The sequence below is a fragment of the Patagioenas fasciata genome, chromosome 1 (assembly GCF_037038585.1).
Source record: "Patagioenas fasciata isolate bPatFas1 chromosome 1, bPatFas1.hap1, whole genome shotgun sequence".
NCBI lineage: Eukaryota > Metazoa > Chordata > Aves > Columbiformes > Columbidae > Patagioenas > Patagioenas fasciata.
Window position 1 is genome coordinate 94,092,753 of NC_092520.1, and position 117,929 is coordinate 94,210,681.

The 117,929-nt window shown below is 38.5% G+C and overlaps 1 protein-coding gene across 2 annotated transcripts; it reads left to right on the forward strand.

Moving 5' to 3' along the window:
• The first annotated feature begins 14,747 nt into the window (after positions 1–14,747).
• DYRK1A (dual specificity tyrosine phosphorylation regulated kinase 1A) lies at positions 14,748–103,294 on the forward strand. Of its 2 annotated transcripts, none has more exons than XM_065862079.2 (12): positions 14,748–14,884; positions 45,557–45,633; positions 79,842–80,047; positions 89,305–89,397; positions 90,257–90,445; positions 91,184–91,331; positions 94,651–94,937; positions 97,224–97,370; positions 97,754–97,894; positions 98,173–98,479; positions 98,802–98,926; positions 99,956–103,294. In XM_065862079.2, exons 2-12 carry the CDS (start codon positions 45,624–45,626, stop codon positions 100,577–100,579), a joined length of 2,277 nt encoding a protein of 758 aa, XP_065718151.1. In that variant the 5' UTR covers positions 14,748–14,884; positions 45,557–45,623; the 3' UTR covers positions 100,580–103,294. The 2 variants fall into 2 exon arrangements, with proteins under 2 accessions (XP_065718151.1, XP_071667178.1); XM_071811077.1 differs by lacking the exon at positions 14,748–14,884 and adding an exon at positions 15,399–15,467.
• The last annotated feature ends 14,635 nt before the right edge of the window (positions 103,295–117,929 follow it).

Sequence of the window (117,929 nt, forward strand, 5' to 3'; positions counted from 1 at the left end):
TCTTTGGGTCGCGATGAATGTATCTATGAAAATGGCAACACAATGTTCCCTTTTACTCAGAAAAAAAAAAAAAAAAAAAAAATTAGGAGTGGAACAGCACAGAACAGAGAACATTGTAACACATCTGCCTCAGTATCAACCCATAGTTCTCTGCATATTGAGTAGTATGTACAGTTCTTTTCTTCATATCTCAGAAAAGGCATGATAGAACTGGAAGTGATTCAGAAAACGTTTGACAAGGATCACCAAAGAAACAAAATGGTTCTGTATAAAGTATGCCTACGGGCTCTTAACTCTGAAAAACAGATGACCAAGGGGAGATATGACAGAGGTCTACAAAATCACCAGTGGCAGAGACAAGATGAGGATGGAGACACTGTTTATGTCTTTTTCCAATATGAGTACTAAGAATCTTAATGGATCTGGTAGGAAGCATGTTCCAAACAAAAGGTGGGTTCTCTGCATGATTTTAAGCTGTGGAAATCTTTGCTGCAAGGTACTGTAAGATGCTGCAAGATGCTGACAGTTTGGAAGGTAAACCAAACCAAACGAACAGAAGAAAAGTCTGTTAAAGTCTGTTGAATAAGAAAACATCACCCACCATCCACACTGCAGAAGCCTCCAAACCACAGATTACAGGACACTGGAAGAACCAGAGGACAACGTGCTTACCTTGTTCATAGGCTCTTCCTTGGGCATCCCCTATTGGCTGCAGTTCTTCATGCAAACACTATAGAAAAGAGAGGATTAAGAGGCCATGACGTTTACCATTAGGACATGATTCAGAGTCATGAAAGGTTAGGAGAAAGACCGATGACTTCAGGAAGAAAAAATCTTAATCCATATAGCTGGAAAATAGTGTCAAAACCAGTTAGGCAATGAAGTAGGTCACCCGTGTGTGAATACCTAACACCAGCCCTCTGCAGGGAAGGCATGCTGGTGTCTGAGTGTTCTGCTGGTGATGACTGGGACAGCTGCTAGCTACAAAAGTGTATCACTGAGCAGAGGGAAAGAATGAACTTGGAAAGCAAGAAAAGAAAAAAAAGAGCACATGGTGGAAGACAGGCTAACTCCATGTGGGAGAAGAGGCCACCTCAAAATTCTTCTCCAAAAAGTAAAGGAAAATCTCCATTAATTGTCCAATTTTTTTTTTTTTTTTTGCAAGTGGCCACTACCATTGTGAGAAACAGAAAAGAGTGCAAGTGTGGGAGGTAGTAATGGAAGACTGTCAGATGAGAAGAAGAAAATGTAATTTCCTTCCTGTGTGTTCCTATACTCAGAACTTCCCTCCTTTTAGATGGATGATAGAACATGGCATAATACTTATATGCAGCCTGAATTAAAACCTTTTTATTCATTTGCATAAACGTAACCTGAAAACAGACTGTATCAAAGATGCTCATCTTACCTCAGCTGTTTGCGTCTTCACTACATTATAATGCTTGCTGCATTGAACTGTATTAGCTAAGTTTGTAGTTGAGTATCCTTTCTAATCTCTCTTTTTTATCATAAAAAAAATCCTTTTGCACCAGAGCTTTGTGTGCTTTGTTTCAACGCAAGAGTTATTGGGAAACTTAAGCAAAATTGGTGATTTTTTACTTATATAGCATGAAGGAAAAGACATCTTCCATGAGTTGCCAGTTGAAATGTCACACAATCATAATGCAAAAGATGAAATTTGGCTTGTGGGGCCATTAAGGAAAGGAAAACAATCTGAGTCTAAAGAAAATCATTACTTTGATGCTGCAGATACTTAAAACTTTAATATCTACATTGATGCAGTAAAAACCACTACTCATTCTAGGTGATACATAGCTAAAATTGTTTATAGTTCTATATTAATATCAAGCTGCTGTAGTAGTGATTACTGTCATCACAAAGTTACCTTACACCCTTAGAAATGGCCTTAAAGGATTATTTGGTTCTAACTATGCATAACCCAGTCTTCTGCCATTGGCATTTCTGTTGCAAACACTGCTATTTTGGAGGTGGTAGGTCTACGTCCCCGTGTCACTCCTACACAAGCAGGGGACTGGAAAGGTGACAGTGTTTAAAAGATTAGGCAGCTAGGAAGGACTGATGGCTCCATCAGTCATATGTAAACTCTAGAACTTAATTGTGATCTGTGTACCACAGGTATGTAAAATCTGTGTCAGACAACAAACCTTGACACTTGACTAGGAATATGATTAATTTATGACTAGATTAATTTTATTTAAATAAATATATTTTTTCTTCTAATAACCATAAAATGAAACATGTAAAAGAAGATGCACTTTGGTAGTCATATCAAAACTCAAAGGTATTTCTGTTGGCTTTGAAGCAGCAGTGACTTAACACCTTTTCGATCTGATCTAACTGCAGCAAAGTTACTGACAGAATTTCACCATACAACTGGAAGCTGTCGCAGAAATCCCAGTTTTCATAGTTTATGTACCCTTTTGGGAAAAAGAACAAATGTTTGGAAAACTTCCCTAATTCAGAAGTAACTTTTAAGCAATATTTTGTTTTTTTTTTCTTCTGTGGAACACACACAGCAACACTTGTCTGTTCTCTGTAAAAAAAAAAAATTGTATATTGTTGTCTCTTTGGCTAAGAAGTAGATGATGCTTAGGGCTATCTGAGGTTTGGGTAAAAAATAATGACACAGAGTTGGGATATTTACCATAATTTACTATACACTGATTTCACTGCCCTGAAAAGCAACATGAAAAAGACAATGAAAAGTTCTTTCTTGTGAAAATCTAAGCTAGAAATGTTTTGTTGCTGTTTTCAGCCTTGTAAACTTGCATTTCATTTGTAGTTGCTTATAAATTTCCCAAACCAAAATACTACCATTTCCAAAAAAACCCCAAATTCTCCTTATTCCTTCGCCCCCTCCCTGCCTGAAGCAACACCCAGGACAGAAAACTTCTTCCAAAAAGTTAAAGCTTGGCAGGCCTATAAACAATGAAAAACAAACAAACAAACAAGGATGTTGGATGTTTGCCTCAGCCTGAATGTTCTGGACACACACACACACACAAAACAAACCACCCCAAGACCCCAAAAAACAAGACCAGATAGATTTCAGCTGTTGCTCAGAATGAAGTTAGAAGAAAATAGGTACTTTTAAATTTCTGTAAACCCCTTAGACTTTTAACTGAAAACTCAGTCCTCTGGAACCAGTTTTTAATAATCAATATAGCTGCTGCCCTGGTATCAGAGACAGCTTTTCTGTTCTGTTCAGGTTTGCCCCAAATCTCACGAGTACTCGAGGCTCTGACCACCAAGCAGGCAAGTACAGTGTGTCCAAGACACCCGATGTATTCCACATGTGTAGAATATACAAGAGAGTCTGGTCTCAGTGACTACATACCATGTACATAAATTGATTATATTCAGTGCCAGGCTTATTGAACGCTGGCTTTGGGATCTGGGACTTGGTTCTTGCCCCAGGGCTTAAGAAGACAATCTGTATTATCCTCCCCAAGCAAAATTATGAATGTCTAAAGAACCACAGTTTCCCATAAACAGTAGAAACTTTGCTAAATTTCCCTAAGGTTCTGCTTCTCCAACTAATACAGCAGCGGGCTAACTGAAGTTGCTTGCTCCAGCAAGTGGTGGCATCTGAGTTCTGGGCACCCGCACCTCTAGCAGGGAGAATGTCTCTTCTGTCTCTTCAGCATTGCTGCTGCTGAGATCCAGGAGAGACAGAGATCTCATGGAATTGTGAGGGGACAAGGAGCAGGGCTACTGTGGGTGACAGGATAGGTTTAAATGGGGGGAAAAAAAAGATCTTTGGGGTATAGGACATGAGATGGTACTGACAGGAGTTTAAGCCTCAGTGAAAGAAGTGTCTGTAAGACTGACCTTGGACCTCAGCCTTCTTGCTCTTGCTGTGTTTTCTTGGGTTAGCAGTCCTTGCTTTACATCTTTTAGATATATGCTATTATGTTTTGTAGCATTAGGACTCTGCCTAATTTAATAAGAAGCTACTGAGTTCCTGTAGCACAGCTCAAATATGACATCTTATTTCATCTAGTTGAGCATTTGATCAGGGTAGCTCGCTTTTCAGTGTATTGGGGAGGTTCAACAGCCACTGGCATTAACTTAGCAATTACAAGTAGTATTTAGAGTAGTGAAGTAACAGGAAGGGAGAGTTAGTAATTATAAAACAGAAGTGCTAAGTAACACAGTGTTCTGTACTCTGTTTCGCCTAGGAAAGAAAACCGTACACTCTGTCCATTCCAGATATAGTCTTCCATGTATATAATTTGCACTGTGTAATTAATATTTTATTACATGAATATAATCTAGTTCTTTAGAAAATGTATTAATCCAGACTTCTAGGTGTCAAATATGTGATTTATATTTGATACTGGTGCACCTAGAACAAACTTTAAAAGTCAGAGTAGGTATGTTACTTTAGGTTTTTTATATACTACTACTGATGCATCTTGGCTACGGCAAAGATAGGGTTGTGCTAAAAAAACAGCTTAAAAATTAACATTAGATTTTCTCTGAAGTTAGTGAGATTTTGACATAAGCACTCACAATTAGTTTTTAGGCAGTTTGAATTTTCTATATGCTTTTTATTTCGCTTTCTTATATTTTTTTAACTGGAAGTCTTCAAAATTATGTTCTGTGTGAAACTGGGCCACAGTAGTCCATTTGTGCATACCAGAGGTAATATCTTTAAAAAACTCCTGTGTCAATACATACAAAATTCAGTTAAGGTTTATTGTGAAAAGACCTGCTATGACATGTAGATTGGAAGGGTGGAAAAAAAAAGTGTTTGAAGTAATTTTTCAGCTTTTGTTTTTCATAACTGAGTTTTATATACCAAGAGATAAACTTTATGTGCTGTGAGCATAACTGTTATGTGCTCTGCTTATAAACTCGATGATGTGTTCACTCATAAGCATGATAGTCTGTGCATTCATAAACTTGATGGGCCCTACCCATAAAAATATTAGCTATCTGGAGTTATGTTAATTGTCTTCTCCAGAAGGGAAAGAATTTATGGGCAATGCACTTAACAGAGAAGTGGGTTTTTGCAGCCACTAGCATAGTGAGTTTCACGCGCAGCTGCTGCTGAATGAAATCTTTCACACAGACTTGTCACCTTTACCCAGTCCATTCTACAGTTTAAAAAATGACAGATTTTTTGTGAATGACAGATTTATTGTGAAACAGTTACAAATACTCTACATGAAATACCATCAATGCAAATGCACAAAACCCAGCAACAAATGAAATAGCAACAGAAGTCCTTTTTCTCTTCCACTCACAATCAGGTTTCATAGCACTTACGCAAACAACACACCTCATCTTCCATTACGTTACAAATGCTTGCCTGTATTCCATCATCCACAACATAAAACCTTTTTCCGTACATCATATAACTGTATCCACCTTCCACAATTAGTACTGGTGCAGATAAAAATGAGCTGAAGGAGGTCTGTACTATTTACATACACATAACAGAAGTAATGCGATTGCCAGTAGCGGCTGATGAAGTCAAACATAGTTAAACATGCTTTACCATCTTGAAAGACAAACCACCACTATTTAAGAGCCAAAATGCAGATTTAGCCATTTATATTTAAACTAGATCCAAGACTCCATTCAGAAATGCACTCCAAACATATTGACACTGATAGCACTTGACCAGAAGTTTAGGCAGTCTGTAGTTACAACTTTGTTGATGTGTAAGCATATCCTAGACAAATCAATGTGACTGCAGGAGTTTCAGACAGCTGTAGCACAGCAGTGTACTGGCTGTGCCTCTGGTGTTGCCATAGATGTACTCAATGTGCAAAGGCTGGGACTGACCTTAGTAAAACAACACATGACAACACACACTTTGGCAGAGGGAAAACCACTAATAAAGAACAACTATCCAACTATCTATTCCGTAATGCTTATAGGCCAGTTGTTGCCCAGCAAGTGTTGCCAAAAGACAAGCATCTGACCCAGCTCAGGATTTCCTGAACTGATTTGGAGATGATTCAAGCCATTTTTGCTAAGGTCTTCTAGCTAACATATCTGTGCTGAACAAATGAACATTCAGACCTCCTGACTGCAGGTGAGGAAGAAAAAGGGTCCATTTCCACAGATTCTTTTTCCGGGGTCTGGATCCCTTGGAAGGTTTTCCAGTTTCCTGAGACCTGGAAGTCAGCACTTCTTCAATATTTTATTTATTTTATATTATTTTATGTTATTTTATTATTTTATGTTATTTTATTTATTTTAATTTATTTTTTAACTCATCCTGGCAGTTCAGCAGGTAGGTAGTTTAATATTAGAGTCCAAGCACAAAGGACTTTGGGGTAGAAGTCACTGATACTAGGAAAGAGATGCTCTGTAGCCTCTATGAAAAGAATGGGAAGGGAGAACTGTATGGCCTAGCAGAGTCAAGCCAGCCCGACTCATTGCAAACCATCTAGGGATCTTCTAGACTCATCCCCCCGATCATACCTGTTAAGGGAACTGGGACCTGACTTAACCACAGGAAGAGTGGGCTGGGTGACATGCTGGCACCAAATTGTTTGTATCACATTATTCTTCCCAGGCCAGTTCCAGATTTGTGTCCACAACGTGTGCTTCCCCCACAGGTGCTTGTGGCATTCTGCCCTCCCCGAGCTGTTACAGACAGCCTGGGGAACCTACAGTGGGAATACATCAGGGATATCCTTGCACTAGCAGAAAAACCCTGCCCAGCAGCCGAAGCGCTATTTTAGTAGCTCTGTTCTGGCAGGACTGCCCCTGTGGGACTTGACACCGCAGGCCTGGTTGGCTGTGCCGCTGGCATGCAGTAGTGATCAGGAGGAGGTGGCAGGGACGTTCTCAGCATAAGGTCAGCACCAACCTTGCCTGCCCTGCCAGTTCCCTGGAATAGCTCACGAAGGTGAAACTGCAAGCCCCTAAAAAGCGTGCCCTACAAAAAAGGAGTGCTGGCCCACATAGCAATTAGCCTACATTAGTGATGCCACAGAATATGCTCAGGGGCCAGAATGGTGTGGATAGCCAGGGAACTGAGTCTGAAATAGACATTGTAGGAAGGTAATGTACACACACAGCTGATTTGTTTTAGGTGCATATTGGAAAGAAACAAACTAATTTTATTCTGTTTTCATCAGGCTCTTGATTAGACCCTCAGTCCATCTCATAATAGTTGTTTAACTCCTAGTAATGATTGGCCACCTCGCAATTTGACAGACCTGTCTTGGGCAGAGATCTTGAATAAAAGAGGTTCAAAGAAGTTCTGTGGCTGAGTCAAGGACTGATCCTGGTTAATTAGGTAACTGCTTCTCACTTTGGGAAAAGCTGAACTGTAAGCTGAACTGTTAACGCTTCTGTTTGGTAAGTTAACTGGCCAAGCTGCACACGTGTGAACCCAAAATAAGACACAGTTCACAGTCCCCTTTGCTAAACAGATAGTGCACAGTCACATGCTGGAGCTTTAGTTCAGTGTCTGAGGTACAAAAGGAATCTGAAAACCTGAAATAACATATTGGACTGGGAGAGGATAGAGGACCTGGGAGGAAAAAAAGATAGACAACCAAGCATTATTGCTTCTACTGCTCAGATAATGATTTCTTAGTATGGTGAACTGCTATAAATGGCAAGTTTAGAGAAATGTGATTTAAAACTTGTCACATTTTATTTTTCTTTGCTAGCAGGACATTTTATGGTCAAGTGGGCACCTGACAGAACATACTTCTAAGAACATTCTTGAACAAATTTGGGAAGTCAGGATACTGCAAATATCATGTGTTGGAACTTCATAGACAATATCTCTCCAGAGGGAGCACAAGAAACTTTCTCCTGACACCAAGAACAAAGATTTAACTTTAGCCAGCAAGGACATACCTTCTGTTGCACAACTACACAGTAAGGAAATTGTATCACGGGATAAGCTTCAAAAGAAGCTGCCAATGAAGACCTGATTTTAACAGAATTGAGGATAGTTTTTGACTCCACCAGAAATTCCTACAGAGAAGCAAAAGCTTTACACTGAACAGGTGTAGCTGTTGTAGGTATTGTACTGGCCCTTTTGGATGTGACTGAAATTTTATGATTAAATTAACATAATGTCTATTTCATCTTTTCAAACTCAGGGAAACCAGATCCCACTAGAAGTTGGAAAGTGAGGATTAGAGAAGTTCCCAGATGGGAAATACTTGACATTGTAGCACTTGATTTGCAAAAGTTTTAAAGAATCAGAATTCTCCAGGATGCCCGATTTTAACAGAAAACCGTTCTGCACTCCTGCAAATGTATTTATCATGGCAAGTGATTTCAGGAGGCCTTCTGCGATACAACTGTAAAGTACAGGGTATTTCAAAAAGATGGACCCAATTTCAAAGATTTTTTTCCCAAAAATAAGTAACGCAGCCTCTTTCCCAGAGGCTTCTAACCCAAAAAGGAAGGGAAGGACTTTTAAACCAGAGTGAGGAACTTGTTATGCTTATAAGTGTGATCTTCAACCTGCCTCTATAGAGTGACAATACTAAGGAATACATGACTGCCATTCAAGAGAATATCAGAGGAAACTCAGGGAGACGCACATTTTTTTTCCATAGCAAGCCTCATCCGGCAGCAACAGCAGCAATTCCAGGACCTTCTGGTCCAGAGGCGTTGCCAACCTACACAATATGCAGTACTGGCTGTCAATCCAAACCCTGTGCTATCAAAGCCGGGCTCTGATGATGACTCAAAAGCATATCTATCTACATTCAAATAGGTTACCATGGCAACCTCTCTGGCCTAAAAAGAGATGGACCACATTAGTTACTTAGCAGCACCTTTTTGACAGGCGAAACACAAGCTGCTCACTCCAGATGATGGTTTGATTTAGAATTAAGTCTGTCTGAGAGCTGCCATGGCGTCCCCTGAAGTGTTAATGATGTAACCCAGAGAGAAGAACTTCTTTTGGGACTTAACTTCAGATCATGGCCTAGCACCAAAGAGAATGAGCTACCTGGTGGCTTTGCCTGAGAAATACAGAACAGTTGATATCATAATCTTTTTTCTATATTATGAAGAAATCCTTTCTGAAGATCTTCTAAGCTGGGTCTGCCAGCCTAAGAAGGCCAATCTTGCAGAGGATGCGCAGGATTGTTTGAATTGCTACAGGCACAACACATCTTCTAGACTGAAACATCTATTCGAAGTACAAACATTAAGCCCTGGAAAGGTCAGAGTGCCCATGACTGGTGCGAAAGAAGTCTGGAGTTCAGACAGAAATGCACACACTGCAAGGGAAAAACTGCTTGGCTACAAGGGCTTTTTAGGGTTTGGATCACAGAATGAAGACTTCCGGAATGTATGGACCCCTCTACTCAATGTAGCAAGGTTGAAAAGGGAAAAACTGGTACATACTACCCATGGTCACACTCCACTGTCGGGCAACAATGTGCCTGAAACAAAAACATGAGTATCTGTAGTCTGCAGCAGGAGGAGATGGAACTAAGCTGACAAGATATTGAGCAGCTTCCATAGACTTGGGAAGTATTTAGCTCCTTAATTAGGAAAACATCTTCATCCCCCAAATGGCAGAGATAGTGTTACTGATACAATGCATGCTCAGAAGGCAACAAAAATGACAATTGACACAACTATACCGCCTTAAGTATATGACTGGCAGAACGCTGGGTTGAATAACTAAAAAGCTATTTGAAAATACTAGTTATGTGCATAAACATTTCCAACTCAAGAGTTATGAAGTCCTGGTAATCTTTTACAAGAAACAAGGTAGGTTCTGAAATTATCTGTTGCTTCCAACATCTGGAAGCCCACATAAGTAAATCTGGCATCATATGCAGACTTGTAAACTATGCCCATAATCAGAGGCAAACAAATAAAGAAACAAATAAATGAGCAGAACTGGCCACTGTGGATATTAGAAGTGCCATGTTTAGCACACTAATAGTCCACCCATCTCAGTACTATCTCTTGCATAGTACCTTTCACTACCAGAAATTTTAAAGAAAACAATTATAGACAAAGCAGACCTGATGAGTAATTCCTTTTAAATCTTTACTGGATAGAAGACTCAAAGGGTGAAAGTAATGATATGTTATTTTCATCTCTTCCCTCTGATTATTGAGCTCTTTAATCTATTACTTTGGCAAAATAGAAAAGTAAGTAGGAACATACAAATGTTTTTTTTAGTACTTTATATTCATCTACCATGCCATATTGTTATCCTTCACTTAGACGATAAAGCGTGTCTCTTTTTCCTTTAATAGCCATCAGTCTGGGAAACCCTTTGTTTCTATAGCATACTTTCTGTGGTGGTCCTGCACCTTTGGGAACTCTTGGATTCTTTAAATTCCAATTACAACCATTTCTGCATTGGTCCTAAGTCTACTTTATTGACAGCATAGATGTAATTGCACACTAAAAAATAAAGGAAAACAGGAAGGATTATATTTCCCAGCATAATCATACTGAAAGACAGACTGGAGAGGCAGAGTAGTCAGCCAAATTGGACTGTAAGGTAAATTTCTGTTTCATTAGGAGACTGTAATTTAATGTTTTGAATGTTGTGTATCATGTCACCTTGTACCTACTGAACTACAGAAAAGTTTTATACTGTTTTGTTGTTTCTTTTACATAAGTTCTATTTCTCTGGCCTGCGGTCTATTATTTTCTCCCTTAGGTCTTATTTCTCTATACTGTATTTTTTACTCCTAATTCTTTGTTCTTATGTATTCTTTCTTATTTTTTTCTCAAGTTTTCTGCTTATTGTTATTCTTTTTGGTCCAAAATAATCAGCTTTGTGAGGAAGCTTTTCTTACGAAGAGAAAACCAAGTATTTTATAGGAGCCTGTCTACTAATTCATAAAGGATGTATGCAAACTCCAGTTTTCAAGTGTGACACTGAAATACTGTCTAACCTTTACCAGGCATTTTTTGATGAAGAGTTTAAAAAAAAAAAAGGCAAGTATTTGGATCCTCTTCTTCCAGATTGCGAACTATTTCTCAGTAATCTCTCTCCACTCTCTATATTATGATTTAATCTCAGCTACTTCTCTCCAAAGCTGATCTCTGAGAAAGTAATACCTCTTGCTATCGTATTTTCTTTTGGCCTGTTGTACAGAGTTCACCAACAAAACCAGTCAAGATGTACCCTCATCTTCAGCTCTTTACTCCCACCCTACATATATGCAATACCAACTTCTTGCTTATTCTAGTACAGTTATTTGTGGAGTGTGTTACACAATCGATCAGGAAGCTGATCTGATTTTAAAACCAAAACAAAACTTCCATGGATGGAGCAAGATTCTGGCTGAGTCCCAGCTTGGATGGCCCGCACTTCCAGAATGCTAGACTCAAAACTTTACCCTGGATGTATCTGCAGCACAGAGGAGGATTCCTAGCCCTCAGTGCTAAGATAAGGCTGTCTCGTGCTCCCACCCTGCGTGACAGGTTTCCATGGGAGGCAGGATTCTGGTAGAGTCCCAGCCTGGAAGATGCTCAGATCCCTAACCCTAGGCCTAAACCTACTGGCAGCAGAAGACACAAGTCCTCCTCCCAATGGATAGACAACCAAGTCTATCCTGACACCAGCTCTAATTCCAGATTCTGTGGCTGGAGCAGGATTCTGGTAGGACTGCTGTTTGCAACAGCCTTGTTCTTTAATGTTAATGATTACCAGCTTCAACACATTAGCTGTTGAGAACCTGAACAGAAAATGTTGTAGACTGTCTGTAGTGGGTACACATGCTTTTAATGAAATGGACTTTCAAGAGAACACTGTTGTACACGAGCAGAACTACACAGGTTATTCATTATCAAGATAATATGAACAAACCAAAAATACTTAGGTTTTTTATGCTGGAAAACAAATAAATAAAAACAGCCATCACCTTTTAAAGGGCATTTTCTCTCAGCCCAGGTTGCCACATGACCATCTCTGCAAGCTTGGGTATAGCCAGCAAAATAAAAGTAGAAGACTACAGAGCAAGTGCACAAACTGATGAAAACTCTAATATTTTTAAGTGTTAGCAAAAAAAAACCCTCAAAGAAACCCCAAACCAACGAGTTACATGCTGTAACATACTCTAATACAGTAAAAAGTGTGACAAGTTTGTATGAGCTTTGCTGTTACCTACGATTGAAACAGAGAAATTATTCTGCCATTGCACATCACCATTCACACAGAATGACAATGAGATTTTAGCAAGGTTTACAAAATCCTCTTGGGGACGGACCCCACTGTCCCCAAGAGCTGCCCTTCTTTGCAGGTGAACTGGGCAGAGCACATGCAAGACAGCCAATACTTTTCAGTGTGTTCTGGATGCACAATACACTGTGTGTGCAGGTACACAAAGCCAAAGTATGATGATAGTATACTAACTTAGGAGTCCTTGTCTAGAAGCGGGTGACTCTGTGTGCCTTTGTTATGTGGCAGAACACGTGTTGGCTTTTCTCATTCTGAGGTGAGAGCTGCATTCTGGTCATACTTGAAGGCAATGAGAGAAGTGTCAACAGTGGCTCAAAGCGACCTCTCAGTCTTTCTGGGGATGAGGGGAATGAGAAATGAATTCCCAAATTGTGGTCCTCTGGGACACCTACCATGGGTTTAAGGTGCGATTTCATGGATGATTTAATCTAATCTAACACTGTGCTGTTACGCAATGGGGTGGTCCCACAAGTTCCCCCACTGCATGTTCCAGCTGTCTCTGGTGCCATCAGTATTTCCCCTAGCCATAGAGAGCACATTTTCTTTTGGCAGGGTGTTTTGGTTAGTTTTATTGTGCCAGCATTCTTATGCAGAAAAAGAAGAGGGAGAGGGACTGTGTGGCTAAAGGCGGAGGGACTCCAGACACTATTTTCAGCTGCAACAAAATTTTAGCGTAGTTGAATTAGCGCGTGATACCCCATTTATAAAGCAATGGTCAGATTATTTGGGGGAACCTATGACTTTGGCTATTGCTGCACCTGTCTCCCTATCCTTGGCTGCGTCTTTCCTCCTGTTAAGCTGAGATTAAAAATATTAAAATAGGCAGAAAAGCAAATGGAACAAGTGTTAGTAATATGTCCCAATTTCTTCAAGGAGGCTGGCTGTGAACTAAAATGACTAGATTAAAGTATCACATTAGAATTAAAGTATTAGATAAAGGCCATACTCTACTTTTTGATCTTTGTGGGCATCCCAGAAAGTAAAAAAAAAAAAAAAATCCCTGTCACAGATTTAGGCTAGCTGCACAGGCACTACACCTCGGCTCCACAGCTAGGAGGGGAAAGGAGCCTTCCCTCAGCGACCCGAGGCTCCCTTCACAGAGCTCTCCCACACCGCGCCTGCCAGACGAGGCAACCTCTTAGTGTTTGGGGTTTTTTCCTCTTTTGGGAGGGAATATTTTTATTTTTAGAGGGGGATGAGGAGGACCCCTGCCCGCCCGAATCCCCGACCACAGCCTTCAACAACCTCGCAGTCCGCCGGCATCCTCCTCCCACCGCGGGCGGCGCGGGACGCCCAGCCTGCTCGGCCTCGCCTCCGGCGGCCGGAAGGCACCGCTCCCTCTGCCCGCCTCCAGCGCCGCCCGGCCCGGCCGCCGCACTGCCGGCGCCCCCTGCGGGCCGGGGAAGCCACCACCGCAGCCCCTCCCGGGAGCCCACCGAGCGGCAGAGGCAACGGCAGCCGCTCCACTCCGCTCCCCCCGCCCCGTTACCGGCACCGCCCCAGCGCCTCCCCCTCCCCCACGCGCCGGTGCCATCCCGGCCCCCAGCGGCACGGCCACACGGATATCGTCACACGCCGGAGGGCGGGGGAGGGAACAGCGGTTGCCCAGACAACCAGGGCCCGCCCTTCAGCCGTCGTTCTCTTCCCCGCCCTCCCCACGTCAGCGCCGTCCCCCGCCCGGCTGGGGTGGGGCAGCCGGGCCTCGTGATTGACAGTTGCCATAGAAACAGGCTCGCCCCGTCGCCATTTTGTCAGTTAGTGCTTTTTTTTTTTTTTTTTTTTTTTTTTTTTTTTAAAAACCCTCTTCCCGCCTGAATCGTGAGTTTTATGCCCCCCCCTGGTTCCCTCCTTCCCACCTCCACCCCGAAAGACGTTCTCGCAGAAGAACAGGAAAGAACACCCTCAAAAAACTGTCCCCCGAGGGTCCGGCGGGGACACGCGAGAAGTTCGTCCCGCGCGGGCGGGCGCGGACGAGGACAAGCTCGAGGCGGCGGCAGCAACAGCAGCGGCGCAGCGCCCTGGCGAAGCCGGTTCGCGAGGGAGGGCGGTGGAAGGAGGAGCGGGCGGGGAGGGAGGGAGGGAGGGAGAGAGGGAGGGAGGAGGTAGAGGCTGGCAGGCGGGGGAGGGAGGGAGCGAGGAGTTCCCGGGGGCTCGGTACGGCGCTGCGCTTCCCCCCCACCCCCTCCTCCTCCTCCTCCTCCTCCTCCCCCCGCCCGCTCGCGCCCGCCCGCCCGCCGCTGTCCCCGCGCTGCCTGGCCGGGGCTCAGGCCGCTGCCGCCGCGCCGAGCCGAGGGGAGGCCGGGCTCTGCTGTTGCCGCCGCCGGGCGCTGCGCAGGTTTGGAACGCGCGCCATTTTGTGAGCGATAGAAAATCCAGCCCGGCCAGGAAGCGCTGCGGATCCGCCCGCCGGGCCGGGCCCCCCCCTCTTCGCCGCCCAAAGAGGAAGGCGCGCAGCGGACAGACCCCGCGGCCGGTGCCCACCGCGACCCGAGCGGCACCGGCACCGCCGCCAGCCGTACGGGCCCGAACGCGGCGGGGCGGCCGGACTGCGGAGCCCACAAGAGGGAGGCGCTGCCGCGCCGGGGCCCCTGGCCGAGGCCAGGGGAAGCGCTCGCTCCTCGCCCTGCCTGCGCCCGCCGCCCGAGGAAGGAGGCCTCAACCGGGAGAAGCCGGGCCGGAGCGCAGGGCCCGCCGCCCCCCACACGGGTAAGTGAGACGCCTCAGCCGGTGGCGGGGAGCTGCGCAGTGGGACGAGCTGGTGCCACCTCCCGGCCCGGCGCGGTCGAAGGGGGGAGCAGCGCAAGGGGCAGCTCCGCTGCCATCTTAGAGAGAGGAGATGGGGAGAACGCAGGGGCCCGCCGAGCCCTGGGCCGGGGCTGGAAGGGTCGGGACTCGGGCCGGGCTTTGGACCTGGCCTTCTTCCCCGCCCTCCCTACCGCCGCCCCCTTCTGGGGCCGACCGGGCACGGCCGGGGGGCAGCGGTGGCGGCCGCGGCCTCTGCGGCCCTTTTCCCCTCGGCGTCCGGCAGAGGTTGTTGCTGCCGGGTTGGGAAGCGGAGCGGCGAGAAGGGCCACGGGACCGGCGATGGAGGGAAGGGGAGCTCGCCGGGATCCTCTCGCTCTTATGCGCAACGCCCTGCGGTGGGCGGGTGCGAGGGCTCGCCCCGGCCGGGGAAGCAGGGAGAAGGAGGCGAGGGGGGTGTCAGGAGTTGAACCGTCAGCTGAGCGGGCACCTGTTGTGGTGGAGGCTTTAGGTGCCTCTGCCTGCACCCGTGTGAGGGACTTGTGTGGTAGGTAGGGAGGTGGGGAAGTTGGAGGGCGATGTAGAAGGATTACCTGTGCGAGATGACTGTCAACTGGGCGGGGGGTGGGGAGGAGGAGGGAGAAGCATTTGGGAATAGACACAGGGACACACAGGCACTTCTATATTTTAATAGCTAGGTACAGCCTTTTAGGAATTTAGCTTTGTGTTGCTGAAGAGATTGGAGTCCTCATCTGATACGTAGGGTGTTCTTCTCTGGAGTGGCATTCACTCCCGCCACGGCAAAATCAGAAAACACAATTAAAAGTGCTGTAATTAGAAATTTGGAAATTAGTGCATTTTTGAATCTCAGTCAGCTTTGAAGTTTTCAGTTTAATCTGTCCTAAGACTATGTAGGGTTCTTTGATCATGTGTCTAGATTGCTGCTGTTACTTGGTTCTCCTATTACTCCACAGTCATTGGGGGAAATAAACATTCATTGTTCTTTAAAATTTACAAAGACAGAATATCTGACTACAAAATAAATCAACAAGCATGTTTTTGACAGCCTACTGTTTTAACCTGAATGAGAGCGTGCTGTTAACTTTTGCCAGTAGGTATATATATAGTCACACTTACATGGATATAGTATCATGGGGGGGGAGTCTAGATAAGTAGAAGTTAACTGCTTGTTTTATTATCACGTTGGTATTTCATTTTCCTTTCCTTAAGAAAAAGAGTGTAAATTTGAAAAATACATTGATGATATCTGGTGATAAACAAACATTTTGTTAATAGTAGTATTTAACTCTGCCTGTAACTAAGCAGAACTGAACTTGTCTCATTGGAATAGTCTGTAGCCCTAAAAAGTTTTGGTAAATGTGTTTCTCTTTTTCTCCGCTCTCCTCTCTGCCTCTGTAGGTTGGATATTTTTGGAAAATTAATTATACTTTGTAGAATTAGAAGAATAATACTGGAAATAACTCTTGAGTATGAGCTAGTATTTGTTAATTGTTATCTATATATATTTGGTGAACTTGCTGTGTGTGTGTATATATAGACTACTTTTTTAGGCTATGCTTCATGTTTTTGGCTAGTGTGCATTATTTAGAACTACAGTATCATTTGCTATCTAAAGTAGAATGTGTGTGATGTTTTAAATCTACATTTTCTGCTGTGAATTAAAAATTCTGTCAAAGTTTATGAAGCTTATCGAGTTTAATTAATGGTTTCTGAATATTGCTTGAATTAAAGCAAATGTATCTTGTTCAAAATTGAAAAAAGAGCACAGCCTTCTTAAATCAAGAGGGCAATTCCTTCTGTTATTTTGTTATATACATATTTATGTATGACAATAGTTTAAGATTGTTTCCAAGCAAATAGGTAAGAAAGACAGTTGGTTACATGAGCAGCAATGTTACAGTTTCTGAATCAATACTTGGGTGGATTTAGAACTTGTCATTGGAATCCTTTCCCCCATGTTGGACAGTGATGGAGAATCCACAACAAGGATAATTTTACCTAGTAGCAGCCAAGCGTTCTCTATTTCAGTGTCAATTTATGGATAGTATTCTCTTGTGTAAAATAATGAGGTAGTCATCAGGAATTTATCAATTTTTAAAGTACTTGGGTTTTGCGTAGACTGGGAATTAATGTGTGATGACCATAAATGACTTCTAACAAACTGGTTGACACCTTACACAAAGTAGGAAAACATGACTGGTATGTAGTAAAAGTTCTGTGCCTCGTCTGAGCTTTTACAGTTACGTTTGATTAGGACATACTTGCTAACATATATACCACATTTTAAAGTCTTAATTCTGATAGGTCTTGGCAAAGAAACATGTCTGCGTTATCTATGTTACTAGGTTTTGCCTTAATGGACTTACTGTGAGACTTTTTGTAACTTTGGTTCAAATTGGTTAGTCAACACCTTAACGTAAAGTGAAAATGTCGCATTTAGGTTATGCTAACATGTTTGAAACTGTACCACCTGGTCATATGGTAGTATGCAAAAAGACTACTTAATAAAACACATGGAAAACTGTACCTTTTTTTTGCTATGATAGCATTTGAACTGAAATGGGTGGTGATTTGAAGACTAAAATGTCTTCTTACCAAAGAAGCAATTTTGTTGCTATAATTACATTCTGTTTTCAGCATTCCTGTTACAACCTCTTTATTTCAGGTGTCTTTTAACCCTGGCTACGGGACTATAGGTTGAAAGTTGTTCTTAGGGTTTTTGAGTAAGAGTTGAAGACTGATATATGCTTAGTCTTTCTATGGTAATTTTTAAAGTTATTTTGAGAACTACTCTCCAAAGTAAAGTAGAAAAACTTTCTGATATCTCTGTTTTCTGGGAGCACGAGAGACTTGTATAACTTCTGAAATCCTTTTGTAAATAGATCTGTTGTTGTAGAATAGGATTATTTACAGAGAACTGCTGCTTTTGTCTTTGTAACTGAATACAATAGATTATTTGTTAAGTTTACAGTTTCATCTTTTTTTTGGTAAGAGGTTGGTAAACATTTTTTTAAAAATTATGTATTTTTTTTTGCTAATCAGACTTTAAGAAGTCTAGAAGACTTGATATGTTTTGCAGTGAGACTTGGTTTTTTGCTATAAGATTATCTGAAATAATACAAAAAACCTTTCTGAGCAAACACACCTTACTTGCAAGCTTGTGTGTGGGGAAAAAAGTAAAGGCAACATTCTGAGAACATTCTCTCCCTTTTGCACCTTCATGGGTCCTTCAGGAGGAGCATTCTGGGAACTGTAACCTACTGATGGTTTAAAAACAGTGGAGAAACTTTTGATAATTAGAAACAATTGTTACTTCCAGAAAGACATATTCTATATGTAGAGTTACCTAGTACTCTTTCATCGAGGTGACACAATATACTAATAGAATTGCGGTCACCTAATCATTAGTTGGGTGCAACAGTCTGTAATTGATATCTATTGCCTATTTCCTTCCCTGATGGGGGAGGTAAAATTCTGTGTTTGATTCTGTTTTATCTAACTGTGATTGAAACAATAACTGCTTTTGGTAGTACAAATGTATCTCATTACTTCAGAATAGATCTCTACTTCATACCTACCTGGCTTTATTTGGAGTTTAGCTCCATTTCATAATACTCATATATACGGGTCTTGTCCAGTATCTGTGGGTGCCAAATTACAGCTTTCTTGTGTGAGAGCACAGATTAAAAAAAAATAAGGAGCTCCTCTTTGACTAGAAAGCACATAGTGATGAGACAGGTTAAGTGCCATTGTCTTCATAAGGTTTCCTTTCCCTTCTCTTGCTTCACACCCCTCCCCCCCTCATTTTTCTTTTTTTTTTTTTTTTTTTCCTCTCTTCCCCTCCCCAGTCTCTAAAGGATAGGTGAGTTTTTCTACAGTTGAAAAGGACAGAGATGGGGTGGCTTGATATGGAAAGTACTGATGTTTATCCTTGTTCATTCCAAAATGTCCCATCCATACGAGGCACAGGGAGAATACTCACTGGGGGGCCTGGGAAATGTGGAAGGTCGTTCCCAGTCAGCTCTTCTTGTGTCCATGTGGTCTGAATACTCTGGAGCCTCTGAAGTCTAGTTGGTAGCTATTTCAGTTGCCCTGTATGAAAACATGATCAGTTTAATTTCAGCTCTGAATGTAGCATTTCTTAAAAACAGTGACAATGTTTGGTAATTAACATAAGCTAGCAGTTATTTGTAAAAATACTCCTTGCAAGGTTTCCAGGGTCTTAGTTGCACTAAATACCTGAAAGTGAAACTGAGTAAATGAAAGTGAAATTAACTCCATTAAGTGCCAGTTTTGTTTCAGCTGTGAGAAACCAAGCCTTCAATTTATGTGTTACATAAAGTTCCAAAACCTTTTTTCCTCCCCCCCCCGAGGCAAATAAAAGTAGACCACGTTTTGAGTCAGTAAAAGGAATAGTTAATAATGCATTAATACATCTATGTGTTGAAAAGTTATTTCTTTTTAATAACTGGATGGTGAAATAAGAGAGGAATGGAGGTGTACAAATTGATTTTTGATGGCAGAGTTATTATTTCAAAATATAAGTGAAAAACAGTTAAATTTGATGAGTTACTGGAAAAAAATCAAACTAGTAGAATGACTAGTTGGCACAATCATAGTCAAATGCATTTTAGCGATTAAATTGACCTTACCAGTGAAACTTTTAAATCCTAGTATCCCAAAAACCTATTGTTTGCTGGTTTGTGGCTTCCTGGCTTCAAATGCAGGTAGCTAACTAACCTTTTTGTTCATTCAAAATCCTGGTTTCTTATATGTGCTCAAATCTTAAGTTGTATTTCTGTGAACTATGTAAATTGCTAATAACTTCTCATTTACTTTGCCAGTGGACCTGTCGCTGAGGAGCCAATTGGAGCATAGCACATCCACTTCCTTTGTAGAGGAGATAGTTTTGTGTCCATGCTGTCAGTGCACTGTTTAAACTGAAGGAAGGGGTAAAAAGAGGAAAAAATATTGTTGAGTAGGGAAGTTAATGTATTAGTACTTCCTCAGGTCTATATTTTCCTGAACACTATGAATTTCCTTATGCTGATCTCTGTTTTCTGTCCACTACAGCTTTTTTCCTACATACAAATATATAACCATGTATATTAATGTTTTTTAAATACAGTATTAACAGAACATGTGCATTAAATACATGTAGAGTATGTATTTGATTATAGACAAATTATAATATGCTCTTGCAAAATCCGATTGATGTTGGAACCTCAGTAACTTTCCTGGATCATGTCTGATTCTGGCTTCTTTGTTGTTCTTCTTTCTAACTTGTGGATGAGTAGGCATTAAATTAATGGTATGCCAAAAATTGCAAGTTTGTGTTTGAAATATATTGATGTCTTTGTTGATGTTGCAAGAAGTGATTGTTGCATAAAGATCGTGGCAGTTTCCCTTTCTGTAGAAGTTACTCATAAAATCTACAAATACTGGGGCATAGTTGTGGACTAACACAGATGAATGTATGGTTTTCACCACAATTAGATGTTTGTAAGCTTAGAATTTTTGTATTGTGTGTTGTATTTAGGGTGACTTTCCTGTCAGTGTCATAGTGTGCCTTCAGAAGCTGAGATGTTTATGGCAGGCCCTGTGCAGGAGAATGGGCATTGCTACAAATGCTGAACTTGATACATGATTGCATATATCCGTCTGTATCTTCTCACTGAAATCAGATTTTTGCTGAAGTTCTATATATGCTAAGGCTACACATGTATGTTACACTTTATCCTAAAATCAGAAGCACTAATAGGTACAATTCTGGGGAGGGGTCAGTTAACTATGCAGTTACTACAGCTTCATTTTGAATGACACTTATTTCTCCACAAACATTTTCTGATGGTTTATTATTCTTAATACACACTGCATTTTACAAGCTTGGTTTCTAAGTGAATTAATGTCTTCTGTGAACTATGTCTACTAGAGACAGCATCATAAATGATTCATTTATGTTGAAGGCTGAGTGGAAAGAGTATATATGATACTGTGTTATAAACTACAGTTAGTTGAAGGTTGTATTATAAGCGCATAGTTAAAAGTTGTTTGGTTTTGCATTGTTCTGCTACTTAGAGACCTTGGCTGGGATCTGATTTCCATTTTGTTTTGTACTGTACAACATAAACTAAATACTTTTTCTTAATTTAATAGGGATTTCATGACTTTGAGATGCATACCCCTTCATTCTTAGCGTTCTCCTGTGTAGCTTTTTTGCACTGTGTAAATGCATACATGTTTGTGTTTTATTTTTAATCCTGGTAAATAGAAAAGGTTGTGAATTATTGTAATTTGATAGTCTGTTGTACAGAAGTTTAATGCTAGAAGGTCTAAAACCTAAGAATTCATAGGTGTGAATGAAAATCATTAGTATCTGATGTGGTCTGTATCAGAGGGTTTATCTCCTGTCTTTGTAGGATTTGTTTGGGGATATTTTCACCTGTGTATTTTACACATTGTGCAGTCATGATTTGCAATTCATGGTGTCCATGTGAGTCTACTTTCAGTCTTTTTACCCATCAAAACATTCATTTATGTATCTCTATGGAGTTAAATTAACCAGAGTCATGTTCACAGCATGGACACTTTAAAACTTTATGAGCTTAGTTTTGAAACCTTGAGAAATCCAGTTGCATGTGTGGAAACAGATTGTTGGAGTACAAGTACTTGGCTGTCTTACCTTAGCAGTTAATGATAACACTGACAACTTTTGTTGTCATTCTTAAATCAAGACTGGTTTGCATCATGTGATGGGGACTAGAAACTTACGTGATGCTTTTCTTGTGTCAGGAACCATTAGAATTGGAGGCAGTTTCATAGTGCAAGGAAATAGTTGTATACCTGCATAAAGCAGGTATATAATTCCATTTTCCTGCTAGATGTTCCTAACCAGCATCCAGTTATTTCAAGAAATGAGAAAACAAATTCTACCTGTAGTTAACAAGGTTCAAGTGTTGTGTTCTGAAATAATTCTCTCTTCTGCACTATTTATAAAAATGCTACTTCTCTAATTGAATGGAGATATTTTAAAATGTTTGTTTCGGTTTAGGTACTCTTCCCATGGAAGTGAAATATAAAAGTAAAATGTAGGTAGTGATTCACAGGGACATTCAGCTCTGTATTTGATTGACACTGTCCTGGATGACGTTTTTGTCTCTGAATGGGAGAGACATGGATTTGATGGATGGACCACTCGGTGGAGGAGGAATTGGCTGGATAGTCGCACTCAGAGTTGCGGTCAACAGCTCAATGTCCAAGTGTGGACCAGTGAGAAGCAGCATTCCTTAGGGGTCGGTACTGGGACTGGCACCATTTACATATTTGTCAGTGACATGGACAGTGGGACTGAGTGCACTCTTAGCAACTTTGCTTATGATACCAAGCTGTGTGGTACCGTCAACATGGTGGAGGGAAGGGATGCCAATCAGAGAACTCTTGACAGGCTTTAGAGGTGGGCCTGTGCAAACTTCATGAAGCTCAGCAAGGTCCTGCACATGGGTCAGGGCAATCCCAAACACAAATACAGGCCAGGCAGAGAATGGGTTGAGAGCAACCCCGAAGAGAAGGACTTGGGGGTGTTGGTTGATAAAAAGCTCAACATGACCTGGCAATGTGTGCTTGCAGCCCAGAAAGCCAACCATATATTGGGCTGCATCAAAAGAAGAGTGACCAGCAGTCTGGCGGAGGTGCTTCTGCCCCTCTACTCTCAAGAGACCCCACCTGGAATACTGTATTCAGCTCTGGGTCTCTGACATAAGAAGGACATGGACCTGATGGAGCAAGTCCAGAGGAGGGCCACAGAGATGATCAGAGGACTGGGGCATCTCTTCTCTGAAGACAGGCTGAGGGAGCTGGGGTTGTTCAGCCTGGAGAAGAGAAGGCTCCAGGGAGACCTTATAGCAGCCTTCTGGTACCCAAAGGGGGCCTACAGGAAGGCTGGAGAAGGACTTTTACAGGGTCATGTGGTGATAGGACAAGGGGTAATGGCTTTAAACTGGAAGAGGGTAGATTTAGATTAGATATAAGGAAGAAATTCTTCACCATGAGGGTAGTGAAGTGCTGGAACAGGCTGACCAGAGAAGCTGTGGGTGCTCCATGCCTGGAAGTGTTCAAGGCCAGGCTGGATGAGGCTTTGAGCAACCTGGTCTAGTAGAAGGTGTCCCTGCCCATGGCATTGGGGGTAAAACTAGATGTTCTTTAAGGTCCGTTCGAACTTAAACCATTCTATGATGCGAAGGAAAGGAAGTTCCATATGTGCCAAGCTGACGTTTTTAGGAGGTCTCCTGAAGCTCTGTCAGTGTATGCACATGGTGCTTTGCATTTAGACACATTAGAGATGATCAGTGACCTCTGATCAGTGTGTATCCATGATTTGTATGCATATAGACTATCAGTGTTTGTAGAGGACGTGACTTTAATAGCAAAAAAAAAAAAACAACTCAATAAGCTTTATAGATGCTTATTAAAAAAATCTTAAGAAACAAATGGGAGTAGTTAATCTCATTGAATATTTTTCTAGTACTGAAAAGTTCGTGTTAGACTTAAATTCAGAGGCATAGGAGTTTTTTTGGGGGAGGAGGTGTTGTGGTTTGTTTTTTTTTTTTTTCCCCCCCTGCTCTGTCCAATGTAGTAATTTCTAGTCTGGTTTTGTTGTCTGTGATTTTTTTGTTTGTTTGTTTTGTTTTTTGTTTTTTGTTTTGTTTTGTTTTGTTTGGTTGTTGTGGTGTATTTTGTGTGGTGGCTTTTTTTTTTTGTTGTTGTTGTTGTTGTTGTTGTGGTCCCCCCTCCCCCCCCCTGCCAGAGACATGTACTCATTGAGATCAGTAAATAAATTTTTTGTGTGTGGAAAAGATTTCCTTGGACTTAGTGTACATTTGTTTCCCAAAGCCTGTTACAAGAGAAAGAAGACTTAATTGACCTTGCCTATGTCATTCATTATTTTGTATGTCTTTAGCACTATTTTTTTTTTTTACTTCAGAATTATAATCTTAGACCTACATAGCTGAAACAGTGTTTTGTCATACTCTTGGCTTCACTTTTTTTGTTAAGACTTTGAGTCTTGTAGTTCCTACCTAATTTTATTTGAAATGCGAGAATATGAAACTATTTCTATAGAAGAGTTTGAATACGGGATGAAGAGTTTAATTTTTAGACATCAATGTTTGAAAATATTTTCCTTGGTATTTTCTGATATAGGATTCTTTTTATACTTTATTTTCATTCTCTTTCTCTGGACTAGTGCTACTTTTAAAAAAGCTTATTTTTTTAATTTTTGTATGTTAAAATGAATATTGTTTTTGCATAAAACAAAACAATCTGAGATCTGTGCTTTGGGGTGAGGTGGAACCTCAAGATGCATTTTTAGCAAGCATATGGTGGGTCCAGAGTACAATTTCTATGTTTGTCATTATGTATTTTATAAAACCTGTGAGCTCCTAACTTGACAGTGGCAATTTATTTATGTATCTGAGGAAGCAGGTATGCATTGTATTCCGTATGTTGTAAGCATAATTTTTCTCCTTATATTTTAATCTTGAGTACCTCTGTAGAGTTGCATTTGACTTTTTTTAGTTATTTCCCTAAAAATTCTCATACTAAGTCAAGCACTGAAACACTGACAAAAATGGGAAAATAATATATTGGTTTTGGTGTTCTGAACTATCTTTTATTATGCAGTAAATATAATTTTTTTTTTTTTTTTTTAGGTACAAGTTGTCAGTAATTGCACTGTCCAGACCTTGCACTTAGTCTCATGTTTATGACTTCTTACAGATTTGTACACAGATGTAATGTTTTAGTATCTGAATCTAGCAAATCCTAATATTCTGCAGCATCTTGTAGAAGAGAAATGTTTTTCAGTTATTAGGATCTAATGTACAGATAAACATTTCTAGGTTTGGTGAAGGGTTTTATGTATCTTGCTTATTGTCAGCCTAACCTTAGGCACTGTGAGTCCCTGTTATTTGGAGTGGGAAGAGGGGTTTCAGATATTTTAGGAATTTTGTATAGCAGTTCATGTTGCTTTCCATACACAAAGCAGTTTTGCTTTGCTAATAGGAGATAAATACATGTTACTAAGCTGCTTTTTTGCAAGGGGACTGGAAGCACAAAAGGTAAAGTGACTTGCCCAAAGTTACACAGTGACAACGCCATGGGTGGAGTTGAGGTTAAGGGTTTAGGTGCCTTATGTCTTAATAGCAGGATGATGCTATGTATTTGCAGCTGCATTTGACTTGAGTTTGTATGATGAGTGCTTTGTAACTCAGAGAAAGCAGTCTCTTAAGGTTGGAGAGTGACTCAGCATATAGAGATAGAAGGTTGCTCAAGGAACTTAGAATTTGTTTGGAAATTTGGGGGGAATTAGAGTTTGAACTCATTTTTCCCAAAGGGAGTTTGCTTGTCTTGAAAAACAAATTCATTTCTTCCTTGCAATTTTTTTCCCTATTTGATATACATACCTCCATTTTGGAAAGAACTGATGGAGCATTTCAGTAAATAGTATCATTTATGGTATAGCTGGCGCTTAATGTATAGCTTTGTTTTCTGTGTGCTGACATCCTGATATACATGATAAGCACCTGTTCAATGAATAAAATAACATTTGACTGTGTAAGTAAAGATTGTGTTGGGAGATATATGAAAGAGGCAGAATTGTGTATCAGGCCTGCCTTAAACATTTCTTAGCTTAGTCTTTGATTTTATGACATTTATAAAACTTTTTTTTTTTTTTTCCCCCCTCATGGAAGGAGAAACAGTAATGTATGGTGTTTACCCAGTTTGTATGATTGGAACATCTCCATCTTATTTGTATGGAAACTCCTACCTCTCCTACCTGATCTGACATCTGACCTGACAGGGCTGAGTTCTCAATCTCATGGGTCGGCCACTTGAGAGTGAAGAGTTCAGGGAACAGAGGGTTACCTGTGCAAGCGTTGTTTAAACCAGGTGTTTGTATGCTTGTGTTTGGCTGGCTTTTATGAGGGAAAATTGGCTAAATGTCTTAAATATGACTCTTCTTCAGTAATATTCTATGTTCTACTTTCAGCTTATCAGTCTTGTCACAGAGTCTTGAGACATCGCTCAGTAGTAGCGGCAATGAAGGGAAGTAAACTGACAGAAGCTTATGAGTGAAGGTTGAAACTATTCTTCTTCTGCTACTATATGTTCTTAACTTTGGGGGAAATTTGAGAAGACTTGATGATCTTTTTTTTCATCCAGATCAATTCCATCTTCTAGTACGAGATAAGACTGTTGGCTGGTACATAATTTCAGTGTTGAGAGAATGCTGAAGGGCAGCACAGCAAATAACAGTATTTTCAGAGAAAAACACAAGCAGCATAGATTTGTCTACCCTAAATAATTTTCTCCTTCCACCCACCCAAATCTGTGTATGTTTTTATGGGACTAGTGAAAATTACCTTGTTCCCTCCCAACATGGTAGCTATGCCAAATTTGAAGTAATTGGTAAAAAGATGAAAAGCAACAACACTTTGTTTTCATATCTGATTTATGAGGGGAGTGGAACATGCGCAGTATTTAATCTGATGACCTTATATGTTCTTGTTTTACAATATAAGTATTAGCAAGCTGTTGTGAAGTTCGTGCTGCAAGATGTAGAGGCACTGAAGCACTTTGAGGGGAAATGGTTGAAAGAGTCGTTCTAAGGCAAAGTGTGCAATAAGGAGTTCCTTGAAGGCAGTTACAGCTCAAGTAGCTCCCCATCTCTCCAGATTCAGGCTACTCTTTCCCACCTGCTTTGTGTTGGCACAGCTGTTTGTAAGACCAACCAGTGAATCAGCGTTGGAAACTGAGTTGGCTGAAATATATAATTTTATATATATAACATTTGGGTGTATGTGAGGGTGGAGAATCAGGTTACTTTTCAGTCAGATCAGTTCCCAGACCTGGTATACTGTGCTGCTGCAGACATTTGACGAGATAATGGAATGAGTTGTGTGGGTGGACAGGAACAGGGTGCCTAGAAGAGGCAAGGGTTGGTTAACTGGCTCTGATAGCACAGTTACTTCATGGAGAACATCATTCTGAGGAATTTTTGCCACCCCTCCTGTAGTAAATCACTCCCCTGTCAGTGTCTCGCTCTGTCTCTCTCCACCCTCTCCTCCTTGCTCTACCTCTCAGTCTTTTGCTTGCTATCTCAAACTTCTGTGCTTATTCCCTAACAGTCCCACTGATGCTGTCCCGCTTGTGTGCACTCTTAACATGCGCTGCCACAGTCTTACTTGATAAGTTCTTTCTCCAACTCCCCTGCTTGCTTTCTAACTCTCCTGCTTAACTCCTCCTGCATTTCTGCTTGCTTGCACTCTTTTCACTTGTGCTCTCTTCTAGTTCTTCCTCACTCTCGTTTGCTCTTACGATTTTCTAACTTCTGCTCATGGCCCTTTTCTCGCATGTCCTTTCTAGTGTTTGGTCTCTCAAGCACCTCCTTTTTCTCACTTGGTCAGTCTCTTGCTTGCTAAGTGTCTTCTTCTGCTTGTTCTTTCTCACTTGTTGCTTTCTTTTCCCCTCTGTAAGAATGATGCTTTTGAGGGGAAAAATATCCATGTTTGAAAGACCTCTTAAGAATCCCGAAGTTTTTAATTTGTCTTCCCCTCCCCCCCCCCCCCCAACATTACCACAAAACAATGCAATATCAGTCTCATGCAGTTCTGAAATTTTTACTTAAATTCTATATTGCCTTAAGATAGATATGTGCACACAAAATATGTATTTTTCCTATTTGGACAAATGAAAGATGAAGTTTCTAAAGTTAATGTTCTAATAAAAGATGTTTTTCAGCTGTCTTTAAAAGATGTGAGCATAACTTATTGATACCAGAAGCTAAATTGCAGAGTAAAGGTGCTTAGTTTTATATATTCTGCTATACAAAGGAGGCATGAAAAAATATTTCTCTGGATAGTCTGTTTTTAACATAACCACCAGCCAGACCGGTTATGTTAAAAGCAAGCAAACAACTCTTTTGGAAATTCTGTGCTTGCTTGTCCTCTTTAATAACTGACCAGAGCTTCTGGGATTATGCTGTTGTTTCACTTCCATGTATTCAAATACCTAATATTTTTGTTGAAGTTATTTAAATTTTGTTGATAACTATTTACCTGTTATTTGGGAAAGCAGACAGGAGTGCTCATTCCTTAATATCTGAATCCATCTGTTTTAGTATCCATCCGTATTTTAATAATCCAAAGTGACTTCAAATAAAAATGTCAGACATTGGACGACACACCCATTCTTTATAGCAGGAATAAAGCAGTTTCCACCCATCTCCTTTGGCCTTTGGGTGGACTGAGGGCAGGAGCACCTTTAGTACCACCTTCCAAGGCATGCTTTATCCATGCAAAACGTGATGTATAGGATCTTACATTTTGCATTTTTATATGAGGGCATACTTGAACGTATCACTTTCTGAGCTTGCAGATTCTTGTTTCCTTAGGCCAGCTGCTCTAGGTCAGGTTATGAAGAAGCCTGCTATCAGGATGTACGTGCTAGTAGGGCAAGCACTATTCTGAATTACAATAGTTGTCTTTGGAAATGTTCAGTTGGTTCCTTCTTGGTTTGCTAAGTATTACTCATAAATGCTGTACCTCTTCAGTTATTTGTCAGATCTGTTTAGTTAGTTAAATCTCATCCATCTCTTCTGCCTTAGGTCTTGATGCAGTCTGCTCTTCAGTAAACTTTGTTCATCCTGCTTGTTTTATGTGTTTTTTTTTTTTCCCATGGCTAAACACTTTTAGCTTCTGATAAACCATATGGCTCTGCTGAGTTTCTTGTAGGAATAGTTGAGATTCCTTAGTCAAATAATGGTTTAACTCCTTTGATGTTTTGTGCCTGTCTTCTCCTCCCTCCTGTCTTCTTCTTCAACAATCCGTTGTACTTTTCATAAAGCCTTTTTTTTTTTTCTCTGTTTCCGTAACTTGCTTTGAGCTGACTATTCTGCATTTCAGAGATTCCTACTTTGGCTGTCTTTGTTGCCCTTCAGGATGTCATCCATCTCCTTGACCCCTTCAGGAACTGAAGCAAGACTGCTTAGTGTTTTCTGGTAGTGTCTGTGGGAGATAAAATCTGTACAGGTTAGATGTCTCTTGCTCTTTCCTAAACACAGAGGCACCATGAAGAATATTTCCATGCTTTCTAGTAATTCCTGTAGATCCACTATGAAGCTAACCTGAAATACTTTGAATAAAAATCTCTCTGAGCAAAAAAGGAAGAGGAGGCCTTAGCTACTAGATCCATGTGGGGATCCATCTTCCCTCAGATAGATTGAATGTAGCACCACTGAACTCCATAGAAGTCTCTTTTTTCTTAAGCTCTGAAGCTATAACATTTCCTTTATGTTCAATTCAGTTACAGTCTCAAATTAGCAGTGTTGAGTTCTGGCTTATTTCCAAAGGTGGTGCTTTATTGGTTTGGGGGCAGGGGGGCAGGCGTTGGGAAGAGGGAGTCCCAGTTTTGAAACTATTAAATGTGGCTTTGCTGCTTCTTACTTAGGTTGGAAAGAAAGATGTCAGTGTAGTAAGTATATTGTGTTATGAATTGGGACGGAGTTCTCTGTTGTGACCATTTTGACATTGTTGTGTTCAGTGTTACTTTTTTGTCTTGCACTGGAAAATGGTCATATGAAGGCTTATAGAGATGAGTCTCTTAGGCTGCAGTTGATCCATTTGGTGCTACGGTACAAGCTCTGAGTCTTGCATTTATTATCTCTTTTGCTATGCCCCTGTGATTTCATATGTTGTCTTGCTGTTTCAGATGTGTCTAGAAAAATGGTATTCTTCCTAAGGTTATCTCTGCTGTGGCATCATTCACAGAGTGTGTTCAGATCACACTCATGGTCTTGTTGACCTCTTACACAAAATGGGAAAAAGAGCAGGTCTGTATCAAAAGTTGTCTTTTTGCTGCAATCTTTCTTAAAAAGCACAGCACATCATTACATGAAATGCACCTGTTCAGTAACATTAGTAGAAAATTAAAGAAAAAATTCTGCTGGAAAAATGGCTTTGTTCTGGAGTCTTTGCATCTAGTGAGCTATTCTTGGTAGTCTGTGAGAACATCGGTAGGGCATTGAAGATTTTCTTGCCTTTTCATTTCGTGGATACCTCAGAGCAGGATACCTCAGGTGATCTTGAGTGCTGTTTAGGGGTCTGTAAGATCAGGATTTAAAAGCACACCCCCCCCCCTTTTTTTTTTTTTTTTAATTTATCCTCTTTCCTTCAACCTGTCTTATTAAAATAATTTTAGGAATGTTTATCAGCAAAGAAATGGTACAGAAAACCAAACTCTTCTGGTCAGGACTCCAGCAACTTCTCATGCTGGCAGAGACACTATTAAATAATCAGAAAGTTGTATAATCCTAGCATGTCCTAGAATTACTTAAATAGATATTATTTGTCAAAGTTTTAGTGTACTGTCTGCATCTTGAACAAATTACATATAACTCCAAGAACATTAGATTCGTCAAGTTTTCGGATGCTAGAATTGGTGAAATTCACATAAATTGTCCCAAAGGTTCAACTTTTTATTTTTGGCTGCATAAAAGTCTAGCTGCACAAAATTAATCTGAAAAGCTTCTGTTAGAGGGAATTTTTCTGGGTTTTTATCTTGATTAGAGATGTCTTTTAGACTTTTGTCTTATGACTGCCATCAGATAATATTCAGACATGAATTCCATACATCTCCATAGTGACTGAACTCAAAAAGGGATTCAAAACAAAATTATTTGAAGTTGACAGACTAAGCCTGAACTACACATTCAGGACCATAATATAACTCAGTTATTAAAAAAAAAAAATTTCCTAGGTTCTTTAAAACCTTTAGTACATCAATAAAAATGACATTTATTCAAATAATTTGTCATCACCTATGTGTATGAAAAAGCCAGTAAGTAAACCTGTAAAAAGTTGGTTTTCTTTTGGGTCAATTAGTGCTAGAGCAGTGAGGCTTGGGAAAGGGAGGAATACAGGAAGAACAGCCTCCCGCTCCACCCTTTTTTTTTTTTTTCTTTTTTTTGTGTGTGTGTGTAGCAGCAAATGATTAGATTAGCTTAGCCATCATGTGCTACTTCATCCTTAGCCTTAACCACTTTTTCTGTTGTCTGAGTGAAAGCCAAGTCTCTCACATTTTTTGTGGGGTGGGTGTGTGTAGGCAGGTATGTATGTGGTCAGTTACTGAGGATAAACTGACAAAAGGTAACTACTTCTAAATGTGATTGTGAATTTGAACTCTTTGCTTTGAGTTACCTTATGGCAGGGTATCTGCAACCTCTTGTTAGATTTATAAAACCTTTTCCACACCAGAAGGTCTTTGTCTTCTATAGTGGTAAGCAGCAAATAATACAGTTTTAATGGTGATTCGCAATCCATTTCACTTGATGAAATAGTGTCGTGGTTTCTTGGTCTTTGAAGGCTTTTAAATGATTAGATCTTTTTTGTGGGGTCTTCCATGCATTGATGAAGGCTCGATGAAGAATTACTAAGAGAGCTGGGTAGAAGGTTATGTTTGATTATGATGAGTATGTTCTGGGCTTAACGGTGTGGGTTTTTTGTCCAGTTTGGTGTGTGTGGTGTTGTGTGTTGGTGGTTTTGTTTGTTTGCTTGCTTGCTTCTTCCCCAAAGGCAATGATTCTGTCTGGCAGAAGGGATGTTCTAGAATCTGCAGTGAGCTACCTGTAACCATAGTTTGTAGAGGTATAGAGCTACCATTAATGTTTAGTGAAACCTCTATTTATTGTGATAATACATGTACCCCGGTAAAGCTTTTGCTGATTGATATGTGCTGTGTATACTGACTCTTCCTGTGTTTGCATGCATTCACATGAATGTATGACTTGAATAGGGTGTTTGAATTCTTCTTAGTGGATTGTGATACCATTTAAAACTTAGAAAAATTTGCAGCATACTACCTCTACGGTAGTATCTTGGTATATTTTGAGATATACCAAGATTTGCTTCAACATCATGCTTCATGGCAGGGATGGAGGCTAACAAGATAATAAAACAAGACCTCAGAGTTTTAAATCTGAAAAAGAAGGTATTTTGACTTCATCACTAGACTATATGAAAATTTACTGAATTTTGTTAATTTATCTCTTGCAATTGAGAGTTTTCTAGGTCAGTGGTCCTTTAACCAGGGAATAAGGCTATGGTAAATGAACTACAGATGGAACTAAAAACCGTGTTGAATTAGGTTAAGTTGAAAAATATTACATTAGGATGATTCATATTTTGGTAACATTTTTTTTGGAGTGACGGTGATCTATAGTCTGAGAAATGTTAGTGCTGTAGTTCTGGAGTGAATGATGTGAGGAAAATGTGGAGTCATTATTTATTTATGTATTTATTTACTACATTGAAGGAACAAAGAAGGGGAACACTCATTTGTGCGTTTTTTGTTTATCTACTTCGGAGATTTTGGAGGCAGCAGCCTAAACTGTATCACAAGAAATTGTCTTTATCCGCTTTCTCCCTTGGTTAAGCAAACTTGCAGGTTCTCTTCATTGGCATTTTTCCTCTTTCACATTGGGCTAACTTAAGAAGATAAGCACAAGAATCTGATGATGTAAGTAAAGGTAGAAACTTTACTGCTGATTTCATCATGAGGTGGAACAGTGCCTGGAAGATGAGCCTCATTTGTGACTTGCTATTTTCTTGTAAGTAGTAGCCATGAGTTTGGTCAGATTGTGAAGGCATATGCTTGGTGGGAAGTTATGTTACATGGCATAAACTAAGATGGCATATTTTTTGGCACATAAAGGCCTGTTAGTCTTTTTGTTCTAGCTTTTTCTTACCATTTGCTGAGCCAGTTCAGTTTCCTAAGGTGACAGGAAATGAACCTGACAGAATGTGAACAGTTTTTCATTGGGTCATTGAGTTGATTTGTTTTACTGTATACTCAGTGTGACCACTGAAGCTTTCCAAGAAATGGGGCACAGCTGTGCACCTGAGAGTTGGGAAAGACAGTGGGACTGCCGCCCTTCCTGGCGGTTCAGGGTGTTCCTCAGGTGGAGAGAATCTGAACTCATGTTCGTTCACTTACAATGAGAATACCTAGATCTCCTGGTTTTCCAGGTGTTCTTGGTGACTGTCCTTGTAACCTGTACTATTGTACAAAAAACAACCAAAGAGTTGTGTGACAGAGGGAGAAAAAAGGAAACGCGACTCTCCAATCCAGTTATTAGTGTGCTTGCCTTAAGTAAAGACAAAAAAGAAACTTTCTGGGATTTAGTCAGTGTTTACACATTTTACAGGAAATGGCTCCTGGATAATGTTTTATTTTCTCAGTAGAAAGATATTATATGAATTATGGAAATGTAGCACAACCACCAAGATAGGAATGATAGGCAAATAAAGTGGAGAGAGTGTAGATGGAACATGGAATACTTTGTATCAGTGGGATTATATTCTACTTACTCTTCAGTTATCTGTTAAGGGTCTTTAACACTATTTTTTTATAGTCAAGTTAATTTTCAGAAGGACTTAATCTGATAAATTGTGTGTCTTTGCACTGGTTAATTCATATGTTGAAATACAAATACTCCATGATATTTTTGGAAATGAATTTGGGCATATGTAGTAAGTGGTATTCATCAGAAATACATGGTATTTGTGCTTATCCTGGAAGTGTCTGTTTTGAATTTTGGAAACAGTGCATTTCCTTAGATTCCTTAAATTGTGATCTCCTAAGATAACAAAATGATGTTCCCTATGTGATTGCTGCAGTAATCCAAAATATAATTATTTTTCTGCTTTAGAATTCAGATTTTTCTTCTACTCTTACATTGGTGAACCTGAGACTGAATTAGGACTTAAATTATATTGTGGAAGTCTATGTATTTCCTTAGGCTGGGACATTGAGCTGAATAGTAAGGATGCTGGATTTTACTGTGGTGAAGAGCCTTTTTTTATTCATTTTGCTTCCCAACATCAGAGAAGTTTGTAGTTGGCATGCTTGATTAAATTCATTTCTTCAAATTTATTTATGTAGACTATTATGACAGACACAGGCTATATATAGAAAAGACTGTAAACATTTCGCTTGTGTTCTTGAAGCAGAGGTGGGGTCTGTTACTGTTGATATCAAACCAGATGTTAGCTGTGGTCTTCAAGGTGCTCTGTGGCAGTTTGGTGAGAACTGTTGGAAATATTTTAGCTAGGTTCCTCTTTACTTCTCTTGTACTGTATTCTTAGCCTATACAGCAAACTTTATTAGAGATCGCTAAAATCTGTGATCTCTGTAGTTTTGTCTTTCTGTGGACAAACATCTGTTTATATAGTGAGCTTTTTAGGTGAGGATCAGCATTTTATTGTGTCATGCAATGCCTATTGCAATGAGGTTCTCCTTCCATGAGCAGAATGCCCCATTTATTACCTCAGCATAGTCCTCGAGCGTGTCTGTCTCACTTCCAGTATCAGTGTTGGAACTCCTGGCCCTGACCTAGGAACTGGCAGTTTCAAAGGTCCAGAACATCAAAGACCGCACAAAAATGCAAATCAAGTTCTTTGAGATCAAGTTGTATTATGCAGAATAGAAATGAATTAACTGTATGCACGCGCTAAAAAGAATGGTGAGGTTCTTATTTACTGTGTAGATTTTTAAGCTGAAAGTCAGACTCGGGCTCTGGAGCTGTGTAGAGTCAGCAGAAAACTGATCAAAAGGGTGAATATTTTACATCATGCTAAATTGCAGAACTGACTCAGCAAGACTGGGGCAGGTGCCAGACGTGGTGCAAGAGATGGGCCTGCACTGAGTGGTTGAGGGCAAGGAGGGGTGTGGGTAGGAGCGCAGCAGCCAAATCTAAATCAGCTTTGGATTTTGGGGAACTGCAGCCTCATAATTCTTAATTAAGTAACTCAGTTTATTCACCATCAGTTTTGGATGCCTGTGGTTGTCCTGGAGCTTGAACTAGACAACTGTCAATTTTCAGAGCTATTGAACTTCATATGAACTGCTATTTGAAAGCATGTTAAATAAGATTTTTAAACATGGTGTTTCTGTACTGACAACATCTCGTGAAAGCTGGAGTATGGTTTTTGTCTTTGAAGTTAAAAAGAGCTAGAAGACCAGTTGTGCTATATGTAGTTTTGGAAACAAGGGGTTTCTCCTCTTTAAATGACTTTCACCTGCTCTTTCCCATCTGTGAGCTTAGGGTACAAGTTACTTTGACAGTATCCCAAAATCCTGGAAGTAATCCTAAAATTCCCTTCAACCACCTTTTAGCATTGATAGATCTAATGAAAAGGCAGATCTGAGTTCTGTAAACAAACTTAAGTTGTGGTTATGTCCCCTTCTACTGCACTTGCATGGCTATTCCATACTCCATTTTAGTATTATGCTTGGGATACATAGAAAAAGAGAAATAATGCCTGGGGACTTTGAGTTGCGCAAATGGAGGAGAAGAATATCCATCCACTTTGAAGTGTGTGTTTAGAGTAACTTTTAGGAATAGCCATTTGTGAGCCAACAGTGCCTTGTTTGCTGCTGTCAACCTGCTAAATCAGTTTTTTCCCCCTTTTTGGAGAGGCAGTGTGTACCCTATTTCTGAACTACTGCATTTCACTAATATAATTGTGAAGCTTGTGAAGTTGGCCTGCATAAAAATCATGACCTGATGATAACACAGGCTGTGTCTACTCTGTTTCCCTGAGAGGAAGAAGCTTAGAGCTGAGGCCATCCTGCATGGCACGTTTCTTAAATGATTGTGCTCTAGATACAGTAATTTTATTTTTTTTTTTTTTACCTAGTGACTGATGAGTTAACCATCAGAATGATATGGTCGCTGAAGTCTTGTTGGAAAGACTTATGATTTGGCTAGCTCTTTTTTTTTTTTTTTTTAGTAGAAGGTTTACATTGAGTTCTGCAGGATTTCTAGGATGATAAGCGGGAGAGGAGCTTTTTACAAGGGCACGTATTGATAAGTTAAGGGGTAATGGCTTTAAACTGGAATAGTGTAGATTTAGTTTACATGTAAGGAAGGAATGCTTCACCATGAGGGTGGTGAGGCACTGGAACAGGCTGCCCAGAGCAGCTGTGGGTGCCCCATCCCTGGAAGTGTTCAAGGCCAGACTGGACGGGGCTTTGGGCAACCTGGTGTCCCTGCCCATGGCAGGGGGGATTGGAACTAGATGATCTTTAAGGTTCCTTCCAATCCAAACCATTCTGTGATTCTGTGATTTGTAACTGAATACATTTCTTCCTTTTTCTGCTCCTTTTAGATGCAGTGGCTCAGAAACATCTCTGAACAACTGTCCCCAGAAGAACCCATCTAAGTGGGTGAAGTCTGATAGATGCATTAAGGAAAATTCTGATGTTTAAGAACTAAATATTTTCATAGTAGAAGTAGACATGTTTCAGGTTTTTAGCCTAAACTGAAGCTTGGGCAGTTAAGTCTGATATTTCGTATTGAAGTGGAAAGGATATTAGCAGTACTTCTCCATTATCGCTTTTCATATCAGGGGTATACCTGCTTTGGCAGAAGGTGCAGGGATTTGAGGGGTCAAGTCTGGTTTAGAGATCCAGGCATATGTTTAATGTATGGCCAGAGAGTACCTGGCTAAGTGAATGCCTATCCAGTCTAAATCTCCTGAATAATGAAAGGCAAAGGTAGCTTGTGGCATTGCATTTGTCAATATGAGCTGTCATACGGGAGTCAATTAAACAACAGTTAGTCCATGGTGTGTTCGAAAAGCTTAAAAAGTATTTAAAAAGGCATGCAAACCAGTGCATGGCTGAAACAAGCCACTTACCCTAAGTATTAAAAATAAGCACCATCTATTTACAGAGCTAGCAGGCAGTTTACAGTCATGTGTGCTTTGTTGTGTTTGTTATTTAGTTATTTTGGGGTTTTGGTGTGCGTTTTTGTTTTGGTTTAGTTTGGTGGTGGTGGTGTGCTGTTTTTTTTTGTTTTGTTTTGTTTTTTTAAAGACTCTAGGTGTGCATATGTCCATGTATTAAAATATTTTGGAAGTCTTCAAGATTAAAGGTACTACTGTATCAGGGCAACAAACATCTAGGATGTTATAAATGTACTTGAAATATGTGACTTAAGATGGTCTTTGAAAGTAACGTCGGAACTATCTGCTGCAAAAGTCGGAATGGAGAAGTGGTCTTATTTCATTTAGACATATGATAGCAGCTCTGCAGATCATTTCCCAGGAATCTGTATGAGTATTTTTGTAACGGGGTTTGTTGTGGTCTGAGTAAGATTTTACATTCTCTCTGTTTTTGATCAATTATGTTACAGTAATGTTTACTGAAACATGATAACCTGTGAGTTTATTAATTTTGTGGTTCCTGTTACATGTACATTGCAGCATGATACGGAATTTGTCATGTTTCAGGGCAGAATTAAAAAAGGAAAAGAAAAAGCGAACATGTAAACCAAGGGAACAGTAATGATGTCAAAACCCGGTAACATCTGAATTTGGTAAGGATGGGTCACTTAGAAAGCCAAACTCTCTTGAATGTGTCACGATATTTTGTTTAAAACTCTAGTAGCTGTAAAAATACTATACCATTCAGATGCACATTTTATTTTCTTCCATTTCTTGGATTTTTTTTTTTTCTGTATTTTAGTGGGAAAGTATGTTTTAGGAAACTTTTGGACAGAAGCTGTTGTCTTTGCCTGTCAAAACCCAAGATTTTATGTTTTCATCAGTATAGAGACACTGCAGTTAAAATAGTCTGTATTTGCAAGGAAGAAACAACCACCCTTTCCTCCCATGTGTAGGTAGTGTGCACGTGTGTATGTATATATGTATGTATAATGTGGGTCTAAGCTCTTGCAGTTTTTGAGAGGTAAAAGCATTTCAGTACATGTTGGGAGACTGCTACAAGTGCTCTCCCAGCTCTAGTCTAGGATTAAAAAGTTGAAGTAGCTTCATCTGAGTATTGTCTCTTGCCAAGTCTGTTTTGTACATAAAGAGAACAACAAAGAATGGAAGTAGTAGTTAATGACCACTAAATTGGAAGAATAGTAAGCTGTGGTAATATCAAGATTATAGTAAAGACCTGTAAATTAAAGTGATTCTTGACCACTTTTCTTGGAAGTTTTAGGCATTCCTTTAATTCTTTGCTTGCTTTATGGCTTAAAAAAAAGAAAAGTAGGAAGATTATACTCTCTTGAGACTTTTTAGGTCCGAAGTTCTAAACTGATGAATGCGAATACATAATGGCATATGTTTTGCTTTGCATTTTAAAAGTTTTTTGCAACCACAAGGAACAGAAACAGTTTTTGTAAATGAAATGGTCAATCTTTTTGAGGACATCTATGGAAAAATCTCAGCTCTGAAAAGCATTTTGCAACTATGAGAGCAAATTACTGTGGATAAACAAGTTTACAGCCCTCATGGATATTTTGCTTTGAAATATGCCTCTATTTCCGTGCTACTGTTTAGTTCATGTTTAACATATTAACTAAAATAGCTGTATTTCTTTTAAAAATAAATAGTTGCTTAGCAGGTGTCACCTTTGAAGGAGGTCATAGGTAGGATGAATGTGTTAACCTGAAAAAATAATTAGATTGTTACATACATCTGTTTTTCTAAGATGACAGAGAAATAATTAAAAAAATCTGGATTTTGTAAATATCCTTCCCTTTCCTGGAAGTCCGTTTTCCTCATGCTTATGTGAATTTGAGGTGGAATTCTTTTCAATGATCATGTAAATGGGATGAGGGAAGGGAATGTAAATATAATACAGTGATGTGACTTCGCTGAAACGTAACTGCATTTGTTTTGCTTGACACTATGAAGTGGATAGAAAAAATAACTGCTCCCTGTAATTTGTGGTTCCTTATATGGTCAGGATACTGAAAAATAATTTAAGTTTGTGCTTCTAAAATTAATATTTTTAGTCAGTGAGTAATAAAAGAAGCATATGCAAATTGTCTAAAAAATCTCAAGTATTGGAACTTTTAGCATAAGTGTGGGGCATTTTTGTCTCTATTTTTTTCCCCCTCACCTTCTAAATGGTGGCAGTTTAATTCTTCCTGAAACCATAGGTTTTATTCTGGGGTTCACATGAACAAATAAAGATTTAAAAAAACAAATCCTGAGTTCTCTGCGTGTGTATGGGTCAAGTATAAGTTTTACATTGTTCAGTTCCTTCATATACAAGGAAAGCAGTTACCTTTCTTAGAAGTTATGCATTTCTTTCAATAAAAAGTATAGGTTTAAAAATTTTTATGTTATAAATCAGATATTTCAGAGATTTGGATTGCACTGTGAAGTCTTACAGAGTTAATACTGATGTGACACCATTGTAGGTCCTTTTGTGATAAAATTAGGTGCATTTTGATTTTCACACCAATGCTGGCCAAAGAAGCTCCTTTTTATCCCAGCTGTTTGCTCCTGCTGCTGTGCATCTGTAGAGGACCAGATTAGATGACTGATACAGGATTAAAAATAGTTGTGTGTTTTTTTTTTTTTTTTTCTTTCCTGCTCCCCATTTTTCCACCTTGGTCAGTTCTCCAGTGCAGTTTGCTGAGTGACACTGAGGAGTAGCACTGTCTCAGCCAAGCAGGTTACGGTGGAAAGGATACAGGCTGCTTAAGTGGTACTGCTGCTGAAAAGAAACTCTTGCCCTACCACAACTGTAGTTCTGCCTTTGGCAGATTTGAATTTGAGTGAGAAGCTTTGATTTCAGTAAAGCTGCTTGTGGATTCTTTCACACTTGAAGGATGGGTTCTTGCATCATATGCTGTAAATTTAGCATAAGAGTGAAACTAGTCATTCACAATATATTTTTTTAGAGGAACTAGTGCTTTTTGGAACACTAAAAATAATTTTACAGTCTGCAAGAAAAATTATGATAGAGTGTGTTTTGTTTTAGATCCAATGGTTTCATAAGCATCTCACAAATATTGATCTAGAAACTAACACAGCCTTCTAGTTTAGCAGTGTGAATTTAAAACTCATTGAGAGTACAAAGTATAATACAAGTTCTTGGGATGAATGATGTATTGGTGAAGTCTAGTATAAACTCAGTTTTTATAGTTGTCTTTTCACCCTAACTTGAAGTCCAGTGATGTATGAAAATGTTGTCTTCCCAGAAATTTGCCATTGCTTTCTTAAGCATGGTGTAAACTCACATATGAAGGTGACAGTTCTGTTGAATACACAAACTGAAGAGAGGTATATGATTTTTTTAAATGAAATTATGAATTTTAAAACCTAATCATAGTTTTAATGTACTTGCTGACTATTTCAGTGACATTTCGCTAATAGTTTTTCTGTACTACCAAAGGGCTTAAACCTCAAGACAGGGATCTGTGACTTCCTTGGGAACATGTTAAATGTGATACTGATCATTAATTACTTGGTTTTTGTTTAGTACTCAGTATATTGATTGTCAGGTATAGAAACATACAGGCCTGTAAAAGTGGACGGATGTATTGGGTTTTCATGCTGAAGCCATATCTGTTTTTAATTTCATGTGTGTGATTTTGAGGGTGAAGCTGAGATGTACTGAGTTCTGCTTTGTACATTGGATATATGAAGTAGTCTGATTTTTTTTTTTCTTTTCTTTGTGAATTATTTCTTACGTATAACATCATATCTGTTGGTCCCAAGTAGAACAGAAGCAGTAAATAACGTGTGTCTCTGTGTTTGCTTTGGAGATGTATGTTAATTTATACATCTAAATACATGGGATTTTACCTAGTAAAAGACACTGTATGTGCTAGGTGCTGTAAAAACAAATGATTTTGGAATTTCTCAATTCTGTTCTCTTTGGGAACTAGTCCTACAAGTTGACAGTTGCTAGCACCCTAAGGGATTTATTTATTTATTTATTTAAAATTCCAGTAGTATTGGGTGTACTTCACATTTTATTATGCAGTATTTAAAATTACACACCAGATCTGGTGTATTTGGTGAATCTTTTGCTTTGCATGTCTTATGTCAAGCAACACTGTTGGTTGTGTGTAGTTTCAAGAGTGGGCTGTTAAGATGTAGAATAACAACAGTTTAAGGAATTGCTATTTGCATAGATTTGTATAGGACTTGATCCATTGTATTCCATTATGTTATTAATCTCAATTTTATGGTGTATACTTGAGGATAATTTTCCTAGTAAATAAATAAATAGATATTTTTGCTTTTAAGCAAGTATTTATATTTTATGTTGTTAGCAACAGGCCTGCCTTCATCTACCGAAGGTCAGTGACCTGAATTATGTTCATCTCTGACAACAGTGTGTGTAGTCATGAGATATGCAGAGATTTCTCTGGTGCTTTATGAGTATGACTTGAGAAATGACAAAATAACCTTTTTACAGAGGAAAAGCTTCCAGAACTTTGTTTGTTTTAGTTTGCAATTTTTTTCTTTAACTAAAGGCACCATATTGAATCTTACAATACAGTGATGCTGAATAAGCGAAATCTATATACAAAGCATTTCAATTAGTAAAATGTAAAAAGCAAAACCTTCCCTGTCAGACTTTTCTTCTAATTCAAGCTCTCAGGTGTGCTGTTGCTGATATTCTTAAAGCTCTTATTTAAATTTGTCATGGAAATAATTCTTCATATATACTTAAATTAAGGCAAAATTATAGTGAAAATGTGATCTTTCTTTAAAGGTGTTCACGATAGTTGCAAACTTGCATTGGGTAGAATTAGATAGAATCTTTTAACTCCATATGCTTTAAACTAACATCTATTAAATAAATATGCAGCATGTGACTTACATTCTTAAGTTTATGGAATAACATATTTTAAAAATAATTAGTCTTACTGCTCTGCTGCATCTGGATATAGCTGAGCTGACTTCCTACTGTGCTCATACGTAATGAAATTGTCCCCATTTGCAAAAACTCATGGCAAAGACAAAATAAAGAAATGGAGGATGATGAAACTTCAGAGAGATGCCAGTAATGGTTTTGGCACTTGAACTTTTAGGTTTTTAGAAGCATGATTGCTCTGAAACCAACTTTGATATACAGTGGAGCTATTGACATAAGTTGGGTATTGAGTGTTTTGAAGGAAGTAGAGGATGCTCTTAAGGAATACAGTGGAATAAATCATGAGTGTTCAAAGAAGCTAACAGGCAAACTAGGCTTATGGTGTAAAGAAAAGTCGGAGACATGTGAAAGCTTTGTTTCTCACAGTCACCATCTTTATAATATGGCAGAATATAACCTAGAATAAAATGTGCTCAGCATCTTTGGCCTGTTTAACTAAACATTCTGTAGTAAAGCTGAACTCTACACTTGAAATTATTAATGAATGTGGAGTGGTTTTGGATAGGTAATCCCATTATCTCTATTTTGAGGAGATCAGAGGAGCATTGTGTGGGTAGGAGAGATGAAGAGTAGAAAGCAACAGTAATTAAAATAGGAAATAAAAGCATAAAGTTTTAGTATGGCAGCTTTGTACACAGTTGATCACAGTTGATCTCTGTAGAACTGCTCTTTTTGTTTAAATGAGAGACTTCAGCTTTTATTCTTTTTTTCCTATACCACTTTCAATAATTTGCTTTTCAACCCCTTTCTTGTCGTCTCTTCCTCCTTCTATTTCCAGTTTGCTTCTGTTCTAAATCAGTAAGTAGAACTGGGTTCATGAAGCCCATGAAATGTTACTACTGAGGTGATTCTTCAAGTAATGATCTTACAGACTCTGTGATGAGCGGAATTTGTTCTTGCTTCCTCTTGTCATTAATCTGTTATCCAAATCAGGAAGCCCTTGTATAGTGTGTGTAAAAGGCCTTTTGGTTTTAAGAACTTAGCAATGCAGAGGCACCACAGAAGACACTCAGTTATTGAGTTGCTCCCACAGCTACTGTATGTGATTTGGTTATATCTATTTAAAAAAAAAGTTTAAATGTTATCCTTTTATGTTGTGTGTCTGTGATGCTGTTAGCATCATAGTAATTCATTGGTTTTTTCTTCTCTGCTAATGTTTTAAAATTACTTTTTGTGTTGTGGATCCCTCTTAGAATACAGTGCTACAATAGATGCCTGCCTTGCCATTCCAGGTCTTCATAGCATGCTAGCTGTCCAGTTCTTCAGAATGTGATAATTGTTGGACAGTTGTAAGGAGACTGAAGAAATGCTCTCGTTTGTGATGGATATGTTTTGCTGGTTTGCTATGAAGTGGAGGGATATATTGATTCCCTGTTAATAAACTGTTAATGACTTCATAGGTACATCAGCAACTCTTCCTTATTGCCAGTAGCTCTAATGTCATCTTCTAAATTCTGAAATAATTCAAGTCTGTGTGTGTTACCTTCCTAGTTTGGTTTCCCGTTTCTTATACTTTTGTAACTTCACAAGTTAAATACTTTTTCAGAGTTACTATTATAAGTGATCTCAAAATATTTTAGATTAATTTCCAATCAGCAAAAGGCATAACTTACCATATGTATGAAGTTGATTTACTGCTTTTACAAAATCAGCAGTGCAATTTCAAGTTCTGTAGCTCTAACTTGGTAGTCTCTGTGTTTATTGGATAGTATGTTCTTACCAACCGGTTTCTTCCTCTTACGGTTTGGAACAGTGGTGGCAGTCTGTTGCCCACGACAGTTCTGTATGTTGCTGGCGTTGCAGTCGGTTTGATACAATATTAAGCTGCTGTAAAGTGCTAGAGATGTGCTAATGTGCTGCTTTTGGAGCTTACCATTCGCATTGTAGAACTGGCAGAAGACAATGTATGAATGCTCTACAATCTATTTCAGCTGAAAATCAGCTAGCTGTGCTCAAACTATGTTTGCTGATAGTTTGAACTAAGCTGGCTTAGTATTTAAACCGGCCTTGTACTGATGCAAATGGAAAGTGATCCTTGCTGTATTTGAGCTACGAGGTGGTAAAGACAAAAGCGTAATGCCTTCAGTACTTGCAGCTCCTACTGTGAAAGTCTTTCTATAATCTTGGTGTCCATGGATACTGTAATTTAAAAAAAAAAAAAAAATTGAAAAAGAAAGTCTTGGCTGGAGAGGGCTTTCAAAAAATGGGACTACAGCTCTGTAGTCTTAAGACACCCATGTAGGCTGAAGATACCTGGTGCTCCAGGACTTCTGTTTGTTTGTTTAAATGCAGACACTATTTAGTGTAAAGAAGAGTGTGATCTTCGTTCCCTTTTTCTCCTTGAATACAACTCTGCTGAGTTTAGTGGCACTAAGCTCAGTGCAAGACACTGTGTCTGCGTGATGTATGTATACACTTAGCATACATACCAAACTGAATCTTTTATCCAAATTGAAGCAATTTAGGCATGAGAGTGCATAGTTTGTAAGATCTTGTGTAGCCTTAGGCAATACTCATAGGCCTTGCCAAGTTCATGGCTACTGTGGATGTGGCAGTGACATTCTAGCTCTCTGTAGAACTTCAGTAGTGAAAAACTAAGGCTGTTGATTTCATTATGTTTTTGTTTGCTGCCTCCATCTCTTGGAGGCATGGCAGCAAGGATTCACCTGTTTGTAAAATAACAATAGAACTGATGCAACATATGCTCCTACATGTATGAAAAAGTATTTCTTCCTTATCTTCCCACCACCCCTTTTTCTGTGTGTGTGCGTGTCGCATTTTGATGACACAAGGAAGAAGCCAGTGTGATGGCAGAAAAGCTAACTGGGCCTAGGGTATGTGTAGTGATTGAACAGTCATTGTTGATGAAGAAATGGAGTGAACTGCGATGTTTTATGCTCGTACTGCAGTACCTAAGTGCATTGTAGGCTAGGCACGCTTTCTTGGAGTTACATATATCAGGAGGTGTTTAAATAGTAATAATCTAGACTCTACAATTTGAGCTGTGAGGCAATTTGCAGAGGTTCTCTAAAATCCTCAGTAAGTGGTTTTGATATATTCATAGGTTTTGGAGTACAAATGATATTTTGTTGGAGAACAAGTGAAAAATACTTTGACCAGGGGTTGGTTAGTTGTTGGGTTTTGTGTGGTTTGGTCTTTTTTGTTTGTGGGTTGTTTTTTTGTTTTTGTTTTTTGTTTTTTTTTTAATAATCCCACCCTTCTTTCCAATTTCTAGAGATTTCTTTCCAGAAACTCAGGTCTTTGTATTTCTTTGTCTTGTGGAAAGCTACAATTTTATTTTTCTGAGAATACTTTAATTTGGTGTAAGGTGAACCTAATTCAATTTCATGTGAAATATGGCGAAAAAATGGACTTGTACATTTATGGATTTATGTACACTTATGTTTGTTGATTTGGTAAAATCCCACAGAAGTTCAGTCTTGTTCTGTAAATATTGTCCTGAGTTTCTGTAAAAATCCACATGCTACAGGGCTTTGCAAAGATGGGTAACTATCAATAATTTCACTTTTGCAGGTTTGAGAAGAGGTTTTTTTGGATGACCTTGATTTTCAGAACTGTTCAATGACAACTTGAAATTTAAGTTAATCCCTGAAATTCTGACACTTGTAATTTCTTTCTAACAATAGATGTCAGTGGAAGGTAGACTTTGGAATGTCTGTCTCTACTTTTACTGTTGGAAACCTTCTGTTTTCTATTTGAGCTTTCTTGATTTAGCTCTGTGGTTGTACCTGAGATTGCGGGTTGAACTAAGCACTGTGTGAATCTAGTAGAATGGGTGTTTACAATTTTTCAGCTATCTTATTAATTTGTATTTACATTTACTTCTTTTTTTTCTTCATTTTGCAGTGTTTGCTGCTGGACTCCCCCTGTCCCCCACATCCCTGCAGGATGATATGAGACTTGAAAGAAGACGATGCATACAGGTGATCTTACTTTCAAGGGCTTTTAAAAAGGAAAATCTTTTATGTTCTTCATCTACTTTTTGTTTGTATTTGATTCTCTTTACCACCAGAACTATGTTGTTCCAAACTTAGTAGAATATTTAAGAACCTGTGAAATTTTGAAATGTTTATTTGCCCTTTGAAACTCTTTTGCAGCTGTCCAGGAAGAAAATGGTTTCCCTGAATGGAAGTAGTTTCCAGAGTATTATGCAAGAAAAAAAGGGGTTTACTTTTCAATGTGCTAACTAAATGTAATGCTTTTAGTCTTGTCTTGTTTGTTATCACCTCCTTTTAATGCCCCCCACTTGGCAACAGATAATGTCACCTGTTTCATGATGTACTATTTCAATAATTCATTAACTTTCTTTTAAAGAAATGTTATGGAGCCATCTGAAAAAGAGCATAACAAATTAATAGCCAAGAGTTCATTATGCCTTATCACATGCTTATGTCCAGTTACTGAAAGAGTTCTCAAGAACTGAGGACAGGATCTTTGAACACCTTTGAAAGTCACTAGCCGTTCTTAAAATTGATGTTTTAGGAAGTTCTTCCATCTTTTGCTAATCAAAATACTGCAAGTGCCAAGTGCATTTGCAGATTAAATAGCTTACTTTTAATGATGCTGTTTTGGTGGAAATATGGTTAATATTTTGATATGAAAAACATGATCAGCAGATGTAGAATAAAATTTAGGTTGTACAGGCGAATAGGTGTAGTTCTTTATACCCTCATTTAAGCAACAAACAGTTCTGTGATTTGGATTTTGAGGCCTATTACAGTGAAGTACATATAAGACAGACCTTCCGTTTGCTTGTTCAGCTTCGAAACCCCTGAATCCTTGGGGCCAGAAAAAAAACTAGATAGATTTATGTACACATGCAGATCATCTCCTGATTGACAGTTTTCAGTTGCATCAGCTGTTCCTGCATAAACAGCTTTAGAGGGTATATTTACATGGAGTATGTTGGATTAAGACCAAGATGCTGTAAGTGGATATTTCGTTCTGTGAAAACTAAACATTCATTCATTTCAGTTGAATGTTTGTAAGTTGTATGCTGATAGCTCAAGTAAAACTGGGTCCAAATAATTCTAAAATTAGGTGGGACAAGAGAAGAAATACTCCAAATAGATATTTCATTTGTTTTAAATATAGAAATCTAGAGGAATAGTGTTTAAAGTATCAAAGTTGAATCTTTTGGTGTATTGGCAATTTTGTGGAGCTCTGTCTAGTAGACAGTCATTTGTTTGTTGTGGTGTAGATTGAAATGTAGCCTAACTTCAATATTGAGAAAATGTTTTGAAAGCTTTAAAAGTATTCATCCCACAACTGAAAGGAGAGATAATATTATGAAAGAGTACCTTATGTGTCTTAGACTGTTTAAGAAAATTATAAACTCATTAATCTGATTTAAAATTTAAGCACTTTCAGTTTTGGTCACAATTCTGATGATGGTGAGCTTGTAGAATTACAACCTTAAAGGACAGGAAAGTATGCAAGATTTTGAATTTTAAGTAGTAATTCCACCTTCTAAAGCCCAAATTCTTTATTTAGAAGTCCCATGATAAATACAGAATGAAAACCAGTGATATCTTGACAATGACTTTCAGGCTTCTTGTGTATCACGTAAGATGGAAATGAGACAAGTAAGATTTACTTGCAGTTTTCTGTTTGTTAGGAGAGCCAATATTAGTATGCTGAGGTTCTGAGAATAAATATGATTTGCATGCCTTAAAATGAAAAAATGTACTGTAATTGTTTTGTAATACAGTAACAGCAAGAGTCACATGATGACTCTGCTGATACCAGCTACTTTTAACTTGAGAAAGGTGAGAGCTCAGGCCAGAAATTGAAAGTTTTTGTGGTTATTGAGGATGGTTCTTTTGAATTTCTGACAAGACTTGGCTTCTAAGGATGACTGATGAGAGATGCCTGATAATGTCTAAGCCACCTTTGGCTAAAGGACGAAAGCTTCTGTAGAGTAAATAAATTCTTTGTCATACTAGGCATCACTTCATTTCACTGGAAACTGCTGTGCTCTAAAACCCTAAAATTAACCACAGCATAACTAGGAAAACCAGACTTCTTGAGGAAGAGCATTTTTTCACTTTTTCTGTCTTGGAATACTTGAATTTTAGATCACCACTTAAGCTGAAAACATGGAAAAGTAATAAGGTCCACTGCTTTAAAAGAAAAAAAAAGTGAAAATATGAAGAAATGGTCCTATGGAATCTCTTCTTTCAATTTGACTAACCAGGAAAAAAATCTTGCAGCATGTCTGACTTCTCATTCTGCCCTGTTTTTAGCACCCGTTATAGGTAGGACACATTGAGATGGGCACTTTAAGATACTGTTTATAGGACTGAAAGATTCTCAGTGATTACTTTTTGTCAATCTTGTTAACTTGTAGATTTTATAGGCTCTATACTGCTTTGCTGTGAAACTGCAAAAAGCAAAGCTGGGGGTTCAGCTCATTATAGCAAAAGCTGAATTTATATTTCAGACATGCTTGTGCATTACAAATGCATATTGTGATAACGAAGTTAATGCCTTAGAATTTGGTTGTGAAAAAAAATATTTTCACAATGTGACTTTTTAACTTCTCGGTATTTTGAAAGTCAGTCTTTCCAGGTCATTTTGTGAAAGGAAGGAACCGTGAGTGCCATTGCTATTGCTACCGTTATGGTTGTAGTCATTATACTGATAATCACACTATCAAGTGTTTACTTTTTATGGTGTAATAGCATCAAATTTGGGGTTGTGCTTTGTACTTACAAGGAAGGATTCATCTTTTACTTAAAAGTTCATGTTTTCAAAGCGGTTGCTGCATCTTGTCCTGCACCTGTTAAGCAGAGTATAACTGTGTAGTTGGTTGTAACTTTTTCTTCCTCTTTGTGAAGGCTAACTTATAAAAATGGATTGGTTTTTTGCACCAAAGAAATTTCTGGTTTTGGCTTTGATTTTTTTTTTTTTTTTTTTTTTAAATTTAGATGCAGCCTAGGAACATGTAACTAAAAATAATTAGTTGTCTGATCTTTAAGCTTTTGAAGAGCTTAAAGCTTCTTGTATTTTCTTAACCTTTGTAAGAAAAGGTCTCAAATCTAGGTTGAGAGTATAAGGGACCGATATAGGTCCACTAAACCAAAAGTACAAGTTCCAGAAGGATCCATTCCTTAATATCACATGCTGATCCACTGAGAGATTAGCTGGTAACAGTTATTGTCCAAGTATTGTTATTGAAGGCAGAAGAGAAGGAAGAAAAGTTTGTATGTTCTAAACTGCTTTTTGCTGATGATGCGCTTTATATTCAAACACAACAGAGATCTCTTCCTGATTTGAATCTCCTACAAGACCATTAAAAAACATTGTTTGGGACATTTCTGCATACTAAGGGCAGCATGAAAACAGGGTAACTGTTGTCAGCTGTGTCTTAAATAGACATACATACTATATAAACATTATAGTATTTTAGTCCAGTTTTTATGCCTCTTATAAACTGATCCAGAGGTTTGATTATGTAAAATCTTTAAAAAGAAGTGTAGGATGGTAAGTTTATCTTTCAGTTGTGTGGTAGAATTTATCATGTTTCAACTTAATTTTTTTAACACATTCAGATTTTCATGGGTAGCTTTTAATGTAGAAAAGAGATCAAAATAATAGTTAAAACAAACTCTTCTCTTCATCATGAAAATATATTGAATGCACCAGAGATGCTGAGAACCAAGCAAGTTATATAAAATGTGAAAACGGTATATTCAAGTTAGATAAAACATTGGAAGTGATGACATTGCTCTTTGAAAAATATATTGTTCATATTCAGAAGAGAAAAAAAAGCTATTCCAATACTAGTCAATAAGAATAATACAAGGGCAATGAAATAATAAATACTTGCATGGATACTTGCTTTCCCTGCCCACCCCCTCCAGCTGCATTGCTTATTAAAATATAAGAAGTACAGAGTAAAGGCTTCTGGGAAATTCTTGCACTGTGTTGAGTTTATAGTCTTGCAGGTGTTCAGGTGTTAGTTTTAAGTAAGAGCAGAATGCAAATTTAGAATTGGGCCATGTCTCACACATCTCATATTCCTAATACTTTAGCTACTGTTTTTGTTGAGCCTGTAGCTATTCTAAAGAATGTTTCTATAGGTGACAGTAGTAAAAAAAAAAAAAAACCAAAAAAAAAAAAAAACAAACCAGACCAACAAAAATACAGCAAAACAACCCCACTCTGTAGTCAGAAAAATCTGTGTCCAATATTGCTGCTTTGTATTTTGAAGTTCATCTGTATTATGTTATTCCAGATCTGCTGATATGCCTTTGAACTAGTTTGTTGAGAGCTACTTTAAGTTTTACCACGGAATTCCAGGAACTTACTGGGCATCACCTTTTTATCACTGTATCTTCTTGTGGAAATGATGACTGTAGTAACCATGGTTCCACTTAAGTAACTGCATATCAGGAATGTCTTCTGTGAGATGCATGTTGTTGGCATAAAACCAGAACTGGGTTGTAAAGGAGCAAATGTTTGGCCCGTGTGCTAATTCCATACTGAAGCACAGTATAGGCTGGTTCCAGTTTTGTTTCTAGTTGGTGACTTTCATTCCAATTAGACTGATTGTGTCCATAAGTAACTTGTTCACATATTTGACTGTATCGTTACAGGCAGTTTTGTTGGAGATTACAGTCTTGGCTGGGCAGATAAACAGAAGTTTAACATAAACACAAAATACCCAGAAAATAATGTAAGAGACAGGGTTGCTCATTAGTATAGTGGAAGTTTTAAATATAGATAGCTAATGAGTGCTTCGCATGAATAGGAATGATTTTAGGGTTAACCACTAGTTTTACATAGATAACTCTCTTTGCAGGAGCTGTTTGTGCTGTCTTTCTGGCTGTTAGTTTCTGTCAGCAGTTGTGAGAAAGCAGTCAGGAACGAGTTGAATGCAGTTGCCTATTGAAGGGCAACAGTTATCATATTGAAAGTGGAAGTTCTGCTTTTCAGAGATGGGAGTCATTGACCTCAGTGAATGATAACCTTGAAGTCAAGAGACTAGACTAGTGCTCTACTTTCTGTATTTCAGTTCAGAAACGTGAAAACCTGGACAGCTAAAGTTAGATTTGTGCATCCATATTTAAAAAGAAGTTACCTGTTTAAAATAAAAGGTGTGGGGGTTTTTGTTGTTGTTTAGTTGTTTGTTTGTGGTTGTGTTTTTTTTTTGTTTTTTGTTTTTGTATTTTTTTTTTAACCCTCCTCCAAAATTGCTTAGAACCTGTGATATTGAAGATTTAAGTTTTTGGTCTCAGTCCTCATCTAAGAGGAAAAGAATGACAAAATTTTCTTCTGGGGTTTTGCCATGGAAGTACAGCTAGTTTTTTATTCAGGAATAGACTGAAGCATCTATACCAGAAAATCCTCAGAGGTCTCTGTTTTCATTTAATTTGCTTCCTATTAAGAGGGAACAACTCTTTCTCTTAAAAGAGACAGGTTGAGTTCCTGTAGAAAGCCCTGTTAGTTGTACAGGTTTTTTTAATCTCTTAAGATTCATTTGTGTTTTGCAGCAAAAGTAACTGAACTATTCTTTCTTAGGCTGTTCATAAGATCACTCAGTGGGACTCACAGGGGCATTGAGTGGTAGCAGTCAACAGCAGCTTGTTTCTTCAAGAGGACAGGGAGAGGAAGGGGTTGCAGAGCTCCAGCCATGGCAGCTAAGTCCTCCTCTCGCGTGATGGTGTTAAGATGTTGTCAGCTCAGAAGACCATCGAGACCGGAGATCAGAGGAGCTTTGAACTTTCAAAAGCATTACATTGCTGCACAATGCTTAAATAAAAGTATCTTAAAGATACACATCTATAGTTTTAATATTTTGGAAAAGTAATTTCTGGTAATTTTGTATCCTGATTTATGTGCTACTCTTTTAAAAACTTTTTTTGAGGTAACTTTTAATGACATATTAAGTGATGAGGACATTTTGTTTTAATGAACAGTAGAGCTCTAGCAGGTATAATGCAGAGCTGAAATTTGTCTGTTACCTATTTTTAAGAGCAAGGACTCACTTAAACTTGAGAAAAAAATAGATTTTGAACTAAAAATTCAAATTCAGATTAAGAATTGCATTCTCAACTATTGTAAAGGCTATTATACATTTCTAGAATTATCAGTCCGTCCACTGAGAATGCCCGAGGTCTACAATGAACATAACACTACAAATATGGAGTCTTTCTCTTAGCCCTTAGAGTCATCAAATGAGCAACTGTAATGAAAAGGGCCCTGTGGTGTCAGAGTGTTCAGTATGTGAATGAAAAGTAAAGGTTCTCTTGGGTAACACAGTAATAGGATGGCTAGACTGCATTTAGAGCTGCTAATATAGTCTCGGCCTTGTGCTATATCATGTTGACTTACTGACTCAGGTGTTTGCTAGCGTGAGCATTTCTGTCTTATGCATCATACTGTATAGCAGACAGCCTTTTTTTGTTCTGTTCCGTGTGCTTTTAGTAGCAAACTGTGTTCACAGAGTGATGCTGTTTGCCTGGATTGGGAGGTTTTTGAGTGAAATAAGGAGTGGGCATGGGCTTTGAAGTGAATCTTAGCCCTGTGCTTCTTGGAGGAATGTCAGTGGGGTGCATCTGGAGGAAGCTTCTCCCCTTGAACGTAACAACAGGCAACACTAGTTCAGGACCTTCCTCTTTGCAGGTTTCTAAGAATCACATCTGAAGACTTGCATTCCTGAACTACATCCTAGGGTGCAAATCTTCCATTGTATACAGCAGTAGCTTTATTTGGATTTGTTATATGCAGATTCAGAATACCCAAAATTAATCAGTTTTGACCAGCCCTAGCAGTAAAAAAGCTTAATAGTGCCTTAATTTAAACATGCACCACTCTCATTCCTTAGCATATCCTATGTGGAATCTATAAGCAGGGGAATAACTGTTTGTAGGAGGCATCCTATTTTACAAGTCATGCAGTCAGATGCAAATAAGAAGGCTCTCTTAACAGCCCATCCTGAGTACTTGATAGTACTTGATAGGAATTCTGCTGATCATACTTTATCAGGTAGGTGGGGTGCAAGAACTATGCAAATATTGTTCGTAAGTCTTGCTGAAACTGTACATTACGACTTCTTAAAACTTGCTATTTTTCTGTTTCTAGTCAGCTGTCTGTTTCCTATTCATTTCAATTAATCCCTTGATATATGGGTTTTAATATATTTATATTAAATGCTATCCCAGACATTGGTAACCACAGATTCTGTTAGCTGCATGCCTAACTGATATGCCAAGCCAGTATATTACCATCTTATCAAAGCAACATAGGATAAGCTAAGTCTTAAATGATGGAGTTTTTTGTCTAGTCATATGTAAGGGAGTGAGTGTTCCTCTCACCAACTTTTATGGTAGCCTCCAAGTCTTAGAATGCCACCAACTATTCATGCTTATTAGCTTGGATATTTCCATAAGACAACTTAAGAACATACTTATCAGCCATTTTATGTCACTAGATGCAGTCCAGACATAATTTAAGTGGGTCTAGTAAAAACCTTCTGTACTAAGGAAAATAGTTAGGCTTGGAAAAGATGGTAAAACTGAGAATATTTTAGTTCTCAGATTTTCCGCTTAACACTCTAGTCTCAAAAATATGTATTTGTTGATAAGCTGTTACAGATAATGATTAGGTTGGAGGGCAAGAAACAATCGTTTGTTCTTATGAGTGGTGGTGAGACATGAAATTTGCAGTTTTTACCTTTCAGTTATCCTGGCAATAGAGTTAGTGGGTAATATGCAGCACAATGTATATTGATCGACCAAAGTGATATTTTGAGGCCTTGTTTCTGAGAACCAGCACTTCATTGATACTTACCTCTAAGTCCTGTTGATATTTTGCTGAGTTAAGTACCTAAATACCTTCGTAGATGTAGATTTTAGTATATTAGAGATAGGGACAGCTGTTGAATATATTTGTTATTATATAAAGGTGGAACAGGTGGCAGCAGTTTTGATCCAGACATAGAAATTTGTTCTCAGTATCCTCCTCTCCCATGGAAATCTACTGATGCATGTGTTTTCTTAACAAATTTATTATTAAGGGTCTCTTAAAAAACTGAGTATACAAACATAGTATGAAGTTCTCCCTGTACTGGTTAGTTCTGGGTCTAACTGGCTTCCTTTTTTGCATACTCCCGACTTCTCTTTCATTGTCTTATTTAATCCACTTTATGTGTGAACAGAGAATCCAACTTAAAGTTTGGTGTACCATCCAACACTGTTACCTTGTCTCACAGTGTCTTTAAACATCACAGAGAATTTTCGTATCTGTGCATCTTGCCTATTTGAGGTCAGTATATTGCAGTAAACTTGCCACTTGTTTGCACTACCTCTGAAATGTAATGTAGGAGGATCGATAGGAGTGCTCTGCTAGGAAATGAAGTAGCAGGATGGTATTTGCAAAGGTGGGTGAACTTGATTTCATTCTTGCCTGGTTTGTGGATACAAATGATGTTTTACCTGGATATGCAGGCAGTTGAATAGAGAAGCAGCATTGTAATAAGTGTGATTGTAGTCCACAGTTCCTCCAGGCTCTCTCACCATTTCAGAGGAACAAATAACCATTTCTGGCAATAGATGAAGATCCCTGTACAGACAGCAGTGATTACAGAAGCCCAAGAAACTGAATTAATACAACCATATTTTGATGGGTTTTTTTTAAATGTTGGCTTACCTGTAGGAGGACTTTCATCCATCTTCAGGCTTCTCCAAGTTCACTGAATATGCCTAGATAGCTTGAAGTGAGACTGCAAGTTTTTATGTATTAGTAAAAATATATATGATTTCACTTGTCATATTAATGAGTTTTGACTTGCTAGTAACGTATCTCAGAAGTAGATCAGATTCTTCTCTGTGATTAGGACTGAGTGTATACCTGATAAGTGATATCTTCACGTAAGTATAAAATATTTGCCTACATGTATTAGATCAGATTATTAAAAATATATATTAAAAAATCTCAAAATCAGTAAGGTTTTTTTTTTACGTTCCAGTAATATGTAGGTTTTGTGCTAGCTTTGAATGAAAGGGTGAGGTTTGCCCTTTGAAATATTTCATTTACTAAAGTTTATCAAAATATCTGTGAAAAGCAACAGATGTCTGTCATACTTTCATTTACAACTTCGGTTTAGGTAATTCTTGGAGCCTTACCTGAGTAGAATGATGTATCCACAGCATATAGTTTAAGTGTATTTCTAGTGCTTCATCCCAGAAGGTGGTGTACAGAAGATAGTGTTTCTTTTAAGCTAAATGTTCAGATCTCTGGAGTTTTCTCCAAACTTCAGGTTTTCAAAATTAGCATGTTGAGATGTTAAAAGAAAACTTTGATTCTGGCATTAAGGTGATTCTGATAAATAAATAACTGAAAAAAATATAAGGTAGTCTCATATACTTTAATTTAGACTAGTTTGCATGAGCTTTGCATCTATATGTTTTGTGCTTGGTGATCCTCAATATCAACTAATTGTCTCTGTCCTTTGACCTCACCGTGCAGTTGTTTGATGAGAGCACTAGCTTCTTTTAAACTGAACACCTTGCAAAGAAATGGATTCACCAGGCCAAAATCTTCAAGCAAGCAGTGCAGATTTTAGATTATAGCTTTTTTAACGTCTTCCTTCTTCGTTCTTTGCACCCCAGTATGTTACAAAAAAAAAAAAAAACACTTTCACAACTGAACCTTTTTCTTGTGGTTGCTTTCCCCCCCACCTCTTTTCAGTATTTGGAAGGGGATTTTCTCAAGACAGGTACAACACAGTATTTGTCAAGTATGCCAAAAGAGAGCTGCAGGAGCAGATGTAGTCAGAAGAGATTTAAGAATAAAATTTCCCAGACAAAAAGGCCCACTTCTCTATTAGTAAACTGAATGTTCCCAGCCACTGAAGCCAATCACATGGAACAGCACACATCTGTGCTAGTTAACTGTCCTAGCCTATAAAACTGGGTGGCTGCCTGAAAGCTGCCTATTGGGAAGGATTCCTGGAACATGCTGACTGCCACACATTCCCAGGAGTTACTGGGGAAGAGTGCTAGTTGGAACGGATACTGTGAATGCTCTAACGTTTTACGAACGCAGTTGATCACAGTCCTGTGTTTGGGAACCTTCAGCCTAGCTGAACCTGTTAGTATAGATGTACATAGCTGCTAGTTCCATTTTTACTAAACTGTTAAGTCTGCTGTTGTGTACTAGTCCTTAAAGAAGGACTGGTAGAATCCTTTTTCTTTTCCCTTTGAACTTACGGTTCTCTTGGAAGAAGATTGCATTTTTTCTTCCTGGTCCAAACAAATGAAACACTGCTGGTTTACCTTTTGTTATAGATAAATAATATATATAGTTTAAAACTTTTTTTTCCTGCTGATCCGGAGCTGCAGGAATATTTCTTACCTTCCTCCTCATTTAAAAAGTCTGAGAGAATTTGTGTTGTTTTTCTGTAGGATTTCTTTGAAACTTCTCTTTTTGTCCATCTTCTGACAAATTGTATCTGTAAACTTATTCTCTGGCTTAGGCTGAGTTTATGGACTTCATGGGTCTTCATGACTTCTCTTCTGAAGAAAATAGATTCTCCTCAGAAAAAGAGGCTGTTTCACACCCAAATTAATTGGTCAATTTTCAAGTGAGGATTCTGCAACTTCAGTTTAGAATGCTGCATTCAACTTTTTATTCCTATGAAGATAACTGGTAGCAAAAGGCCCCAGACAACATCTGTTTGAATCTTGAGAAGGGCAAAAATCAGTTGTGTTTTTTGTTTGTTTGGTGTTTTCATATATGTCTGGAGGCATGTGGAGCTCCAGGAGAAGGCAAGAAGCAAAACTTCATTTTTTCTTGGGAGAAATCCAAAGTCTATAGGCTGCCATCCAAATGCAAAAATTCTGACACTCTCTCTTCATAAGAAGTGCCACCAAAATGTAGCTAGCTGAATACTTTTTCAATAGAAGGCATTTTCCGTATATAGAATTGGGGAGCTGTCTTCATCTAGAGCAATTATTTGGGTTAAAAACACTTCTAGATTGATAGTGATGTCATTTTACTTGAAGTCTTTCACTTTGGCTACAGGTATTCACCTTGGATGCATGTAAACACTCAATGTATATTAAGACAGCTCAGGAATAATTTCTGTCTTGTAACTCCATGATCAGTAACCTATATAATATGAATGAAAAACCTACTTCATCATTTTTGGGGGGAAGGAGGAGAAGGGGTTGGAAGAGAAGAGAATGGAATTCTTGCTTTGAACAAAAAAGCACGTGCTCATGATTTACAGCTTGGTTTTAGTTTAAGAGTATTTTAATAAAGTATTTTCTTTTTTTTTCTTTTTTTTTTTTTTACTTTGTATCACATTTTCTTTTCAAAGATGTGAGTTTATTAGCAGTATCTTTTTGCCATCAAAAATCCACATTGTCCTTGATAACAGATTAGCAGTAGCTTCCTCTTTCCAAGAAGCTGCAGTAAACTATTAGGAAGATGGTTAATCTCCCTCTTATCTAAGCCTTTTGATCAATTTAGAGAAAAGTGAATTGGTGTCTTACCAGCAAGTCTATGTAGCAGGCTACTTAAATGAAGTGATTTGGTCTCCTTTCAAGATTAGCTTCATGGTTATTTATCTAATGAATCAGCTGAATTTCATCAGAGACCAGGTAATTAGACAGGTATTGCACCTTTTGGATTAATGGGACCTCTCACAGAGGTCTGACATTCCTTTCTGTCTTTCCTTATCAAAGTCCATTCAAAGATATGAACTGTGCAAGAGCTGATCAGTATTTGAAAGTAAGCAATGTCGTAGAAAATTATTAGAAGCATCTGTATAAGCTGCTCCATGGAGAAGCATCAATAGGCTCATTTTTGAAGAGTCAGGGAGTCTCTGTTCTCCAGCTCATTCAGGGGTTCTCAGTATAGTTACAGGGGTAAAGGACAACTTCTAAATTACAGGAGAAGTTACCTTCGAAGTATGATTTTGTATGCTGGGCTTTCAATAATGAAATTATGTCTGTCTGGTTCCTCATCTGAGTAGATACTTTCGATGAACTACTCCACATGGATGAGCTGAACTTGGATATCCACCATTTTGGATACACATAAACTGAAGAAGGATGGAAAGTCTTCTAGTGTTCCTCATAAAGCTTTTCCTTATTTGTTTGAACAGAATAGAGCAGAGTGGAGTATGAAGCAGAGCTAATAAGAAATATTAGCTTCTTTTATCAGAGTTGTCAAAAACTAACTGAATTTTGCTGGGGAAACTCAAGTTAACATACAAGGAATGGTGGGAAGGTGTCTGTCTTTCCCCAGTTTTGGAATTGAGTCTAGTTTTTAGAGTAGCTCTGCAAACTTTATAGATCATATACATAGATAACTATTAAAAATATTTGGTAGTAGTAAGTAGATTAACTCTTGGCAGCATATTCAGTTACACAAAAGGCAAGTAGAAACAGATTGGGACATACATGCATAAATTTGTATTCTTCTTTAAGAGCTTTTCAAAAGCTTTGTTTGCACAGCTATGCATCTGTAATAACCAAATGTTAAAGCTCCATGTTATCTCAGAATTTTGGTCAGTGTGGAGTACTTCTAAAAATTTTGTTCCATATGCAGAAACATGTTTGTGTGGTTTCTTTCGTTAGCTTAGAGGTACTTTGTTATTTCTTCAACATGTCAAGGTTAGATGGTTAAGAGTTTTCCCTTTGTCATCACTAAGCCAGTCTACTGATTTTTGTTTGGTTGGTTGTTTTTTGTTTTGATTCTGCATTTCTGTAAATAAAAGAATTGTAGCTTCTCATAGCACAGTTCTTTCCTATTCCTTTCTGAAATAGGACATTGGAAACTTTGAAGAGAAAATGTAAAGATAAATGCTTCAACATATACTAAAAAAAGGCTGTAGGAACCTATCAGGTCACATTCTTGTGTGGAGGGGTTCTCTCCAAGACAGGAAGATATGCTTCCTCTTCTTGGATGATGAGCACAGTCTAGCTCAGTCTTCTATTTACTGGAGCTTTAAACCCTAGGCAAGACAGGAGCACCAGCAAAGTTTCATGATTCTCTCCACAGATAACTTTCTTCAGCCACAAAATTGAGCAGACAAGTGTCTTGAATCCTGTGCCTTTTGAGAAGAAGTTGGCTCCTGATCGTTAGTCTGCAGTGTGCTCAGGTGCAGACCTCTGATTTGCTTTGCGGTCAGAATATGATCTCCCTTTCTCCTGTGAGGTGCCTCCCAAGTTTTTCAGGCCTACTGAGAATTCAAGTGATGTTCACCATAACGTCATACCCATAACTATGGTAGAGAGAGATGATTTAGAAAAGTTGTAAAAAACCCAGAGCATATGCAACCAGAACTGCAGTCTCTGCAGTTAAACTCTGACTCCTTTTAATACTGCTTGTTCATCATTAGTCTCTGTGCAGCTCTACCTTTCCATATGATTCCTATTTTGTGGCGTAAAGTTTAGTCATTGCTGATGTTTTGAAACATTGGATTATTGGATAAAGATGGCCAGCACCATGGCACCCTCAATATCCTTCCATGCTTCCTTCTCACAAGTAATGGCAACAGCAATTTTTCCATTTGTGTCCAGTCCCTTTTTGTTTATAAAGATAGGAGGAAGTCTCCCCTTACCCTTTTGTGGGGTGCAGGAAGAGAAAAAGAAGTCCTCTATGGCACCTTCTGTTTGTACATGATAGGGTTCTCTGAAGTTGCTAAGAATTGTAGAATTTCTGAAAATTCCAATAGAAGTCTTGAAAAGCCTGTCTGAGATTGACATTTTGAAACAGTTTGTGCTAGCTTGTACAGCGATGCCAGCGAACAACACCGTATCGCTTTCAACCCAGATGCTTTGGCAAATAGCAGCTTCATGTGTTGCCACTGCTTGGCATAATGACTGATGCTACAAAGCAGTAGCAGGTGGTTTGGATTTTTTCTGCTCATTTTGCACCAAGTCCCTATTTTTTTGCAGTGGCTTCGGAGCATAATCAACAATAATATTGCACTTTTTTTTTTTTTTTCCCCCTCCCCTCTGGTAAGCAGTTCAAACTCTTAAATGCACTTCGTAAAAAGTTGAGCTCAATTGCTCTCTTACTGGGTGAAGATATTAACTTGCCCACCTCTCATTTTCTTTTGCAAACATCTTATGGGTGACAGATACCGTGCTTCTTTTATACTTTTCCTCAAAATTCATCACTGTACTAAAAGAAAGTCCTATTACTTTGAAGATTGTTTTATAAACACTCTATTTTATGCCCTGCTGTCGGTGACATCCCTTCTGCACCTCTTTTCAAGCATCTTTTCCCACAATAGCTTAACATAGCCCTCAGTTTAATAAATCTGCTTTTTCAGTCATGGGGAGGAGGCCACTTCAAACTTCTTCCCTCTTATCATCATGCTGTTAAAATGCAAATCTTCAAGTGTACGTTTGCCAGAGTTCTCTAGTAACTGCCTACCATACCTGAAGCAGGATTGTTTCATGAGCGTTGGCTATATATACCCACTTGTTCCATGGAGCTGAAGAGATAACATGCCTTGTTACAACCTTGCTTGGATTAGGAAGTTCCTGTTCTCTCTCTTTATATATACATAGATTTTTTTTCTTAAAAAAAAAAAAGGGTACTGAGAGATTTTGTTGTTTAAGAATCAAGTAAAATTATGTTTCATTCTCTTACTTGACTGAGAACACATTTTTCAAGTTTACTGTAATGCTGAGGGTTTGAAATGCGCTGGTACCTAACTTTTTAAGAAAAAGAGATTGTGTGTTAGTTTTCACATCTCTTGACTTGCAGTAACATGGCATGTTAGGAGACTGTGGTTCTTTTGCGTTACTGTACAGTTGTGCCTGGTGCCTATAAATGTAATGTTCAGTATGTGCTTATGAACTGGAAGTATACTCTGACCAGACCACTGGCACAGTTGTGTTTGAAACTCTGTAAGAATTAAAAGCCTGCAGCGGTTAGAACTTTGTTAGCATTTATGCTATGAACTGAACTTGTGATGATCTTTTCACAGAACACAGTCAATAGCTGAACCTTGAAGAATTGCTTGTCTGTTTAGTGTTTGGATCCCATTAATATTTTTACATAATCCCTTTTCCTTTAAAAACACTCAAGTCTCTTTCCGTAGGTGGAATGTTCTCTATTGGCACCCCTGTGGGGGCAAGAAAACCCAACCCAAAACAAAACCCGTGTCTAACCACCTTGTCAGATTTTCCTTGATCTAATTTATATATTCCTCGGGGAACACTGGAATGATTTCTTCCCTGCCTGCCCCATTTCTGCACCCCCTTTGAAGTAAACTGTCTTTTCTGGTGGCCAGAGTGTCCCTCACTGTCTCTGCATTGCTCCCCATATTGATGCTGGAGATGCATGTGACTGGCTGCTCTCTCAGTAGCTTGTTCGGAGAGTTGACATATAAAACCAGAGACTGATTGAAATAGAGGCTTAAATGTTACAATTTAAGCATGGCAATTGGAACACGTCTTTGGTTTATGTGTCTTTCATAAGGTCCCTAGAGGAGAGAGGTGGCGCTTTTTGGAAAGGAGGAGCCTAGACACGGCAAATGTGATCTCCAGTCTCTGCTGGCAGAGTTTTTGTAATCTGGGAATAAGGTGTATAGATGCGTGTAGCTGAAGATGTAGACAAAATTTAAAACTTTTAAATTTGCACAACTCTGGTCCTTGAATGGTGTTGCTCTCATTATTATTATTATTGATGTAGAAAAAGCCAAAATTTTAATAGCTGTAATTTTTTAATGCATACTTCTTGTCTTATACTAGAAACAGTAGGGCTTTTGAAGCAAATGTATGAGTAACACTTCAAAAATAATTTTCTTAGATCATAGCATTATCCTAAAGGAATAGCAATACACTTGTGTTGTGTTTTTCTAGTTGTTTTGTTTTTAATTTAATTTTTTTCTGGTTTTAAATTTGTGGTACTTAAATGAGTCCAATTTACAGTGAGCCTTGCTTTGGGGTTGAATTGTTGTTTGGATTAATGAAACCTGCCCTAATTGTCTTTTGGTGGTTAGTAGTTGCAAGTACGTATTCAACCATACTTAAGATTTTTCTCATTGAAAGCTAGTACTTCAAAATGAGACAAATCAGAAGAAGTAATTACTTAAACTTAGAAGTGTATATACTAAATACATAAATTATTACAAAGGGAGGAAATTGGTCTTTTAAAAATTGCTTTGGAATTGTCAGGTTTCACTGTACTTGTGAAAACTTGGGTTTATTTCTGATTTTAGTTGGAGTTCTCTGTGATTGGCAGTAGCTAAATATAGAAATGTTATAACTTTTTACCAGGGAATAATTTTTTGTTTAATGACTTAAGAACTCTGAATGCAGTTTGTCAGAAGGTAGGGACTGGCTTGAGATGTCTATTGTAAAATGCTGTGTCAGAATATCAGTTATCAACTCATTGAAAACAAAACAGAAAAATGAATTCACAGCTTGTGAGTATTTTGTAGAAGAAAATAGTTTTGGTGCTTGCAGTCTACTTTGGAGTGAGAATCAAACCTTTTTTAATGTTATTATTTTTATGAACTATAATATGGATCAATATGGACAGCATGCCTAGGCGTTTCTAAGTATTCTGTGTTTCTTTTAACTTATATCAGAATTTCTGGTTTTAATGCAGAGTATAAAACCAGTGTACACTCTCCAAATGCTACATAACTGCTCTGTTAGTTGCCGGAACTGAGTACGTACTATAAACTTCTCTTTCAGTGAAATTAACTATTTTAAGATCATATATGAAATCAGCCATTGAAGGTACTCCCTGGAATCATTACACCAGCAGATTCCCCATAACTGAGGTATAATTTATATCAGTAGATTTTGTTTTGTTTTGTTTTTCAGTCTGTCACTTAAAAAGACTTCTATCTGTGTATCTAAGTCTAGAAAAGGCTTATTTTTGACATGAGTTAAGTGTATGATATGTTATTTTTTTTTTGCCAGGAGAGCAATCCCAAATAAAGTGTTGTATAGCCAGTTTGAAATTAGTAAAGCAAAAAGACTTGCAATATCAATAGGGCCATGCATTATCTAAATCCTGCAAGTGAGAGAAGGGGACATAGCATAAATTCTGAAAAGACGTGCTTGCCTGTGTACCAAGTAATTTCATTTTTACAGTTGGTTTTATTTTAAAATTTTCAGCACTGTATCAGATGGAATCTGCCTCTATGGTAAACATAAGAATGCAAGTTGGATTGATGCAACATGGCAAAATAGTTGGAAAATACATGTGATTATTTAACTGTGCAGTTAGGAAGATTTTATATAAATTCATAATGCTGTATTTATTCAAACTACAAAAGTAGTTTCAGATCCTCCCCCTCTCTCCTGAAAGCTGTTTTCTTTGGTCAGGTATTGAATAATTTATATCATGTGAGACTATTGCACATGATGTATTCATCCCTTGTTTAGCTCTTACATTAATGGTTTGGCATGCTAGCTGTACATTGATATGGTAGATGCTTTCCATTTTTTCTGTACCAACTGTTTAAATATATCTTGTGCCTCAGTAACTACAAATGGGAAATGACTTGAATTATTCTATTTCCCTTGATGGTTTTTATGCACAGGAAAAGATTCCTTTTTTAATATATATCTGTTTGTACAATAGATTAAAGGAGAGCTTTAAAAATGATTCAGATATTTTGCTAACCTTATTTTCAGCTGGAAATGCAGGTGGAATCTGAAAAGTGAAGTTTAGACATAAGGCTGGCTGTTAGCCACAGGTATTGATTAGGTACAAAATGTTTGACATTTTTCACCTCTTGAACAGATTGTATGGTTTGAGGTGTTGCCATGTAGCGGGTAGTTTGTATTCAGCTTTAATTAGTTTTGCACTGTAAACTGAAAATTCTAAGTCATGTTATTTATATTCTCTTTGGAGATGGGGGGGAAGGCACTGCACTAATGCAAGAAACTCTTACTTAAGTGCTGATAAAAGTATTACTTTGAGAAGACAGTGAGGCAGACTAGGAGAAGGATTAGTGCTGCGAAGTACTGGCCCAGGCTGGATTGCTTGGAAAATCTTGTAAGCTAATGGTCAGATAACACTCTGCTGCTGCTTGCTGCTGTGGCTGCTGCACTGTTACAGGGTTTGCTAGATGAGCATAAATCAAAAAGTGGTAATTCCGTTCAAAAAGCTAATATGAGATAAAGAATAGATGGAATTGATTTTTTTTTTAATGTGTCAGAGGGCTTGGCGCGCATACTGACATAATTGTATGTATTTTAAGATGTAGAAACATTTTAGTAGTTTTACTATCGATAAAATTTCCAAAATGAGGTAGATAAATTTTCTAAATGACAGAGCCACCAAAACTTTCATTTCTGTTAGCACTGGGCTGCGGAGCTGATATTTTGGGCACTTGTAAAAAGCATATTCTGTGATTCAGATCTGAAAAACTTTTGAGTGTCACAGAGATCGATAAAAAAATACAGAGGCACTCCAGCAATGACCCAGGTGAGTGGCTGCCAGGGAGCCATAGCCCTGCTTCACCCATCGGTGGGCAGAATAACATCAGGATCCTTTGAGGGTTTGAGACATGGAGGCTGCTGCTGTTGCTTTATATCCTGTACCTGGTGTGTACCTGGACAGGAGATGTCAGTTGCCAGTGTCAGGCACCTTACACAACCACTCGAGAACAAGAAGTGCACAAACACCCTGCTCCCAGGTGGGTGAATTGCAGTAGCACTTTCACATCGCTGTCGGTCTGTGGAAAGTGAAGTAAAACATGCACAGGATCACTCGCGTCTGCCACGGTGTAGAGGGAAGCTGTGCAGCTGCGTTCTGCTTGTGAAGAGAGAGGCAGTTGCTTCCAAAGTAAGTCTGTCAGTCTTTGCATTTGGAGACTCCATTTGAAGGGGGCTGAGCGATGCCGGTTTCCAAAATACACATCTGTGTGTGTGGGAAGGGAACCTCGGGAGGAGTGCTGGAAGTGCTGACGGTCAGTAGGTGCTGTACCCCTCTATGTATTCACATTGTCATATGCAGAGACACTTAATGACAAATATGCTTTCAGATAAGCCTAATTTTTGAAATTGGTGGGAAAAAATTTGCTGTTTCTGGTGTGGTACTTCAGTTTCTTATATTCAGTCTTTACTGGTGGTTCAGTTTGGTAAAAAGAACTAAAATTCATTAACTTAAAATCTGTCAGTGGAGTGAATAATGGAGGTTCTTTCATAAGTCTTTTTTCTCTTTCTTAAAAACAAACAGAAATTTAGTACCTGTGAAAAATGGGATGATATAAGTAGCAGCTACTATCCTATACAGTCCAGCAGCCCATATAGTTTTTAAGGTGATATAACTAAGCCAGTTGAAAGGGAACTTGCCTGCTCTTAACTGTTGTGTAAAACCCTTCGAAGAATTTTAGCAGAGAGGTATCACACTTGGAAGTGTTTGAATACGCTCTTCTTAGGCTATTTTAACATCTCAGCCCTTCAAAGTGCACTCTCCGGGCCGTCCCGGAGCAGAGCTGTTTTGCGGGAAGAGAAGTTTAAATCCTAATGCAGCGCTTAGCTGTAATCCCCGTGTATCATTACTGCATTGCCCTGCCCTTGCTGTGGGGGTGAAATGTAGAACATGAGTCTAATCCGCGGTAGATGGAGCTAATTTTGCTTTAAACTCGAAAGTGTTAACAGCAACTCGAAAATGTGACAAAGCTCAATTGCATTGCTTGTTTATTGCTTGTTTTCCGATTGGACAATAGGTAGCAGCTCTGCCCTGGCAACTGAGGGCTGCGATTTGCATAGCTCCCTTCGATTGGCCACTGGGCTGAGGAGCTCGGCCAATCAGGCGGCGGGCTTTTGGTGGTAGGCTATGCTAATTACCCGCTGTTGCTGGGGTTCGGGGTGGTTTCCGCGCGCCGTTCTGCTGCATTGTGTTGCCTGGTGAGCGGCGTTGATAAATGAGCAGTTAATGATCTGCAGCAGCGCCCGCGTACTGCGGGCAGGCACAGGGCTCCGAACAGAGGCGAAAGGAGGATTTAATTGCTCTTCAGTCTCGCCCTCTCCCTGTATTGGCCCTGTGATATATATATATGTATATATATATAAAAATATATATATCTCTGTGCATGCATGTACCTATATGCATATATGTATATTAAAAAATTTGTCTATATATACACCGTGTCAATGTAAAATATCTTCACTGGAATAGCTTAAAATCAAGAGTGCTGCATAGATGGAAGAGGACTGTTCTAGCTCTTTCCTCACTTAATTTTTCTTTTTTTTTTTTTTTTAATTAAACAGTCTTGTATTGGAGTAACCAGATTTATGCAGAAAGCATGGCTACAGAACATAAAGAAAGTCAGCTTTAATATCAGTACTTCCTAAAATGCAGTAACCTCTGTATCTAAGTAGCTGTAGCTGGTGTGAATATAGAAAAATCTATTTCTAGAACAGACACTTGCCTTTTGAAAATTATGTATTCACGTGTCTTCCCTTGCCTCTCCACTCCCAAATAAAAAATACTGCACAAAAAAAACCACCACACACACACAAAAAACCAAACAAAAAAACCACCACCCCCCCAAAAAAAAAAAAAAAAAAAACACCAAACAAACCAAAAAACCCCAAAACAAAACAGAAAAACCCCAACCAAAACAAAAAGAATCAGCACCAACAAAAACCCACCAAAACCCCCACTTCTGCCGTAACAGTTGAGTCTGGCTTTTTTTCTGTCCTATATATTGTTCCTGCCTAAGAATATTGGGAAAGCTGATCTTAAAATATTTTTGTAGCTTGAATCTGCTTTTTGTATTTTACTTTATTTTACTTTATTTTACTTTATTTTACTTTATTTTACTTTATTTTACTTTATTTTACTTTATTTTACTTTATTTTACTTTATTTTACTTTATTTTACTTTATTTTACTTTATTTTACTTTATTTTACTTTATTTTACTTTATTTTACTGCTTTCCAAACCTGCTTTTTCTCCCGTTCAATCATGGATTAGTTCACCGTCTTCATTCCTCTTCTTCCTCCGTCCCTCCCTCTGTTTTCCTTAGCTGTCCAAATTGTAGGCTTTCTTTGCATAACTACTCAAATTCTTTCTGTCCAAGTCAATAAAACTGACTGTGAAATTAATGAATTATTTAACTGAGTAAATCCATCTACATAGGTTCTGTGGTTTTTTTTTTCCTTCCCTTGCCTTTAACACAGGTATCAATGCATGAGGTTTGATACCACCTAGCATTTACTAGTAATGGGGGAAATTACTTGGACTAGCATGTTTTTGTCCAGGTGTAACTCTGATGTCAGCAGATTTTGAATCCTTTGAGTTCAGTGGGAATTAGGATTTTGGTGAAAGTGTTTGCATTTGACACCTTTTTTTTGTGAAATTTGTTTTGAAAAGCATCTGTGCACAAAATATATTTTTTATTTTTACAAATTTTGATTAATTGGCTCTTTTATACCAAGAGAACAAAGAACATTTTCATGATTTAATGCTTATACTTAGGACTAAACAAGTTTTCTCTTTTAAACTAAACATTGGACCACATTAGTTCAGTTGAGTGATGATCTGTAGCCATTTACAAGTTAGGCTCACCATGAAGACCAAAACTTACTGCTAAAAAGCAGCCTGTGATTAAATCTGATTTTTGCTTTGGTGGAATTTTAATTTTTCGACTGTTTGGGAAACCTTTCAGAAAACTGACAGCAGAGGTAAATCCAGTTCCTTTTGAATAAAGCAAATGTTTCCTTGTAGTACAGAAACTTGCTGATTTCTAGTGCATTTTAGAAGCTAAAAACTAGGATAAAATGGAATTTGTGTATACTTGAAGTTTGCTTGAAGCCTTCTGAAATGTGATTATAGAGATTCTCTCCTAGTATCTTTAATGGCATGACTTTCATAAAATTTTATGAATTTAAACTTTGTCACTAAATTTCTTTTGTCAGTGTTACGAGATTACCATTACTTGAAAGTATTTTCCTCCTTTACTGTTTTTCACCTACTGAATTTGACAGCTCTTTCTGTATGAACAGTTTTCTGTTTGTGTTTTTCACAGCTTGCGCTAGGAACTAAAGGACAGGTGTGGACCTTTCACCTAGACTAAATATGCTTAGATAGATGGAATTCAGTAGTTGTTTGTAAACCTTTACTTGTAATAATACTCGTGCTTTGTTCTTTTTTTTCTATTTTAAGAGCTGCTACAAACTTTCACCATGATAATAAAAAAAGTAGATTTCCATTTTTCCGTCTTTATATTCAGTCTTTTTAAATGGCAGGCTTTTCATTAAATTAGAAAACTTGGAAACCGTGTAATCTTAGAATAATTGCATAAAATCATAAAATCAACATAAATTTGTAGGGTGAAAGCAAAAAAAGATGTATCAGACCCCTGACCTTCGTCAACTTTCACCAGCATTGGTGTCCTCTGAAAAATGAAGTTTTGTTCTTTTGAATATTTTTTTTCCAGTTTTAAAGTGTTATTCCTCTTGTTTAAATACGGTTTATTAAATATTCAACAATTAAATAGTGATTGCTCAGCTATTTTGTTTCACTTAATTCATTTAGCATAACATAAATGCCATGTTGGACTGAATCATCAGCCAAACTGCTTGAATTTGAGCAATGTTTCTCAAGCAACAGGTTTAGGGTGTAGAGTGGGACAGAGTTACAATGTGGTAGGAAAGCTTCTGAAGAATACTAAATGTGTATTAGAAAAAGATAAAATCTTCAGTAATAAATATGTTGGTGTATATACAGTTGTACGGTTGAGCATGTTTATTCTTTGAATGTTGGAATATCCTGTCTTGGAGGCAGGGTGTCAAAAGGGAGATTAAAAAAATAAAATGATCACTCAACAGTAGATTAAACAGAGTTGCTGATTTTTAAACCTCTCATTCATTTCTTAGTGTAAGTATCATTGTCTCTTTGCAGGAGAGCAGCATTAATTTTTGTTACTGTTCAGCAGAGGCCATCAGAGGAAAACAGCAAACTCACAACAAACGAAAGGGGGTGGTGCTTAATGCTGCCTTGAGCAAACTGTGAAGCTTTTTGCCATGGATCTTCTAGATGCTAAAAGCTCAAATGCAAAAAGTGGTTCAAAAAGTCTGTGGAAGAAAAGGATGCATTGTGTATATGTATATTTGCACGCTTATCACAAAGACTCTGCTTCATGTAGTTCCTGGACTGGAGACTAGATAAATATATGCCAGGCACCTGCTGCTGTTGTGGGTTCTGCACTCTGTTGTCTTCCAAGAAAACTGCTGTTGGCCACTTTGAGAGGCAGGACACTGATATGAATGGATCTTCGGTCTGATAAATAAGTAATTCCTATGTTAGTGCCTCATTACTTGAAGAGAACTATGTTACTTTTCAGTCCTTAGTCCAACTTGAGTCAAGTATCCCTTCTTGTTTGGTTTTGTTTGCAAGCAGAAATGAACATCCATTTCAGACCTCTCTCATTTGGTTTACTTTTTGCAAATTCTTGAAACCTAACCTGTAAAGCTGCTCCTCTGTGGAGCTCTGAAACAGAAATTTACCTGCTGGTATGTGTTCCTTGTCTTTGTAAAGTGTTTCAAGTTCTATATATACAAAATTAAAAATTTAAAATCATGGAACCCTTTTGTCTTCAACCCATGTCTCCAATTTTTTCTGCAGAGTAGGATAAAATCCGGCCTCATAAGATTATTGCAGAAGGAAATTGTTGTTTGTGAATTACATGGATACAAAAACAATGACTACTGTACAGAATATGTATGCAGACAGTAATCATTTTATTTGGAGCACAGTCTGAGGAGTGTCAAAGGATATTATGTTAAATACAATGCAAATAAAAAGATCTGTTGTATGGCAACCTATTCAGTGAGTGCTACTTCCATTCTGTACCTTTAAATAAATAGGGTATTCATGTAACTAAACAGTATCAGAACTTATTTACATAGAGGCACTAAATTAAAACCGTGGAAGTATTTTGGTGTTTCCTAGCTTCTGTGCACAATACTCTGCAATTTTAATGTTCTTTCAGTCCAGTGTATTCCTAGGTGGAGGCTTCTGGTCTGTGTTAAGGCCTATACCTATGTTTGGTTTTCACTGTTTACTTGCGTGGTTGTATTTTTTGTTTTTCAGATGTGCTTTTGAAGAATATAAATGTGAAAGCAGAGTTCTCATAGAGCTTAAGGTTTTGACTTGGAAAGTTAGAGTGCTTGTGTTTCCTGTAGGTTTCATCTGAGGGTTTTGGTCATCTTGGGCTTGATTTATAAAAAAATAGTTTCACTTTCACAAAATTTTCTTAGTTCTAAGATTCTCTAGAGTATACTCAAAGTAATATTTATACATTAACGAAATATATATTTCTATCATAGAATAATTTTGTTTGGAAGAGATTCTCAAGATCATTGAGTCCAACCATAACCTAACACTGGCACTAAACTATGTCCCTAAGAACCTCATCTACGTGCCTTTTAAACCCCTCCGGGGATGGTGACTCCACCACTTCCCTGGGCAGCCTGTTCCAATGCACGACAACCCTTTCCATGGAGAATTTTTTCCTAATATCCAATCTGAACCTTCCCTGGCACAACTTGAGGCCATTTCCTCTTGTCCTATCACTTGCTGCTTGGGAGGAGAGACCAACACCCTCCATACTACAGCCTCCTTTCAGGTAGTTGTAGACAGAGATAAGGTCTCCTCTCAGCCTCCTTCTCTCCAGGCTAAACAGCTCCAGTTCCCTCAGCTGCTCCTCATCAGACTCATCCAGGCCCTTCACCAGCTTCTTTGCCCTTCTCTGAACTCTCTCCAGTACCTCAATGTCTTTCTTGTAGTGAGGGGCCCAAAACTGAACACAGGATTTGAGATGGAACCTCACCAGAGCTCAGTGCAGGGGGACAATCACTGCCCTAGTCCTGCTGGCCCCACTGTTCTTGATGCACACCGGGATACTGTTGGCCTTTTTGGCCACCTGGGCACACTGCTGGCTCATGTTCAGCTGCTGCCGGCCAACATCCCCAGGTCCTTTTCTACCAGGCAGCTTTCCAGCCACTCTTCCCCGAGCCTGTAGTTCCACCTGGGGTTATTGTGACCCAAGTGCAGGACCCTGCACTTGGCCTTGTTAAACGTCATACAATTGGCCTCAGCCCATCAATCCAGCTGGTCCGGATTCCTCTGTTTGGCCTGCCTGTCCTCCAGCAGATCAACACTCCCACTCAACTTGCTGTCATCTGCAAATTTACTGAGGGTGCACTTGATCCTCTTGTCCAGATCATTGATAAAGAGTTTAAACAGAACTGACCCCCATACTGAGCCCTGGGGAACACCACTCATGACTGGCCACCAACTGGATTTGACTCCCCTTCACAACAACTGTTTGGGCCCAGCCAGCCAGCCAATCCTTTATCCAGTGAAGAGTACACTCTTCCAAGCCATGACCTGCCAGTTTCCCCGGGAGAATGCTGTGAGAATCAGTGTCAAAGGCTTTACTGAAGTCTAGGTAGACAATATCCACAGCCTTTCTGTCATCCACTAAGTGGGTCACCTTGTCATAGAAGGAGATCAGGTTAGTCAAGCAGTACCTGCCTTTCATAAACCCATGCTGACTGGGCCTAATCGCTTGGTTGTCCTGTATGTGCTGCATGATGGCATTCAGGATGGTCTGTTCCAACACAGTGTTGCCAGTGGATTAAATCATAAGTTGCTCATGAATTTTGAAAAATTTGCTTTTCTTATTGTGAGAGGATTATAGTGAGCAGTGGTGTTGAGTCTTACTGATACCAGATTTTTGAAGTGGGTAGGGAGAGATACATGCCACAATCTCTCTCTGTCAGAGGTCTTTGGCACTGCATTTCTACAGTGGAGGGAACTATTGTCCCCTGAGAACAGGCCTTACTGCACAAAAGCAAGAGTGTGTGTATGCAAATCCCATCCAAAGTCCACCTTCTGCTGCAGCTGATCCACGGAAGAGGATAGTGACGGCAGGCACAACACTGTCAGAAACATGAATGAAGCCTACTCTTGGCTTGTCTTTTCTCCAGGTTTCTTGTTTCATCTCTGCCATAAGACCAGACATGTGACAGGCAAGTCATGTCAAAAGTCTGCAAACTGTTGGGAGAGATGGCAACCAAAAGTAATTTTATGTCACTTCCTAAGCACTTCATCTTCTCCATAGCTCTGTCCATTAGGATGGAGCACAAGTGGGAGGATTCTGTGGGCCGAGTGTATTGGCCCTAGTGAATAGGACTTGAGAGGGTGGTGGTTTCTAAGTTTAGGACTTTATTTTGCTTTGAGAGAAAGTAGCATTAGGCATTTCTGTAGAGGGAAGTTGACTGAATAGTTATTGTAGAATAGCTTCTGAAGTAGCTATTCTTAATAATATAATTCCACCACAATAATATATCGTTCATCCAGAGGAAGAACTAGTGTGGGATATTTATAATGGAGTTGTTTGTTTTCCAGTAGCTGCTACAGGTAATTTCCCTTTGTTCCCTGGGTTCTCTCACAGCTTTCCTCATTCCAGAACAAGCTGGGTGAAGTCTATATAGAGACCTCTCTTCACATTCTCATGAAGTCATTTTAAATGCAGTGCATGAGTACAATAGGCAAAACAGTGTTTCAGTAGAGCAGTAGTTCACTTAGAGTTCAGGTTGGCATTTGCTTATTGCTTAAAAGATGATTATTTTAAACTCTAGAATCCCAAACACTTGACATTTATTATGCTTAGGGAGAACTTGGGTAGATCTAACTTGTCTTAAATGTGGGTTTATTTGAACAGAGTTGTCAAGATAAAAATGTTTGTCTCTATTGCTAATTGCTCACTGTCTGTTTTAGGATGTGCTAATACACTGCAGAGGTGGTTTGGGTATTAAAGCAATGCAGTCTTCTCACTTTTCCAGACTAGTTTCTTACAGGTACACTCAATAGCTGAGGTATCATAATGCTCATTGGTACTGAGAACTTTTCCAAGCATGGATTTTGAAAAACAAGGTTAACCAGAACTCTCAAAAATGTTTGAATCTGCAAAAAAAGGTGGATCTTACATGAAGGAAGAGGACTGTACAGTTCCTCAATTAATACCGGACTTTCTTTGAGGAATAATGTGGCTGTTTTCACGTTCAATAATTTGAATACAGAAAAAAAAAAAATATGGTAGATGCCTTCAATCTGTGGCGACATAGCAAGGATTGGAAAGAAAAAGATTTGAAGTCTGAACCAGTCATACGCAGTACTAAGAACTACCATACTTTGTGGTTCAGGCCGACAAGATCTTTAACTCTGAGTGTGGAAATGGCAATACCCGTTGTGGTGAATGATACGGTTCACACTTTGATTCTCTAGTTGTGTTTCCTGGCACGTTCTCATTCAGCTGGGAACATATTGCTGAGATGGAATACCCTTGCATATTGCTGAATGACCCAAATAGCAGATAGCAGAGCTGGAATACAGAAAAGGAGGATGGGATGGGAGGGAGGGGAGGTAAAAGTTAGCTCAAAATATTTAGGGTCAAAGCAACGATTGTTATAGAGAAAATATTGAACAACAGGAAAAAAAAGCACTAGCAATGCAAAGAGAATGAAAGAAGATCGGTTGTGCAGAGGAGAAAGTTTCATACTTCAAAATGAGATGATCCCACAGTCCAGGATAAACCCACAAGGAACGTTGCCACTGATTCCAATTTAGTTCTGCATTATTTCTGCCAGTTAAATGCTATTGTGCCATACTTTAGCTGTCTTAAATTTATGGATCCGATAAGAAATTCTACCTTTTCTTAGAGCTGAATTAATAAAGAGATGGTAAAATGGGGACAGTGACATGATTAGGAAACAGCCAAAGTGGTCTGCGGAAGTAGTTACCACTGCCTGGAACCCAGATTCAGAAGACTGAAGTACAGAAGGGGCTGTATAGTTATAATTTTCAAGAAAGTCAGCCAGATAGCAGGTTAGTGGTAAGTTATCAAACATGGGGAATGGCTATATTTGAACTTTTAAAAGCATGAACTAGAATGTTGTTGCGACTTTCACTGCTTTTACCAGCTTCATCTTGTACAACAGTCAATAGACAGTGAAGTATTTTTAAGGCCATTGCAAAGGTTATGCTATCAAGTGGAAACCTCTATCTCTTGGTGTCATGAAGTCAAGATCAGTTGCTGCACTGGAGGATGCTTTTGTCAGTCTTGAAGACAAGCTCTCACAGGGTCAGAAGTGTCACAATGATCCTTTTTGGGGTTTAATTTTTAAGTATGAGGTAAATAGGTGTGAAGAAATACTAAGAAAATGTGATTTGTTCTAATGGTTTTCGTGTCCGAGTTTGTTTCCTTTTTTAATCCCTCAATATAAACATAACTAAATAGAATACTTTGGTAGAACTGTGACAAAGGGACAGAGAGAGTCACGTACATACCTTGAGAAGCAAAGTACATATTTAATGGGTTGGGTGACAGAAATGCAGAAAAACTATCTGATTGCTATGGGGATTTTCAAATGCGATCCCACGTGATGGACCTGGTCTAACAACTCCCTGATTCAAAGAGAGAAATCCTGTCACTTACTTTGTGCCAACATTTCTGTCATGGAATCACAGAACTCTTGGGGCTGGAAGGGACCTCTGGAGATCACGTGGCCCAACCTCCCCCTGCTCAAGCAAGGCCACCTAGAGTTGGCTGCTCAGGACTCTGCCCAGTTGGGTTTTGAGTATCTCCCAGGATGTGTTATCTGCAGCTTGTCTGGGCCAGCTGTGCCCATGCTCAGCCAGTGACTGGGGAGGGCTGTGACATGGCTTCCAGTTTTATTAGACTTAGAAATCTTGTCCAGAAAATAGACTTTACAATGGCCTAGCTGTAGGGAAAATTTCAGTTGAAATTTTCATATTCTTAGTTACCAAATTTAAATAACCACAGTACACAGTTTTGTTTTTTTTTTTCACGAACAATGATTCTCTCTTGGGGTGGCACACTGTCACCTGCAACTTTTATAGTCAGTCGGTGGACATTTGTACCTTGCTTTATCTTGAAAGAAGGCCAGCAATGCATTGCACCACTTAGTTACCTTATGATACTTTTTTTAGGAGGAGGTAATACTTAAATTAGTTATATTGACTGATGTCAAAATTGGAATAAGAGAATGAAAAGTAGATGAGGTAGGAAATTGAATTTTGAAACTGCAATGAGTTTTAAATCTATGCAAAATTGTACCAAAATTTCTCCTACGTTAAATCAACTGTAGTTCATTTATAGACTGTTCAATAACTACCGTCTCAAGCATTTTTCTACTTTGAGTTACGAGTTTCTTTGATACTTGGAAAAGTCATTTAAAACAAACCTATTTTGAATGAAGTATTTCCCATCCTTACCAAATAAAGAAATATGTTATTGAACTTAATACTCTTCCACTGTGTTAAGATGATGCTTTAAAGAAATAAACCCTACCTTCTTCCTTATGATAACGATTCATTTTTGCAATATCTGTATTTTCAGATAGTTTTGGGTTATGAACCTCTTTCGAGGTTAAAAGTTAAGTTTTCTCTATCATCACATTTATACTGTTGGGCCCTTTAAAACGTTTTCTTCCAGTTACAGTGGTTTGGTTGTACAATAGTGTTGCATTTTATTAGTGCTCCTTCTTTCTCACTTGTTACTTTCCAGAGACAGTAATTATAATCTATATTTTGCTTATATTACGGTGTGTGGAATGTCACTAATGAAATAGAGTGTTCTGAACAGCTTCGCTTCATGGCTGTAGGAGGAAAGGGACATGTTCCCAAGGCTCAAGTAAAGGCTGCCTCCTGTAGCTGGACCTTTTTTTTGACGAGTTCTGATTTAATCTCTTCACAGGCAAAGAAAATTTTGTAAACTGTAAACATACATAAAACTGTATATTTTTATGCCGTTCCCTGAATGAACATATTAGGTAAGGCCAATTTGTGACATAATTCTACCCACTCCCAATCTGCAATCTCTTCTCTTAATGTACTTCATGCATAGAGATCTTGGCATACTTTTTGTTTTCTGTCAGTTTGTCTCCTTCCTGTGATGCTCCACAACACACAATCATTTGAGTTTACAGTGGTTAGAGAGGAAGACTGATGATTGACTAGACCTTGTTTCTTAGCTATTTCTATCCTGTAGAAGTTATGGATGTGTCAAGGTAGCAAGCTCCTTTGGATTTTAGTACTGCCGTGGTGGCCAGTTTCTTATTTCTTTGAATGTCTAGAGCTCTTCAAATGAACTGCAGCCACCAGGGTTTTTGTGAACCTCAATTAATGGATGTACACAAAAGTTGCTATTTCTATAGCTGACTGACTTCTCAGCCTAAAACTGAAGGAGGGTCAAGATTGCTATTCTAGCCCATTCTTCTTTTTCCCCTTATTTTTTCCAAACATGTCATTAGGTGGTTCTTGGCTCATAATAGTAAGTTATGAGTGTTCTCTTGGGATTAGTTGTACCGGGATAGGATTGCAGGTATCAGGGAACAAAGTCTGACATGTGGCAAGAGCACGTATTTCATCAGGGACCATATCCTGAACATGAGTTGTTTTTGTTGATAGCTAAGGCTGCCTTTAGCAAGAGAAGTCTGTGAACTTGTGTGTCTCTGCCAGTGACAGTAAGAAACCATAAAGATGAAAATTACTTCGCTACTGATCTCTCAGAGCCTGTAGTTACACTTTTTAAACTTTTGACGCAGATAGTTCTTGCTTATTGTTAACATGGTTAAGGGTTGATACCACCATCTTCACAGAGACTATTAAAATACCTTTCTATTTGGTGTAAGAACATGCTATGTGAGTTAGCCAGTTTCCAGTCCTTTACTTGTAATAGACTTCAGGTCATGAGACTCTAGCCAGGCTCTTGTGTTTAATGTCCCCTTTTCTAAGATTCAGTCCTCTCTGAAATCAGTTCACATTTCTACCAGAGAACAATACTTAATAAAAATTGTATCCAACAAGAAACTTCTTATAATGTTGACATCCTAGGTTGTGCATAACTTATCTCCAAGCAAATAGATAAATGCTTGTTAATCACAAACATTGACTCTTCAAAAAATACTTAAATTGAATGAATAAAATAAGTTATTTGTTGGACTGTGGTTCTTAAAGAAACTTTCTTTGTGACTCTGCAGTCCAGTCACCTTGTTATAAATTAGAAAGCTCTTTTTTTCTGGGGCGTTGCTGTTGAAGTAACTGAGTTGGTCCAGCTGACCATTGGCAGTTTGGAAGATGAGGAAAGCTACAACCTCTTTGTCCTGCTAATGGACTCAGAAGAGAAAGGGTGTGCAAGCATCAAAAGTTCAAAGCTGATGTGAAACGTCAGTATTGTGACTGTTCTTTTGTGGGTTAATTATATTTCTAACGTTTTTTTAAAAAATAACTTTAAAAATAAAAATTATTATTTAAAAAATATTTTAAATGTGTATAGTGTGTTATTCAGTTTATTCTTGCATTTGTTGTCATCTTTTGAGTGAGTGTCAGAAGATACTGTGAAGTCAAACATTAAATGAGAACTCCATGCTATCAGGATTTTTGTGCTTTTTTAGGGACAGGTGCAAGTGCAGAATTTTTTTAAATAATAAAAAATATTTTTATTACATTATCTAATATGCTAGATGTCTAGTATGCTATTGGGGGATTGTGGCCTGGGGTAAAAAAAAATACAAAAAATAAAACTATTAATTGGCTCTACAGTTTAGAATTAATGGTATTTTTGAATTTAAATATTTTTTAATTTTAATTCAGTCACCATGATGTTGCTAAATAAGGCTTTTTTTTTTCAGGTTAAGCAGAAAATCAGCAGAAATTAAGAGCAGAAAGTAGTCATACCAAATAACGTCTTACATGTGTTCACCCACTCTTAGAGGAATATTCATTATATCTTGAAAAATATGTACACTAAATTTACCAAGTTGTACAAATGGAAGATTAACTCTGATTCTCTAGTAAAAATGGGATTTAGATATTAAGAAAATAAAGTAGTGAGAAAAATATTTCTGTAGAGTTTTTATGTGATCTAAGTGACAGATGCATTAATATATAAAGGAACCATGATATCTTCAAGAGAAATCGACTGATGAGTTAGAATCTTTGCACGTTTTCCCACTGTATTTAAATATGAACTTCATAATACATAATTTTAAATTTAAGAAAGAAGGTGACAATCTGTTGCCCAGTTCATAGGTGAACATAAGATATTACTTGGAATGAAAACAGAAAAAGATGCAACTATCTTTAAAAGTTTACATTTTCACTGTATCTTTAAATGTTGAAGGGCACTTTCACTTTCAGAGCTTATGAGGATCTGTATTTGTGTTAAAAATCACAATGCAGTTTTTAATGGACATTTTATAGAAGAGTTCGAGTAATCTTCTGTACAATGTTACGTTGATTTAGCTTATAATGGTTTTAGGTCAAGAATGTCTGTATTTCCATTTGTAAGGTCATCTTGATATTTTATCATGTTACCAGAGGCACCATAATGCACACAAAACCCTAGTTTTTATATATCTTTGTTATTTTTTAAAAGTTTTTCTTTTTTGTTTTTCTTTTTTTTTTTTTTTAATGTATGAAGATCTAATGAAACATTATGAAAATATGTGGGTGCTTGTGGGTAGCCAGTTCATTTTCTGGAGCAGTTTGTTCTGTTAGTCTTCTAGTAGTACTGAATTGTAACACTGGAGAAAAATACCAGTGGTCTGTCAGTGGGTATTTTACTGTACAATTCACTTCACCCCTTTTAAAATAATAGTGATTATACTATATATAGGCTTTCTTATTTGTTGCTGCTTGAATATTATTTTGACTTTTTTATTGAATATGTTCTTAAAAAATGTTCTTAATGTAAAATGGCATTTGATTTCATCCCATGCAGTTCTTCTTCTGCCCTGATAGGTGCTGAGTCAGTGATATAGTATCATTTCAATATTTTATTTTTTCTTAATTTAGAATAGGTCGTGAATTGAGCAGTCAGTTGTTTTAAAGAAAGTCAAATCGATGGGCAGTGTTTATCTGCAGTTTTCTGCTGATTATGTGTTCTTGCAAGGTTTTGGTTGTAAAGGAAATGTGGATTTCATTTGCTTGTTAAGATGCTTGATTATTTCACATCTTGCTTCTAAATTTAATCTTCACCAATAATTGTGCTTCCAGATTTCAGATTCTGATTCCATGTGTATTCGTTCAGTGGCAATGTTGGCTTCAGTGTGCCTGGCTGCTTGTCCCATCCTGCTTTGTCTCTTATGTTGTGCCAGCATAGCATCCATTTAGAGAATTTCCCCCCTTTGGCATAGTCAGCAAAAAGCAAAAAGATGGGTGTTAGATGTGGAATGTGCTAAACTTTCATTAGCAAATGAAGAAAACCATATTATACTTCAAACTTTCTTCCACTGTTAGCGGACAGTAAAGTTAAAAGTAGACTGAACCAATTATACGACATCTGACAGATGTCTGAAACAGGAGTTGAGAAGTGCAGGATCTATCCCACTCAGAGGCAGATTCTATGCCTGCAGAATTAGGCAATTTTCAGGATGTTACGGAATCTAGTTGCCATTCTCCTGCAACTTGACACCAAGTGTTTTGTTTGTCTCTTGCTTTGCAGTTGCTTTGCAGTTGCTTCTTGCAGTCTGATTTCACCTTGCCAAAAAGGAATTAATTCAAGTTACGGTGCTTGCTACCTATGGCTTGACAAAACTCAGCAGTAGGAGTCAGGAAGCTGAGTTGAAGTACAGTGTGTGTTGGAAGAAGGGTGGAAGGTAAAAAATGTAGCTTATAGGAAGGCATAAACAATTGAAGCCAGGGAAGATGAGCCAGGGAAGAGTGGGCACTAGCCTTTTCTTTTTCTTGTGGTACAATTGGTGCGGAAAGTTGCTGTGGGCAACTTTGAAAGGCAGAACTTTTGTGTTTTTCTGGCTTTCGTAGAATCCATACACGAAAGTCATATATTTGAAAATAAACCCTGTCAAATTCCAATTGAGTTATGACATATAGGTGAAGATGTAAGAAAAGGGATGTTAAGGACAAATAGGAATAAATGATTAATGAACAATTTGTTATAATGAAATGAGAAGAACTTTAGCCAGGTAATCTTCACATGAGGATGATTTCTGGGTTCATTGTGTATGAAAACTCTTCTGTAAGTTAAAACGGTGAAACTATTAGTGTTCATAAGTGCTGTGAGCTAGGAGACGAACTGAGGTAAATATTTTCAAGCCATTAACTGCATTAAAAACTCACATTGTCTTTGCAGGAGGAGAGACTTCAGCATGCAAACCTTCATCTGTTCGGCTTGCACCATCGTTTTCATTCCATGCTGCTGGCCTTCAGATGGCTGGACAGATGTCCCATTCGCATCAGCAGTACAGTGATCGTCGGCAGCAGAACATAAACGACCAACAGGTTTCTGCCTTATCGTATGCTGACCAGATTCAGCAACCTCTAACATTAACAAACCAGGTAAGTGATAACAAAAATGTCATTTTAGATGTCATAATTTTTATTCTAAATATATTATACACCCAAAAATTACAGGATCGGGGCTATGGGGTTTTTTTGGGGGGGAGGGGGAGTTTGTTTGTTTGTTTGGGTTTTTTTAACTTTTAAAAACTTTTTTTAACTAACTCGTGACTCTTCAGGGGTGGGTGGACAAATAAGTTTCAGGAAGTTGTTTTTAAATGTCTGATATATATTTATTGTGATTATTTCTAACATTTATTAGATGAGAAGGGAGAAAGATTGTCCAAGTGGAGATTTGGAAAGAGAGTTTAATAGCAATGCTTTTTTTTCCAGGGCTGTTTGATGTTAGAATGTGATTGCTTTATTACATGTTCTAATGGACAGTTTTCTAATGCAGAATCACTACTTAGTATCTCTGGAATAGAGAGGTTTGCACAAAAGACATTTTATTAAGGAAGATACCTGCTTTAAAAAAAAAAAAAAAAGGCAAAATCTAAAGTTGTGCCATCATTGGGGTTTTCCTGTTACTAATTTACTCCTTACTGTTGCAAGGAGGCAAAATGAACACAGGGATTAGTATGATTATGGGTGCTTTTGAGCTGTCAAGATCAGTGTTTCTTACCACTTTTCAGTTGCTAGAACTGCTGAAGTAGCTTCCTAAATAGTGCTAGGTTGCTAGTCACAAGAGCTGGTATTTGCCTATGTAAGAGAGAATTCTGTTGCTTGCTTAAAAATGGCACAGCCCAGTTGTAGAGACATGGATGCAGATAGATGTCAAAGGTTGAAGTGTGGAAATCTGTAAGTCAGAGCTTCAAATTCGGTGCAGGCTGATGAGGCTTGTTTCATTTCAAGAGGATCAAGAGTGAAGTCTTTTGCTGCTACCAGCTTCAGGTCTCTTCTCGTGCTCAAGTTGACTTGGGCAGAAAAATCTACAGTACCATCAAGAACTGCTCTGTAGAAAGGCACTTAGACAGAAAGAGGGAAAGACTAGAGAGGATGGGAATGGTCAAACTAAGTGCCAGGGTGTTTGATACTAGGATTTGAAGATCTGTAACGGCTAAGAGCCCTGTGAAGAATGGTAAAGTCAATGGAGCTGGCAAAAGATGTTTTTGCTTTCATGAGAGCCATTCAGTAGGAAGAGTAAATCTGCTCATCTATAATAGTATTTAGCTTGAAAAATCTATGAAGGTATTTTATGTGAGTTTTTCTAGGTTAAAGGTCCCCCCAAAACCTCTACAGTTAGGTTAGTGAATCAGCCTGCCAATTAAGAAAAGTTGCTATGTTTCTTAAACTTTTCAAGGTACTTAATCTAGGTGTTAGAATCTGGCATCACATTTGTGAGCTTTAGTGTATGTTAGTGCTTAGTTGTTCATGTTTTCAAACCAAAAAGCAAGATCAAGAAACTTTATGATGTATTGCCATCCATGTGGTCACAATGGCTTTTAAATGGTAGCTGAATATTAGAAAGCTGAAGAATAGTTTTTGGAGAATAGCCAAGAATTGTTGACTAAAGAATGCAGCCCATTGAGATGGGGATGTGAATGTAGGGGAAAAGTTGTGGTTGGCTCTGAGAAGTTAGTCCTATGAAGAAATGATCAGCTGGCCACCTTGATAATGGCAACCAAGCTGTCTTTGCACCACTAACAGTATTTTGGAATCAGTGTTTTTATTTTTCCAGTTCTGTATTGTTTTTTTTTTGTGCATTGTAGCTTCTGTCTTCCTATTTTACTGTAATTGCATTGTTGAAGTCTTTATAGTCCTCTGCCTAAGCTGCTCAGAACTCTTACTCCTTCATACTTTGTGAGCTGCTTTCAGCAGCCTTCACTTTGGTGGCCAACTTGAAGTCTGACTGCTTGTCCTTTGTGAGTCTTTCTTCTTTTGACTTCTTGTGCTTCTCCTGCCAACAAGTGCCATATAGACTTTTCACCAGATTCCAGGTTGGTGTGAATGTTCTGTATGAGCTTCTGTTGGGGAATCTGAATGGCTTTTTGCTTTTACACTGCACTTCTGGTTAATCTTATCTGCAAAACCAAATCCTGCAAATATCTCTACGCTGGTGAGTCAGATCATCTGCTCTACAAAAAAATACTTTTGTTTTTTCTTTTCCAGTAGCCCTTTTATCAACTTTAGTTCATCTTGATTAAAATGTAACTCTTAGTCTTTTTTCTTCTCATAAAAGCCATGACAACCCTGTTGTTGAAGGCTTTGTGCTGTCTTACATGACGCCATTGCTGTGGACTACCATCTTGCCTTCCGCTCCAGATGTAATCTGCATACCAACTAGATCTTCATGTCTAAATGACACATACATCTTAACAGATTATTTCTGTATGACATTTCTACAGGAATCCCTTTTATTTGAGGTATTACCTTGAATATGCTGCAACTTGTTTCTCTCTGTCCTTGATAAAAGCAGTTCTGTCCTGTATATGTCAATTCTGAAAAACTCTTGCAGAGATCATTTTCTGAACCATCCTTGTGTGGTTGTTTCAGTGCTCTGTTGGAATCCCACCACCAGTTCTTTCCTTTATGGGCTTGTCTGTTACTAAAGCTTGACTCACAGAATCGCAGAATGGTTGGAGTTGGAAAGGACCTCTAGAGATCATCTCATTCAACCCACCTGCTAAAGCAGGTTCACGCAGAGCAGATCGCACAGGAATGTGTCCAGGCGTATCTTGAATGTCTCCAGAGAAGGAGACTCCACAACCTCTCTGGGCAGCCTGTTCAGTGTTCCATCACCCTCAAAGTAAGGAATTTTCACCTCATATTCAGATGGAATCCGTATGTTTCAGCCTGTGCCTATTGCCCCTCATTCTGTTGTTGTGCACCACTGAAAGGAGTCTGGTCCCATCGTCTTGACACCCACCCTTGAGAGTAAGCTTTTAGCAATTGCAAACTCTCTTCAGTCACATAAGGTGACATACTTCTATGTTTTCAAGTACATACGGTTGAGAAGACCATGTTTTGAACTCAGACAGCAAAAGGAATAGTAGAAAGCTTGATAAATTTATCTAATACAGCCATGAAAAATAGGAGGAAGAAAAAGGTGACTTCTGGCAGATATAGGAGGTGCAGTTCTTAAAGGGTAGATGCTTATAATGCCATGTCTTGCATCCAGTCAAACAGATAACAAGTTAGATCTGTGAGCTTCTGCTTCCCAGAACTTCCTAATGCCAACAGTGGTTGTCAGCAGCCCAGACGGTCGGGTCAGCTTTGGTGCCATCGCTTTCAACAGCCTCGAAGAAGCCCGTTTGGGTGCGAGCGTCCCACAGTTGATGAACAGCGAGCTGCCAGCCCTTTTGCCCCCGAGAGCGCTCCATCCGTTACCTTGTCGCTCCGGTAGCCGGGTGTGGGAGGCGGGGCTCTCCCGGGGCCGGCGGTGGCTCTGCCGGCGCCGCCGGGCGAAGCTCTTTCCCGCGCCGCAGCCGCCACCTGCTGGCCGGAGTGCCACACTGCGCCGCGCGGCGGGACCCGCCGCCTGCTGCGGGGAGAGGCCGCCCGCCCCTCACCCAAATAGCCGTGCCGATAAACACCCCTCTTCCTAACTAACCGTCTGTTAAATTGTATGCTGAGCGGCTTCATATAACTCTGAGTCAATCTTTCATTGACGGAATCGACAATGCAAACGTTACAAAGGTTGCTTTCTTGATGCCTGCGTTTTGCTGAACTTTGTAAACAGAGTGTTTTGTCCAAATCCAGGGAAAATTGACTAGCTTGAAAAAATGCAGGGATGAAGTCTCAGCTTTTGGAATGCTGAAGTTTTATAGAAATAATGGGTAGCTCTTGATAGTAACTCTTCTCTGAAAGAAAGCTTCTTCAGGCTACAGCAAGATATATAAGGATAATGCTTGTCAGTTGCTGAGAGTGGCTGTTAAGTTTCAGCATGTAAAACAGCAGCATTTTCTGTAAACAATGCCATTTTGATAAATACCAAAGATCTGACTTATTATGATTTTTCAGGTTATTTTTGTGTCTTTCTTTTTACTGAGGACTGACTCCTTTTTTGGAGGGGCATTGTCTTGTTCAAGTTCCTGTAATGATTTTCATTCATAACCAAATAATGGGGAAGCTAGGCCTTGAATATTAATGTATTGGTTTTATTCCTGCTTTGTCCTGCTTGTTTTTTGAGCTGTAATGGCTTGCAGACCATATTCTCACATTTTATGAATCATTCACAGTTGCAGATTAAAAGTTAGGAAACAGTGATGACAATTTATATTAAAGCTGTATAAATGGTATGTATTTATATTATATGTTACCCTTAAAATATTATTTACAGAAACTTTATGCTGATGGTCACCAAAACCTACTCTTCTCATCATTGGCAAGGAACAAATAATAGGAAGATACTTCAAAGCCAGCCAAGTTGCCTTGTTTTTCACTTATTTATGAGGTTTTAAATTACAGTTTAAAACTTCCAGCTCTTTTTCTCTTCAGTAGTCAGGCTTAAGGCTTTTGTTCCCTGAAAACCGCTGGACTGTAAGGGTTTACTTTTTATCTGTGCTTCACCAAGTGCCTAGCCTGCTGGCAGGATGGAGTCCTGCTCTTGGTTTAGTGGTCTTAACTCTCTGACAAGTGCCAAAGCCTGCTTCAGGAAAACAGTAAGAGCAAGTGGACTAGAGTGAATAGAAAAGGTGAGATCTGTGGGACCTTTCTCCTTTAGTAGTAACAAACAGTAGCATTTCTTGGCCCTGTTTCAACTGGTTGCATCTTGAGAGTTCAGCGTAGTCTGATGTGAATATAAGAGCTGAAAAGTTTTTACTACTTGAAACAAGCATTTCTTTTGTGCTGTGCTGATGTTTGTCTTTATCATGGTCACTCAGATTGCTTGAAACTTTTTTTCAGTTAAGTACAAAAGATTAGAAAATTTATTTACCTGATAAGGAAGTTGAGGTGAGATTCCTGGGCAGATTTTGGTAACAAATTCTAACAGTTTGGCTTTCACAAAGCACCTGGAATTCAAAGGTCAGGCTGACTGCGAAATATCTTTCTCTCGATATGTATCTAAGATCACGTAGCACCTGGAAGATTCTAGGTTTTGCTTCACCCTATGTTGGTCGGAGATTGTACTGATGGCAACTAGATCGTTGCAAAGTTAAAGTGTTCTAGCTGGCAGTAGCAAATCGTTAGTTCAGTTACTTCAGCTACCTAATCAACAACATTGTTATTAGTGACGATCAGACTTCAGGAGGCTCTGTCAGGAATGGGAGCATGCATTTCCCTTCAGTGAAAGCATTTCTCTCACTGTCCAACTGTTTCAGACATTTTTTGTAGAAAAATATGTTTATGCTCTGGAAACAAGAACTTCAGAGTGGGATTTTTCATTCCCCTTTTGCCCCCTGCTGCCCACTGTTTTGTGGTTTGTGGTGGTGTTGGTTTTTTTTTTTTTTTTTTTGGTTTTTTTTTTCAATAGTTGGGCTGAATCAAGCAGGGTAAAATCTTAGCAGATGACCCTAGTTTCATTACTGGCTGTATTTATTTATTTAACAACGAACTTGCCTGTTTCTTACCATTACTTCTATTCAGCAACCTTTTCTGTTTGGGGAAAGAAGCCAGAAAGGGAAGTACTCACAAAACACAAGTTAACGATTAAAGTAACTGGACTGAAATTCTGTCCCTACCTGCATATAGTTCTGGCTCTGAGTACAGTCAGTTTGAAGAAGAGTCTTGTCACATACGGTCATTTTTCTAAAAATCTGAATTTTGCTGTATATTATGGGGAAGTGTTACTGTGGCTTGCGGTTATAGCAATTAAACATCTGTGTTGTTTACCCTCTGGAGACACTATCTATTAGAGGCTGCCCACCATGATATACAATTAATGTTGACTTCCTGTCCTACATTGTTGTGATGCAAGAAGTTTTGAACAGTAAGTGGCGTAGGAGATGAGACTGGTCCATTCAGTTAATTGAGAGTCTATTAAACAGGTCATTACAATTGGAATTCTTGCTAAAAGTTACCATTATAATATAAAATCTTCATTATTTATTCTGATTGTGAAATGGAACATGCACTATACGCGAGCAGGATTTATCTTCTTTTTTAATGAATGTGGATGTTGATGGATCTTCTAAAAAAACACCTGAGTTAAAGCATTCCATTAACAGAATACATATATCTGCTTTGAATTTCCCATAATAAAAAAAAAATGCATTTAGTGAGGAACAGCGCCATCTGTTTTTTAGATAACAAAGCATATGTCCAAAGAGAGAGAACTACGTTATCTGTTCCTTCATTCATTAAACCTAAAAGACTGTGCTAGTTAAAGTTACATACCTGAGTTAAAAGTTGTAGTTTCCTTAAAACATGGTTTGTCTCATGTGTGGAGTACACATAAGTGAGGCTCTTGGTTACCTTTTTGTGTGTTTATTTGATGATTCTTCTTTGTTTAGATCAGTTACGGGTTGCTTCTCAGCATTGTAAGAAAATAAAATTTAATTTTTCTTACTTGAATTTCCATCATGGTACTACCCCAGGTAGCTGTACTGTTTCAATTGAGGCGTAAGTGAGAACCAGTCAGAATGTGATGGGCATCTATTGGCGCATATAATTGTAGTGATGGTAGTTTCCTGTCTCTCAGTTTTGAAATGTATCTCCTGATTTATGTTCTATCTTCGGGAAGATCTGAGATTGCAGTGTTGCTGTCTGGCCACCAGATAGAGACTGAAGCTTGCGGAATGGATTTTTTTATTTTTTTATTTTTTTCTTAAATGGTTGAGCATTCTTTGAAGCCAAGAGGGAAATCAGCATTACCCCAATGATGAAGAATTTGAGTGTGTTGTTGTATAAAATGGGTAATGACCACTTTGTTCCATAGTCTTCCATCATCAGGAAAAAGCCTGGTTTCCATTACTAGCAAAATCTATTGGTGTTCCTGTGTTCCAATTATCTCTTAAAGTCAAGTTAAGAAGTTTAAAGGAAATACTTGCATTTGGAAAGCCGGTAATGGTGACAGTTTGGATTAGGACTAGATGTGTTTTAGTTGATTAACAGTGCCATTAGAGAGAAGCAAAAGCGATCATATTTAGGTGTGATTTGTTTAATGGTTAACATGCGTTTGACAGATGAAAGCAAGGAACAAAAGTGTTTGGGAACTGTCAAATAGTTTGTTTCGGAAACTTTGATACAGAGTTTCCTGATGTTTGCAAAATTGTTGTATTCTGTATATAGAGTAAAGGAATTAATTTGGTAAACCTGCTAAAGGGAGATTGATGGTAGTGGGCATATCCAAAAGTGAATTCACTGGACCAAACACCTAGGGCATGACTTGGGTTAAAACTCCCTGAGGGGAGGTTAACTCTATTTTATCGTCTTAGGCAAACATTCCCTAATCAAAAACACCCCAGTCACCAGTCTTGCAGGGGTGTAAAAATCTGTATGTGGACTTACTTGGACGGGTGTGCACTAAAGCTTTGAATTGCTGTTTCTCGGGAGCCTTCAGCTCCACTCGATGTTGTACCTGTTGGGAGTCCCAGCCTCAGGCAGATGCAGTAAGCTTACTGGCGATTTTCTACCATTCCCCCACTTTTTAGCTCTCTCGCTTGTTCACGCTTTTTCTTGCTCCCTCACCCTTGCACATGTCCCATTTCCTCCTCCAGTGCAGTCTGTACATCCACTGGAGGAGATGGTGAGCTCAGCTTTCTGGTGTGGCCACTTGAGTAATGAGTTCAGGCCCAGTCTCAGAAGCACGAACTCTCTTTATTGCTTCTGTTTGAGAGAATTTTTTGAGGTCACTTCAATGTGATTTTTGTATTTGGTCATTGGGTAAGGAAATGAGCTTTTTGAACAGCTACCACTATAATTAGGTAATATCATAAAAAACAGAGGAGCAGGTATGCTTTTCCAGTTCGTTTATTAGTTCAGCAATACTAATATAAAGCTCAGTTTCATTATTTTTATTGATAGCTTATGCTCTTGCCTCAGCGCTGTGGGAGGCTGCATGTAAGTTTAATGGTAATAGGAGGCAGCAGGTCAGATGAAGTGCTTGTAAGTGAAGAGAGTTACAAGCATGAGCGTATTTGATGATGTGAGATGAGACTTGTAAGGCTGAATGTGGTGGCGTGTGGTCACCTAGCCCCCCTTAATAATGACTAAGGAAATAGAAGCAGCTTTAGCATATGTGAAACAAACTTTTCTGCAATGGCGTTGCTTAAACATGTCCTCTGGTTTTCGTGTCATTGCAGAGAGAGGGAATAAAGAGACGCAGGCCAGCAGAGCAGTTGCACTATCCTCATCCCTCTCTCTCCTGGCTCCCCATTGGATACTCTTACCAGAGAGGCTGCTAGAGCTTGTCTGGTGGTGCAATTGTGCTGTTGTTAGTTAAGTGTCTGCCGAGCAGGGAGTCAGCTTTAGCCAGATGAAAAGTTTTGTGACTTAGGTTTTTTTTCTGCCTTCGCTGGGGATTCTGCTTACCTCTAACTTGCCACTCAGAACTTCATCTTTTCAGGAACTTTATGTTCTGAGATTTCAAACAGAACTTAAGGAGGAGTACATCCAGAATTTACATGGTGCATTTGTGCAAACAAAACAGAGGCACACAATTTTATTACACATAAGTCTTGTTTCTTCAGGAAAGTGATTTTAAAAAAATGGCCTGCTGTTGAAGATAGTTTTGTCCTAAATATAGTAAATTTTGGGAAATACAAATGAGGAGCATAACTACCTTTTTAGGGATATTGTTTTAAAACATTGAAAGTAGGTATGGTGTCCATGTGCATGCTTGAGATTTATTTAGATTAACTTTAGGTTTTAGATCTGGATTTAGGCCCAGATATTGCAAAACATGGTAGACCTGAGGTTTTTTTATTTGAAATTTAATACAGTTTAAATGTGGCAAGCTGGCACAGTTCTCCAGTAGTTATTACTGTTAACTTCCATTTGTGGTTTTAATACAGCTACACATTAAACACAGTTGCAGTTCATGTACCAGTCATGAGGTAGGGGAGTAATGTCAGCAAGAATCTCTGTTGTCAAAGGAGCTGTATTTTTGACTGCAGGAAGAAGTGTTTATTGGGACTAAGCCTGTTAGGTATAATGGGAGGAGAGGCAGGAATTTAATTACGTATACCAAGTCATTTAACTAAACTGTTAATGTCTCTTGATTCCTATATTTGTTTTTCTTTTTTTTAATATCCACTTAAGAAAAAGATGTTGCAGTGAAATAACGTACATCTGTGAGGAATATCGCAATTTGGTGTAGTAATTTTATCGTTAAAGTCCTAGCGTTTTTTCTAAATTTTGATACGGTCATATTACAGAGGCGGATGCCCCAGTCTTTCCGTGATCCAGCCACTGCTCCGTTGAGGAAACTCTCCGTAGATTTGATCAAAACATACAAGCATATTAATGAGGTAATGGCTCCAGATATCTTTTGTAATGTACATCAATGTGAAGTTTTTGTTTACAGTACGTTATTATCTATGAATCTATCTATTATTATCTATGAATGATCTTGTGAAGAGATAAGAATCAAACCACCTCTCTGTAGATCACATCCTATTGATATCCTGTTGCTCCTTTCTGTCCAGCACATAAGAATTTTTTTATCCCGGACTTTATATTCTGTTGTTTTATAAGCAAATGTTGAGCTTTTCTGTTGCATTATAAGGAAATAGGAGTGGCACAAACAGTCTTTTGGCTCATGCTCTAAACCTTTATGAATGTGGCTAAGGACTTTTAAGGAAATAATAAAGTGTTTTCCCTAAATTATTTAATTAAATATTATTGGCTAAAGTAAAACTTACATGGTTAATACAGGAAAGCAGCAGTTAGTTTCCAACTCTAGGGCAATTGCAGGGAATCTGAAGGGATTTCTGAGGTGATTACTGACTTCCTTGGAATTTTTTCTTTTCCAGACTGTGGAAGGAGCAACTTGATAACTCTTGTTTCTGGGCTACTTACGATTTTTAGTTTTGGTGTGTGCTTGGTATACTCTGATGTATCTTTTTGCACCTATGAACTGTAGGGATCAGTGTTATTAGTGCATTTATTTAGATCTGCTTTCTCTGTTTTTAAATTAATCATCAAGACTTTGCTTTAGTATAATGACTTCAAATAGAATGATAGCAGGAAAGAATTTTGTTTGTTTTAGTAGTAGAAGTTGCATTTTAAAATCACAGTATTAGATATGATTGTAAAAGATGATTCTGTTATTTATTGAACATGTGCTCTAAAAAGTGCTCTTTTAAGCAATATACTTCTTACGTCTAGGTTTACTATGCAAAAAAAAAACGGCGGCATCAGCAGGGCCAAGGAGATGATTCCAGTCACAAAAAGGAGCGAAAAGTTTACAATGATGGCTATGATGATGACAACTACGACTATATTGTAAAAAATGGGGAGAAGTGGATGGATCGTTATGAAATTGACTCTTTAATAGGCAAAGGATCATTTGGACAGGTAATGTGTATCACCTGAGCAACCTGTAATCCATGTGAACCAGAATATGCATTTAATTTGAAGTGGTATTCCTGTTTCATTTAGAACTTCAACTGTTTTTTTCTTAATCTGAATATACTGAGTGCCTGCTCAAGACACTCATATTTTGTGCTCTTTCTTTTTGCTACAGATAACATTTGAATACTATATGTAGATCTGGTAAAGCATTTTGCAGTGAACAAATCCTCAGCCTTTTGCTGTTGGTTCACATTTCTAGCTATTTGGTTGGGGTTTTTAATTTAAAACAGTAGTGTGGTGCTAGGGTTTACCTATTACAAATGTTACATAGTAACATTTGTTTTGACTGTTTGTAGCTTTGGCCAAGGCTTGAGAAAAATGCTGTCAGGAGAATGGACCTGTAATGTTGGGGTTTTTTTGTTAGTTTTTCCTCGGATTCTGCCAGTTATTTTATAGTATTATTTTTGACAACTTGCTAGATTTACCCCAGTGAAGCTCATTGAAGCCTCAGTTCTGTTTTGCGACATCATTGCAATAAATGTCACATTATCAATTGTGGCTTTATTGTAGTATCAAGTAAGAAAAGAAATCTAAGATAAGAAATTTAACTGGAAAGAATAAAAGGTCTAAAAATGTTTTCTCTGAGTTCGGAAAGTAAAGGGAGTTTAGAAAGTGAGTTTTGCTGTATATAAAAAATTGAGTTGAGAGATCTTACTGATGGATTTGACTTTTCTCTTTCAGGTTGTAAAGGCTTATGATCGAGTGGAACAGGAGTGGGTGGCTATCAAAATAATAAAAAACAAGAAGGCTTTCTTAAACCAAGCCCAGATTGAAGTGCGACTGCTCGAGCTTATGAACAAACATGACACTGAGATGAAGTACTATATAGGTATTTGAATAGTTGTTCTGAATTTTTACTTAATCAAATTATTACTATTTTAGATCTTCCTATATAGTGTAGAATGCTACAACTAATGCTTCTGTTGCTAAAGAAATTAAAATAATTATACAATGTTTCAAATTCTTAATATTATTTAGTATAAATTTTCCAGTTTGCTTTGTAACTGGAACAGATCTAGAAGAAAATTATATAAAATTATGTGGGATAGCAGACTTGTTATTCTGTAGTGTTCAGATCTTCCGTAGAATTTTCTTTTTCCAGTTAATAATATGGACACCTGAAGAAGTTACCACAGACCAGCTTTTCCATAGGAGCTATGATCTGTGGTAGTTGCATCTCTTTTGCTACTTTGAATGTATCTTACATTATCTCAGAACTGTCGTGGGTAAGAGCGTGCGTATTTGATGTAAAACAACATCATATAGTAGTTTTATGGATAGCTTAATCATAATTTTTTATTGTGTGTGTTTAAAAAGCTCAAAATTTTGTATAACAAAACTGAAATAAGACTTGTGTATATGTTAAGACTTGCCCAGTTAGAGCTCAGAAAATATTTTAAAGCTTTTAATTTTGACTGTTAGTGTAGATGGGAATGCTGTTTCCTTAACTTATTATTATAATGCTACTTAAACTTTATAATAATGATGAAATTAAGTCACCTTATGTAAAAATCTTTTATTAAATCATGTCTGTTTCTTGGATTGGAGAACTGGGCAAAAAGATAATGGAGGGAAAGCAACAGCACGCTGTAAAGAGAGATGGAGAAGTATGAAAAAGAGTGATTAAGGAAATGAAACTGGTTTTAAGCATCCTTTATTTTGGTTTGTAGAAGCTGAAACTAACAGCCATGCTTTTCTGATTTGCATGTATCTGTTGGATTGCTAATTTTTCTTTCTATAGCTTAGAAAGAAACTAGCCTTTGAAATAATGTCAGTATTCATTGATATTAAATTATCTGATGAGTATTCAGGTTTTTTTAACTTGTTTATAGAATGTTATCTTTAGAATGCATTTTACACATTCAGTTTAAGAGTTTTTAAGGTGTTTTTAACTTAAACATGTTTACGTAAAACAAAAACTAAACTTGACAGCATACTGCATCAAAAAGATGTTTCAGGAATGTTAAAAGACTTCAGATTAAAAGGCAGCAAATAAAGACACTATAAGCGTCACCAAGTAAGCTCTTGGAACTTTAAGGTTTTACAACGTCTCTCTGTAACATCAGATAAAATGAAACGGACCAAAACTTCATATAATCTCCCTCTGTGAGTTAAGGCAGGATGACTTTTATATAGAGAGCAGTACTGAAACAAAGGAAAAAAAAAAAGTTCTGATCATTTTAAACAGAGGAGAAGTAATATATACTGCTTTTGCTTAGGCAGGTGACTTTAATAGTTTTAGGCTTGTTTCAAGTTGATTTCAAAATCTGTTAGGATATATTTTAAACACACTATTTAATGAACATGACAGCATTGGTAGAGATCAAAAAACCCAAATAGATCATGGTTTGAATGAATACATTGTATTCTGTGCTATGCAAAGACTGACCATGGGAAACAGATCTCTAGGCACTTCGTGGAAAGATATAGGAACAGTTGCTTATGAACATACTTTTGCAACAAGACTTAATTGAAGCATTCATCATGTTAATGTAAAAAAACCTGTGTGTGGGACATATGGGCAGTTCACCCTTGCATAGCCTTTCAGGTACATGATACTGAGAACAGCTGAGTAAGGCTGAAAGCATTGCAAGTGTTGTGGACTTTGGGAGGAACATCGTAAATACACTGCAGAGCCTGATTTTTAAGGATATAAACTGCCTATACTTCTGTCAGATCTCCTCTAGTTCCTTCAAACCTTCTGACTGATCTCCTTCAGATCTAATGCAAGTGTTAAGAATGCATTAAGGTCTTCAAGCTTTTTGAAAATTGGTGACAAAGTGGAGGAGAAATGCTTAAAAGTGACGTCTTCACTGAAGGAAAGATTTGGCAAGTTCAGCTCTTGTCCGAACTCTTTGAGCTCTGTGACAGTTGCAGGCGATACTAGCCGGCCAGTAGCATACTGGTAGTGACAGATCAGTTGGGTAGGAACTGTAACCAACTGTAGGAATTGGAATCGAGTGTAGGAGGACCATAAGGACATGAAATGGCTTTCATGGTGGGAGGATATTGGAAATATGGTAAAGATGAGAAAATACAAAAAGTCTAGACAATGATGTATTGCAAGAACTGGCATCAGGGTGGAAACAAACGGTATTGTTACAGGTAAGTTGTGAAGGAAACATAAAAAACTGGCTAATGATAACAGAGGAAAAAAAAATCCATAGGACACCAAGTAATGACCTTAACTGAAAGTCTGAATGCTCATTGTACTAATATTGCTTCAAGATTTCATTATGAAAGAAGGGGAGTGTGTTGCTTTCTATCTGAGGACTGAAGTATTTTTCCTGTTTCAGTTTTCTTTTACTTGTGGCAACCAACCTGAATGATTGACAGACTGGTAAACCCTGCTTACCTCTTAACAGAGTAATGTGATTAACTTTTCACCTGTTTCGTGAAACACGTTGCTTGGATGTGGACCGGATTGGTTGCTTTCATAAACTGAGATTATGCCTGATTTAAGCGAATACAAAGCCTTTGAGATATTAATTAGTTTTATTAATTAATCAGTTGAAGGCATAGCTTATAAACTGCAGTACTGTCTTACTACATTTTAAATGAATCTGGCATTCAGGTATTTTCTGTGTAAATTTAATGGAAATTCTTAATAAATAATTCAGTCTAAAGAGTGATCTCTGCTTTACTGTAGAAAATGTTGCTGTATGTATACTTTTTTTCCAGTTTGCTTGGATTCGAATACAGTTTTAGCTTTAGGAGAGTGGTGAAATGAACTCTCCCCTGAAAAAGATCAAGTGTTGTGACAAAGGTTGCGTTGCACACACTATGTACTACTTCTTCTGGTTTTGCTGACTTTTGTCTTTACTCATAAATGTGTTTGCCTTCGCGAATAGAGGAGTGATTGCGTATTTTGGAAAAAATGTATCTTTTAAATAATTTTTTGGTTAATATAGCTTTACTGAGGTACACTTGAAGATGCTTCAGATGTATAAAATGTTACTTGTACCCTAGGCATCGCAGCAATATCTGGAAATAGCCATAGATCTAGGGAAAAAAAAAAATACTGTATTATCTTTCTCACAAGTCAGCTTCCTACATATCAATTAAAATATTTAAGCATTGTGTTGTAATTAGTATTTAATATGTACCACACAGGATGTATGTTAATTATTTTCTTTCCCTTTTTAAAGTGCATTTGAAGCGCCACTTCATGTTCCGAAACCATCTCTGCTTAGTCTTTGAAATGCTGTCCTACAATCTATATGATCTGTTGCGGAACACCAACTTCAGAGGTGTCTCATTGAACCTGACACGAAAATTCGCACAGCAGATGTGCACTGCACTGCTTTTTCTGGCGACTCCTGAACTTAGTATCATTCACTGTGACCTAAAACCTGAGAATATTCTGCTCTGTAACCCCAAACGAAGTGCTATCAAGATTGTTGATTTTGGCAGTTCGTGTCAGCTGGGACAGAGGGTGAGTATTAGTGAAACTTCTAGTTATGCTACTGTTGGATACATACAAAAAATTTAATATGTTAAAGTCATAATACCTGGATAGCTGATTTAAACTTTATTAATGCTGACTTAAATAGTAACTAATTTTTACATAGAATGTTAGAGATCAGCAGTCCGTAGGAGCTTTAAACATGGATTTTAATGTCACAGCAGATGTAAGCTTCCATGATAGCAATAAACTTTCCATCTTTCTTTTCTCCTTGGTTATGTTTTTATGTTATGTTAATGCAGAATGCCTCAGCACTTGATTGTAGAAGTCTGCTGTGCTATTAAATAAAATACTCCTTTATTATTTACCCATTCCATATGGATTATGCTCTCCACTTTAGCGTGTCCTCTTTTGAGTGTGCCTTGGGAGTAAAAAGGTATTTGAAGGTTGAAACAGTGCATTAGGTTGTTCTTAAGGATACTGGTTATAGCTAACTCATTTTTACAAACACTTTGGCAACTGTGGAAAGAATTGAGTTTAGTGATGCTGTTCTATGTTTTTTTACATTTCCAGGACAGGTTTAGATTACTTTCTGTCAACAGTTCTTCAGATTAGGATAGATCTGTAGTATTAAATAGTTGTCAAAAAAATTGAAATTGTGTCCTGTTATTCATGTACTCTGAAGATGAGTGCATTTTTTATTTGAGCTGTTGGAATCTGTTGAACATAGTCTACTCAGCATAGCCAATTAGCTCTACATTTGCTTTAAGAAATGTTAAAATATATACATTAATTGTTAATGTATTAAGATCATAAATAATTCTGCTTGGATGCCAAAGCCTGTTTTCCTCAGGAAGAGCTTTGAATTGTATTCCTCAAGTGTTTGATTTATATTGACAGTTTGCTCAATGAAAAGTTTGTCACAATGTACTGTTCAGCCTACACCTTATAATCTAGTCCAAATAGACTCTTTCCCGGTTGAAATAATTGTATTTCACTGAGCAAATGGCCACTTCCATTCAGGGTACCTTTGCTTTAGTTGTTTGCCCTAGAAACAAATTGTTAGCTAGAGAGGTAAGGAAGACTTCTATAGATGGAAGTTAGACTTCAGTTTATTTGAAAAAAGGATTTTGAGCCTTCCCAGGTCAGTTGTGTACCTTTGGCAGTTTAATCTATATATTTGGGAGTGGTATCTTTTTCCTTTGAGAAAACTGGGTGCTAAAAACAACTAAACAACCAAAAAAACTCCCAAAAATGTGCAAAAGAGATGAAGTTTCGGAAGTATGACTAGCGATACTGCAGATGGGATCATTATGTTAATATGAAAAGAGTTAAGAAACTTTGTGGACTAACTTAAACAGAAGTTCCCCAGTTCTCTCTTGAGGAGTTGGGACTGACCAGCAGCACCTCGTTGCTTTTTACCATGATAAGTTTGGGAAGAGCAGGTGAGAGTGGTAAGACATATATTTAGACTTGCTAGAAACTAGAAACTAGTCTGTGTGGGGTGAAGGAAGACACCACGAGGTGAAATGAGATCTAGATTCTTCAGGTCAATAATAAGTTAATTGGGAGATGTTACGAAGCACAAATACTAAACCCCCATGTAATTCCTCATAAAAGTTAACTTAAGATGTCATAAGGAAGTACTAGTACCTTTGTGGAAAGTTCTGAATAAAATTGTGTGTTACTTAGAATATAAAGTACGGTATCGTTGGTTGTCATTTGGTTTTATTGGTTGGTTGTTGTGTGAGTTTGTGGTGGTGTGTGTTTGTTTTTGGAATATGTTTAAGCCAGTCTTCAGGTTTATAATCAAGATAGAATTTTCAGTCTTGTGAAATGAGCAGAATAGTTGGGAATGGAGGAGGTTATTTTTTCCTATGTGTTGTTTCATAGTTCCTGGAATCACCTGATGATTTAATTTCATTTCATCACATGATAATTGTGGCTTTTGATCTTTCACTATTGGTTTTGTCTGAAGAGTTCTGTGATTCTGATGTGGCTTGTCTGAGTTTTTCTTAAGGTGATACCAGACTAAAATTTTGTTGTAAAGTTATGCTCATCAACCTTAAAGTTTAAAATACTGTCATCATGAGTGAATCTGCATTTTTTTGCAAGAGAGTGTGAATACTAGTATTTTCTCAAGAATTAACATTTACATATTTTTATTAATATAATGTGTAAATACTTTTTAGTATCACTGACACCTGGGCTTTCCCTACACCAAAAATGTGTTTTGTTGTAGTTCTGTTTTGTAATACAGAGTCATAATAGTGTTCTTTGGATGCTGCGTATTACATTTAGATTCTTTTATTTCAGATATACCAATATATCCAGAGTCGTTTTTATCGATCACCAGAGGTGCTACTGGGAATGCCTTATGATCTTGCAATTGATATGTGGTCCCTTGGGTGTATTTTAGTTGAGATGCACACTGGAGAGCCCCTTTTTAGTGGGGCAAATGAGGTATGCAGCTATATTATGGTAGAAGTAATTTGATTATTTTATTTTATCACTTTTGTTAATTCTCTTCATTACTTTCATGTGTTTAATTGTAATGCATAAATTAGGGAAGTCAAGTAATTCTAAAATGATTAAACATCAGTGACAGCAGTGTCTTGTGTCAGACCTCTAAATTGCCTGTTAATAATTTTCCGTTTCTCTGTCCCCTCTTTTACTCCTTATTCACTAATTTGTTTTGTACAAATTGGATTTTTCTGAAACTTAACAGTTAATTCAGAACTTGTCTAGGTGGTTAATATTTGCTTCCCACATGACTGTAGAATGTCACTCTGTCACACTACTCAGCTGTCTACATGTCCTTCACAAATATTTTTTGTTTGGAACAGGTGGATCAAATGAATAAAATAGTGGAAGTTCTGGGGATACCACCTACCCACATCCTTGACCAAGCACCAAAAGCAAGAAAGTTCTTTGAGAAGTTGCCAGATGGCACTTGGAACTTGAAGAAGACCAAAGATGGAAAAAGGGTAGGTTACATAACTAGAATGTGAATATGGACTGTCTCTTTGAATAAATATACATAAAATGGTGAGATGCTGCTTTGTTTTACATCTTACCTTACTGAAAATGTAACTTTTTGTTGTTTATTATTGTTCCGTGTTGTAAAACAGATGGATTAAATACTGCTTTCCGTAGCATTGAATAGTTTCTTACTTCTTTACTTCCTTTTATGGCCTATTTAAACTACGCATGTCCAAGGCTTAATATACAACTTGTTTTTAAGCAATTTCTAACTTCCCAACAGGAATACAAACCACCCGGAACTCGTAAACTTCACAATATACTAGGAGTTGAAACAGGAGGACCAGGTGGACGTCGTGCTGGGGAATCGGGTCATACTGTAGCTGACTACTTGAAGTTCAAAGACCTCATCTTAAGGATGCTTGATTATGACCCTAAGACACGAATTCAACCTTATTATGCCCTGCAGCATAGTTTCTTTAAGAAAACAGCAGACGAAGGTACAAACACAAGTAACAGTGTGTCTACGAGTCCTGCCATGGAGCAGTCACAGTCTTCAGGAACCACCTCTAGTACATCTTCAAGCTCAGGTAAGTTTTTCTCATTAACTGCTAACAAAACTCTATTTCCTGATCTCATCACAGGAGTCTTTTGCAGATAAATATCCTCTTATTCTCTTTTTATTAAAAATGAATATGTCAGTTGTGCTCATCAAAACGACTATTTTAATCAGCTGGAACAGGTAGCTACTCCAACAAAAAACAGAGAGTAGATGAGGAAAAATGTGAGTGATTGTCAGAGGTCTTGTGTTTTTACCTTGAAGCAGTTTAAATATCTTCATGCTGTCATTGTTCTACTGGTGGCATTAAATTTTGTGTCTCTTTAGTTATTGTGCATGTTATGATTTTATAGGTGGATCTTCTGGAACAAGTAACAGTGGAAGGGCACGGTCAGACCCCACACACCAGCATCGACATAGTGGTGGACACTTCACTGCTGCTGTTCAAGCGATGGACTGTGAAACACACAGCCCACAGGTCTGCTTAAGAAGAGCTTTTCTCTGTTTGGTTTTTATGAATTTCCTGAGAGTATTAAATCCCTTTCATTTCACAACTGAAGGCATCAGAATTTGGTTTATTTTTTACCTCCAGCTCTTGTATAGCCCTTAGTATGTTAGGTCAGTTGCTTAGGCAGAAGTGCTGCAGGTAGCAGTAAAAATTTCCATCAGTTCTGCAGAGGTGAAGGTTTTGTATAATTAGCAATAAGTCAGGGGGAGCTGTCAGTGCTTCACCTCACATACGACATAAGTGTACACAGAACTATGAATCTTCAAACCTAGTGAAGAACCAACTTGCACTTCAGTGAACTCCTTCTGGAGTTCTTACTTCCATTTTATGGTGGTCAGGTACTTCAGCAACATTATCATTGGCTGAATTAGTGTTCAGTCAATGCTCCTTTTTGGAAAGAAGCAACAACTCATTTGTTAACCACAAATAATTCAGTAATACTTAGATTTTAGTACCAGGAAAAAAAAAAAAAATTCTCCTAAGTAGACAATGTAGTTTATGCAACAAATCGGTGGTGTGTAAATGGATCTTGCTGTTTTAGTAATCTTTAATCAGCTTTGTTCTTCCAGAGGTGTGGGTAGTCCTCCTCAAGTTCAAGATATGAACTGCAACATATTAATTTAACTCAGTATGCTACTTGCAGAGATGAGGGCCTTACTGTTCTAGGTGTTGCACAAATATTATGCTGTTTATTACTTACTATCATGTAAAGCTGCTTCTGTAATTTTGACAGTAAGGTCACATATTGGACTTACTTAAACTACTTGTTTGAAAAAAGCATCCAGAATGTGAACTCATTTTTCTTAAGGTATATTTAGAAAAGTGTGTTAGAAATGCTTCTTAACTACATGCTTACACTTTTAGAATAATTTTGCAACTGCAAGGTTTCGTTAAATTTTTTAAAGTTAGCATAAGCATTACTAATTTAATCTCTCTCATATGTTGCAAATGGATAGATTTGAGTATGCATTTTAAATTTTATTTTCCTTATTAACATAGGTTCGACAACAGTTTCCTCCTCCGATTGGTTGGTCAGCCACTGAAGCTCCTACACAGGTCACTGTTGAAAACCATCCAGTTCAAGAAACCACCTTCCATGTAGCCCCTCAACAACAGAATGCATTACATCATCATCACGGAAATAGCTCTCACCACCACCACCATCACCACCACCACCACCACCATCATGGACAGCAAGCCTTGGGTAGCCGGACCAGGCCGAGAGTCTACAATTCTCCAACAAACAGCTCCTCCACCCAGGATTCTATGGAGGTGGGCCACAGTCACCACTCCATGACATCCCTGTCTTCCTCAACTACTTCTTCCTCTACATCTTCCTCCTCTACTGGTAACCAAGGCAATCAGGCCTATCAGAACCGCCCAGTGGCTGCTAATACCTTGGACTTTGGACAAAATGGAGCTATGGACATGAATTTAACAGTCTACTCTAATCCGCGCCAAGAAACTGGCATAGCTGGACATCCGACGTACCAGTTTTCTGCTAATACAGGTCCTGCTCATTACATGACTGAAGGACACCTTGCGATGAGGCAAGGAATTGATAGAGAAGAGTCTCCCATGACAGGAGTTTGTGTTCAGCAAAGTCCTGTGGCTAGCTCGTGACTAAACTGAAACTAAGTTTGTTTCTTGTGTGTTTTTATAGAAGTGGTGTTTTTCCAAAAACAAAGTGCAAAGCTGCTTGAATCAGAAGGAGATAAACTTACTGAACCGCTACAGGAGGGCAAAGCTGACTATTTTTTTAAACTTGAAAAGATTGCAAAGGGACAATGAAGTTTTTTTTTGTTGGTTTTGGGTTTTTTTTGGTTGGATTTTTTTTTTAAGATCCGTGTCCGGACCCACCTTAACGGATAGCTTAGTGGTATTCACCTTTTGCTTCCCCCATTTTAACTTGCCACAACCTAGTCATAGTTTGGTTTTTTTGGGGAGGGTTTTTTTGGTCTCATTCAACAGGGGTTCTTGTTCAAATGTTAGTTGTAGTTGCAATCTAGTTTCTTTTTAAAGGCATTGCACATGATTTATAAAAAGGCCCTTTGAAGTTTTTGGGTGGGAGGGGAGTGAGTAATATATACTTTTTTTTTTTTTTTTTTTTTTTTTTAGTTCCCCAAACAAATATGGGCACAGAAATGCAGTACTGTAAGAAAGAGGGACCTTCAGATTACACAAATATATACTCTTCAGCTGTAAAAAGGGACGGTTGTAATGGAGTTTGTAAGGCACATTAAGCATGCTAAGTGGCGGTGATCAGAACTCTCCTTTTCTGAATCTACTGAGGATCAAAGCAGCAATTGTAATTGGATTCTGTGGGTCTCATATTTTGGAGACCACAGTCAGTTAGTATTGAAATATGACTGGTTTCATAACTGAGGTGCACTGAGAAGCAATCAACGGGTCGGTCCTGGCCAGTCCTGGGGAGGTCTAAGTGGTGGTCTTTGGGATAACCTTTGGCCTTATGGATTTGGACTCTTAAGTTAGAAGAGCCTACCATTTCAGATGCAATCACTTTTGGACATGCTTTTGCAGACAGTCCTTAATGCTGAAAACACAGAGAATGGGTAATTCAAGAGGCCTTTCTTTTAAAATAGACTTTTGTGACCCACTTATTGTAAGGTATTGCAAGGTCACTTTGCGTGTGTCATAAAGTTGACTTCCTTATTGGTTGAAGGTCACAGGAGTAGTGGTTTGCGTTTGATGGAAATAGCTACAACTGTGTCCCTTCCTGCTTTTTACTTTTTTCTTTTGCTTTTTCTCGGCACGTGGTTTCTCCACCATTACTTCTGCACAAAGACGTCTTCTGTTCATCCTGAACATTTTTAAAAATGCAGAATTTTATGTGACTGCTTTTTTGCCTCACAATTATGCTGTGAATTTTACAAAAATTTATTTTCTTTTTGATAATTTATTGTACCAAAGCTGTTTTTATAGCACATAGATGTCTGTAACCAATAATGTAGCAGTTCTGCACTTTGACACAAGGTGTAACTAGACCATTTTTAAATGTCAGTTGAAAATTATGGCTGTACTATTGCTTAAACAAAACTGGAACTGTTGTTGAATTCATAGCCAATACATTTACAGCAATCTGTGTACTGAACATAATAGATCGACATCTACTTCGAGACTATAACATCTGTTACATTCTAGATGTGTTCAGGCTTCTGAAGGTAAAAGGGACACTAGATCCAGAAGCTATGAAACCAGCAGTTGATTCTTGTATTCCTTATTAACATAATTGTAAACTTGAAGGCAAGACCTTGATTGCATGAACAGGTCCAAAATAATAGTCTGAGTAAAGCAAAACACTCACATGAGACCTGAGGTTAGCAGGCTGTATTTAATAGGTGCCTAATTTTGGGGTAATGCTGCCTTAATATAACACAGTCAGCTTGGCAGTTGCAAAATTTATGGGCCCATTCAGAGATGTATTTGTGTGAAAAGTAAAAGCTCTGTGAAACACATGTGAAAGAATGAGGGTAATTCATTGATTGCCCGTCCCAGATTAGTGTTGTTTGCCCATTATATACTACAGAAGCAGTGATCTACCTCTGCCAGTAAACCCTTTTAAAAGTTAATTTAGCAGGAAATTCAGAGTTCATATTGGTCAATTCTGTGTGGCTAAATCATTTTTTCAAACTAAAACGTGGAATTTTTTATACTTAGAGTGGCGGCACAGCATCTGACTACCATGTAAATGGGAGTGAATATTTGGGATTGCCATTATTTTGTAAATCATGATTTTTTTTTTCAATCAAGTGATCCATATTCCTTCTGTATTGACACATCAACCCTGTGGATGAAAGTGGGTTTTTTTGTTTTGGTTTGATTCTGGTTGTTTTTTGTTTTTGTTTTTTCAGTAATTCGGAAAAGTTTACAGGATTTGGAAGGCTGTCACCTCAGAAACAGGATGCTGAGTTTAGCATTATAAAAAGGAATCCAGTACTTACTGCTGTCTAGGAATATAAGGGTAATATGAAATCTGGGTAATTCTTGTGTGCACGGGTTGCCACACCTTAGCAAGCGCCAAAAAACATAGCAGTTAAAGAAAAATATCTACACAAAGAAGAAATCATAAAATCCAGTGCTTCTGCATACTGTGTTATGTTACAGTCCAGTTTTGTGTGCTTTACTACACAGTTTGGTTACAGGACTTCTGTGCATTGTAAACATAAACAGCATGGAAAAGGTTAAATACCTGTGTTCAGATTGTAAGATCTAGTCCGGACTTGCTGTGTATATTGTAACGTTAAATGAAAAGACAAGCCCTTTGTATTATAGTCATGCAGTCTTATGTATGATAAACAGTTGAATAATTTGTCCTCAGACTCTTTACTGTGCTTTTTAAAAAAGAGTAATTTAAGAAAAAATGTAAACATAGTAAATCTTCCTATGCAATTAACCTACTCCAAGCCATGGTATGGTAGGTATCAGTATACTATAATATGTAAATATCAGATACATTGAAACAGACTTAAAAATATGAAAGTAAAAGTTGGAGGCATAACAGATAATTTTGAGTTTTTAATTGAAACAGCAAGGTATACAAATCATTGGTGTATGAACACAGCTCTGCTTCATTCTGATGGACTGTGCTTGTAGTTTGAGTTCTTCATATTATCATCTGTTAGTTTGAATGTTCTTATATGCGCTGCAGCTTTCTACCTATTACAGACTAGCTGGTTTTAAGGCCAGAAGTGACTACGGTAATGAAATAACCTGACTGGCATGCTGTTTCCCCTAGAACTCAATCTAGTTGCTTCTGCATCATTAAGTCCCTATCTTTTGGGTGCAGTAGAACATACTTTTGAAAAAGATAGCTGATTTTCCTGTAGATTCTTCAAGTGGGAGGATTTTTTTCCGTGTCTCTTGAGTGATTCACCTAGTTTATTTTCCATACTCTTGGTCCTCCTTCAGTTTTAGGACTGTTTACTTACAGCCGCTGGCCATCAGATAGCTGGCTGCCTATTAGAATAATGAATAACTACTCTAGTTTTGAACTGTTTCACTTTATCCACGTAAAAATATGTTAACTTCAATAACCTGTGTAGATGGAGTTCCTTAAATCTCTAACTGTAAAGCTTTTATGGCTCTTCTGAAACTTCAGATGTTTTAAAATCCATTCTAAAGTGTGGACATAAGAACTGCATACAGCATCTGATAGTAATGTCAGTATTGCTGTGTGCGTGTAGTATGTGCAGGTACATTCTTGAACCTTTCAGTTTATATCTTCGCTTGTTTGTTTATACCTCCAAGGATCGCATTTTTAAATCTTTCAGTCTCAGTTATTTGCATTAAAGATTGTAAATTTAGATGGTTATCCATCATGATTCCTAAGTCCTTTTCAGAACTGCTGCTCTTCCAGGATGTAGTCTTCCATCCTGTAAGTATAATGATGTCTGAATGGGACTGGTTTACAGAAGGGTTGGATTCACCTATAGATGTGACTTGTCTTCATTGTTTATCACTCTACCATCATTATTTTCATTAAACCATCGATGTGCTTATATTTTATTCTTGGAAACTGAAAAATCTTAAATACCTGTGAAGATAACTCATGTTGGAACCCATCAGAAACATCCTTTTATAATGAGGAGGTAACTTAAAACGCTAGTCTTCTGAAACAGAGTGGTGAATATGTTGTGTTGACTTATAGAACAAATATATTTCAATAAGACTATTATATGGAACTTCTGAATAGTATGGAAGTATCTTTCTAGTCTAAATTACACAACTAACTGACTGCAAGTACAGTTCTTGCTGAGTGTTGATCTCATGAAGGTAGTTTGTGTGTGATCCAACATGACTTTGGCAAGTGATGTATTTTACTTTGAGGGATGGATATTAGAATTGCACTGTCAAGCAAAGAAAGACCTTGCCAAATTTTAGTTTTCTGTTATATATCCCTGGTTTTCTGGGGTTCTACAGAAGCAACCTTATGTTGAGAAGTTTGCAATTGATATTTATTTGTCCACCTCATAATGACAGTTGGACTATTTTTTTCCTTATCGATTAAGATACCTTGTTTTTATTTCAACAGTTATCCATACTAGCCCTGTCAAATATATATGATCTGCCTAGACCTGAGAGAATTTGCACTTTCTGTTGTTGATTATGTTTTATGCCAGATGTTACGGAGCATCACAGAGTTCAGTCACGAGATGATCACTGTGGCCGTCCTTGAGGTGAAGGTGATACACTTTAGGAGAAAGTGATACACTTCATAAGCCAGACAAAGGCTGCAATTAGAATTTTAAACTTCAGGCCCTTCTGATGAATGGCAAAGAGAAAATGTAATTCACTTTAAGCAGTGTTCATAGGTTCTAGAGGGAAAGGGAGGATAGAAGATTTAGAAGAGGACAAGGGTTGGAATTGAAAGGATTTTCTGTGTGTGTGGTAGTCTAACCAATGTGAATAATAGAGGGAGGGGAGAGAAATACCCTTAGCTGGTGTGGAATTGTGCAGACATTAACTGAAAATGAGACTAAGGGATTTTTTGGTGTGGTCCTGGTCCTAGGAGAGCATGTGAGGGAAGCCAAATAAAAAACTTAATGCCTGTGTTGAATGAGGCGTAACAGTTCTACTCTGAGTGGAAAATATGTTTTTCACAGAAGGCTGGATTCCAGTAAATGAAGTGAGATATCTATAAAGTAGCTGCATATTTTGGTTCAAGATAGATTTGAATCCAGATTCTTTTTATCAAGTGCAAAGAATTGGGTCAAATCGGGAAGTTTGCTAGAGAGCAGGAATTAGAGTTGGGATGATTGTGTTGTAATTTAAAAAGGCTAAATTGAAGACCGAGGATCTGATTTCTGACAGCATCAGACTGGTAGCAGCAGCACTAATGGTTAGAGTAGATTGACAGCATGTAGGCAACTGAAGGGATTTTAATTTATTTACTAACTAGGGCTGAGACATGTAGATTAAAATGGGCTAGAAGCAGAGCCTAGTGAGACCTTACAAGAAGCAAATCACAGTAGATGTTATAAATGGAGTTTTAGAACTATAGGAATAAAAAAGGAAAAACCCAAGCAATGTGTGTTAGTGATCATCAATTAAAATTTGTACATGTGTTCAGTAGGATGAGAACGGAAGTGAGGCTGACCAAAAAATTGTTGCCATGGAGTAGAAAAGGCAGAGGATCTATATGTCCTAAAAGATGTTCTATTGGGGATCTGCCTTAGGTCCTCAATCCTAAGACAGGATGCCCTCTGTTTCACAACAAACAAGGTTTCCTCAGCAACAGTGAAAAGTATTGCAGAAAGATACCAATAAACAGTGTTACAGGTAAAAGCTGCTAAACCTCAAATAGAAAACTGACATCTAAGGAAAACAACCTCAGTATTTTTAGTGTAAATAACGAAAAAGCATCAGCTATTTTTTTAAAATTAAGGCTAGTTATTTCCTTACTGGTAAGACAGAACTACCTTTGTTGCAAAAACGTAATAAATCCTTCCAGGAAGAGTATATGGACTACATTTGGCGTTCTAAACCGAATTCTAATCATCCTGAAGAGCAGGTGCATCCAGGGCTGGGCAGGTTGGTCTGAATCTCAGTACTGAGAAACCCGCACGTAGATGATGCTCTTTGGACAACGGGATGTCACATGGCTTTAGGTAAACAAGGCAATGCAATTAAACTTCCTGCGTAGTACACTGGAATTTTCTTCTCTTTCCTGTATGCCTTCACAAGAGGCGTTTGTCATCTCTGGTAAGTCGTGCAGTCCTGCTCTTGCTCTCAAAGTGCTCCACTGGAACAGCTTCAACAGGAATTTCTGCTTCCCACTTCTGCAAACTCCAGCATCCTGGAATGCAATTGTTATCATGTCTTGGCGTATGTTTTGGTTATAAGGGCATGCTATTTTCTAGAGCACTGCATTTTACATGTGAAATTCAGTTTAAAGCTGTTCAGTTAACACAGTACAAAAATGTTTTGCTTCCGTCATGGTTTTGCACGCAAACGGACAAATCTCATGGAATTTTGTACTGTAAGGGAGTCTTGCAGCATCTCCTGGGAACATGTTGGTCTTCAGTATAGATGCTTTTATAATACGTGCAATGTTCTCTTGAATACATTAGCCATTTGGATGCTTTGTTGCCGCAACCTCCTGGTAGTGTCTCATGAAAACTTTCTGGGAAGACACTGTTTTGCCAGTGGAGCAACAGATGAGCAGCTTTACTCCTGCTAGAAAAAAACCCTAAGTCTAAAGGATTGCTTAATTTTTTAAAATCATGTATGCATTGCTGTTTACAATTTGTGCTGATATCAACATTTTAATTCAAAGTATTTATTTGTTAAAGGATATTGAAAGTTGGTATGTTTGCAGGACACTCTTAACATGTTTGCATTGCATATTTTCATGAATCTGTGTAGTGTCAGCCACTTCTCACTGCTTAAAGCAAGGGTATGGCAGTTGCATATAATTCTGAAGATGTGGCTTGGTAGCTTGCTTTTGGATTTTTCAAAAAGAACTTGGGTTTCCTACTGCTATATTGACTTTCTGCAGTGAGCATGTAAAGAAATTTGACTTAATTTTCAAGGCAATCCATAGATCGATGTCTAAAAAAATTACTATGAGATGGGGAAAAAGTTAAAAACGTTGCTTCTTAAATCCAGTTTTATGTGATTATCACAGAAATGAGTCCTCCTGAGCACTAGTTTATGAATATTTTGCAAAATCTCATCGATTTTAAGAATTTATTGAAACTTCAGATCTATGGGGATTCCATGTGGTTTGGAGTAATAACAAGAACAGCAGCATAGATATGCCAGTAGAAATTAATAACCAAATAACCAACCTCCTGTAGGTCTCCCCGTGAAGAAGGTGGAGGAGATTAATGTGACAGATCTTGACTGTCAAAAGGCAATTAGTTGGTTAGTGACTGGAAAATAATGTATGAAAAAATAAAAGCTGAGCTTGTTTATTCTGAAGAAACTAATTGAAGATGTCAAGCAGAAAACCTCTCCTCCCAGACTACCTTCTTCAAGATTTCTCTTCCCCTTGCCAGCAGAATAGGTCTGTCTCTCACGGACCACTTGTTCAAAGCCTCCCTCTTCCTTCAGATTTTCCTGCCAACTTGTAGCTCATCCAGGACTCCCTTCACAACTCCTTCCAGCATAAAATGTCAAAAGTTGGCAGATGGGAGTTAATAATTTTGAGACTACGAAGATGATGATGGAGTTTTCTTTACCTAAAGCAGGCAGAAAGTCCTTGAGCAGAGCACATTCTGAGCTATTCTGTGTTTTCAACATTGAGAGACCTTGGAGTCAGGAATAAGCTGAGGGAATTTGGTTTTCAAAGCTTCAGTCTCATCTCCCAAGACGCGGCTGGCACAGTTTCGTACCAGTGGGATTCCTCCTCTTTGCTGCAATGTACCAGAGCACTCATGCATTTTTATTTTCATCTGAATTGGCCTCCTTCCTGTATAAAATGTTTGCCTTGTGTATGAGGAAATGCCGTCACTTTTTTGTACGCTGTTCATATTTCTTCCAAGAAAAATGCTGTATATAAGTTTATTCTATGCTGGAGTAACCCACTTTATTGTACTCCTCTCCATGTATGCCATATCACATCAGTCTGGTAGCTTCAGTACACAGAGCTAATACCTGTTTGTGAAGGGGCATTTTCTCTATCAACAAAATACGCTACAGGCTGAACCGTGACAGTGGCAGTGCCTTGAGATTAGGTGTGTCCACAGAGGTCACTTTAATACAGTGACAGCCTGAAGGTTTGTGTCCTGATATAACCTCAATGACCTGGGAAGACAAATGCAGAAATCTCAGTAGGCAGAGCTTTGAAAATCAGAAATGTAATATTCAGAGTTCTTTCATGGGGACAAAGAGAGTTGCTTGTCTGAAGAAAAACATAGTAACTTCGGCTAAAGTAATTTTAATACCCTTTTCATTTTCAATAGGAACCGTAGTTCATTCCCCTCTTCATAAACAATAGTATCATTGGCCTTTTCGCCCCCCAGAAGTTCCCATCCTTTCTCCTTGCTGCTCATTCTCGTGCCCTTCCCTACTTTCTACTCCGACCCTTGCACCCACTTGCCTACACTTTTTTGCTTTTTTCTCCTTTTCCCATCTTTCAGCCTTTTTCCCCCCTCACCTTTGCTTTCCCTGCCTTTTCTGTGTCTTTTCCCTACTGTTCTCACTTCTTTTCCCTGCTTTCCTCTGCTGCTTTGCCAGTCTACTTTTCACTGTATTCCTTTCCTTTCCTGCTTTTTCCCGCCTTTTCACAGCTTTTCCTGCCTCGTCCATGCTTGTCTTCCCTGCTTTTGTTTTCCTGCCTGTTCTTCCTGCCATGCTTTCCCCACTTGCCTTCCTCCCCCCACCCTCTTCAATACTTCTCAGGTCTGTCAACCCCCTCTCCTGCTTTTCCACATCTTTTCCTCCTTGTTGCTCCTCTCGCTTCCTCTTGGGTCCGTCAGGTTCAAGCCTTCTCTTATTTTTGGTGCTTTCCGATCTTTTCCCAGCTTTGACTCTTTCCCCTTGCTTTGACTTCTGTGCTTTTACATTATTTTCCCAGATTTTCAGGCTGTTTCTTTCCTCCTGCCTTCTTTTCATTGCTCTTCACTATGCTGACTTCTTTTCACTGCCTCTTTCTCCTACTCATTTTCCCTGCCTGTATTTCACACTTCCTTTTCCACTGTTCCTTTTAGTTGCTTTCCTCCTTCGTTTACCTTTCACTGTTTGTTGTTGGTGTTTTTTTTTTTTCCCCCATTGTCTTGCCTTTCTTTCTAATGTTTTTCTGTTCTATTTCCCCTTCCTTTTCAATGCTTTCTGTCTTTTCCCCTTCTTTCTGCCCCCTCTCTCCTCAGCCCCCATCACCTCCCCTCCCACCCCTCCATTCTTTTCCATGCTTTTCAGGTGTCCTCTTCTTTCTCACATCAATGCCTTTCAGGTTTCTTCTCCCTTCCCCACTTTGTTTCAAATGTTTTTCATGTCTATTTCACCCCCTGTTTTCTGGTCAACTGTTTTTCCATCCCCTCCCTGCTTTGACTTCCCCTCAAGCTTTCCAGGTCTTTTTTCCTCTTTCCCATTCTTTTGGTGCTTTCCCATTCTTTTAACTGTTGGACCTCTTTTCCCTGCATTGATTTCTTTCCCATTCTTTTCTTGTTTCTTCCTTGCTTGGAGTTCTTTTCCCTCCCTCCCTCCCCCTGCCTCTTGCTTGCTTTTTGATTTCCTGGTCTGTCATCCATGTCCTGTCCATGCGTCCATCCTGTCACATGTGCCCCCCCCCGCTTCCCCTTGTATTCATTTAATTGCTTTTCACTGTTTTAAATGATTTTCACTGCTTTTTATGTCTCTATGTTCCCCATGTTCTCTTGTTTTCCTTACTTATTTGACAACCTTTGGCATCCTTTCCCATCTTTTCTCTCTTTTGACTTGTTTTCACTGCTTTTGCGGTCTTCTCTGGCCTTTCCCCTACTTTTTCAGATCTCTTTTTTACCTTGCTTGTCTTGGCTTTATATTTTACCTGCTTTTCTGAGCTTTTCTGACTTCTCCCTTCTTACCTTTCCCTTCCCTTTACCTCCTTGTCCTTTCCCTGCTTTTCAGGGATTTTCTTTCCCTACCCCCCTGCCACTTATTTCCCTACCCCCACTTTCATCTCCTTTTCCCTGCTTTTCAGAGACTTTTCCTTGTTTTCCCCACTTTTCATGAGCTTGACTGTTTTTTTTCCTCTGTTTTTCCCTCCTTGTAATCTTCTTGCTTTTCTGTCCTTCTCTTTTCTTTCCTTCCTTTCCTTGCTTTTATTCCTGCCCTCTCCCTGCTTTTCAGGGCTTACAGACTTTTCAGGTTTCTCTGCTTTTCTCTTCTGTTTTCCATACTTTTTCCGTCCTTTCCCCTGCTTCTGCTTGCCACACCATTGACTTCACTGATTTTTCACGTATTTCCTTTCTTTCCACCCTCCTCACAGATTATTGCTACTTGATCTTTCCCTGCTTTTCTTGCTTGTGCTTCTTTTCCCCCTCTCTTCAGTGCTTGTTACTGGTTTTGACTTATTTTCACTACTTTACAGATCTTTTCCTCCTCCCCCAACTTCTTTTCCCTGGTTTCATTTCTTTTTACTGCTTCCCAGGTCTTTTGAGTTCTTTTCCCTTTTTCTCCCCACCCCCACTTCCCTTTCATTCTTTTCCCTGTTTTTCCCTTCTCTTCAGTTGTCTATTTTCCATTGCTTTTTACTACTTTGACTATTTTTCACGACCTTTCAGCTCTTTTAAATTCTTTTCCCTTCCTTTCCCTGCTAGTTGTTGCTTTGACTTCTACTGACTGCTCTTCTGGGGTTTTTTTATCTCCTTCCTGCTTCTTTTTCCCACTTTTCATTGTTTTGACTCTTTTCCCAGCCTTTTGCTTCTCTTTTTTTCCCCTCCTTTGGCATCTTTTCCTGGCTTGATTTCTTTTCCCAACCTTTCCCTGTTTTACTTTCCCCCTTCTCCCTGCTTTCCACTGCGCTGACTTCTACATTTCAGGTTTTTCCTTCTTTTCCCTTCTCTCCTTTCCCTGCTTGCCACTGCTTTGACTTTTGTTGCTTGTCAGTGCTTTGACACTTTTTTGCTGCTTTTCCATGCTTTGACTTCTTGTGACTGCTTTCAGGTCTTTTCCTGCTTCCACTCCACTACCCTGCACTGTTTGCCTTGCTGTCCTCCCCGTTTGCTGTGTTGACTTCTTTTCCCTGGTAGTAATGACTGATTCCTTTTCACGGCTTTTCAAGTCTCCCTGTTCCCCTTCTTTTCCCTGTTTGTCACTGCTTTGACCTCCTTTCACTGCTTTTCTGGTCTTCCCCCTGCTCTTTTCCTCCTTTCCCTGTTTTCCCTCCTCTTCTTTCCCTGCTTTTCAGCCTTTTCACTGCTTTGACTTTTTTCAACTGTCTGTTTTTTTTCCTTACTCATTATTGCTTTGACTTCTTTCCACTTTTTGCTTTTTTATTTCCCCTCCTTCTCCATTCACTTCACTTTTCGACCTTTTTGCTGTTTTTTAGATATTTTCTCTTTTCCCTCCTTTTCTTTGCTGCCCTTCCCTGCTTGCCCTTCCCTGTTTTTCACTGCTTCTCCCTGCTTTTGGCTGCTTTTCCCTGCTTTCACTTTATGTGCCCCTTTTTGCTACTTTTTAAGTGTGTTTTGTTTTGTTCCCCCTCCTTTCTCTGCTTTTCCCTTTCCTGCTTTTCAGTGCTTTATCTTCTTTAGGCTCATTTCCTGGTCTGTGGTTTTTCTTGCTTATCACTGCTTTGGCTACTTGTCCTTGCTTTTCATGTCTTGTGACATCTTTTTCCCCCACTTCCCTTCTTTTCTCTGTTTTTTTCTTCTTACGTACTTTTCGCTATTTTGAGTGCTTTTTGCTGCTTTCACTGTCTTGCTGCTTTTCAGGTCTTCCCCTCATCCCCCTCTTTTCCTTCTCTTCCCTTGCTCTCTTTTTCCCCACTTTGGCTTCTTATCTCTGTTTTCCAGGTCTTTTAACTCATCCCCCCACTCTTCCCTTCTTTTCCCTCCCTGTTTTTCATTCCCCCTTCTCCTGTTTCCCTTCTCCCTTCCTCTGTCTTTCCTCATCTCCCTCTTACTCCTCCTTCCACTTCCTCTTTCCCTCCCTGCTTTTTGCTGCTTTTTCCTGCTTTGACTCCATGTTGCTAATTCTCACATCTTGTCCTTTCCCCTCTGATTTTCCCTTCTGTGCTTCTTCCTGTTCTCCCATGATTTTCATGGCTTTGACTTTTTTTTTTTTCTGCGCTTTGGCTTTTTTCGCCCCTTCTTTTCCTTTCCTTCTTTGCCTTTCTCTTCTGCTCCCCACTTCTCCCTACCTTTTTTGCAGTTTTCCTCACCTTTTCAATGCTTGTCTAAGACATGCACTGCTTTGATTTTGCTGCCTTTCAGCTCTGCCTTTTCCTCCTTTCCACTACTTTACTTTCTTTTCACTTTCTTCCTCTCTTTCCCCTTTTCACCTTTTCCTTCCGTCCTTTCCTCGCTTTCTTACAGATCTCCTCTCCTCATCAGCATTCCAGTCAACCTCTCTAATTGGCTTCAGCACATGGAAAAGGTAATAAAATACATCTAAAAGCGTATGGACAAAAATAAAGTGCTGATTATCATGGAAACATCCTTTTTTACTTTGTTACTTTGATACCTCAAACCTATTGCGACGTTTTTATCTCCAGTTAAATCCATTCCAACCACTTGACTGTAGTATGGAGTTGATCCCGTCAAGAGTCAGAATGCATGCTGTAGTTTGCTGATACAATATAATGGTGATGTTTATACGTAGAGGCTTGCAGATGGATGTACAGGGGAGAAAAAAACCTGATATAACAAATGAACCAATTGATCCTTAAATGAATCATGCAGCTGAGATTTGAGAGATGTGGTATTCTAATCTTGCATGTCCGTAAAGGTTCAAGGAGAGACTCCCATACCCACCATAGGGGTATCTCTTCTTTCATGTGATTTCAGAATAGACAAAGAGGTGAAAGAAAAAGAAAAAAGAAGCCCCGTGCACCTCATCTCTTAAAATTACCTTATCGAGCACTAAGGATTCAAGATTTGTCTGGACAAGCAGAGAATCCAAAAGGAGGAGCAGCGTTTAGGTTTCTGGCTTTGAAGCATTTCCTAGAAAAGGATTAAGGATTAAGGCCACTTGTACAAAAGTGTGATGTGAAATGGGTGTGCAGTATGTTCTGTTAAGATGAAAAAACAGAAGGGTGGCGCAAGGCAAAGAAGTAAGAACTCAAGTTGGGAGTTAACGTGGGGGTCTTGGTGGCTGTGAAGACAGGGAAGATGTCCAAGCATTCTCCACAGCAGCACTTTGTGCTTTTGAATGTCTTGATCACAGGCAAAATGGTGCAGATGGCTGGAGGTGGCTCTGCAGAATTTATGTGCTTCTCACAGATTTATCTCTATGGGAACTAAGGACATGTACCAGTTTTACATTGGTGTGGCTTCATTTCATGAGTAGTTACCAGCAACTTTCATTTTCGCCGCTTTTTCTATAAGTGCAGTAGGCGTGCAAATTATTAGTTAAAGAATATAATAATACAATGGTAGTAAGAAATCCTTTCAGACACACTGAAAAGTTAATGTCATGCTATTTGACTATCATCACAATATTATCATGAACTATTTGATTGCTAGTATTTGTAGAAACCATGTTATGACAGTATTTGAGTGTCACAAAGTATTTGTAATAGAGCTAATGTTATGTTCTCGGTTTTCTAATTTCTTTGGGGGAAAGGCAGGAGAAAAACATTAACCTAAGGCTTCTAGGTATATTTTACAACAAACTGCAAAAACCAGAAGTAATGAAACATCCAGAAGATATACTTGTTTCTACATTTTTTTAAATGTCTTTTTTGTTTGTTTTTTAGGAATCAGAGGATCAATATAAACATGATATAGGCCTTAAGTGATACTAGTTACAGTTTGAAAGCAAACACTTGAATATAAACCATACAGTTAAAGGAAGAAGAATGAGAGAGATGGAACAAGGAAAACTGGAGTTAGTACAAAGAAGTAAAGAAGCAACCTGAAAGGGACGAAAATTATAGCATAATTTGTTTTTTAAAAGTAGAGAACGCTATTGGGAGAGTAATAAGTCACACCGCAAGAAAAAGAAAATTTGAAACAGGATGCAGCAGAAAAGAAGACAAAGACGTTCAAAGTAGAATAATTGTATGTGAAGGAACATCAGTGGCAAAGTACAGCGGAGAAGGTCTCTTAGAGAACCTGTTTCCACCTTAATTCCTGAGACTCATTTATTTATTTATTAACTTAGTCTTTGGGAAAAAAAAGAGCAAAGAATAAAGGGAAAAGGGCAGAAAAGTATTGACTTTATTCAACCTTCTACCATTTCTCCTGTCTATTTTTTGTCACCTAAAGAAAGCAAAAGGGGTGAGAGAGGTTTGTCAATAAGACTGTTGTGTTTAAAACAGAAGATGGCAGGGGCATGGGCTTAAACTCTGCCAGGGGAAATTTAGGCTGGATATTAGCAAGAAATTCTTTCCAGAGATAGTGATCATTGGAATGGCCTGCCCAGGGAGGTGGTGGACTCACCGTCCCTGAAGGTTTTTAAACTGAGATTGGACATGGCACTTAGTGCCATGATCTAGTAAATGGACTGGAGTTTGATCAAGGGTTGGACTTGACGATCTCTGAGGTCTTTTCCAACCCAGTCGATTCTGTGATTTCCAACCTATGGATGCCTGGAAACTGGTATACTTTCAAGTCTGTGAAGTTAATAATGGGAAGCAAGTCTGTTGTCACTAGGTTGAAATTTGCTTTTTCTAGGCTACAGAAAGTACAAGGAACTGGAGTGAAGTATGATAGGAAATGTGAACTCAGAACCTGGCCACTGTGTTTTTTGGTACGTGAGATGGAAACATGAGATGAATTTGAGTACTTCAGCTTTAATTCTTGAAATATAATCATTTGTTGATTAAGTTTCATTGTATTTGGTTTAACTGGAAGTGAGCACTGCCAAGTGGTGGTTGAATTTTTACACTAGCTTTTTGCCCTTGAAGTTCAGATTTATAATCTGAGTTACTAGTAAATTATACTGGAGAAGCCTGTCATGTTTCCAGTCAACATTTATATATACTACAATGCTATCTTGCATTTTTTTCTTATACTATATCTACCAGTGAAGCATCAAGACCCTGACAAAATGAGTTATTTAGGTACATTTGTAAGATTATCTTAAAGATAGTTTTCATGCATATGATTTGACAGTGCAAGAGAGTATTTGTTCAAATTGGGGTTTATGGTTGTGTCTGATTAGTACTTTCTGCCTTCTGGCATCCTCCCTTAGTACCAGTCTTTCAAAGAAAAGTGCAAATTCTGGTAGAACATATAGCACTTATGAGAGACATAAAGAGATCATCTAGAATTTTATGGTCCATAACCCATGTAGAGAAATCACAATATCTTACACTAGCTTGGAAGATCTGAGGCAGCCTAGGAATTAAGGAGATTTAAAGTGGAGTCAGCCTTACCCCTACCCCTGCCTTTCTTTTCTACCAATGTGATGCATCACAGAATTTCATTCTTTGCCTCTTTGGTCTTGCCTCTTTGACAATATCTCATCTCTGAGGAGGACGAGGTATTTTCCATTATAAGGTGAGTGTTCACACAAGTTGAGCAAATAGTTCAACAAATGTCCATAAGACTTCATTTCTGGAAGCACCTTTGGAATGAAGCTTAATTGCTTCTGTGTTCAGGAGGAGCAGACACATTAAGTGGCCTCAACTAATCTAAAACAAATTTTCTGCTCTGATGTAACAAGTCATTATTGAAAAGGTTTTTGGTATTTACACATTTCTGATTATTCTGATGATTTTATGTATGCTATATCACTCATTAAGGTCTTTTGGCATCTATGGTAAATCCATTTTGGTTTATCTTTCTTTCATCTTTTTGTGACCTCAGGTGAACATATCTGGTCTCGATCTTTCTGAAAATGAATCTGCCTCTTCACTATTTCTTCCTGGCCCCACTATTGCTGATAAAAGCCAGGATGCTGTTGGTCTTCTTGGCCACCTGGGCACACTGCTGGCTCATGTTCAGCTGCTGTTGACCAATACCGCTGGGTCTCTTTCCACCAACCAGCTTTCCAGCCACTTTTCCCTGAGCCTGTAGTGCTGCCTGGGGTTGTTGTGACCCAAGTCCAGGACCCTGCACTTGGCCTTGTTGAACCTCATACAATTGGCCTCAGCCAATACCCTCTGTATCTGCCCTCCAGCAGATCAACACTCCCACCCAACTGGGTGGCATCTCCAAACTTACTGAGGGTACACTCGATCCCCTTGTCCAGATCATTGATAAAGAGATTAAACAGAACTGGCCCCAATACTGAGCTCTGGGGAACATGACTGGCCACTGACTGGATTCAACCCAATTCACCACGAGTCTTTGGGCTCAGCCCTCCAGCCAGTTCTTTACTCAGTGAAGAGTACCCCTGTCCAAACCATGAGCTGCCAGTTTCTCCAGGAGAATGCTGTGGGAATCAGTGTCAAAGGCTTTACTGAAGTCTAGGCAGACAACATCCACAGCCTTTCCATCATCCATTAAGTGGGTCACCTTGTCAGAGAAAGAGATCAGGTCAGTCAAGCAATACCTACCTTTTATAAACCCATGCTGACTGGGCCTGATCATCTGCTTGTCCTGTACACACCACATGATGGCACTGACCTGCTCCATAGCCTTCCCTGGCATGGAGGTCACACTGACAAGCCTGTAGTTCCCAAGATCCTCCTTTCAGCCCTTCTGGTAGACAGGTGCCACATTTGCCAACCTCCAGTCAACTGGGACCTCCCTGGTTAACCAAATCTGCTGATAAATGACTGAACGTGGCTTGATGAGCATCTCTGCCAGCTCCCTCAGTACCCTTGGATGGATTCCTTCTGGCGCCATAGACTTGTACATGTCTAAGTGGTATAGTAGGTCACTAACTGGTTCCCTGTGGAGTATGGGGGCTTCACTCTGCTCCCCATCCCTGTCTTCCAGCTCAAGGGCTGGGTACCTGGAGAAAGGGAATAGGATGATTCCTCCACCATCTGTGTAGCTCTGGCTGCATACAGAAGATACATGAGCACACACATAAATAGTTTCTACTCTTGAAGAGGTGCTCCATGGGAGGCTGGGGGCAGAGAGAGATAATAGGACTCTATTTTAGAGGACGGAAGTTACTGGAATGCAAAGGAAAGCAATAACAATATTTGAAGTGACAAGCAAAAGGTCCTGGATTAGGACCTGTGTCCTTACAAGACATTTGGAAAGAGGGTGATGAACACAATGGCAAATCCCATAAGGGACTTGGGTTGGTAAATGTGGGCAAAGTGCATGAAAGCTGTGAGAAACTTGAGAGGCACCTTACCAAACTGGGGAATTCACTGAATGGCATGTGGCCTGCAGTTGGATATCTGGAGCTCAGAGAAAAGGTCTAGGGGGAAGGACTTGGAGAGGAGTGAGAAGAAAGGATG

Bases quoted from the DNA above. Each gene is read 5' to 3' on its own strand.
- DYRK1A (XM_065862079.2), top strand. The intron at 90,446-91,183 runs GTAATGTGTATC...TTTCTCTTTCAG, and splicing joins GCAAAGGATCATTTGGACAG to GTTGTAAAGGCTTATGATCG. The intron at 98,927-99,955 runs GTCTGCTTAAGA...TTATTAACATAG, and splicing joins GTGAAACACACAGCCCACAG to GTTCGACAACAGTTTCCTCC.